This window comes from Neoarius graeffei, chromosome 12, assembly GCF_027579695.1.
Source record: "Neoarius graeffei isolate fNeoGra1 chromosome 12, fNeoGra1.pri, whole genome shotgun sequence".
In the NCBI taxonomy this organism is placed as follows: Eukaryota; Metazoa; Chordata; class Actinopteri; order Siluriformes; family Ariidae; genus Neoarius; species Neoarius graeffei.
In genome coordinates, this window is record NC_083580.1 from 73,614,622 (window position 1) to 73,720,034 (window position 105,413).

The following is a 105,413-nucleotide window of genomic DNA, read 5'->3' on the forward strand; positions in this document are numbered from 1 at the left end:
TCAGAATTTTTTTTGTCGTGACGTTGACGCTCAGCTTTTCAGCGCGCAAAATTACAACAGGAAGCGAGTACGAGTCGACCGTCTGTAGAGAAGAGTTAGTTAGTTAGTTAGTTAGTTAGTTAGTTAGTTAGTTAGTTAGTTAGTTAGTTAGTTAGTTAGTTGATACTTAATAGTTACTATGTCTCAGAAGAGAATTACATCCTTTTTTCAATCCCCCCCTCCCAAACACCTGAGGATTGATACTAGCCCTCACGATCAGGCCTATAAGTAGTAGGCAGTTTAACGAAATATTGCAATTGCAAGCTTAAAAGGATTTCGGACGCCTGATTGGTTAAAATGCAGGAAATTGCATCTAAGAAATACAAAATTTTCTGGGGGAAGACCCCCAGACCCCCCTTCAAAAAATGTCCCAGGTCACGTCACAGCACCCCCTGCCGACAATGTCTTCCCGCGCCGCTGCCACTAATTAGCCTTTGGCAAGGCACACCTGTTAATTGAAAAGCATTCCAGGTGACTACCTCATGAAGCTGGTGAAGTTAACGCCAATAGTGTGTAAAGCGTCATCAAGGTAAATGCTGGACACTTCAAAGAATCAAAAATATTAAATATTTTGTTTTCTTAGCACATTTTTAAATTCCATATGTGTTCCAGATGTGAGTTCATATTTTTGATGTCTTCAGTGTTGTTCTACATTGTAGAAAATGTAAAATACAGAAAACCTATAAATGAGTAGACTAGGGGTGTACAAACTTTTGACTGGTACTGTATATACAGTAACTTTGATTTAAACAAATGTAACACTTCATCATAGATGACACTCTCAGAAACCCAACCACTGACTTTATTCTCTGCTTGTTCCATGGCTTCTCTCAATTATACAGTAATCAAGTGAGGCTCTGGTGCTTGTCACGTTCCAGCAGGCAGTTTTCTGAAAAGAAAAGGGGGGAAAAGCATTATTTGGGATTTATTCATCTAAAAAGTGGAACTCTGGGTTGCCCAGGTCCTCACATGTCATTGTTGAATATCACTAAGCAAACTTATTCACGACATTTACATGTATACTGATATAGTGGTGCTTCAAAGTTTGTGAACCCTTTAGAATTTTCTGTTTCTGCATAAATATGACCTAAAACATCATCAGATTTTCACACACGTCCTAAAAGTAGATAAAGAGAACCCAGTTAAACAAATGAGACAAAAATATTATACTTGGTCATTTATTTATTGAGGAAAATGATCCAAGATTACATATCTGTGAGTGGCAAAAGTATGTGAACCTCTCGGATTAGCAGTTAATTTGAAGGTGAAATTAGAGTCAGGTGTTTTCAATCAATGGGATGACAATCGGGTGTGAGTGGGCACCCTGTTTTATTTAAAGAACAGGGATCTATCAAAGTCTGGTCTTCACAACACATGTTTGTGGAAGTGTATCATGGCACGAACAAAGGAGATTTCTGAGGACCTCAGAAAAAGTGTTGTTGATGCTCATCAGGCTGGAAAAGGTTACAAAACCATCTCTAAAGAGTTTGGACTCCAGCAATCCACAGTCAGACAGATTGTGTACAAAGGGAGGAAATTCAAGACCATTGTTACCCTCCCCAGGAGTGGTTGACCAACAAAGATCACTCCAAGAGTAAGGCGTGTAATAGTCGGCGAGGTCACAAAGGACCCCAGGGTAACTTCTAAGCAACTGAAGGCCTCTCTCAGATTGGTTAATGTTCATGAGTCCACCATCAGGAGAACACTGAACAACAATAGTGTGCGTGGCAGGGTTGCAAGGAGAAAGACACTGCTCTCCAAAAAGAACATTGCTACTCGTCTGCAGTTTGCTAAAGATCACGTGGACAAGCCAGAAGGCTATTGGAAAAATGTTTTGTTGACAGATGAGACCAAAATAGAACTTTTGGTTTAAATGAGAAGCGTTATGTTTGGAGAAAGGAAAACACTGCATTCCAGCATAACAACCTTATCCCATCTGTGAAACATGGTGGTGGTAGTATCATGGTTTGGGCCTGTTTTGCTGCATCTGGGCCAGGATGGCTTGCATGATTGATGGAACAATGAATTCTGAATTATACCAGCAAATTCTAAAGGAAAATGTCAGGACATCTGTCCATGAACTGAATCTCAAGAGAAGGTGGGTCATGCAGCAAGACAATGACCCTAAGCACACAAATCATTCTACCAAAGAATGGTTAAAGAAGAATAAAGTTAATGTTTTGGAATGGCCAAGTCAAAGCCCTGACCTTAATCCAATCGAAATGTTGTGGAAGGACCTGAAGCGAGCAGTTCATGTGAGGAAACCCACCAACATCCCAGAGTTGAAGCTGTTCTGTATGGAGGAACGGGCCAAAATTCCTCCAAGCCGGTGTGCAGGACTGATCAACAGTTACCGCAAACGTTTAGTTGCAGTTATTGCTGCACAAGGGGGTCACACCAGATACTGAAAGCAAAGGTTCACATACTTTTGCCACTCACAGATATATAATATTGGATCATTTCCCTCAATAAATAAATGACCAAGTATAATATATTTGTCTCATTTGTTTAACTGGGTTCTCTTTATCTATTTTTAGGACTTGTGTGAAAATCTGATGATGTTTTAGGTCATATTTATGCAGAAATATAGAACATTCTAAAGGGTTCGCAAACTTTCAAGCACCACTGTATTCCACAATTATTATATTCAGAATTTGATACGGTCCACACATGTAAACAACATATTCCATTTGGATATTCCAAATTTGGCCTTATTCCAAATTTAGCATTTTTGCAATTGAGATATGTAGGATATGCAGATATTATTCGGGTTTTCGGAGCATTGTTTGGACAGGTATACAGCTTCCCTTACAAAAAAGAAGTTTATTCAAGTGTGCTTCTAGTATACTTCTTTCAAACTAAAAATAAGAGATGATGCTTTCAGTTTACTTGTTATTTACTTATCAGAGATATACTTAATAAAGTAATACATAAGTATACTTGGCTTATACTGAAAAGTATATCGAAAAGTCTAAGTATCTCATCTCATCTCATTATCTCTAGCCGCTTTATCCTTCTACAGGGTCGCAGGCAAGCTGGAGCCTATCCCAGCTGACTACGGGCGAAAGGCGGGGTACACCCTGGACAAGTCGCCAGGTCATCACAGGGCTGACACATAGACACAGACAACCACTCACACTCACATTCACACCTACGGTCAATTTAGAGCCACCAGTTAACCTAACCTGCATGTCTTTGGACTGTGGGGGAAACCGGAGCACCCGGAGGAAACCCACGCGGACACGGGGAGAACATGCAAACTCCACACAGAAAGGCCCTCGCCGGCCACGGGGCTCGAACCCAGGACCTTCTTGCTGTGAGGCGACAGCGCTAACCACTACACCACCGTGCCGCCCAAGTCTAAGTATATTAAGCTTATACTTAAACTTTTGATCAAGATATACTTAACAAAAGTGGAATAAAGTATTAAAATATTTGTGCCTTATGTTTGTGTACTGGCCCTGTAGTTGTGCTTATCCTTTTGATAGTAGCCTACAAAATACTTCTTTTTCACACATATTGGCGTCTTTGTGATATACGGCAGCATGTTTTAAAGCCCATCTTTTAAACCTTCATGTACCATAAGTTTGTGCTCAGCTCTGGGGTGGAATAGCTTAAGGTATAAAACACTTAAGTTGTCTCCTGGTAGTGTGCATGAGGTAAGGGTTCGGGCTAGAAAACTAATAGTATACCTAGAAGGGTAATTGCAGTATACTTCAAAACTAAAAAGTGGACTAGATGTATATAACCAGTAACTAATAGTATATTTCCAATATGCGATAAAGTATACTTTTATAAACTAAAAAGTGGACTAGAAGTGTGTAATGAGTAAACCAATAGTATATTTCCTGTATACTATGAAGTATGCTTTTGTAAACTAAAGAGTGGACTACAGGTATAGAACAAGTAAACTATTAGTATATAAGTTTACTTGTGGTATACTTGCAGTACAAAATAAAAATTGCTCATTGTATAGTCATAGTTTACTTCTCTTAGACTTAAAGTATACTTTTTATAAACTAAATGTGGGCCAATTTAGTCCCAAGAAGTATTAGATTAGTTTACTTACAAGTATACTGTAAGTACATTGATATCAGTAAACTTGGTACAACCCCGATTCCAAAAAAGTTGGGACAAAGTACAAATTGTCAATAAAAACGGAATGCAATGATGTGGAAGTTTCAAAATTCCGTATTTGATTCAGAATAGAACATAGTCAACATATCAAATGTCGAAAGTGAGACATTTTGAAATTTCATGCCAAATATTGGCTCATTTGAAATTTCATGACAGCAACACATCTCAAAAAAGTTGGGACAGGGGCAATAAGAGGCTGGAAAAGTTAAAGGTACAAAAAAGGAACAGCTGGAGGACCAAACTGCAACTCATTAGGTCAATTGGCAATAGGTCATTAACCTGATCGGGTATAAAAAGAGCATCTTGGAGTGGCAGTGGCTCTCAGAAGTAAAGATGGGAAGAGGATCACCCATCCCCCTAATTCTGCGCCGACAAATAGTGGAGCAATATCAGAATGGAGTTCGACAGTGTAAAATTGCAAAGAGTTTGAACATATCATCATCTACAGTGCATAATATCATCAAAAGATTCAGAGAATCTGGAAGAATCTCTGTGCGTAAGGGTCAAGTCCGGAAAACCATACTGGGTGCCCGTGATCTTCGGGCCCTTAGACGGCACTGCGTCATATACAGGCAAGCTTCTGTATTGGAAATCACAAAATGGGCTCAGGAATATTTCCAGAGAACATTATCTGTGAACACAATTCACCGTGCCATCCGCCATCGCCAGCTAAAACTCTATAGTTCAAAGAAGAAGCCGTATCTAAACATGATCCAGAAGCGCAGACGTCTTCTCTGGGCCAAGGCTCATTTAAAATGGACTGTGGCAAAGTGGAAAACTGTTCTGTGGTCAGACGAATCAAAATTTGAAGTTCTTTATGGAAATCAGGGACGCCGTGTCATTCGAACTAAAGAGGAGAAGGATGACCCAAGTTGTTATCAGCCCTCAGTTCAGAAGCCTGCATCTCTGATGGTATGGGGTTGCATTAGTGCATGTGGCATGGGCAGCTTACACATCTGGAAAGACACCATCAATGCTGAAAGGTATATCCAGGTTCTAGAGCAACATATGCTCCCATCCAGATGACGTCTCTTTCAGGGAAGACCTTGCATTTTCCAACATGACAATGCCAAACCACATACTGCATCAATTACAGCATCATGGCTGCGTAGAAGAAGGGTCCGGGTACTGAACTGGCCAGCTTGCAGTCCAGATCTTTCACCCATAGAAAACATTTGGCGCATCATAAAACAGAAGATATGACAAAAAAGACCTAAGACAGTTGAGCAACTAGAATCCTACATTAGACAAGAATGGGTTAACATTCCTATCCCTAAACTTGAGTAAACTTGTCTCCTCAGTCCCCAGACGTTTACAGACTGTTGTAAAGAGAAAAGGGGATGTCTCACAGTGGTAAACATGGCCTTGTCCCAACTTTTTTGAGATGTGTTGTTGTCATGAAATTTAAAATCACCTACTTTTTCTCTTTAAATGACACATTTTCTCAGTTTAAACATTTGATATGTCATCTATGTTCTATTCTGAATAAAATATGGAATTTTGAAACTTCCACATCATTGCATTCCGTTTTTATTTACAATTTGTACTTTGTCCCAACTTTTTTGGAATCCGGGTTGTACACAAAAGTATACTTAAGGAAATATACTTTAACTTTACTTAAGTATACTTAATCAAATGAACTTGAAGTATACTTCTTTTTGATAAGGGTTGTTCGGAATATGTGTCTCAATAAACGGCAATATTAGTGCTGTGAAATATTCATTTCCTTTAGCCATGTTGGAATATGGCCTTTTTCAGAATAAAAGTAAAAGCTGGAATATTTTGTGCATGTGAACCTAGTGAATATGAAACACTCCTGTATCATATCCCCTGAAAGATTTTGTTGACAGGAAGATTGCACAAGTGTTCCCTGGATATCCTTGTATTGCAGTTCAAGAGCTTTGAATTTGTGTCACGGATATACAGCGCAAAACCTTCATTCATGTTGCATATCAGAATAATATCGTTTTATAACCCAGGGGAAGTTTTTAAACTGGGACTCAAGCGTATTCTGTATTTGGGTGAATTTGGAATGAAATGTTTTGTTGCCTACTTGGATGCAGACTGTGTGAATATAATAAAATGTCTGATTCACATTTTTTTTTTAATGAATACTCCTAAAAAAGCCAACAATCTGCAATGATTTGTCTGTTTATTCAAATAATCATCATAAAAGTCCAGATCGTAGGGTTGGATCCTGATTCAAAACAGTCACACAGAGGTCCAAAGCAAGAAATCCTGGATAAGAAGAAATAATTTAAAAAAAAAGTCAGAACTAGGAACGAGGAGTACCTGTGCTTGATAGCTAAAGTGTAAGAGTACTGGAGCATCTGAGAGCAGAAATGATAAGCAGTGACGACAAACAAATCAGTAACTAGGAGTTGAATATAAGTAATAACATTTACTGTACAAGGTCTGTAGCCGAGGTGTTTATGAATTCTCTATGAGAGAAGATCTGACAGGTGCATGGAAAGTCATAAAATTCTATTAATGCACTAATCTCATTAACTTGAAGCGAGAGACAAACAAGTCGGCTGTTTATAGCTGCCATAACGTAACTTGCCTTGCAGATGTTCCACAATATTAACCGGAACTACAAAGGACCAAAAAAAAAAAAAGCAAAAGTGTTGTTTTTTTTAATAAATTAAAAAATATATAGTACAGACCTTGCTGTATAAGTAAATAAAACACCTTGGGTTGTGATTTATTGGAAAATAATCAACTTTGTAATACCACCAAATAATCTTTGATTATTTAAATAATATTGCCTGGCTTTTTTTCATGGTATGTCAGATATATTCCATTCAGCTAGCATGATACAGAATGAGTTGAAGACGAGTAGCTGAATGGAATATATCTGATAGACCATGAAAAAAAGCCATTATTATTATTATTATTATTATTATTATACACTCTCTTCATATCAGCATTCTCGAAGGACAACACTAGCTTACCCACCACTCGGTGCTGTTAGCGCGGCAGTCCGTTTACCTTCCAGCTGGCACAGCAGTAGCGTTAGCGAAGACCAACGCTAGCTTATCCATGACTCGGTGCTGTTAGCACATCAGTCCAGTTACCTTCCAGCTGGCATAGCAGTAGCGTTAGTGAAGGCCAGTGCTCGCTTACCTGCAACTTGGTGCTGTTAGCACGGCAGTCCAATTACCTTCCAGCCAGTGTAGCAGTCATGTTAGCGAAGGCCAATGCTAGCTTACCTGCAACTCGGTGCTGTTGGCGCAGCAGTCCAGTTACCTTCCAGTCAGCGTATCAGTAGCGTTAGCAAAGGCCAATGCTAGCTTACCCATGACTTGGTGCTGTTAGCACGGCAGTCCAGTTACTTTCCAGCCAGCATAGCAGTAGTGTTAGCGAAAACCAATGCTAGCTTACCTATGACTCTGTGCAGTTAGTGCGGCAGTCCAGTTACCTTCCAGCCAATGTAACAGTAGCATTAGCGAAGGCCAGTGCTAGCTTACCCATGACTCAGTGCTGTTAGCACGGCAGTCCAGTTACTTTCCAGCCAGCATAGCAGTAGTGTTAGCGAAGACCAATGCTAGCTTACCTATGACTCTGTGCAGTTAGCGCGGCAGTCCAGTTACCTTCCAGCCAATGTAACAGTAGCATTAGCGAAGGCCAGTGCTAGCTTACCCACGACTCAGTGCTGTTAGCATGGAAGTCCATTTACCTTCCAGCTGGCATAGCAGTAGCATTAGCGAAGGCCAACGCTAGCTTATCCATGACTCGGTGCTGTTAGCACAGCAGTCCAGTTACCTTCCAGCCAGCATAGCAGTAGTGTTAGCGAAGGCCAACGCTAGCTTACCCATAACTCGGTGCTGTTAGCACAGCAGTCCAGTTACCTTCCAGCTGGCATAGCAGTAGCATTAGTGAAGGCCAATGCTAGCTTACCCGCAACTCTGTGCTGTTAGAGCGGTAGTGCAGTTACCATCCAGCTAGTGTAGTGTTAGCGAAGGCCAATGCTAGCGCAGTCAAGCCAATTATTATTATTATTATTATTATTATTATTATTATTATTATTATTATTATTTTCCCTGTGTAATTTATTTAGTTACTTTTAAAATCAACATTGACAGATACACACAACAGAGCAACCTGACATCCAAAATTCTCTCAAAATCTTCCACTTTTAATGAGGCAAACCTGGCAGCCATGTTTGTTTACAAATTCTTACAGTCGCTTGCTAGCATGGAAGTTTTACATGTCTGACATGTGACACCATGATGTCTTGACAACTATGCAATATCGTAAACCATATTCAACACCCTCCATTGGGTAGAGTGACATAATACATGCAGGATAAGCGATATGCTAACAATATTGCATGCTATCAAATTAAATGAATGAAACTCGCTGGAAGGGAATAGAGCACATAGATGTGTTACGTTCATTATGTCTTCTTATTAAATCAAATCATTAGTTTTCTTTTTTCAGACATGTAAAAGTATTTTCCTTTACCTGACATGTTTCGACGGTGTAACTTCCGGTGGTGACCCTCTGGTGAAGACGGAAGTTACACCGTCGAAACATGTCAGGTAAAGGAAAAAACTTTTACATGTCTGAAAAAAGAAAACTAATGATTTGAATAGAGCACATGTTTTTATTCCATCGAAAAAGTGTCCTGTATGGATAATAATACATTTTAGTGCCATATCACATATATGACACTCCTAAGACTTGATACGGGTAAATACAAATTACAAAAGGGTTTACAAGAGACATATTAAATAATCATGTATGAATGGCTATAAATATGGATGTGAAAATTCCTGATGAAAGTTAATCAATCAGTGATCGACAGGTCATTGATTCACTTAGTGTCCTTTCCTTTCAAAGCTCTCTTCTCTTTTTCTTTTGTTGTCTTCTTTTCTCTCGCTGTCTATCTTTTTGCATATGTCGTAAGTGCACTTCCGCCATTCCGGCATCTCAGTTACAGCGTCCTTCCATGTGTGTAGTGCATCACCACGTTTCGGAATATCCCTGATAGTGTCTTTGTATCTAAGAAATGGACGACCAGTCTTTCTAGAACCTTCTGCCAGTTCACCGTAAAATAGTGCTTTGACTGACCAGTCATCTGGCAAATGTGCAACATGTCCCACCCAGCGCAGTTTGTTTCTGATAAGTACGTTCTCGATGTCTTCAGACTTGGCATGTTCTAGAACTTTATCATTTGTAATGTAGTCATCCCATTTAATCTTGAGAATGGATCTAAGATGCCGTTGTCAGATGGTTCTTCGATTTTTGATTTGACGGCAATCTAAATTCCAAGTCTCATTTCTGCACACCATCATTGGAATAACACACTGGTTGGATGCATTAGGTTTGGTTTCTGTTCTGTTGCCATGCCACACTGATCAGGATAATATAGTGTCTGGATGTGAGATTTGTATGTATTTCAGCATCCAAAAAATGATGACCAGTGACTCATTCATCCATCCTTCCTAATGGAAGGATGGATGGATGAGTCACTGGTCATCATTTTCATACAGCACAAATCAAATGTCTGAGACAGTTGGTATTAATTACTTTTGTCTCCGTGTTGAAACAGCAGGTGCCAACAAACCAATCAGTTGCGATGTCAGGTTGATGACCAATACAAAAGCCAACCAAGGAACAGAGCCAAATGCTACTCCGCCACTCTCCAAACAGTCTGCATCACCAGAAGGTATTGCCATGGCAACAAGAAGGCAATGGGAATTTGACAGATGAAGTGATGCAAGGTGTCAGGCATGGTTTCTTGGTGGCACAGTTAGAAGCCACCTGCCTGATCTGAAAATGTAATTTTCTTGCCTAAATACCTATTATTGTTATCTGTGTAGCAGAAGAACCAGGAGTTTGTGTTTTGGAGAACTTTGGAAAGAAAAGTTAAGGTGGTGCAGGTAGCATAATTCTGAGGTTTGCCTATTATTCTGAATGAAATTACTTTCTACTTTCTAAGTTCCTCCAGAGCTTCTTTAAGAAGTTTGACTTTCCATCTCATACAGTAGAAATACATTCCAGGAAGCTGCAAAAGAACCTGTAAGGGTTCCTCCAGACTGAAACAGATGAACCCTCTACAACTCTTCTCGAAGCCGAGGTGTATATCCACAGTCCAGGTTGCTCCAGGATGCATTTCCTGTCACCACTTCTCAATTAATTTTCTCTGGTAATCTGAAAGTGCTCACTTCATGAGGAATAATTAATTAATTATACAGTATATACCTTCTTGAAGATTACCTGAAAACTATCATGGTGTGACATGATGGCTAATCTTATTAAACCACAATGATTTTTGAGCAAACAGATGAAGACATCTTTATGCAGAGATGAAGCAAGGGCTCATTCTCATTCATTCCACTATCAACAGGTCATCTAAACAAAGTGAAAACAAGTATCGATGAAAGCTTGGCATCAATTCAAAATCTCATTCTAAAATCTGTAGGTGCTAAAGAAGGTAACTGGACTCACTTGAAATCCTTGAAGATGTTTCACCTCTCATTTGAAAGGCTTCTTCAGTTCTGTCTGACAAGTCAGGAGTTCCAGGCATTTATTATTTAGTGGACCAAAAGCAACCCAAAGGAGAATCGTTGAGGACACATGGTTCATTGACCCTCTAGTCATCCTGTAGGTTGCTGGGGTCACTGGGGGCTGGGTGTGAATGGTGTTAGCAGCCTCAAGGGTCGTTAGGGTGATCTGTGGGTCACTGGCTCTCGCTGTCATCATGTGAGTCATTGAAGTCAGCTGAGTCTTGGTGTGGATGTGTATTCAGTTATCTGAGAAGTGTGCCAAGGACTGCATTGTAGACATTCCCAGAAAACTGAATACATATCCATACCAAGGCCTCCACAGACCCTAACAACCTACAGGATGACTAAGAGGATCAATGACCCATGTGACCCCAACAACTCTCCTTTGGTTTGCTTTTGGTCCACTAGAGGATAAATACCTGGAACTCCCCATGAGTCAGACAGAACTGAAGAAGCCTTTCGGATGAGAGGTGAAACATCTTCAAGAATTACAAGCGAGTCCAGTTGCCTTTTTTAGCACCTACAGATTACGATGGCCTGGATGACTAAGAACCTTCACAGACTCATTCAAAAATAAATCTCAAATGCGACTGACCATGTATTAATGATAAATGTTGGTATTTAAGGTTGATATATTCCTTTAAGAGTAACAAAAGAAAAAACTTTTCAACCCAGAGAATTAACCTCTATTTGGATTAATACGCATCCTGTATAAACTGGCTGACATTATACAATATAAAACATTGGTTAGTCCATTTAAACCCAACCAGTGCTGTCTTAAATCTACAGCTTTCACCGAATCCATGTCCAGATTTTCCTCAAAATCATTTGAGCCAGTGAGATAGTGATCTACTCATTTTAAAGTGAGCAATCGTGTGATTCACTAGGAAAGTCTGACTCAATAGTAGTTGTAACGTCAACTGACCAGGAGTTTGTGAATATTTGGTGAAATGAAGCCAAAATGGTTGAACATCTTGTTTAGGAATATAATGAAGATCCAGAAATTAGAAATTGATTTACAAAAACAATCATCAGGTTATATAAAGAAAATGGAGTGGATTTAGTACAATCCAGACACTCAAAGTCCAAAAGCAGTTGAGGATTGACAAATTAGTGATGGGAATAAAGTATCCTATGAGGAGTCTGACAAACAGCAAGTAAAATAGTTCATTTCGATTAAAAAAAAACTTAATATAAAAAAAGATAGATGTAGAAAGCAATCAGTAACAATGACTAGACTCATCTTTTCTGCTCATTTTGCCTGTTTTTTTTTTTATTATATCTCATTCGGGAAGAGACAAACATTTATAAATGGTTATTCATCAGAAAATATCGATGATTGCCAATACACGGAATGTGGCTCTGCGTGAAATATGACCAGAGCTCTTTCTCTCGACTGTCCCTGAACTTTGAAAAAGTGAATTAATGAGGAACGGTACAGAAATCTTCTCATCTCAGTGTGGTTCTGTTCAGAGCAGCAATTACAGATGAGCAATTATCACAAGAACCCCAGTAACCATATTTGCTGGAAAACACTCCTACCTAAATTGCTTCTTACAGCAGGAACAAATAGTGTAATTGCGACACACGACGACTTTAAAATGAACTCTTACCGTGCTGAGCCTGGTGATGCTGGTTAAGTCTAGAAAGCTGCTGGTGGTAAGTAAATGGAGGCAGCACAGGAAACAGGAAAACCCCGCTGAGTTCAGACAAGGCTCGAGAGAAGGATTTATTTTCCACCAAAAGCTGCCTAATGATTAGAAAGCAAACCCTGACCTTATAGACACTCTTTCCTTTCTGTACCTCTTTCTTTCCTTCTCTCTGTCCCCTCTACCGTTTTCCACTTTCCTGCCCCACCTCCTTCTCACACTCCCCCCCAACACACACTCCTTCATGTGATGGCTGATTCTTACTCTGAATTCGATTAAGGCTTACCTCCTCTTCACTGTCTGTTCAGGAGGACATAAATACGTTTCCTGGATGTGACTTTCCAAAAGACTGAGAAAGATGCAGAGAGATGCAGAGAAAGGGATGCGCCTGCCTGCGTATGTGTGTGTGTGTGTGTGTAAGTGGACCTTCCTAAGTGGACTGTGTGTGAGTGTGTTTATGCATTATGAGGTAGGAAAGCGCCACAGGCATCCATCAGCATCAGGAGACCAAACAGATCAAAGACCATCCATTATCTCATCCATTCTCCTTTCCATGTCCTTTAGCCAACACACACATGCACAGCAGGACACTGTGGAGCAACACAATTACATCACACCCTTCTCCAAAGGCTTTACACTCTGGTATCTTTCATAACTGCAGAAAGATCTGCAAAAGTAACCTGCTCGTTACGATTATGATCAGTAAACTTAATTTGATTCATTCTGATCATGCTAGAATTATACAGGCTTGTAGTGCTCGAGTCCGACTCGTGCCCTAATTTTAAGTACTCGAGACTTGACTTGAACTTGAGCACTGATGACTTGGACTCATGCATTCGGATTCAGATTTTTTCTTTTTTTTTGTAACGTGCCATACTAGCTCGGTATAAGATATTTATATCTACGTTAATGTTTATACTAATTTTGTGCAAGAGAATGCACATTCACCTGTTCATGCATCATGTTCAGGAACAAACTAACGTTAATGGCGCTAAAATGCCTGGAGAGAACGCCCCTAGGATTGTCCACTTTGCTTATACGTTCCATATGTAGAAGAACTATCGAGGAGATGATGGGGACAACCTCGAACTTCAGTCGTCATTTGGCAAGACCACACCCAGAGAAGGAAGTGACACACTATGTTCATTGCTCTGTTGATAGCGGGTGGGGCTTGCTTGCTGAGTGATGAACTAGCTAGTGTTAACCCTCTCTCATGTTAGTTGCCCTGTTGATAGTGGGCGGGGCTTGCTGAGCGATGAGCAAGCTTTTTATCTGTAGCCTGTTAACTAAGGCCCTGTCCACACGGCAACGGATTCAGGTGAATCTGATAAAATTGTTTATCGTTTCGGCCTGGCGTCCACACGGCACCGGCGTTTTGGGTGCCCCAAAACGAAATCTTTTGAGAACGGGTTCCATAGTGGAAAGATCTGGAAACGGCGCCGTTGCGAAGTCGTCTGGATGAGTAGAACGGATTTGTTTACGATGACGTCACAACCACATGTGCTTCACGCCGGGTAGAAGTGTAACGAACTCGATGCGAGTTGTCAACAAATCCTATAACTTGGTTCATGAAACGCGCTTACAAAATATTTTCACTGTGAATATTTATTGTGTAATGGTGCAAAGTGAGAGAGAGAGACAGAGAGAGAGTCAATCCCGCCAGCAAAAATAGGGAAAAAAAGGAGCGATCTCACCTCTTCAGATGTTGGTTTAAGTCCTACAATACATTCCTCAAAAAGGGCGTAGAAGAACAAATTAATCCATCAATGTGTAGCATTCAATTTATTCCGGACCATTAAAGACACCGCCTTCCGCGTAGAATCATACGTCATCCTCGCCACCATATTGGATGGGTCAAAGCGGAGAATAAAGATGCCTCATTCATGTGCTGCGTTTAACTGTACCAACAGGTTTGCCGTCCAAACGAGATCACATGGGATTACCTTTCACAGGTGAGACTGGAAAAATACTTTTCATTGTATTTGGTCATTATAACGTAATTTTACGAACAGATTTTACTGACTTTGTGGCTAATATGAAGTCTCGCGCATAATAGTTTATGCGCATGCGTCCTTACTTCTTCTATTGTTGTGGTGTCTCCGATGGGACCGTCTTACAGTGCACCTAGAGGTGTGGCATGTGTATTGCATCGTTTTCAGCAAGCGTTGCGTTGCCATATGTACCTGATATTTTACTGATCCGTTGCCCATGTGGACGCGATATTTTTTTTTAAAAATCTCGTTGCCGTTGTCGTGTGGATGTAGCCTAAAACGGGCAGTCGAGCAGGAATGTTAGTCCAACACAGTAGCAGAGACGCTTTCACATAAAGGCAGCAACAGCCACCGTCAAATGGTGCGGTTGGAGTCTTGTTCTCGGACTCGACTCGAAATTTTCTTTCATGACTTGGACTTGACTCAGACTTGAATACTGGGGACTCGAGACTGGACTCGGACTCGAGGTTTAGTGACTCAACTACAACACTGATATATAAATTCACGTTCACTGTCACCGAGCAAAAAAAATTATTATACATTTAACCCAGGAAGACTTAAAAGTACTAAATGCAAAGTCATCTGAAATTTTCAAAATTTTTTATTGTGCATGGTATATTGCAAAAACAATATCATGTGGAAGAGGTGTGATTATTTTGCTGTCCTGAGGGTCACTTTCCTCCATTTTGAAACCGAATATACTCCCTCTTGAGGTAAAAAGTACAGCCCTACGGAAACAGGAAACAGATGAACGCGAGGAACTTTAAGTAATTAGCATAACTATGGAACTGCGTCACACCAAGATGGCGACGTGCGGAAAACATCATGACTGCATCGACCTCTGAGAGTTTTGAGTCACAGGGATGTAATTTATGGTTGAATAGATCCACGACACAAAAGACGAATATATCTTTTCTCTATTACTGCTTTTGTGTTATCATTTCTTTCTCTGTAAGATCAAAACATTCGGCGTATAACTCCATACTCGCTACTATAGAGTCAAGCCCATGCATTCTAAGGCTAAGATAACTAAGCGCTAGCTACAATAATTTAATTATCTGTCCAGAAAAATGGCACGTCATCTAGCCTTGCTCTATCTTGCAGTTGCACTCACTAGGCAGGCTTTCCTTTTCTTTTCCGCTGGCTTTTAGCTGGCGGGAGAGCCGAGTCCGCCAGGTTTATCCATGCTGACTTGTTTTGGTTAAAAATAGGTCAAACAGACACGACCCATGGTGGTCATGTGATATCGTTGCTCACTTGCTTCAGCAATCTCCAGAATCATAAAATGCGGGACTCATTTTATTTCAGCAAAACATTTACACATAGGATACACGGAGTGTGTGTGTGTGCGTGCGTGCAGCGAAACATCTCGAAACTCCAACACTAAGGCCAAGTTTACATTAGACCGTATCTGTCTCGTTTTCTTCGCGGATGCACTGTCCATTTACATTAAACCGCCTGGAAACGCCGGGAAACGGGAATCCGCCAGGGTCCACGTATTCAATCCAGATCGTGTGTGGTCCAGTGCTGTGTAAACATTGAGAATACGCGGATACGCTGTGCTGAGCTCTAGCTGGCGTCGTCATTGGACAACGTCACTGTGACATCCACCTTCCTGATTCGCTGGCGTTGGTCATGTGACGCGACTGCTGAAAAACGGCGCAGACTTCCGCCTTGTATCACCTTTCATTAAAGAGTATAAAAGTATGAAAATACTGCAAATACTGATGCAAATACTGCCCATTGTGTAGTTATGATTGTCTTTAGGCTTGCCATCCTTCCACTTGCAAGTGGTAAGTGATATGCACTGAGATCACACACACAGCGGCTCAGTCCCGAATCACTGCTCGTGCGCTATACTCGCGCGCTCTGTGAGCTGCGCAGGGCCGGAGTGCGCACCCTCCAGAGGGCACTCGCTGTTCAGGGCGGAGTGATTTGGAGCGCAGGATGCCTGCGGAGCCGAGCGTATCCGTGTATTGGTGTTGCTGTGTGCACGCAAATCGTGTATTGGTGTTGCTGTGTGCACGCTAATCGTTTTAAAAACGTTAATCTGATGATCCGCTGATACGGTCTAATGTAAACCCCACCTAACAGAAATAGAACAGCATGAGGGAGGTCTAGGAAGGTGTGAAAACCATCACAGGCCACAATACAAAGACCAGAGTCGTTGAAGGGACAGTGGAGAGGGCGAACGAGTTGAATGACTTCTTCAACCGGTTCAACCAGCCCACGTCCCCCCCACCCTTCCCCTCACTGCAGCCATCTCTGGTGGTGTTTACATTAGACCGTATCCGTCTCGTTTTCGTCGCGGATGCACTGTCCGTGCACATTAAAACGCCGGGAAACGACTCCACAGGTGGAACAACTTGAATCCGCCAGGGCCCACGTATTCAACCCAGTTCGTATCTGATCCGGTGCTGTGTAAACATTGAGGAACAAGGAAACGCAGTGCTGAGCTCTAGCTGACGACGTCATTGGACAACGTCACTGTGACATCCACCTTCCTGATTCGCTGGCGTTGGGATCACACACACAGCGGCTCAGTCCCGAATCACTGCTCGTGCGCTTCACTCGCGCCCTCTGTGAGCTGCGCAGGGCCGGAGTGCGCACCCTCCAGAGGGCACTCGCTGTTCAGGGCGGAATGATTTGGAGCGCAGGAGGAAGCGCTGAGCCGCACTGAGGTTTATTTACACATTTCAACTTATTTACCTCCTTCAGGCGCTTAAACTCGGTGAGAACATGAACATCACAGCCAGGTGTGTTTATCTGCTGGAGAAGGTGTTCGCTTGCCATCCTTCCACTTGCAAGTGATGAGTGACTTGCGCATGCCCGATATTCACTGGGATCATGTGATGTGCCGTCTAATTAGTCATGTGATTAGCGTATCCGTGTATTGGCGTTGCTGTGTGCACGCGAATCGTGTATTGGCGTTGCTGTGTGCACGCGAATCGTTTTAAAAACGTTAATCTGATGATCCGCTGATACGGTCTAACGTAAACACCACCTCTCCTTCTTCCCTCAACACACCTCCCCCCAGTCATTGCAGCAGCCCCCTCCTCCCCCCCTCCCCCACCTCAACACAGACTCCTCCATGCATTACTGCAGACCAGGTCAGAGGTCAACTGAGGAAGCTTCACCCCAGGAAAGCAGCAGGCCCGGACAAGGTGTGTCCCTGACTACTGAAGACCTGCGCTGCTGAACTGGGTGAACCACTCCAACGCATCTTCAACCTCAGCCTGCAGCTGGGGAGAGTGCCCACCCTCTGGAAGACATCATGTATCATTCCAATTCCCAAAAAGAATCGGCCCAGCGAGCTGAACGACTTCCGACTGGTGGCACTCACTTCACATCTGATGAAGACGTTGGAGTGGCTCTTCCTCAGCCTCCTCAGACCCCAGGTACAACATGCCCAGGACTGTCTGTAGTTTGCGTACTGGGCAGGTGTTGGTGTGGAAGATGCCATCCTCTGCCTGCTGCACCGAGCCCACTCGCATCTGGATAACGGAAATGGCACAGTGAGGATACTCTTCTTGGACTTCTTGAGTGCCTTCAACACCATCCAGCCCCTTTTGCTTCAGGACAAACTGAACAGGATGCGAGTGGACCCCTGCCTGGTCACCTGGATCTCCAGCTACCTCACTGACAGGTCGCAGTACGTCAGGCTGAAGGACATCACGTCTGACACTGTGATTAGCAGCACCGGAGCACCCCAGGGCACGGTGCTGGCCCCTCTTCTCTTCACCCTGTACACCGCGGACTTCTGCTACAACTCGGAGCTGTGTCACATTCAGAAGTTCGCCGATGACACAGCTATCGTTGGGTGTATCAGTGACAACAGAGAGGAAGAGTATAGGAGCCTGGTGAGGGACTTTGCTGTGTGATGCAACAGGAACCATCTGCAGCTCAACACCTCGAAGACCAAGGAGCTGGTCATTGACTTTGGGAGGTCCAGACCAAGGTCACGACCAGTTCTGATCGAGGAAGTCAAGGTGGAGGCTGTGGATTCCTACAAGTACCTCGGGCTGTGGCTGGACAGCAAGCTGGAATGGACTTGCAAAACCAATCACTTATACAGGAAGGGACAGAGCAGGCTATACTTCCTTAGGAGGCTGCTGTCCTTTAACATCTGCAGGAAACTCCTGTGGATGTTCTATCAGTCTGTGGTCACCAGTGTCCTGTTTTACACCGTGGTGTGCTGGGGGGGCAGCACATCTAAGAAGGGCACATCCAGGCTGGACAAACTGATCAGGCGGGCCGGCTCTGTGGTCGGCATGAAGCTGGACTCTCTGGTGATGGTGGCAGAGAAGAGGACTATGGACAAACTATTGAACATCATGGACGATGCCAGTCACCCTCTGCACACCATCATCAGCAACCAGAGGAGCCTGTTCAGTGACAGAATGCTCCTTCCCAAGTGCAGGACTAACAGATTTAAAAACTCCTTTGTCCCTCACGCCATCAGACTGTACAACTCCTCTCTGGGGGGGAGGAGGGGTAACAGGAGGACAGAGGACGGGAAGGAGCAGTAGCCTAGCCTAACAATAAGCAATACCGGACAATGTGCAATATAATGTGCAATATTAAATGCAATATCTCTCCTGCTGCCCTCCCCCTTTTCCTTTCCCCCCTTCCTTTCCCCCTTTCTCTCTTCCCCATATCTTATTCTTTTTATATTTGTATATGTAAATACTTAATTTAATTTATCTAGAAGTTTTTCTCTATTTCTATTTTCTGTTTATTCTGTAATGATGTTGCTGGAATCTTAATTTCCCTGAGGGAACCCTCCCAAAGGGATCAATAAAGTTCTGTCTAATCTAATCTAATTTTGCCCAGAGTTCAACTTTGCAGTCAGCACCTTTAAGCTACATTTTGTTGCCACACCACAAAAAGAAAAACAGATCAGTATCACGCTATAACCTGAAAAGGTTATTGTGAGAAAGATGTTTCTCACAGTTTAAGAAGATATTTTTACGTTATAACCTGAAATTTTCACTTTGTTACGACATACAAACATGACGCTATAAAAAGAAACTTTTCTTGTCATAACAACGTACTATGTATCAGAAGAATCTCGCCGTGTCTCAACCCAGGCATAAAGGAGAACTTCGTCAAATGGTGTAAATGAGCCACGTTATCAGATTACAAGAGATGTTATCACGTTATAACATGAAACATTTTATGTTCTAACAATAATTTATCACATTATAACAAGATGAATAGTATATTGTTATAACAAGAAAAGTATTTTGTTTAAACGTGATAACTTTGTATGTTGTAATATTGTGAAAATCTCATGTTCAAACCTGAAAAAACAACTTATTACAACAATAAATGTCACGTTATAACATGATACTGATCTATTTTTCTTTTTCTGGCATGGCAGCGATACATTTCCGTATTAAACCAATTAAAACCCAGTACAGTATGGGTAAATTTTACATAATTACATTTCAAAGCCCTGATTGAAATAAAGCAGTTTTCCGCTCAATGTCTGAGACAGTAGAAACACAATAAGCATCCCTAGCTCAATTTATTAGGATTATAATGCTTCAAATGAAACCGTGTGATAATGATTTTCAAATTGTTTGAAGCAATGTAAGTACCAGAAACACCTGTAAGCTGGAAAGAAATTCCTTGTTTATGCAAACGTCTTTTCTTTCTGATTCTGATTTCAAAACCCATCGAGATATTCATATTTCATAGTGAGCTATCTAGATCTTTTTATAATTTACAGAATGAGATCTCTGTATTAAACTTAAGATGTCACATTGGTGCTTTATCTTTGCTAGATAGCTACAGTAACTAAGAGCAGCAGATCAATAAGATGCGGTTGTCTGGCGTCGTGTGTCTGAGAGGAAGCGCATTAGACTTCATCTCCTTCAACTGCAACTGGTCGCTGTCGTAGGATAGTGGAGAGCTGGCTGGTGGATGGGAATGGGCAAAAATAAAAAAAATTATGGAGAAAAAGGGGAAATAAAAATAAAACTAGATCGAGACTGGGACTAAAGTCACAGTAATTTGCGCTAGCTGTTACAAACTGGGATGTCTGGTCATCGTACCCTATACAACCCCAATTCCAAAAAAGTTGGGACAAAGTACAAATTGCAAATCAAAACGGAATGCAATAATTTACAAATCTCAGAAACTGATATTGTATTCACAATAGAACATAGACAACATATCAAATGTCGAAAGTGAGACATTTTGAAATTTCATGCCAAATACTGGCTCATTTGAAATTTCATGACAGCAACACATCTCAAAAAAGTTGGGACAGGGGCAATAAGAGGCTGGAAAAGTTAAAGGTACAAAAAAAGAACAGCTGGAGGACCAAATTGCAACTCATTAGGTCAATTGGCAATAGGTCATTAACATGACTGGGTATAAAAAGAGCATCTTGGAGTGGCAGCGGCTCTCAGAAGTAAAGATGGGAAGAGGATCACCAATCCCCCTAATTCTGCGCCGACAAACAGTGGAGCAATATCAGAAAGGAGTTCGACAGTGTAAAATTGCAAAGAGTTTGAACATATCTTCTACAGTGCATAATATCATCAAAAGATTCAGAGAATCTGGAAGAATCTCTGTGCGTAAGGGTCAAGGCCGGAAAACCATACCGGGTGCCCGTGATCTTCGGGCCCTTAGACGGCACTGCATCACATACAGGCATGCTTCTGTAATGGAAATCACAAAATGGGCTCAGGAATATTTCCAGAGAACATTATCTGTGAACACAATTCACCGTGCCATCTGCCGTTGCCAGCTAAAACTCTATAGTTCAAAGAAGAAGCCATATCTAAACGTGATCCAGAAGCGCAGACGTCTTCTCTGGGCCAAGGCTCATTTAAAATGGACTTTGGCAAAGTGGAAAACTGTTCTGTGGTCAGACGAATCAAAATTTGAAGTTCTTTATGGAAATCAGGGACGCCGTGTCATTCGGACTAAAGAGGAGAAGGACGACCCAAGTTGTTATCAGCGCTCAGTTCAGAAGCCTGCATCTCTGATGGTATGGGGTTGCATTAGTGCGTGTGGCATGGGCAACTTACACATCTGGAAAGACACCATCAATGCTGAAAGGTATATCCAGGTTCTAGAGCAACATATGCTCCCATCCAGACGACGTCTCTTTCAGGGAAGACCTTGCATTTTCCAACATGACAATGCCAAACCACATACTGCATCAATTACAGCATCATGGCTGCGTAGAAGAAGGGTCCGGGTACTGAACTGGCCAGCCTGCAGTCCAGATCTTTCACCCATAGAAAACATTTGGCGCATCATAAAACGGAAGATACGACAAAAAAGACCTAAGACAGTTGAGCAACTAGAATCCTACATTAGACAAGAATGGGTTAACATTCCTATCCCTAAACTTGAGCAACTTGTCTCCTCAGTCCCCAGACGTTTACAGACTGTTGTAAAGAGAAAAGGGGATATCTCACAGTGGTAAACATGGCCTTGTCCCAACTTTTTTGAGATGTGTTGTTGTCATGAAATTTAAAATCACCAAATTTTTCTCTTTAAATGATACATTTTCTCAGTTTAAACATTTGATATGTCATCTATGTTCTATTCTGAATAAAATATGGAATTTTGAAACTTCCACATCATTGCATTCCGTTTTTATTTACAATTTGTACTTTGTCCCAACTTTTTTGGAATCGGGGTTGTAGATCTGGAACGGTAAGAAATAGAGAATGATGCTTAGTGAAGGAAAGTAGTGAGGAACTTATGGCCCTTTTCCACTACCCTTTTTCAGCTCACTTCAGCTTGCTTCAGCCCGACACGGCGCGCGTTTCGACTACCAAAAAACAGCACGACTCAGCTCGCTTCAGCCCTGCTTAGCCCCTAAAACTCGCACCGTTTTGGAGTGGGCTGAAGCGAGCCAAACCGTGCCGAGTGAGGCTGGGGGCGTGAGCAGACACTCCCCTGTGCACTGATTGGTGAGGAGGAGTGTCCCCACATGCCCACACACGCCCCGCGAGCACGCTGGGATCTGTAAACACCGCAAACCCGGAAGAAGGAGAATTACGAATTACGAGAATTTCTGAAGCCTTATGCGCCTCGCCTCATCTATACGCTCTTGCCAGTATCTGTTCGCGTTGTCGGTGACAACAAGCCACAGCACCAAGACCAGCAACACTAACGACTCCATGTCCTCCATGTTTATTGTTTACTATCTGGGTCGTGAGACTACCGCTTAAAAGGTCACTGATGTCACTGTTTGCGCTGCTTAACGACATCACGTGACGTCCACCCACTTTCGCTAACTCCACCCAATGTGTCCACCCACTTCCAGCCAGCACGGTTCAGCGCGGTTGTAGTCGAAATGCAACTTCAATAGCCCCGCTCAGCTCGACTCAGCCCAACTCAGCACGGCACGGCTCAGCCGCATTTGTAGTGGAAAAGCGGCATTAGTGAGGAAAATAAAATGATTGGGAAAAAATCATGAAAATTGACAGAGTTATAAGTGATTGAAAAAAAATCCCGTTTTTCAGGGATCATTCCAGATCAGTGATCCAGATCAGCACCAAAAGTCATAGCAAGTCATTAATTCTGCCCAGAGGTATTCTTCATATGAAATTTGGTGATGATTGGTTGAAAAGTGAGGGAGAAATAGCGTCCTAAAAAATGTTAGGAGAAGAATAAGAATAAGAATAATAAAGTAGAAAGATCCTGAGTGAGAGTAACAATTTGCGCCAGCGCTGCTAGAGCAAATTAATAAAATAGAGGAAAAGAAGAAAATGTGCAATTTAAATACATTAAAGAAATACAGGATCTTTCTTTCAGGGTCAATCAATACAGTATATATTTGACATTTGACAATCATTTTCAAATAAATACATTTAACTGAACATATTAACGCTGTGCTGATCCACAAGAACTGTAAACATCTTATTCCATCCTCCAACCTTATTAAGTCCAAAAAGGTCTTTGAGCCGAGTGTCTTCCATCACCGAAGCAGCCTTCATGTTCAGTGCAAGCACTCTTAAAATGGAAACACATCCATTATCCAGTTTTAAAGTAGTCCCTTGAGACATACTGTTGCATAATTTATGACACATTGCTCTTTTTGTTCCTCAGTGCTCGGTTTACATTGCGCTAACACTTTAAACTGGCACAAAGTCACTTTACACTTTCCATTGCATAATGGACATGACCACTGCATTACTCATTGCTTATTTTGCACTGCCTGTTTGTCCTTTTGACTTGCACTGGTTTATGTTTGTCTTTTGTCTTATGTTTTGTCTTTCAGGTTGCACCACAAGTCTTAGAGCAACGTTATTTCAACCTCACTGAATATTATGTGGACCAGCTGACAATAAGCATCTCTTGAATCTTGAATCTCATGGCAGAGCTCCATCTCATACCACTGTTTCCCGAGCTGGATTCGAACACTCTTTAGCTAGCTTCCTGTCTACAGGCTCTGCAGAACCTGATGTGGAAGAATCTGCCACGTCTACTTTCGTGTTTGAATTGGGTTCTGCTAGATCCTCTGTAGACCCGAATGTCAGGGGAGCTTCGCCCATTTGCTCCTCCTGCTGTTCCTCTTCTTCTTCTGCCTCGTCATGTTCCTCCAGAGGCAGCTGGAGGAAATTAGGCAGGATAAGGTCCTCTTTTTTCAGGAGGCCACGCTGGTCATCAGCACTGCAGCACTGAGCTCGGTTCAACAGCTCCACCAGACCTGGAACAGTTTCATCCAAAAGGAGAACTTAAACATTCAAACCTGAAGAGTCCTACTGATGAGGCAATGCTTCACAAGGCAGTTCATGAAGATTAAACCTTACCTTCCATATCATAGGCTCTTCTCATCGCAGGGTTTTTCTGTTTGGGATTTGATCGATAAAAACTTGCAGCACTCACATCAATATCCACAGCACCTCGGCGTGCCTGGAGAAATATCATCAGTAGACAATCCTTATTATTCTATTCACATTCACTGGATATGAGCAATCGCATGCTCTGATTGGTTACTCTACTACTAAGATATCAGCTCATGTACCATGAGTAGAGAAAAACAAAATGGTGGAGTGTGTTGCTGAACCAACCAAGGACGAAATAAAAATTACTCGAAAACAAAACCCCAAAAATTGTTCTCAAGTATTTAAAAGAAACAGAAATAGCTAAAAAATATAGGGTTTTTTTTTCTTGGTTTTTGTTTTTTCCCCAATATCTCCTTTTCCACATTCCAGCCCAGTTGGTGGAAGTAATGCACCTTTAAGTTGGTTTGCCAACCACAAAAAAACCCTATAGAAGAAGAAGAAGACCTCCAAAAATACCAAAAAAGCAACAAAATATGAAATAAAAGTATTTGATGGTAAAAACATATCTTTTTTTCAATAATTATTATTATAGCATTTTTCACAAATTGCTGCCGTCATTTCGCCGGTTTGTTTACATTCTAAGTGGAAATTATTTCGTTGGACGTTTTCTATAAAGTTTTTATTTATCGAATTTGTAAAAAATAAAAATGCTCTGTTTCTTAAAATCCAGTGAATGTGTGTAGAATAAAACAGTTATTCCACTCAATCTCGTCATACATGGCTTATAGTCATGTACGACTTGATTTCGTGAAATAACTGTTAATTATTCCAAGATGGAGAAAGTGTGTTTATAATATCGAAGAAACAAAACGGCTGCTGGTGCCTTGGGGAAAAAAAGAAACCAGCAAATTGAAATTTGGAAATAAGCATCAACAAATGATTGGCTGATCAGAGGGTCTGAACATTTGGCAATTCATTTTCCTTTTCAGATGAGAGTCATTGGTATTTTTCCATCGAGTTACCTGTAAAGCTGGAATTGGAGTTGTCTTGGCGCCAAGACCCTGGTCCATACCTGATCATAACAGATAAATCCATTAAGATATGTACTATAATGAGCAATGATGTACTATAATGAGCATGTGCAAATCACCAAGGTTTTCTTAACTTTTATAAAATTCACATTAAAATGTGTCTGAATTTTTAAAGCATTTATTAAAAGGAGTATTTTTTTTTTACAAGAGTGTACAATAGAGTCTACAAGAGTGTGTTTAAAGCTGGAGTTCAAAACAGTGGCAGAGCTCCACATAACACAAATTCATTGAGACGTGATCTACACAGGCATTGGCCCCCTTGCGCCTTGCGTGGTGGGGACAATCCGACCATCGTGTTATTGAGCCACTCAAGCAAGAGATGAACAGAAAATGTTAAGAGACAATGCAGTCCAAGTAAGTGTGCATAATCTGACAATGGCTATCTCAAAAGATTCACGCTATTAGGCAAGACCAGGGCCGTAACCAAGATCTAAAAGAGACCTTAGTGAGATCTACATTCCAGACATTTTGTATATTCTAGATTGTTTACATTTATAGACTGTTTTCCTTGAACAAACTCGTATGCAAAATGAACAGTCTATTCTAAGAAAAAGATGTTATATGCAACAGTTAATTAGAATGTTTGCATGTAATATTTTCTAGTATCTACATCTTAATGAGAACAGATGATTTGCAGATAGTGATTACTTTGAAGCCCTATATATATATGGGATGTATCATTATGGCTGGACTGCAAGTTGGCCTAGTGGTTCGCATGTTCACCTCTCGATCAGGAGATCGTGAGTTCTACTTGCAGTCGGGTATTGCATGCTACAATACAGATGTGAGTGGGAAGTCAAACTCTCATGATTACCAGAGGACTGACCCTCCACTGTAACCCTAGCTGTACAGGCGAGAGGCTGAGGGCTACAGAAGCAGAGATTGGCACCACGCAATGTGCCTTAAGGGCCTGGTTAGTACTGGGACAGGAGACTGCCTGGGAAGACCAGGTCCTGGCACAGGAAGGACCTTGATTTTTATCATCGTGGCTGGCATCAAGAAGTCCTACTAGTGGCTTGAGAAAGCTGGCCTGAAGGACAGCACAGAGGCTCTGATCATGGCAGCACAAGGACAAGACCTAAGCACTAGGTCCACAGAGGCAGGTATCTACCATAATAGACAGGCCCCAAGGTGCAGGCTGTGCAAAGATGCCCCTGAGACAGTCCAGCACATAGGAGCAGGGTACAAACCTCAAGAAAGTCAAACAGAAGAGTTGCTGTAATGTCAGCAAGAGGTTCCATGTTCAGCATCTGAGCCAACCAGCGCCAATCATGATTTGGTCTCTGAGGACCAGCCCCTTGTTTGTTAGTGTAAGGCCATCTTAGGTGTATTATAGCTGCATAAAGTCAGATCATTCCAGACATCCTTTTCAAGAAACTGTCCTGACCTTCCACCACTGATTCATGCAAGCTGGGACAGCGTACACTGAAAGGCATAACTAAGTGGCTGGGAAAGTGTACAGGAACATCTGTGCTGAGTACGGACTAGAAGTCCCCAAGTTCCAATGGAACATACCAACAAAAGTGGTTCTGAACAGCAGAGCCAAGATCCTGTGGGACTCCAAGTTCCAGACTGGCTAACCAACCAGACATAGTGGTGGTAGACAAGGAGCAGAATAGTGTAGTTGTGATAGATGTGGCACTTCCAGCTGACCAGTAACACCAGGGAGAAGGAGCACGAGAAGATCAAGTAGTACCAGCGACTGAAGGAACAACTGGAACACATGTGGAAGGTCAAGTCCAAAGTGGTTCCAGTGGTGATAGGAGCATTAAGGGCTGCAACCCCCAAACTGGGAGAGAGTGGCTCCAGCACATTCCAGGTACAACATCTGAGGTCTTTGTCCAGAAGAGTGCAGTCCTAGAAACAGCTAAGATACTGCACAGAACCCTCAAACTCCCAGGCCTCTGGTAGAAGACCTGAGCTTCAGGAAGACACAAACCACAACCCCACCAAATGCATCTTCATCGCTAGTCTAAAACTAATGTGAAAACTCGTCTATTTTCATGATCTCAAGTTGCAGTCATAAGGCAGATTCTGTAGCCTGGAACAGATACCTTTTACTTTGTCCAGGGTTAGTGTCTTGTTGGCCAGGCTGGTGACGATTGTGGTCATGTTTATCGGCTCTTGGCTTTCTTTCTGAGAAAACAGAGATGACAGAATGAGATGAAAATGGAGTGGTTTCTACAAATCACTTCACATATCTCTGTAATGTCATATTTTAAGTTACAAGTGAAATACATACATTTCTATATGTTTCATAAAGAAGCTCTGATATCCAATGAACAAAAAATATACCCAATCACAGCATAGTCTCTTTGAGCTGTATTCAGTTTGACATACATGTATTTCAGAGTTAATGCGAAATTTAGATCCTCATTAGATGTAACTACAGAGTTGAACAAGGAAAGCAAAGAAACAAAGTTGGGTCTCAGTTATGCGTAATTTTCTTGTGCAATATCATCTACAGCGAGGTCGATCTGACAGTTTGTTGTAACCACAATATTTAAATAATTAAATATATTTTGGACAGTATAAAAATGTGAATGTGAAAAGTGTGGATTGTATTTAAGGGTAATATTTATTATTCTATCCACATTCTTTGGATATGAGCAATCGCATGCTCTGATTGGCTACTCTACTACTAGGATATCAGCTCATATACCATGAGTAGGGAAAAATAAAATGGCAGAGCGTGTTGCTGAGCCAACCGAGAATTAAATAAAAAATCTACTCGAAAACAAAACCACAAAAATTTAAAAAAAGCAACAAAATATGGAATTAAAGTATTTGATAGTAAGAACATATCTTTTTTTTTCAAGAATTATTATTATCGCATTTTTCACAAATTGCTGCTGTCATTTCGCCGGTTTGTTTACATTCTAAGCGGAAATGATTTTGTCGGACGCTTTGTATAAAGTTTTTATTTATCGAATTTGCAAAAAATAAAAATAAAAATGCTCTGTTTCTCAAAATCCAGTGAATGTGGATAGAATAAAACAGTTATTCCACTCAATCTCGTCATACATGGCTGATAGCTATCAGCTCATGTACGACTCAATTTTATGGAATAATTGTTAAATATATAGATGGCTTAATATATAGATTATGAATTATTTATTTATTTATTTATTTATTTATTTGAATCATCCATTTAGAGGCCAAAGGGTTTTGCTTGCTTGCTTGCTTGGGTGGTAATTGTCGTGTCCACAGGAAATCAGAGTAGATCGGATCTTAATTAGACTATCTCAATAATCTCAAGGCCCAATGATAATTACAATAAATTCAGGGAGTCTATTTAGGCCTTCTTTAAACTAAACTATCGCTTGATTAGTCAAAACTAAAGTAAGCTCTGTTTTGATTCCTGCCTAAGGGCTTCTCTACTGCTGGCCGTACAAAATATTCAGATACTTCTAGTTCATTGTGCCAAAAATCTGATATACTGCATCAAGTGCTATTTTATAAAGTGTCAGCCATTGAATGAGACCTGATTTTGTTAAATTAAGAAATTTGAAGTGATTGTATGATTAACATGTTCATGACGATCAGCTTTTATGCTATATCTTATTGCGATTGACAGAAAAACTATGCGGTAGAATAGACACACGCACATGAAAAAAAACCCTCCAACAGTTCATAAGAAAAGATCTGATGACCTTGGAACTGTAAACTGGTCATATTAGCCATCAATTCAGTTTAAGCATAAAGCCCAGTATGAATATGGATAACTTCTACATGTAAAATATTAACCTAACTTTTGAACTTAAGCTGATATATCCAAATACAACCTTTCAAAAAGTTCTGTTGTGTGATGGAAAAGGAAAACTGCTTCTTTTTCGAAAAACTATTAAATAAAAATCCTGAGCAAAGTGGTTAATTCCCGTCATTGGAAGGCTGTGCTCACCATGGTGACAAAGACATCCTGGGGCCGGAGACGGTGTTTTTGGAGAAGTGAAGCCAATGCCTCCTGGAGGGTCTTGTTGGATTTCACCACCATAGCCATAGTCTTACCTGTGAACACTACCTCCAGACTGGAGAAGACATAATGGGTAACATTAATCCATGAAAATCATCAGTGTACATAGTTAAAGCTATACAGCCTTTCAATTTCATAAAATCGGTGAAATTTAGTTCCCTCTGAAATGTGGTCATTGTGATCTGTGTTCTCATCTCATCTCATTATCTCTAGCCGCTTTATCCTGTTCTACAGGGTCGCAGGCAAGCTGGAGCCTATCCCAGCTGACTACAGGCGAAAGGCGGGGTACACCCTGGACAAGTCGCCAGGTCATCACAGGGCTGACACATAGACACAGACAACCATTCACACTCACATTCACACCTACGGTCAATTTAGAGTCACCAGTTAACCTAACCTGCATGTCTTTGGACTGTGGGGGAAACCGGAGCACCCGGAGGAAACCCACGCGGACACAAGGAGAACATGCAAACTCCACACAGAAAGGCCCTCGCCGGCCACGGGACTCGAACCCGGACCCTCTTGCTGTGAGGCGACAGCGCTAACCACTACACCACCGTGCCACCGTGATCTGTGTTTATTTCTGTAATATCTCACAAAATATCAGGCCATTCTGTGGCTGGGAAGTTATTAAATTTGAGGGGATTAAAGCAAATAATGTGCATGAAATCGCTTGCTTTGTGCAGTCAAGCAGACAGAGGAAGTCCGTGTGCGCATGCATAGGTTTACTTTCTTCTTCTTCTTCTTTTGGGTTTTACAGCAGCTGGCATCCACAGTGTTGCATCACTGCCATCTACAGTTTTACCTTTGAGCGTGCACTGACAGTTCCATCATTCGGTCACTAAACGAACAGCTGATCACACCGAGGTGCTCGCTGATCACCGATATTTATTAGTTTGATATTTCCTGCATTTCCTTTCCTTCGCCTATAACATAAGGTCTTTTTTTTTTTCGCGGTCCAAATCCTGTGCTCTGATTGGCTGGCAAGCGGGTCCGTATCCTATGGTACGGACCCCGGTTACGGACCTCTGGCGACTTACTCGTTCACAACAACAACAAACATAGTAGCATTTTTTGTCAACATTTATCTTTTTTTATAAGATTTATTTATAAGATTATCAAAAATCTTATAAATTTTTGCCAGCATTTCTCAGGAGAATAGCATTAATTTTACAGCATGGATAGCGATAACGACAGTGTTCACAGCAAAAGCGAGTTTTACTACCCTGAGGAAGAAGAAATAAAAGAAAACATTTCAAGAGAAAGCTAAAAACCTCTAACTTGCTAACGCCGAGCAAAAACATGGCTGAATCCTGAATGACTCCTACTTGTATAAATAGGGGACTACATAGGCGGCAAAATGTAGTTTTTTTCCTGCCATGGAAGTGCACTTGTATACCGAGGAGAAAGCAATTTGCATTACAGCCGTGAATGAGGATTCAAAATGGCGGCTCGGCTCGGTTTTCCCTTTCAGGCGCTCTTGTTTTCTGTTAGAATTTGGTAAAGAAAAAAATAAATATATTATTTACCAGCTTAAGGTCGGTCCGTAAGGTGAAATACCGTGACCTCGGCCTTGAATACTGACCTCAGCCCAGAGGGTCTCGCTCAGTACTTTCAAGACCTCGGTAACGGTATTTCACGATATGGACCTCCCAGCTGGTAAATAACATATATTTCTTCTCGCTTTCTGTTTTCGGTCTTTCACATTTCATTCGCACACTCACATCCTCCACTTTTCTCTCCTGTTTTAAATTTGTATCCCACAATGCCTTGCACAAACGGGGAAAGCCCACCATGTGATGCATGACGTAGTATCTTGAATTGAATCATGGTGAAGCAGGAAAAAATAGTGGAGAATTTAGGGCTGTGTTACACTGCCCTGTGACACAACACAAGCATCTGTTTGAAAAGATGCAAATGGCTGGCTTTTCACGTGTCTCAGAAGAAGCAAGCGTTCATCTTCACCCTCTCTGATTGGTTGCTATAATAAGACAGGGAAGAACTGGCTGTGTCAAGCAGCAGGAAGTGTGTGTACCACCAAGACTTATCTCTTCATCTCGCTTTGCTAACTGTTGAATTTGGCATTTTCATCATGACCTGGCATTTATTTGCACTTTGAATTAAACTAAAAACTGCAGGTGGTTTTTTGCTCTTTTATTTCTTGTAGGTGGATATTTGGAGACAGAGGCTTTTTATCTAGCTTACTTGCTAGCAGGTTTCATTTCGCATTTGCCGTCAGTGCCTTTTGCTGGTCGGTTTCACAGTAACTGTTTTTCGAGTTGTCTGCTCTTGTACTTTCACAAGTGCAATCGTCACAATTGCACTTTGGCCCATCTTAGTTCTAATCAACAATCAAGTGAGTCAAGTAAACATTAAGGTAACACAGCGCTGGTATTTTTCGAACACAACCATAGAGATTAATGTGCAGTAAATGTGCTGTGCATGTGGGCACAAATAAGAGGGTGTTAAAAGGAGCCTGAAGTGTTTAAGGAGCATTTTAAGATTAGCAAAGGCTGTGATGAGATTGATAATACGTATCTGGCCCACAGTGTGAGCAAACGGTTTGGGTGTTGGGTTTGGGGTGTTGTTTTTTTTTTCCTTTCACTGCACACATGGCTGAAAGTCTGGCACTTCTATTACAGAATCTGCCATTCAGATTTACAGTTTTAATGTGCTTTGGCAGGATTTCATGCATTCACTGAAGATGTTAACTTCTGATGCTCTGTCGTGCAGTTTGATGATAAGTAGTCGTTAAGGTTGATATTTTTGGCTTAGAGCTTATGAAATTGGTCAAAAATCCAATTTCCGACTAAATGTTGGAGAAATAATGATCTTGCCAATGTACCTCAGAGGTGGACAAAGTACCCAACTTCATTACTTAAGTCAAAGTACAGATCCCGCTGGTCAAATGTTACTCCGATACAAGTGAAAGTTGTCCAGTCAAATTTTTATTTCAGTTAAAGTCCTGAAGTACTTGCTTTTAAAAATACTTAAGTATTAAAAGTACATTTTCTGTCAACACAGTGTTGTATTATTCCCACAGCGCTTGCAAAACCTAATGCCGTTACCAAAGACAGAAATGTGAATTCACAAAATGAACGCATGCTGTGCCGTCATGATGGTTTAACGTTAAGCTAGCTAGTCAGTGACGCGCTACCTGACATGCTAGCAAACTCTTTTCAAACTCATATTGGGTAGCTAACGCTATTAGAAAAGAAAGATTTCTACATTCTGTTTATTTGGCAAGATTGTGCTGAAACATATTTCTGAAAGGACTTCAGATAAGTTAACATTATTCATGTTAGTGTAACTCTGTTTTTACATGCTAACTAACAGTGTCCAAGTTAACTAGCTATGTGTCAACGTTAGCCGTGGACAAGGCTACGGCAACTCGGCGGGCAAATCCATAGAAAGTCCTTTGACTAACCAGACTGCATAGCTACGTTTGCAACATTATCGCTAGCTCTAAAAGCACAGACAACTTCGTTGCAAGCTTTCTCTTGGAATAAAATATTTATATACCTCAATATGCTTCCACAGGTTGGATGGCGAGTTTTTGTAGGCCGTGATGTGGTTTATTTTCAGCAAACAAAGCAAACATTTAAAATGAAATAAACATTTAATCCTTTTAGAAAACTGAAACATGGGTTCTAGGTATGGCCATGAGTGCGTGCGTTCCCCAAAAGAACCACCTCCTTTCATTCTGCCATCAACTGATCGTGTTAAATAATTCTGCTGAGAAATCACTGAACTTGATTTTATACAGTCTATGGACGTGACGTGAACTGACCCTAGTGATTACTGATCGGCTGTCTCAGTGTCACCTGGGAAAAAAACAAGAATGTTTTAGAAAAGAAAAAACATCCACTTTCAAAGCTGCTTCATAGGAACGAGTAACGAGGACCTTGATAGAAATGTAGTGGAGTGAAAAGTACGATATTTGTCTTTCAAATGTAGTGAAGTTAAAGTCATAAGTTTCCAAAAAGAAAATACTCAAGTAAAGTACAGATACTCAAAAAGTGTACTTAAGTACAGTACTCAAGTAAATGTACTTCATTACTGTCCACCTCTCATGTACCTTGCAGTAAAAATACTGCTTGTTGTGTAATCACTGCCCTATAGAGAATATTAGAAACACTGTATATATATATATATATATATATATATATATATATATATATATATATATATATATATATATATCTCAAGAAGACAGAAATGTGAATTCACAAAATGAACGCATGCTGTGCCATCATGGTGGTTTAACGTTAACGTTATAGCAAGAAGGTCCGGGTTTGAGCCCCGTGGCCGACGAGGGCCTTTCTGTGCGGAGTTTGCATGTTCTCCCCGTGTCCGTGTGGGTTTCCTCCGGGTGCTCCGGTTTCCCCCACAGTCCAAAGACATGCAGGTTAGGTTAACTGGTGGCTCTAAATTGGCCGTAGGTGTGAATGTGAGTGTGAATGGTTGTCTGTGTCTATGTGTCGGCCCTGTGATGACCTGGCGACTTGTCCAGGGTGTACCCCGCCTTTCACCCGTAGTCAGCTGGGATAGGCTCCAGCTTGCCTGCGACCCTGTAGAAGGATAAAGCGGCTAGAGATAATGAGATGAGATGAGATATATATATATAAAGCATTTCAGTGAGTATGCTCAATGAGTGAAATATTTAATTACAACTGTTTTAAACGAAATAATATATTAAATGTCCTGCATTGCACGGACACTGACAAATCTCTTATCCCTGGTGGCTACATCTTGCAGTTTCATTAATAATTACACCTTTAATGCAACATAATGTCAGAGTACTGCCATTTCATAAAAATAATCTGAATAATTATCAGCCAATGTCAACACTTTTCTGTTTGGCAAAATATCAAGTCCTCATTAAGTGTGTACTTGTGCTCCATTTCTAACATCTAATCAGTCTGAGAGCTGGATAGTTTTACTGAGGAGACACAATGTTCCCCTGATGGAACATTTCTGCCCTAAAGCATTTGACTTGAGTGAATGCTCACTATCGTTGAAAAGGTTGCCCTGAATTAGACTGGATGACGAAGTGTGTCGCTGGATCCAGACACACACAACTTAATATGTGGTTGTGGACAGAACTTTAGTCTTAGTTACATGGAGTACCACAAGGTTCAAATTTAGGGCAACTGTAATTTACATGAGACATTGATGATATCTTGAAAGACTATCAAATATATATCTATCCTGATGGTACAACATTTTATAACACTAAAATCTTTCGATACTTTTTCACTCACTGAATTATATTAATATAAAAATAAGTACTACATTAATATAAGCAGACGCTATGAGTATATATTGTATGGTGGTTTAAAAAAGACATTTAACAGTTATTCCATGAAATCGAGTCGTACGTGAGCTGATAGCCACTATAAGCCATGTACGGCGAGATTGAGTGGAATAACTGTTTTATTCTATCCACATTCACTGGATTTTGAGAAACGGAGCATTTTTATTTTTTGCAAATTCAATAAATAAAAACTTTATACAAAATGTCTGACAAAATCATTTCTGCTTAGAATGTAAACAAACCGGCGAAATGACAGGAGCAATTTGTGAAAAATGCGATAATAATAATTCTTGAAAACTTCTCATCTCATTATCTCTAGCTGCTTTATCCTGTTCTACAGGGTCGCAGGCAAGCTGGAGCCTATCCCAGCTGACTACGGGCGAAAGGCGGGGTACACCCTGGACAAGTCGCCAGGTCATCACAGGGCTGACACATAGACAACCATTCACACTCACGGTCAATTTAGAGTCACCAGTTAACCTAACCTGCATGTCTTTGGACTGTGGGGGAAACCGGAGCACCCGGAGGAAACCCACGTGGACATGGGGAGAACATGCAAACTCCGCACAGAAAGGCCCTCGCCGGCCATGGGGCTCGAACCCGGACCTTCTTGCTGTGAGGCGACAGCGCTAACCACTACACCACCGTGCCGCCCTCTTGAAAACTTAAAAAAAAAAACATTCTTACCATGCAATACTTTTTTTTCCATATTTTATTGCTTTTTTTGCATTTTTGGGGGTTTTGTTTTTGAGTAGAGTTTTTATTTCCTCCTCGGTTGGTTCAGTAACACGGTCCACCATTTTCTTCTCCTTCTTTAGGGATTTTTGGCGGTTGGCAAACCAACTTAAAGGTGCATTATTGCCACCGACTGGCAATAACCAATCACGGGCATGTATGTGGAAGAGGGTAGATAGCACGTTCTTCTGAGTGTATTCTACTGTAATGTAATGGAACATGAGCAGTAGTTGAAAAAGATGAGTTTGGTTAAACAGAAAGGTGCATTTGGTTGCTAGCTGTGTAGAGATATGTGGTTAAAAAAAAAAATCCAAAAAGCCATTGCCAGGCTGTTTCATTATTGGAAAACCAGAAGGTTGAACTCACAATGATCTTCTTCCAGAGATTCCTCTGTAGGAATGGCACTATATTACATTACGTTAAAGACATTTAGCGGATGCTCTTATCCAGAGCAACTTAGAAAATATTCAGAGCAGCCAGGGGGGCAGTTGGGGGCTAGGTGCCTTGCTCAATGGCATTTCAGCCATTCCTGTTGGTCCAGGGAATCTAACCAATAACCTTTTGGTCCAAAGCTGCTTCTCTAACCATTAGGCCACGGCTTCTCCATGGCACCAGAACTTGGATCAACTTTACAGAAGCAGCTGTCTGTCTTCTCTGGTAGAGCTATTTGTTATCCTATTAGCTCAAGAAATCACTAATTAAAGTTAAGGTAGGGTGCGAAACACTCACGCAAACGTGACCCGTAGCTCCAGAAGAACCTGCTGGTCCTTTAACACCGAGCTATCTTGGTCGAGAGAAAGTGGTTGCTGTGGAATTTTAGATCATGTTAGCCAGGTAAGACGTGAGCAAAACAAATAGGCAATCAAAAGACAGCACCTGAAGATGAGGAGTGGAAAGGACCCACCTTATCTTTCCCCTGGAGGTAGATGATGATGTCAGACAGAGGAAGCCCTCTTTTCTCACAGAGGCCTGTGAGCATGCGGCGAATAGTGATACCAGGTCGGGCAGGGGTCAGTGAGGCCGTGCCATCAGGCAAAAACACACAGCAGTACTTATCAGCCGTGGTCTTTAATTCACTTGCAGAGTCAGCTGAACGAGCAACTAACCCTTCCATCTGTACCAATACACACACGAACACACACACAGATGTCACAGCGTACGAAATCTCTCTCAACAAAGAGTTGTGATTTTTAGAATGTCTGATGAAGGAAGTTCATGTCAGGTCACCTCTGCACCGTGAAAAGATCCAGGTCTCCCAGTCATTTGTGATTCTGTAATGAAATATAGACGAACAAATCATTTAATCTCACCTTGATTCTCGAGCATGTCATGTGGCCTTTTACACGTCTTTTATAACTCACCTCCCCAGGATTCTCTCTTCTCTTTACGCCTCTCCCAGCTCATTTTCCCTTGCAGAGTGATTTTTCTCCTCTCTATCACATCATCTGTCTCTCCTCCTACAGTCTTGCTTAATTTGACCTTTGCCTTCTATAAAAATAGGTAAATTTGCTAATCAGGGCAACAAAACAAAAGGACCACAGGACCAGATTCAGCAGAGCACAACATATATACTAACATTCGACAAATTTTAATCCTTATAAAATCCACATTCACAACTCCATCCCAGGTAGCGCACCTACGTCGGTCCATTGTCGGCTGCACCAACGGTCCATCAGAGGTATGACCAGCGGGCCTTCGTCGGGCCGACGTCGGCAAGCCAATAAAGGAAAAAAAAGGATGCGGATTTTCACTTTAACTGCTCTCGTAATTTTATTCTAAAGATTATTCAACTATAACAATAGCAGGGTAGTATTGTAACTTTTTATTTTAAGAACCTGAAGAATGTTTTCAGAATCTGGCGGCCCGCTAGTGGCAAACACATCTGGTGGTCCGTTATCAAACCACCAGCGGCTCGCAGGTAGCAGGACATGCGAGAGTAACGAGATCTCGTAATTATAATAGCCATAGTAATCTACGGCTGTTTGGCACTGCGTGGTTTACCGTTACGCACAGCAGGGTTCTAGGCACCAATCTGTTTGTGCAGATTCTGAAAATAAAAAGTTACAATACTACCCTGCTGTTGTTATACACTACTGTTCAAAAGTTTGGGGTCACCCAGACAATTTAATGTTTTCCATGAAAATTCACACTTTTATTTACCACCATAAGTTGTAAAATGAATAGAAAATATAGTCGAGACATTTTTCTGGCCATTTTGAGCATTTAATCGACCCCACAAATGTGATGCTCCAGAAACTCAATCTGCTCAAAGGAAGGTCAGTTTTATAGCTTCGCTAAAGAGCTAAACTGTTTTCAGCTGTGCTAACATGATTGTACAAGGGTTTTCTAATCATCCATTAGCCTTCTGAGGCAATGAGCAAACACATTGTACCATTAGAACACTGGAGTGAGAGTTGCTGGAAATGGGCCTCTATACATCTATGGAGATATTGCACCAAAAACCAGACATTTGCAGCTAGAATAGTCATTTACCACATTAGCAATGTATAGAGTGGATTTCTGATTAGTTTAAAGTGATCTTCATCGAAAAGAACAGTGCTTTTCTTTCAAAAATAAGGACATTTCAAAGTGACCCCAAACTTTTGAACGGTAGTGTAATTTAATAATCTTTAGAATTAAAATATTAGAGCAGTTAAAGTGAATATCTTCAGCCTTTTTTTTTCCCTTTATCAGCTTGCCGACATCGGCCCGACGAAGGCCCGCTGGTCATACCTCTGATGGACCGACGTTGGGCCGATGTAGGTGTGCTATCTGGGATACGCTGTAAATTCCATTGAAAGACTGACTACCTGTTTTGAGTGCACAAAGATGAAAAAGAAGTTTCTATTTGACTGATATTTAACAGTTATTCCACAAAATCGAGTCGTACATGAGCTGATAGCCGATGAGGCGCGTAGCACCAAGTCAACTATAAACCATGTACGATGAGATTGAGTGGAATAACTGTTTTATTCTATCAACATTCACTGGATTTTGAGAAACGGAGCATTTTTATTTTTGTTTTTTGCAAATTCGATAAATAAAAACTTCATACAAAACATCCGACACAACAATTTCCGCTTAGAATGTAAACAAACCGGCGAAATGACAGGAGCAATTTGTGAAAAATGCGATAGGAATAATTCTTGAAAAATAAAAAAGATACGTTCTTACCATCAGAATACTTTCATTCCATAGTTTGTTGCTTTTATTTTTGGGAGTTTTGTTTTCGAGTAGACTTTTTATTTCACCCTCGGTTGGTTCAGCAACACGCTCTGCCATTTTGTTTTTCTCTACTCATGGTATATGAGCTGATAGCTGAGTAGTAGAGTAGCCAATCAGAGCACATGATTGCTTATATCCAGTGAACGTGGATTGATTAAAAGCTGATGTTTCGTTGATTTGGAAATGCAACAAGCAGTAATAGAGGTCCGTTGCATGTCCTGATCTCATAGCTCATTGCTTTATCTTATACCTCTTTCATTTTCTGCTGCTCTCTGGTTGCAGGGCTGCTGTGTCTAGCGGTCAGGGGAAGTTTAAAGCTGAGCTCTGGCAGGGATCTGCCCTCCACGTTAGCCAGCATGCATTTCTGATAGAGCTGTGAGCGGACGAAGCGAGTGTAGCTGTCAAACTTCATCAGCTTAAAGATCTGTGTGTGTGTGTAAGGAGAGAGAGAGAGAAGAAAAAAGTTACCTCACAGTATGTCTAACACAGTTTTATTATACTTATTATCTTATATATATCATAGACACTGAATTTTTGCACTGTCTGAAGGAATTCAACATTAAAACAAAGCATTGTAAAAGGCTTCTGTAAATGTATAGTATTTATTTATTTATAGTATAAAATACCATTTTGGTATGTTGCAGGATTGTACGGTGAAAAGTATAACAGTGCATTGGTTTACAGTAAAATACCAGACAACGCAATTCACACTAGGACACGCCGTTATACTGTATGCCTGCTTGCTCAATTTGCACAATCATAAGGGAAGTGGTGGCTCCATGGTTAAGGTTTTCAGGTAAAGATAACAATGTCATGAATGTCAAGCTACCAAAATTGGGTCTTCAATCAACACATTTAATCTTCAACTACTTACAGGACCAGTCAAAAGTTTGGACACAACTTCTAATTGAATGTTTATTTTTATTCATTAAAAGACACTTCATGTCTTAAAGTAACGATGTTCTGTCGTTTGTTTTTACTTACAGTGGTGCTTGAAAGTTTGTGAACCCTTTAGAATTTTCTATATTTCTGCATAAATATGACCTAAAACATCATCAGATTTTCACACAAGTCCTAAAAGTAGATAAAGAGAACCCAGTTAAACAAACGAGACAAAAATATAATACTTGGTCATTTATTTATTGAGGAAAATCATCCAGTGTTACATATCTGTGAGTGGCAAAAGTATGTGAACCTCTAGGATTAGCAGTTAATTTGAAGGTGAAATTAAAGTCAGGTGTTTTCAATCAATGGGATGACAATCAGGTGTGAGTGGGCACCCTGTTTTATTTAAAGAACAGGGATCTATCAAAGTCTGATCTTCACAACACATGTTTGTGGAAGTGTATTATGGCACGAACAAAGGAGATTTCTGAGGACCTCAGAAAAAAGTGTTGTTGATGCTCATCAGGCTGAAAAAGGTTATAAAAGCATCTCTAAAGAGTTTGGACTCCACCAATCCACAGTCAGAGAGACTGTGTACAAATGGAGGAAATTCAAGACCATTGTTATCCTCCCCAGGAGTGGTAGACCAACAAAGATCACTCCAAGAACAAGGCGTGTAATAGTCGGTGAGGTCACAAAGGACCCCAGGGTAACTCCTAAGCAACTGAAGGCCTCTCTCACATTGGCTAATGTTAATGTTCATGTGCCCACCATCAGGAGAACACTGAACAACAATGGTGTGCATGGCAGGGTTGCAAGGAGAAAGCCACTGCTCCCCAAAAAGAACATTGCTGCTCGTCTGCAGTTTGCTAAAGATCATGTGGACAAGCCAGAAGGCTACTGGAAAAATGTTTTGTGGATGGATGAGACCAAAACAGAACTTTTTGGTTTAAATGAGAAGTGTTATGTTTGGAGAAAGGAAAACACTGCATTCCAGCAGAAGAACCTTATCCCATCTGTGAAACATGGTGGTGGTAGTATCATGGTTTGGGCCTGTTTTGCTGCAGCTGAGCCAGGACGTCATGCCATCATTGATGGAACAATGAATTCTGAATTATACCAGTGAATTCTAAAGGAAAATGTCAGGACATCTGTCCATGAACTGAATCTCAAGAGAAGGTGGGTCATGCAGCAAGACAACGACCCTAAGCACACAAGTCGTTCTACCAAAGAATGGTTAAAGAAGAATAAAGTTAATGTTTTGGAATGGCCAAGTCAAAGTCCTGACCTTAATCCAATCGAAATGTTGTGGAAGGACCTGAAGCGAGCAGTTCATGTGAGGAAACCCACCAACATCCCAGAGTTGAAGCTGTTCTGTACGGAGGAATGGGCTAAAATTCCTCCAAGCCGGTGTGCAGGACTGATCAGCAGTTACCGGAAATGTTTAGTTGCAGTTATTGCTGCACAAGGGGGTCACACCAGATACTGAAAGCAAAGGTTCACATACTTTTGCCCCTCACAGATATGTAATATTGGCTCATTTTCCTCAATAAATAAATGAACAAGTATAATATTTTTGTCTCATTTATTTAATTGGGTTCTCTTTATCTACTTTTAGGACTTGTGTGAAAATCTGATGATGTTTTAGGTCATATTTATACAGAAATATAGAAAATTCTAAAGGGTTCACAAACTTTCAAGCACCACTGTAGTTGAGCAGTTCTTGACATAATATGGATTACTACAGTTGTGGTGTGGAATAGGGTTATTATTTACTGTTTATTCTGTCCACATTCACTGGATATGAGCAATCGTGCGCTCTGATTGGCTACTCTACTACAAGGATATCAGCTCATATATCGTGAGTAGAGAAAAACAAAATGGCAGAGCATGTTGCTGAACCAACTGAGGATGAAATAAAAACTGTACTCGAAAACAAAACCCCAAAAATTATCAAGTATTTAAAAGAAACAGAAATGGCGAAAAGAATATAGTTGTTTGTTTATTTGTTTGTTTCCCCAATATCTCCTGTTCCACACTCCAGCCCAGTCAGTGGGAGTAACGGACCTTTAAGTTGGTTTGCCAACTACCAAAAACCCCAAAGAAGAAGAAGAAGAAACCCCCCCAAAACTAAAATTATATATATATATATATATATATATATATATATATATATATATATATATATATATATAAAGTATTTGATGGTAAGAATGTATCTTTTTTTATTTTTTCAAGAATTATTATTATTATTATCGCATTTTTCACAAACTACTCCTGTCATCTCGCCGGTTTGTTTACATTCTAAGCAGAAATGATTTTGTCGGACATTTTGTACAAAGTTTTTATTTATCGAATTTGCAAAAAATAAAAATAACTAGATGGAACTCGCCGCCAACGGCGTCGATGGGGATGCCTCCGCCTGGTAGACCACATGCCTTATTAAGTTGTGATTTGGGGATGGACATTTGACCTCTCAGTAATCTTGACCTGTGACCTTTTAACCTCAAAATCTAATCAGTTCAGGTTTGTCCCAAAGCGCACAAATGATGAATGTTTGGTGAAATTCCTTTCATTTGCCTTGGAGATATTGTGTTCACAAGGTTTTTGGACAGACATTTGACCTCACAGTGACCTTGACCTTAGACCTTTTGATCTCAAAATCTAATCATTTCATCTTTGTCCCAAAGTGCACAAATGGTGAAAGTTTGGTGAAATTCCTTTCATTAGTCTTTGAGATATGGTGTTCACAAAGTTTGGAATTTGACCTCACAGTGACCTTGACCTTAGACCTTTTGATCTCAAAATCTAATCATTTCATCTTTGTCCCAAAACGCACAAATGGTGAAAGTTTGGTGAAATTCCTTTCATTAGCCTTTGAGATATCGTGTTCACAAGGTTTCGGGACGGACGCACGCACTCACGGACGGACGCACGGACAACCCGAAAACATAATGCCTCCTGCACCTTAAGGTGGCAGAGGCATAAAAATGCTCCTTTTCTCAAAATCCAGTGAATGTGGATAGAATAAAACAGTTATTCCACTCAATCTCATCATACATGGCTTATAGACAACTCGGTGCTACGCGCCTCGTCTGCTATCAGCTCATGTACGACTCAATTCATGGAATAACTGTTAAATATTTATTATTTCCTATTCACTGTTTGATCTCAAACATATTAAGAAGGCAAGAAATCCGTCCACTAATTACCTTTTGACGAGGCACAGCTGTTAACTGAAAAGCATTCCAGGTAACTACCTCATGAAGCTGGTTAAGATAATGCCAATAGTTGTGTCATATTTTCACGTATGTTGTGTCAACTATGTTATTTCATAGGTTTGATGTCTTCAGTATTGTTCTACAATGTAGAAAATACAAAATACAGAAAAACCTATGAATGAGTAGATATGTCCAAACTTTTGACTGGTACTACAGTGTCATCAGAAGTTTACATACAGTGACATGAATGTCATCTTGGATATGAAGGTCATGGCAATATTTGTGCTTTCAGTAATTTCTTTGAACTGTTCTTTTTCTGTGGCAGAATGATTGTACAGCATACAGCTTTAATTAAAAAAAAATAACCACTAGAATTTGGTGCAGAAGTTTTAATTTTCTTTGGGTTTTCTGAAATCAACACCAGATCAAAATTATACCTACAGGGTCAAAAATTTACATACGCTCACTTAGATTAAAGGTGCTGAAACTTCCAAAATGTCTCTTATCTTGCCAAGGCCGAGGTCTCTTAACTTCCTGTTAGTGATCATATTGACTACAGCTGGTAGCTTCTCTGTGCCTTCATAAAAAGAGTTTGTTTACAGCACTCATTGGATTGACCAACACACAGTAAAATGGGAAAGTCCAAGGAGCTCAGTGCAGATCTGAGAAAGAGGATTGCAGATATAAACAACTCCAGAATGTCTCTTGGAGCCATTTCTAAACAACTGCAAATTCCAAGATCAGTTCAAACAATTGTATCCAAGTTATTGTGAGGTGTAGTCACTTTGCCAAGCCACTTTGCTTCAAGAAAACCCAAACCGTCACCCTCAGCTGAAAGGAAATTGGTTTGGATGGTCAGGAACAACCTGGGAACCACCATGGCACAGCCCTGCCATGAACTGGAAGCTGATGGATCACTGTCTACAGTTCAGATCACCATGGACTAAGAGGCTGCTATCCAAGAAATAACCTCCTGCTCCAAAATTGACACCTTCAAGCTTAACTAAAGTTTGAAGCTGACCACACAGACAAAGAAAAAGCCTTCTGGAGGAAAGCTGTATGGTCAGATGAGACAAAGATTGAGTTGCTTGGCCACAATAACCACCATGTACAGAGGGACACTGTCCCAGCTGGTGGTGGTGGTAGGATCATCATGCTCTGGGGCTGTCTTGCTGCCAGTGGAACTGGTTCATTGCACAAAGTAGATGGAATAATGAAGAAGGAGGACTACCTCAGAATTCTTCAGCATAAATCATCAGAAACTTGAACACAACTTGGGACTTGGGAGTTACAACAGGATAATGAACCCAAACACGCATCAGAGCTGGTTGTGGAGGATAAAGCAGGCTAACATTAAGCTGAAAACAAGTCCTGACTTCAACCCTATTGAAAATATATGGACCGGGCTTATAAGTCAAGTCCATGCCAAGAAAAAAAAATTAATTGAACTCTACCAATTCTACCACGAAGAGTCGTGAAATATCCAACCAGAATTCTGCCAGAAGCTTGTTCATGGTAAACAAAAATGTTTGGTCAAGGTGAATCTTGTGAAGAGACATTTTACCCAAATATTAAGTGTTCTGTATGTATGTTTTTGACCCTGTATGTATAATTTTTACCCTGTGTTGACTTCAGAAACCCAAAGAAATTTAAATTTGTGCACCAAATTCTAGTGTTTTTTTTTTATTAAAGATGTATGCTGTACATTCTACCACAGAAAAAGAACAGTTCAAACAAATTACTGAAAGCCCAAATATTGGCACGACATTCATATCCAAGATGACATTCATGTCACTGTATGTAAACTTCTGACCACAACTGTATATATGAACATATGTAGTATATAAGTCTAACCATGTTATTTCATCCAAGTGTCCATTACCTGTTGCTGAGCTTTTTGAAAGATATCAGGATTAGGCTGCTGTATATCCTTTTCATCGACTCGGACCTTGTCGTCAATATTGATTGGACTGCATGCACATTTGGACAGGTAACTGCTGTAGATTGAGAGAGCCTCCTTGCTTAGCTAAGATAGCAAAGTCAAGCAAATTAGTCAACTGGAATTAATCTACTGCAGCATTATAATATATGAGAACAATGTAGTTGTTCCAGTATTGCAGGAGGAGTAGAGGGTGAAGGTTATAACATGCATCCTCTGAAACATGTGAAACCAACCAACCACATGACATGATGTCTTTTCAAACTGTTGCCCATGAAGCATTGCAGGGCAGCATAACACCTTTCGAGGAAAGCGCTATCTACCCTTTTCTGCATACATGAGGTTATAGATGCCTGCTCTTGGCTCGTGTCTCTATGATTGACTGGAGAGCGTAAAACCATCTCTCCCAGCAGTGAAGAGCATTGACGTTGTCAAGATTTAAACAATTTTCTGTTCTCACACTTAGGCACAGACAATTTTTCTTACTTATCATTGCATTACACCTTGTAACATACCGTACCTTTTCAGTATTACTGGCTGGTATCTTGCGGAAATTCTCACACGCCTGCCAGAAAAGAATGTTCTCCACACTGACCTCGGACTTCAAAAACTCCTGTAAGTTATAATAAACCATATTTGCATGACAATATACAACCATAATACGTACATGATCTCGAAATAAAGTGTTAAAAAAGCAGCTTCAGTATAAATAGAATTTAACACATTTCACATTTGTTGGCGGAAAAAAATCTTCTTGGTTGTTCTCCAGTTCCAAAACACTTGAACACCAAACATGTTTTCTCCCCAACAGGTGCCCCAGCAATCTGCCCACCTCCACACTCCTCGACAATTAACATGAGTCAGAATGTGGGCTGATTCCTTTTTCTCACCCTTTTGAGAAAAGGCTTCTCATTGAGTACCTAAGGCTGTACAAATGTTCCAAGGCTTGGCGAACAAATACGTATGTAATGTGCGAGCTGAAAGAGTTGCTGATGTGAGTCGATTGCCTCAGCAGGGACGCCAGCTACTCTTACCAGCTCAGTTCAAAACTAACACACTATCAAGTGGTAAAGTATAGAGAAGTGCATCATTTAGAAATCCAGTATTGACTCACTTTGAAGAGGAAGCTTTCTTGGCAAGGGCCCTGTTCACATCGAATGCTCCTTCAAAATGAATTAAACTGATTGATCTCCATTTCCTGCTGGTAAATGTTCTTTTTACAGTCATATAATTGCTCCAGATTAATGCACGGTATACAAGATGCATTTCCTTTCAAATTCATTATATTCAAAGAACCAATACTCAGCTAAACCCACACTAGAAGGGAAACATCGTTGTTTTGCATTACGCATACTTGCATTTGGTTTACTGGGGTTCCTGATAGGGTTATAGGGTTCTGGAAGGTTCCAGTTAGAGAAATAGTTCTCAAAGCAGGGTCTGGGTTACAGTAGTGGGATGCACAAGTCATGATTAATCAATTCTATAATATTTATTCTTTAGTTTTTATAGTTATTAGCTTGTTTGTCTGTTAAATTAACTGTTATTCCATGAAATCGAATCATACGTGAGCTGGAATAACTGTTTTATTCTGTCCACATTCACCAGATTTTGAGAAACAGAGCATTTTTATTTTTTGCAAATTCGATAAATAAAAACCTTATACAAAACATCCGACAAAATAATTTCCGCTTAGAATGTAAACAAACTGGCAAAATGACTAGCAATTTGTGAAAAATGCGATAATAATAATTCTTGAAAAATAAAAGAAGATACGTTCTTACTATCAAATACTTTTATTCCATATTTTGTTGCTTTTTTGTAATTTTTGGAGTTTTGTTTTCAACTAGAGTTTTTATTTATTCGTCCTCGGTTAGTTCAGTGACACGCTCTGCCATTTTGTTTTTCTCTCTTCACAGTATATGAGCTGATATCCTAGTAGTAGAGTAGCCAATCAGAGCGCACGATTGCTCATATCCAGTGAATGTGGATCAAATAATTAGGGATATAAATGAGGAATATAAATGTGTAGGGCTCCAGTAAACAGCCAAAATACTGTATTATTGTACACATTTATACAGTGGTGCTTGAAAGTTTGTGAACCCTTTAGAATTTTCTATATTTCTGTATAAATATGACCTAAAACATCATCAGATTTTCACACAAGTCCTAAAAGTAGATAAAGAGAACCCAATTAAATAAATGAGACAAAAATATTATACTTGTTCATTTATTTATTGAGGAAAATGAGCCAATATTACATATCTGTGAGGGGCAAAAGTATGTGAACCTTTGCTTTCAGTATCCGGTGTGACCCCCTTGTGCAGCAATAACTGCAACTAAACATTTCCGGTAACTGTTGATCAGTCCTGCACACCGGCTTGGAGGAATTTTAGCCCGTTCCTCCATACAGAACAGCTTCAACTCTGGGATGTTGGTGGGTTTCCTCACATGAACTGCTTGCTTCAGGTCCTTCCACAACATTTCCATTGGATTAAGGTCAGGACTTTGACTTGGCCATTCCAAAACATTAACTTTATTCTTCTTTAACCATTCTTTGGTAGAACGACTTGTGTGCTTAGGGTCGTTGTCTTGCTGCATGACCCACCTTCTCTTGAGATTCAGTTCATGGACAGATGTCCTGACATTTTCCTTTAGAATTCGCTGGTATAATTCAGAATTCATTGTTCCATCAATGATGGCAAGCCGTCCTGGCTCAGCTGCAGCAAAACAGGCCCAAACCATGATACTACCACCACCATGTTTCACAGATGGGATAAGGTTCTTCTGCTGGAATGCAGTGTTTTCCTTTCTCCAAACATAACACTTCTCATTTAAACCAAAAAGTTCTGTTTTGGTCTCATCCATCCACAAAACATTTTTCCAGTAGCCTTCTGGCTTGTCCACGTGATCTTTAGCAAACTGCAGACGAGCAGCAATGTTCTTTTTGGGGAGCAGTGGCTTTCTCCTTGCAACCCTGCCATGCACACCATTGTTGTTCAGTGTTCTCCTGATGGTGGACTCATGAACATTAACATTAGCCAATGTGAGAGAGGCCTTCAGTTGCTTAGAAGTTACCCTGGGGTCCTTTGTGACCTCTCCGACTATTACACGCCTTGTTCTTGGAGTGATCTTTGTTGGTCTACCACTCCTGGGGAGGGTAACAATGGTCTTGAATTTCCTCCATTTGTACACAGTCTCTCTGACTGTGGATTGGTGGAGTCCAAACTCTTTAGAGATGCTTTTATAACCTTTTTCAGCCTGATGAGCATCAACAACACTTTTTTCTGAGGTCCTCAGAAATCTCCTTTGTTCGTGCCATAATACACTTCCACAAACATGTGTTGTGAAGATCAGACTTTGATAGATCCCTGTTCTTTAAATAAAACAGGGTGCCCACTCACACCTGATTGTCATCCCATTGATTGAAAACACCTGACTTTAATTTCACCTTCAAATTAACTGCTAATCCTAGAGGTTCACATACTTTTGCCACTCACAGATATGTAACACTGGATGATTTTCCTCAATAAATAAATGACCAAGTATTATATTTTTGTCTCGTTTGTTTAACTGGGTTCTCTTTATCTACTTTTAGGACTTGTGTGAAAATCTGATGATGTTTTAGGTCATATTTATGCAGAAATATAGAAAATTCTAAAGGGTTCACAAACTTTCAAGCACCACTGTATAATATTTCTAATATTTGTGTAATTCTTAAAATAAATCTGTTTGAGATATTAACCCTTTGATGCAAAACATATGCACACCCCTTCTAATTCACAACATGGGTCAAAAATGACCCGCATTCATTTTCCAGGTTATTTCATGCTGAGTTTTTCTTTGCTCTATCTTTTGAAATCAATTTATTTTATGATTGAATATTCCAAGTATTCTTTAAATATCTTGTTTTTAATTACCACAAATCATTAATTTAATTTTTTCTTTCCTACTTTATGAACAAAAATACTTTTTATATTATTACACATGGGTCATCCAAGTGTGATTTAAAATTAAATGTCTTAATACTATAATAATAATAATTTGTTTCAAGCAATTACTTTAGCAGTGAATGGGGCCAGTTATTTATTTATTAACTATGTAGTTAGCTAAGCCAACTACAATAAAATTAGCTAACTAAAGTAGAATTTGTCAACAGCTCGGTAGCTAATGGTAATTACTTGTAACTTTCTGACAAGTAATCTACTCACTCTCAAGGTAACCTAAACATAATCAATTTTTTTCTAAGGTAATGTTAGAACAATTGAAAAACATTACTTCCATGTATTAGATGGGCAAAGGGCGCTGTGCTGAGCTGTGAAATGTCTGACACAAGCACAATTCACAGTTCCCACCAAACGCTGGAGTAAATCCATGCGGGTCGGTTCTGACCCATGTGTGTAAACTTGATGTAGAATTACAAAAGCTGTGCTTGTTCATAACTTAAGAAAGGAAAAATAAAAATGATGATTTGTGCTAAACAAAAACAAGATATTTACTGCATATTTGGAAAAGTAAATGACAAAATGAATTTATTTCAAAAGTATATCATAGAAACACTCAGCCATACATGAAATAACCTGGAAAATGAATGCAGGTTGTTTTTGACCCATGTTGTGCATTAGAAGGGTAGTGATACAAAAAGGGTTTTTATTCAAAAAGTAAGAAAGGAAAAAATAAAATAAGGATGTATGATGATCAAAAACAAGTTAATTGAGGAATACCTTGAATACTGAATGATGGAATTAATTTATTGCAAAGATATAGAAGATAAAAACTCAGCCGGGTCACTTTTGACCCATGTTTTGCATCAAAGAGTTTAAAAAAAAAGTCTCCGGTTGCAACATGATTGAGAATCATTGAATAATGAAATAAAATCTTTTTTTTTTTTTTAAAGATATAAAATTCCTTGGTTCCTTGAGGTTTAATGTAACAAAGCAGGTCACATTTTACTCAAAGGTAGTGTTTCTAGAATTAAATAAGACTTTCATGACAACCAACATTCATTCATTCATTCATTCATTCATCTTCAGTAACCTCTTCATCAGGGTCACAGTGAATCCAGAGACTATCCTAGGAACATCAAATATGTTTTTCCAAATATGTGTTTCTATTTATGAGATTCATTCGTGCAAAGGGAATATTCCTGAGCAGTTTAAGAACTATTTTAAAGCTAATTCACAGTAGGATTGTAGTACTCAAGTCCAAATCATGCCCTAATTTTAAGGACTCATGACTTGACTTGGACTTGAGCACTGATGACTCGGACTCGTGCATTAACTGCATTCAGACTCGTAAATTGGAGACGAGGACTCGGATTTTTTCTTTATTTTTTGTAACTTGCATAATAATATGGCATAAGATATTTATATCTACATGAATTTTTATACTAATTTTGTGCAAGAGAATGCACATTCACCTGTTCAGACGTCATGTTCAGGGACAAACTAACATTAATGGCGCTAAAATGCCTGGAGAGAACGCCGCTAGGATTGTCCGCTTTGCTTCTACAGACTTCTCGTGCAGTGGGAAAAAATGCACTGCTCTGTACAGTACGTGTTCCATATGTCGAAGAACTATCGAGGAGATGACGGGGACAACCTCGAACTTCAATCGTCATTTGGCAAGACCACACCCAGAGAAGGAAGTGACACGCTATGTTCATTGCTCTGTTGATAGTGGGTGGGGCTTGCTTGCTGAGTGATGAACTAGCTAGCGTTAACCCTCTCTCATGTTATTTGCCCTGTTGATAGTGGGCGGGGCTTGTTGAGCGATGAACAAGCTTTTTATCTGTAGCCTGTTAACTAAAACGGGGCAGTCGAGCAGGAACGTTAGTCCAACACAGTAGCAGAGACGCTTTCACATAAAGGCAGCAACAGACACCGTCAAATGGTGCAGATGGAGTCTTGTTCTCGGACTCGACTCGAAATTTTCTTTAATGACTCGGACTTGAACACTAGGAACTCAAGACTGGACTCGGACTCGAGGTTTAGTGACTCGACTACAACACTGATTCACAGATTCATTCTTATTTAACTCAGCAGTCTACAGAGCTTCATCTTCCTAAATTTCTAAGCAGCAGAGGACAATTTTCTATAAGATTTAGGGGTGCCAAGTTACGGAACAACATTTGTCATCTGGCAAAAAAACATTCGTCGATAAAAAGCTTCAAGAAATGTTTAAAAGATCATTTAACTGCTGTTTTGTAATTAATTTTCTTATATATGATTTGTTTATGTATGTATATACATGCATGTTATTCTTTGTGATTGGTTTTTTTGTGACTAATCATTTGCCATCACTATTATGAAGTTTATCTTGGCTATTTTCAACATCTCTCTCTAGCCGCTTTATCCTGTTCTACAGGGTCACAGGCAAGCTGGAGCCTATCCCAGCTGACTACGGGCGAAGGGCGGGGTACACCCTGGACAAGTCGCCAGGTCATCACAGGGCTGACACATAGACACAGACAACCATTCACACTCACATTCACACCTACGGTCAATTTAGAGTCACCAGTTAACCTAACCTGCATGTCTTTGGACTGTGGGGGAAACCGGAGACCCGGAGGAAACCCACGCGGACACGGGGAGAACATGCAAACTCCACACAGAAAGGCCCTCGCCGGCCACGGGGCTCGAACCCAGACCTTCTTGCTGTGAGGCGACAGTGCTAACCACTACACCACCGTGCCGCCCCTATTTTCAACATGTTAAAGTAAAATTTTGTAAAATGTTATGAGATTTTGTTATAGGTGGAGGCTTCAAATAAGCCTATTGGGCTTTCTGCCTCTCCCTGCACTATATTGCTGACTTTTATCTTTTTTGTCCAATATGTGTGTTAGGGTGCATCAGTTGCCCCCTAAAAATGAAAAGTTCCTCCGATCATGATGCATTTTTGTTTTTATGTTCCTTTTGGTAAGAAAAGACACTGGGTGAAATATTTTGACAAAATTCAAAAGTTTAATGGTGGCACCAGGAGCTCAAAGTTATGGAAAAAGCTGCTATTTTATGACTTTTATGACAAAATTTCGATCACTTTTCATGAAACATGATGGCACCTTATAGAGTATACTGTACCAAATATCTTAGATACACATTTTTAGTACATATTCTAAATGTTATCAAGCACAGTTTGAGTTTTAGCTGTTCGTTGAATCATTGTTCAATTACTTTTAAACAATACAAATGTATTATGAATCACATTAATGCTTCTCAATCCCCTGCAAAGGTTCTTAACATGATCTCTGGGTCACAAGAAATCAATAAACGGAGTCCAACATTGTGATTCAAACTTTACACGAAAACATAAAATAAGCATTTTTTAGCAAAAAATGAACCTCATGGTGCCACCATTAGACTTTTGAATATGCTCAAAAAATTTTACAGGATGTCTTTATTGGTGAAAAGGAACACCCAAACAAAAACGCATCAGACTTTATGAAAGTGAGGGCAACTGATGCACCCTAGTGTGTGTGTTTTTTTTGTTTTGTTTTGTTTTAAATTGTGCTAAATTAAAAAAAAAAAAACTGAGTGTGAATATGCCCTGTTTGGGACACCATCCGCACACATACACGATGCCCTTGGGGCACTGTAGTGTCACCAATCCAACTATAGACTTTTTTTTTCCCAGTTATGAGAGGAAACGAGAAACTTAAGGAAGCCGATACAAAATCAAACCTGATAAAACATTCATAAAGCCTTGTTCATAAAACACATAATCAGTTGGCACGCTTTCATCATAGTCAAGTTGATGTAATGTTTTGTTGTTCGAGTTTCCGGGCTGATTTTCACATGAGAAAGTTGTAAAAACTGACTTGCTCAGGAAGTGATAAAATGCTGATAAAGGAATAAAGCTTGTAAAGTGAGAGTTGGATTAGAAATTATAATTTGCTAATATCGGACAACAGCAGCACCATTTCTCTGAGCCTAAAGTAAAGTGCATCACTTCTTCCTGTTTAGAAGCATTTTTATGAATCAAAACTAACACAAATTATAGACAAGTGCATCATTTAGAAAGTCAGTTCTGACTCATTTTGAAGAGGAAAATTTTTTTTTTAGCACAGTAAAAAGATAATGCACAGTTCTTCATCCTGTTTATAAGCTTTTTATGAATATTTAACACATTGTGAAGACGAGTTACGTCTATTTTTTCTAACCCAAATTTAAAGTGTACTCATTTCCTTGTATGATTTTAATCCAATCCAAAATCCAATAGCACAGTAGCTACTGACAGGTTTACGGCCCTAAATTAAACCATGTTCCTATTTTTCTTGCTTTATAAATACCCATAGCAATGCGTTGACTCTGTAATGACGGGGTTAGGGACACAAGTATTTCCTCTGACCCAAAATTGCTTGTGATGTTTGACATCCAAATCATCATCTCATCTCATCTCATCATCTCTAGCCGCTTTAACCTTCTACAGGGTCGCAGGCAAGCTGGAGCCTATCCCAGCTGACTACGGGCGAAAGGCGGGGTACACCCTGGACAAGTCGCCAGGTCATCACAGGGCTGACACATGGACACAGACAACCATTCACACTCACATTCACACCTACGCTCAATTTAGAGTCACCAGTTAACCTAACCTGCATGTCTTTGGACTGTGGGGGAAACCAGAGCACCCGGAGGAAACACATGCGGACACGGGGAGAACATGCAAACTCCGCACAGAAAGGCCCTCGCCGGCCACGGGGCTCGAACCCGGACCTTCTTGCTGTGAGGCGACAGCGCTAACTACGAGACCACCATGCCGCCCAAAGCATCATCATCCATAGAAAACATCCTAACGCAACATCAACATTACATCAGCACCAGGATGAAGTGAGATCTATTTTTGTCATCAGATTCACATTGCTTCGACACAATTGCTAAGAAATCATAAAATAAGCCTTTTGGAAACCGTCCATGTCTCATGGAGCGGTTATGCAGGTGGCCTGTAGCCCTGTGAATATTATTCTTAAGTCTTAGCAGAATGAGCTCTAATTTATTACTGTATTCATCCATGGCACTCCAAAAAAATGCTCTTAACAATACTTTCTAAAGCAGCTCTGAAACAGTTCCAGTCGCGTCACCAAGATAATATAACCATGTTTGGATTTCTTTCTTTCTTTCTTTCTTTCTTTCTTTCTTTCTTTCTTTCTTTCTTTCTTTCTTTCCCCTTCATTCCTTCCTTCTTTCCTTCCCTTCCTTTCTTTCATTCCTTTCTTTCCTTCCTGTCTTCCTTCATTCATTCATTTCTTTCATTCATTCATTCATTCATTCATTCATTCATTTCTTTCTTTCTTTCTTTCTTTCTTTCTTTCCTTCCCTTTCTTTCTTTCTTTCTTTCTTTCATTGCTTTCTTTCTTTCCTTCTTTCCTTTCTTTCTTTCTTTCTTTATTTCTTTTCCCTTCATTTCTTTCTTTCTTTCTTTCTTTCTTTCTTTCTTTCTTTCTTTCTTTCTTTCTTTCTTTCTTTCTTTCTTCCCCCTTCTTTCTTTCTTTCTTTCTTCCCCTTCATTTCTTTCTTTCTTTCCTTCCTTCATTCATTCCTTCCTTCCTTCTTTCCTTCTTTTCTTCCTTATTTCCTTTCTTTCTTTATTTCCTTCATTCATTCCTTTTCTTTCTTTCTTTCTTTTTCTTTCTTTCTTTTCCTTCATTCCTTCTTTCCTTCCTTTCTTCCTTATTTCCTTTCTTTCTTTATTTCCTTTCTTTCTTTATTTCCTTCATTCATTCATTCATTTCTTTCTTTCTTTCTTTCTTTCTTTCTTTCTTTCTTTCTTCAATAGCATCTGTTTGGCAAAGACACCAGTCAGTGGTCTTGGACTCACGGTGAAATAATGCACTCCCAGTGGATCTTCTAGCAGCCTCTCAAAGCTGACAGCCCAGCTGGCCACCCGACCCACCCCGCTGGCCCCGTCGCTCGGCATACTGGGAAGACTGGAGTTACTCTTGGAACACTGTGTGCCTTTCTGCTTCACTGACTCCAACACATTCAGTTCTGGAGAAAAGAGAGCTATGTCAACTTAATGCTTAATTTTCATTGCAGGAAAGATGAAGTCATTTCAAAATGGCTCTTATTAAATTTCTTAAACCCTACAGACCCGGTACCAGGCCCAGTAGAACGCTACTATAATTGACTTCTAGTAAAATGATTTTTAAAAATGCTGTTTTGGTAAGTTCTATACATTTGTAGTATTTCTTTTTTTTTTGTCCATTTGTAGGACCATTCAAGGACTGGCTGAATGAAAAAGGTGGCATCTTGCTGCATGAGACCATTGATATCATGGCGTTATTTATCCACTGTGTAATCTAGAATAAACTTTATAAGCGAGAATAAAAAAATTTAAATTTCTCCTTTGGTTGATCACAATTTACTCAAGTGTAATAGCAATCACAAGCTGCTACAATTTTACTGACAATGGAAATATAGTTTGTGAGGTCTTCCATATCCATCGAGACCAAGATTATTAGCCTGACAATTGTGGAACATTTTTTTTTTAATTAATTTTGGGTAGGCATATCAGATGGTCGCTGGCCATGCTGTGAAAATTGTCCATGCAGACGCTCATCGGAGTTTCCAAACCTGTCATTGCTTAACTCTTGAATATTTTCTATCGTGAATACTATCATTACAAAGCTTATAATCTCTGCTTTTCAAAGAAATGTATCTAGTTAAGATCTGTTCAGTACTTTGGGAGTAACGGCAGGTTGAAGTCGGTACAACAGAGTAAAAACTCTGCTCACGTGACATCAGGAAACTGCCGATACTTTTCTTTTTGAGTCACAGGAAAGTGGTCAGGTTCTCTCTCTCTCTCTCCTGATCAGTTTCTGACTGTATTACTCATCAATATCAATCAGATAACTTTTATTTATAGACATGTTCTCTCGTTCTCACGGTTTCTGATGAAGTACTCAGCAAAATTTTCCGTCTGCTAGTTTTGATGTTATGATTCACGGGAGACTTTGAAGTGAGTTTTCAGAGCTTTACCTACTTATTTTTTCAAATCAAACTGATTCATGTAAATAAATAGCTATTTTAGAGTATTACTTGAGTTGTTTTGATGAAAAATATTGAGATCTTCATGGTTGGAATGATATTTTAAAAAAACGGAAGTCAGAAAAGTGAGTGTCAATTTCAATTTGGTCAATGTGAATTGTTTACTGGATGTGGATCAGATAGTTTTTTCGAGGTTAGCATTGAAAACTGTGAATATTATCATTTATATTCTTTAATATAAACACTAGTAGGCCCTACTTTTGAGAAATACAAAGCCGTACAGAGCACAAAGAGGGTATTAGAAATAATCTTACTTTTCTTACTTTTTTATTGAGTGTACCAATTTAACATTTTACCTAATTAGCATAATTAATACTAATTAAATACTAATTTGCATAATTGGGTTTTTTACTAATTTTTCGAACTTGGTATTCAGTATACAACCATCTATGTTCCTGCCAATTTCCATGTAAATATCTTGAAAAATAAAAAGTTATTAAGGAAAAACATTTGATCTCATTGGTTAATGAGGCCCATTTTGAACCATGTGATCCTCATACAGAATATTACGGACGTTTTCTAAAAATTCAGCCGTTTTTCAATCTTTGATTTGTAATATCTCAAGAACGGATAAATACATTTTAATTCTGTAAAAAGTATGTTGTTCTTCATTCAATTCTGAATTCAAGGAGAGCAGTTTCAAGCAATTGGGATTGAATTTTCACCTGATATGCGTATTTTGGGTATGTGTGTCTAGGCGAGCCACACCTCCCAGCACCCCAGGCCTTAAGAGGTTAACCTTTTAACTCTTAATCCTTTAACCCTGTAACCGTCAGTTGGCTTATTATTCAATTATTCATCAATAAAGTACAATGGCTTTTTCTGCAATTGCACTGAACCTAAACAGAAAGGTAAGTATTTACAAGAAGGAGACGTGCAAACCTATACTGGCTGAGAAATCTTAAAAGGGTTAAGGTTGCGAATTTCAAAATGTCATGTGCAGCTACAGTAGTATTTGGAAGTTTGTGAACCCTTTAGAATTTTCTATATTTCTGCATAAATATAACCTAAAACATCATCAGATTTTCACACAAGTCCTAAAAGTAGATAAAGAGAACCCAGTTAAAGAAATGAGACAAAAATATTACACTTGGTCATTTATTTACTGAGGAAAATCATCCAGTGTTACATATCTGTGAGTGGCAAAAGTATGTGAACCTCTAGGATTAGCAGTTAATTTGAAGGTGAAATTAGAGTCAGGTGTTTTCAATCAATAGGATGACAATCAGGTGTGAGTGGGCACCCTGTTTTATTTAAAGAACAGGGATCTATCAAAGTCTGATCTTCACAACACATGTTTGTGGAAGTGTATCATGGCCCGAACAAAGGAGATTTCTGAGGACCTTGGAAAAAGCGTTGTTGATGCTCATCAGGCTGGAAAAGATTAGAAAACCATCTCTAAAGAGTTTGGACTCCACCAATCCACAATCAGACAGATTGTGTACAAATGGAGGAAATTCAAGACCATTGTTACCCTCCCCAGGAGTGGTCGACCAACAAAGATCACTCCAAGAGCAAGGCATGTAGTAGTCAACAAGGTTACAAAGGACCCCAGGGTAACTTCTAAGCAACTGAAGGCCTCTCTCCCATTGGCTAATGTTAATGTTCATAAGTCCATCATCAGGAGAACACTGAACAACAATGGTGTGCATGGCAGGATTGCAAGGAGAAAGCCACTGCTCTCCAAAAAGAACATTGCTGCTCGTCTGCAGTTTGCTAAAGATCATGTGGACAAGCCAGAAGGCTACTGGAAAAATGTTTTGTTGACGGATGAGACCAAAATAGAACTTTTTGGTTTAAATGAGAAGCATTATGTTTGGAGAAAGGAAAACACTGCATTCCAGCATAAGAACCTTATCTCATCTGTGAAACATGGTGGTGGTAGTATCATGGTTTGGGCCTGTTTTGCTGCAGCTGAGCCAGGACGGCTTGCCATCATTGATGGAACAATGAATTCTGAATTATACCAGTGAATTCTAAAGGAAAATGTCAGGACATCTGTCCATGAACTGAATCTCAAGAGGAGGTGGGTCATGCAGCAAGACAACGACCCTAAGCACACAAGTCGTTCTACCAAAGAATGGTTAAAGAAGAATAAAGTTAATGTTTTGGAACGGCCAAGTCAAAGTCCTGACCTTAATCCAATCGAAATGTTGTGGAAGGACCTGAAGCGAGCAGTTCATGTGAGGAAACCCACCAACATCCCAGAGTTGAAGCTGTTCTGTATGGAGGAACGGGCTAAAATTCCTCCAAGCCGGTGTGCAGGACTGATCAACAGTTACCGCAAACGTTTAGTTGCAGTTATTGCTGCACAAGGGGGTCACACCGGATACTGAAAGCAAAGGTTCACATACTTTTGCCACTCGGAGATATGTAATATTGGATCATTTTCCTCAATAAATAAATGACCAAGTATAATATTTTTGTCTCATTTGTTTAACTGGGTTCTCTTTATCTACTTTTAGGACTTGTGTGAAAATCTGATGATGTTTTAGGTCATATTTATGCAGAAATATAGAAAATTCTAAAGGGTTCACAAACTTTCAAATACTACTGTATATGGTCTGCCTTTTTTTATTATTATTTTATTCCAGTGGTGGGCATCACAACCCAATATGATCAAAACGCAAATAGAATGTAATAAACAGACATAACTATAATAACAAGTGTTGCCAGGCAGAACAAACCTCGCCCGGTAGCACTTATGATGAATATAAAGGAAGATATTGCGAAAAAACAATTTTTACCTTTTTGGTGACCTTGACCTTGATTTTGACCTTGTGTGTGAACATACTTGGCCAATGAACATGGTTGTGGTTCTGATTCTCTGCTGCTCTCAGCCAATCAGAACACACTGTACCACGCGATTCACAGCACGATGATATAGTGGCTACCGCCTCGATATGAAGCAGTAGCCACAAAAACCTTGGCCTTGACCGGATGACCCACAAAATTTTGGAGGTTCTATTTGAGACCGATGCCCATCTACCCTGAAAGTTTTGTGAAGATTGGTCCGTTACTGAGATTATACTCGCAATAACGAGATGTTTTATTTCCCTGAGTGGTGATAAACAGCGATAATTAATGCAGTATGACACATTGACAGAGTATTTCTTGCGCCATTGTGCAAACTGCACCGTGCAGCTTCATTAACCATTTCTCTTCAACACTTTATTTTTTTTCTATTTTGATTTCAGCACACTGAGTAGGGTTGTTCGCGATTTGGTTTGGGGAAGTGATCACTGAAAGTTGACAGCAGTGAAAATGAGCTTTACGCTTTAACACGAGCCTGCTTTTTTCAGGCTGATATTAATAGAGGTCAGTACAGTCCCTGACAAAAGTCTTGTCGCTTATCCATTTTGTAGAAACAACAGCTTATAACCTGACTTTTAATTAATCCATTGGTTTTAGAAATGGCTCATATGAAAGCTAAAACCCTCCCAAATTATGTTTAATATACTAAAATAAATTTGCTTCACTGAAGAAAGATTGATCATTTAATGAACACAGAAAGGTCAGATTTTGGCAAGACAAAAGTTTTGTCGCCTACAGAGAGTAATGTGAAAATTGAACAAATAATTTACTTCAAATACAAAAATATGTTGCATAACATCAGTGAATTAAGTAGTGGTGCTGTGAGATCCATATTTAATATCTTGTATGACTTCCATGAGCTTGAAGGACTGTATCCATGCGGTTCGACAATGATTCATACAATTTATTGATGAAGTCATCAGGAATAGCAAAGAAAGCAGTCTTACATGCCTCCCAGAGTTCATCAAGATTCTTTGGTTTCGTCTTCCATGCTTCCTCTTTCATTCTACCCCAGACATGCTCAATGATGTTCATGTCTGGTGACTGGGCTGGCCAGTCCTGGAGCACCTTGATCTTTTCAGCAGTTTCGTTTGGCACCAAAACATTATTTCAAAAGCTGTTGGGATTGAAATTAGCCATTTCTTGTAAAAAAAAAATTGATTAGACATATATTTGGGGGGGCGGCACGGTGGTGTAGTGGTTAGCGCTGTCGCCTCACAGCAAGAAGGTCCTGGGTTCGAGCCCCGGGGCCAGCGAGGGCCTTTCTGTGCGGAGTTTGCATGTTCTCCCCGTGTCCGCGTGGGTTTCCTCCGGGTGCTCTGGTTTCCCCCACAGTCCAAAGACATGCAGGTTAGGTTAACTGGTGACTCTAAATTGACCGTGAGTGTGAATGGTTGTCTGTGTCTATGTGTCAGCCCTGTGATGACCTGGCGACTTGTCCAGGGTGTACCCCGCCTTTCGCCCGTAGTCAGCTGGGATAGGCTTCAGCTTGCCTGCGACCCTGTAGAAGGATAAAGCGGCTAGAGATAATGAGATGAGATGAGATATATTTGAGGGGCACTTAAGATCAACTTGTACCCAAGCGACAAGACTTTTGTCAGGGACTGTACATCACAGCCACCGCAAATATTGCAGGAGACCTACTGGAGCCCGCATGGATCCGAGATTCACCCAGAAAACAGTTAAGTTTGGTGGCGGAAAAATCATGGTCTTATCATGGTCTCCATCATGGTCAGTATGGGGGTGTGCGAGAGATTTGCAGGGTGGAAGGCAATATCAATAGCCTAAAATATCAAGAAGTATTAGCTACCTCTTACATTCCCAACCATAAAAGGGGTCAAATTTTGCAGCAGGATGGTGCTCCATTGCATACTTCCATCTCTACATCAGAGTTCCTCAAGGCGAAGAAGATCAAGGTGCTCCAGGACTGGCCAGCCCAGTCACCAGACATGAACATCATTGAGCATGTCTGGGGTAGAATGAAAGAGGAAGCGTGGAAGACAAAACCAAAGAATCTTGATGAACTCTGGGAGGCATGTAAGACTGCTTTCTTTGCTATTCCTGATGACTTTATCAATAAATTGTATAAATCATTGTCAAACTGCATGGATGCAGTCCTTCAAGCTCATGGAAGTCATACAAGATATTAAATATGGATCTCACAGCACCACTACTTAATTCACTGATGTTATGCAACATATTTTTGTATTTGAAGTAAATTATTTGTTCAATTTTCACATTACTCTCCGTAGGCGACAAAACTTTTGTCTTGCCAAAATCTGACCTTTCTGTGTTCATTAAATGATCAATCTTTCTTCAGTGAAGCAAATTTATTTTAGTATATTAAACATAATTTGGGAGAGTTTTAGCTTTCATATGAGCCATTTCGGGCGGCACGGTGGTGTAGTGGTTAGCGCCGTCACCTCACAGCAAGAAGGTCCGGGTTCGAGCCCCGTGGCCGGCGAGGGCCTTTCTGTGTGGAGTTTGCATGTTCTCCCTGTGTCGGCGTGGGTTTCCTCCGGGTGCTCCGGTTTCCCCCACAGTCCAAAGACATGCAGGTTAGGTTAACTGGTGACTCTAAATTGACCGTAGGTGTGAATGTGAGTGTGAATGGTTGTCTGTGTCTATGTGTCAGCCCTGTGATGACCTGGCGACTTGTCCAGGGTGTACCCCGCCTTTCGCCCGTAGTCAGCTGGGATAGGCTCCAGCTTGCCTACGACCCTGTAGAACAGGATAAAGCGGCTAGAGATAATGAGATGAGATGAGATGAGATGAGATGAGATGAGATGAGATGAGATGAGATGAGATGAGCCATTTCTAAAACCAGTGGATTAATTAAAAGTCAGGTTATAAGCTGTTGTTTCTACAAAATGGATAAGCGACAAGACTTTTGTCAGGGACTGTATGTTGCAGCCATTACAAAGGAATCATCACACCACCAGTGAATGAGATTCAGCAATGAGATTATGGTTTACATGATAATCTCATAGACGTAGAATGGAAGTGTTACAGTATTGTAGTACAGTAAAATCAGTACATCGACTCGAGCGTACGTGACGTTATGAACCCATTTCTTGGGAGTCACATGGTTTCTTTTAGTTGTATCAGACTTCCAGTCTTTCTGTCATTATCTCCACTACATTCATATTGAACTAACAGAGGAAGTCATTGTGGTAACATCTGCACCCCAAACAGGATGTAAACAGGTCAATGACAGACTAAAAGGCTCATACTGTGAGTTTCAGCATGCGGTGCGGATGTCACACGTGAAACACAAAAACACTGAGTGGTTTTCTAAGCAGTTAAAAAAAAAAAGCTACATGTATTCATGGTCTCATTCAGAACTGACATGCAGCCTCAAACGATAAAGGGTTTACTAATAAAATTATGACAGTTCAAATATATAAAATGTGTTGTTTACTGACGTTCAATTCTCATCATGCGAACATACACCGCTCTCTCGTGAACAATATAAGAGTGAATGATGCACTGATGATTTTCCGAGTGTAGTGGAAGCACAATACAGGGTATTCATGCTGTTTGTTCTCATTGCTGATGCATTATTAATTCATAACTCACCTCTATCTGAGACAGCCAGTGTCTGTAGGTGGGGAGAAAATTACAGTGGATAAAATGAGATGAGATTAGATGAGTCATAGCGATATGTCAATGCAATAATTGTAGGCATCAAACTCTGAACATCACACACTATTGTTGTGCTTAGAAACACCCAGTTTAGTATAGACACACTCCTACGAAAAGAAAAAAAAACACTACATTTCTGCTTTAAAAAAAAACATGACTTTTAGTTTCTGTTAATGTAGCAGCCACAAAGTACAGTGGATATAAAAAGTCTACACACCCCGTTAAAATGATTTTTTTTTTTTTACATCAGAAAAACCTATGAGACCACGATAAATAATTTCAAAACTTTTCCCACCTTGAGTGTGACCTACAACCTGGGCAATTCAGTTGAAAAACAAACAAATCTGTTAGGGGGGAAACATAAAAAATTTAAAAAAGTACAATAAGCTGGTTTAATTACAGTGTTCAGTCTTTTTGGGTCAGAGTCTATCAGCCTGCTACATCTAGACTTGGCAATATTTGCCCACTCTTCCGTGCAAAAGCGCTCCAAGTCTGTCAGATTGCGAGGGCATCTCTTGTGCACAGCCCTCTTCAGGTCACCCCACAGATTTTCAATTGGATTTAGGTCTGGGCTCTGGCTGGGCCGTTCCAAAACCTCTTTGGGGTCATTTTCATGCTGAAAGATGAAATTCCTCTTCAGCTTCAGCTTTCTAGCAGACACCTGAAGGTTTTGGGCCAAAAGTGACTGGTATTTAGAACTGTTCATAATTCCTTCCACCTTGACTAAAGCCGCTGGTCCAGGTGAAGAAAAACAACCCTAAAACGTGATGCTGCCACCACCATGCTTCACCGTGGGTATGGTGTTCTTTTGGTGATGCGCAGCGTTGTTTTTGCGCCAAATATACCTTTTGGAATTGCGGCCAAAAAGTTCAACCTTGGTTTCATCAGAACATAACACATTTTCCCACATGCTTTTGGGAGAGTTGATGTATTTTTTTTTTTTTGCAAAATTTAGCCGGACCTGGATGTTTTTCTTTGACGCTACCTCATAGTCCAGACATATGGAGAATACGGGAGATTGTTGTCACATATAGTACACAATCAGTACTTGTCAGAAATTCCTGCAGCTCCTTCAGTGTTGCTGTAGGCCTCTCAGCAGCCTCCCTGAACAGTTTTCATCTTGTCTTTTCATCAATTTTGGAGGGACGTCCAGTTCTCGGTAATGTCACTGTTGTCCCATATTTTCTCCACTTCTTGATGACTGTCTTCACTGTGCTCCATGGTTTATCTAATGCTGTGGAAATGTTTTTGTCCCCTTCTCCTGACTGATACCTTTCAACAATGAGATCCCTCTGATGCTTTGTAAGCTCTCTGTGAACCCTGGCTTTTGCTGGAGGATGCAACGGAGTAAATGTCTGAACTTTATTTGGGGTTAATCAGAGTCATTTTAACTGATGGCAGGTGTGAACCCAAAAAGACTGAATGCTGTGATTAAATCAAAACGTGCTTCAACAAAGTATTAGTTTAAGGGTGTGCACATACTTGTGCAACCAGCTTACTGTAGGTTGTTTTATTTTTTATGTTTTTCCCCGAACAGATTTGTTTGTTTTTCAATTGAATTGTACAGGTTATACAGTAGGTGGGAAAATTTTGTAAATATTTATCGTGGTCTCATTTTTTTACATCAGAAAAACCTGTCATTTTAACGCGGGTGTGTACACTTTATATCCACGGTATATGAATGAAGTGACAGAAAGTGAGACAGACAGCAAGAAATTGCCTGTCAAAGTCTGATTCAGAAATAAAAATTGTGCTTTGAAGTTTACATACAAGGACATGAACGTCATCGCAATATAGGGCTTTCATTGATTTCTTTGAACTGATTTTTTTTTCAGTGGCAGAATGATTGAATAACATGCAGTACCAGTCAAATGTTTGGACACACCTTCTAATTCAATGGTTTTGGTTTATTTTTATGAATTAAAAGTCACTTCATGTCTTAAAGTAATGATGGATGTCGTTTCTCTTTATTTAGCTGATCCAGGACATGGAGAACCAAAACCGTGACATCTCATCTCATCTCATCTCATTATCTGTAGCCGCTTTATCCTTCTACAGGGTCGCAGGCAAGCTGGAGCCTATCCCAGCTGACTACGGGCGAAAGGCGGGGTACACCCTGGACAAGTCGCCAGGTCATCACAGGGCCGACACATAGACACAAACAACCATTCACACTCACATTCACACCTACGCTCAATTTAGAGCCACCAGTTAACCTAACCTGCATGTCTTTGGACTGTGGGGGAAACCGGAGCACCCGGAGGAAACCCACGTGGGCATGGGGAGAACATGCAAACTCCGCACAGAAAGGCCCTCGTCGGCCACGGGGCTCGAACCCGGACCTTCTTGCTGTGAGGCAACAGCGCTAACCACTACACCAACGTGCCACCCTATTATTATTATTATTATTATACATTCCTTTCGGGTGTTCAACACATCTTTCTCTTTCAAAATTCTCTCAAACTCTTCCATACTTAATGAAGCAAACCTGGCGACCATGTTTGTTTACAAATTATCACAGTCGCTCATTAGCATGGAAGTTTTACATCTCCGACCTGTGACGTCATGTCGTCTTGACAACCATGCAATATCGTAAACTATATTCAACGCTCATTCTCCATTGGGTAGAGTGACGTAATACACGAAGGATAAGCGATATGCTAACAATATTGCATGCTATCAAACCAAATGAATGAAACCCACTAGAAGGGAACAGAACACATTTTTATTCCATCAAAAAAGTGTCCTGTATGGATAATATTTCCCGATATTTCACTCCGATGACGTCACTCGCAGTGTTTTCCCGCTGACGAGACGTTGTCAAAATGGCAAACCAGTTCAAAATTAAAATTCTTTTGATTAACTTGCATTTTTTTTTGTGGAGGTCTCCATACAGTATAATATAAAGAACATTACATGGTGGCACAAAGATATGAAGTTTATCTTCTTGTGTTAAAAATATTTTCACTCATTTGCTTCACTCACTTGTGATATATATATTCACCACTCAAAGATAAACTTCATATCTTCACGCCATTGTGTAATATCCTCTATATATGTTCCATATGTTATTTCAAAGTGTTGATGTCTTCAGTATTGTTCTACAATGTAGAATTAGTCAAAATACAAAATGAGTAGAGGTGTACAAACTTTTGACTGGTACTGTATATCTTTAAGAGAAAAAAACAACAAGACTTAGGTGTAAAAGTTTGAATTTACAACCCCGATTCCAAAAAAGTTGGGACAAAGTACAAATTGTAAATAAAAACGGAATGCAATAATTTACAAATCTCAAACACTGATATTGTATTCACAATAGAACATAGACAACATATCAAATGTCGAAAGTGAGACATTTTGAAATTTCATGCCAAATATTGGCTCATTTGAAATTTCATGACAGCAACACATCTCAAAAAAGTTGGGACAGGGCAATAAGAGGCTGGAAAAGTTAAAGGTACAAAAAAGGAACAGCTGGAGGACCAAATTGCAACTCATTAGGTCAATTGGCAATAGGTCATTAACATGACTGGGTATAAAAAGAGCATCTTGGAGTGGCAGCAGCTCTCAGAAGTAAAGATGGGAAGAGGATCACCAATCCCCCTAATTCTGCGCCGACAAATAGTGGAGCAATATCAGAAAGGAGTTCGACAGTGTAAAATTGCAAAGAGTTTGAACATATCATCATCTACAGTGCATAATATCATCAAAAGATTCAGAGAATTTGGAAGAATCTCTGTGCGTAAGGGTCAAGGCCAGAAAACCATACTGGGTGCCCGTGATCTTCGGGCCCTTAGACGGCACTGCATCACATACAGGCATGCTTCTGTATTGGAAATCACAAAATGGGCTCAGGAATATTTCCAGAGAACATTATCTGTGAACACAATTCACCGTGCCGTCCGCCGTTGCCAGCTAAAACTCTACAGTTCAAAGAAGAAGCCGTATCTAAACATGATCCAGAACCGCAGACATCTTCTCTGGGCCAAGGCTCATTTAAAATGGACTGTGGCAAAGTGGAAAACTGTTCTGTGGTCAGACGAATCAAAATTTGAAGTTCTTTATGGAAATCAGGGATGCCGTGTCATTCAGACTAAAGAGGAGAAGGACGACCCAAGTTGTTATCAGGGCTCAGTTCAGAAGCCTACATCTCTGATGGTATGGGGTTGCATTAGTGCATGTGGCATGGGCAGCTTACACATCTGGAAAGACGCCATCAATGCTGAAAGGTATATCCAGGTTCTAGAGCAACATATGCTCCCATCCAGACGACGTCTCTTTCAGGGAAGACCTTGCATTTTCCAACATCACAATGCCAAACCACATACTACATCAATTACAGCATCATGGCTGCGTAGAAGAAGGGTCCGGGTACTGAACTGGCCAGCCTGCAGTCCAGATCTTTCACCCATAGAAAACATTTGGCGCATCATAAAACGGAAGATACGACAAAAAAGACCCAAGACAGTTGAGCAACTAGAATCCTACATTAGACAAGAATGGGTTAACATTCCTATCCCTAAACTTGAGCAACTTGTCTCCTCAGTCCCCAGACGTTTACAGACTGTTGTAAAGAGAAAAGGGGATGTCTCACAGTGGTAAACATGGCCTTGTCCCAACTTTTTTGAGATGTGTTGTTGTCATGAAATTTAAAATCACCTAATTTTTCTCTTTAAATGATACATTTTCTCAGTTTAAACATTTGATATGTCATCTATGTTCTATTCTGAATAAAATATGGAATTTTGAAACTTCCACATCATTGCATTCCGTTTTTATTTACAATTTGTACTTTGTCCCAACTTTTTTGGAATCGGGGTTGTATATTTGGTCTTCTGAAATCAGCACAGGGTCAGAAATACACATAGAGCACACCAAATATTTGGTTAAATTTGAATATCAAATTCATATCTTTGAATTATGTACATGTTACATTAAATTAATGTCTTTTTTCCTGCAGTGTATTAAATAAATGTACATTTTTGCCAATTTTTTTTTTAATCTTGCCAGGGTAAGGCTTGGCTTTCCAGTCATATACTTTGAGATTATGAGTTACAGCTCTGAGATTTGAAAATAAATAAATAAATAAATAAATAAAAATCAGATCCCTAAATACAAATCTCAAAAGTTAGAATCATCAAAGTTTTGTGTAAATTAGTCCAAAAATGAAGCATTGTGGACACTTTCAAAGTGGTCAAACTCTGAAAGCATAGAGCCAATCACAGCCATCTGAGACACTCATATCCATGAAGTGAAGTCTGATGACATGCCCTGTGTCCAAAATCACTCACTACTCACTATTTAGTGGACTATATAGTGAGCTCGCCATTTTGTAGTCCTGTCTGAATGTACAGTGAGAATTATTACACCCTATATGGGGGCACTCAAAGTATCCTACAATGCATCATGAAAAGTGGTGTAAAACCAATGGTCACTAGCCATGCAATATATCCCATCATGCATTGCGGTCGCACTGAAAGAAAAAAAATTGTGTTGAGGGTGAATGGACGGAGGAAGAAACACATTATAAACGGGCATTCAAGTACAATTAAAACTAGTAAGAGAATAGAAAAACGCTTAAATAGAATAAGACAGAAAAAATACAAGAATAAAAGTTAGTCAAGCAAGAAAGTCTGCACACCCCTTTCACCTTCTCCACGTTTTATTACGTTACGGACTTATTCTACAATAGACTGAGTTCTTTTTTTTTTTGTCACAAAATTCTCCACAAAATAGCCCATAATGACAAAGTGAAAGCAGGTTTTTAGACATTTGTGCTAATTTATTAAAAATCTAAATTTAAAATATCATATGTACACAATTGTGCACACCCAAAAGTGAGTCATGGTGCATTTTGTTTCCACTGATATTGCTTGAGATGCTTCTACAACTTAATTGGAGTCCACCTGTGGTAAATTCACTTGATTGGACATGACTGGGGATTGCCAAGACCTGCCTATATAAGGTCCCACAGTTGACAGTGCATGTCAGAGCAAACTCCAAGCCATGGGGTCAAAGGAATTATCTGCAGACCTCAGAAACAGGATTGTGTCAAGGCATGGATCTGGAGAAGGGTAGAGAAAAATTGCTGCAGCTTACAGGCCCCAAAGAGCACAGTGGCCACCATCATTTGTAAATGGAAGAAGTTTGGAACCATCAAGAATCTTCCTAGACCTGGCCGTCCGGCCAAACTGAGCGATCAGGGAAGACGGGCCTTGGTCTCACAAATCAGGTCTTTATGGTAGAGTGGCCAGACGGAAGCCACTCCTTAGTAAAAGGCGCATGACAGCCCGCTTGGAGTTTGCCAAAAGGTACCTAGAGGACTCTCAAATCATGAAAAACAAGATTCTCTGGTCTGATGACCAGAACCTTTTGAACCTTTTGGCCTGAATACCAAGCATCACGTCTGGAGGAAACCAGGCACCGCTCATCACCTGGCTAATGCCATCCCTACAGTCAAGCATGGCGGTGGCAGCATCATGATGTGGGGATGTTTTTCAGCAGTGAGAATGGGGCAACTAGTCCTAATAGAGGGAAAGATGAATGCAGCTAAGTACACTGAGATCCTTGAAGAAAACCTGCTTCAGAGCGCTCTGGACCTCAGACTGGGGCAAAGGTTTACCTTCCAACATGACAACAACCCAAAGCACACATCCAAGAGAACAAAGGAGTGGCTTCGGAGAAAGTCTGTGAATGTCCTTGAGTGGCCCAGCCAGAGCCCAGACCTGAATCCAATTGAACATCTTTGGAAGAAGCTGAAAATGGCTGTGTACCGATGCTCCCCATCCAACCTGACGGAGCTTGCACAGATATGCCAAGAGGAATGGGCAAAAATGTCCAGAAACAACTGTGCCAAGCTCGTAGCTCCTTTCCCAAGACGCCTTGAAGCTGTAATTGCTGCCAAAGGTGCATCAACCAAGTATTAGGCTAAGGGTGTGTACAGATATGTAACCCCTAAATAACCTATTTTTGTCAGTAAAATAAAATTGCATATTTTCTAAAAACTTGCTTTCACTTTGTCATTATGGGCTATTTTGTGTAGAGTTTTGTGACAAAAAATGAACTCAATCTAGTGTAGAATGTCTGTAATGTAATAAAACGTGGAGAAGGTGAAAGGGGTGTGCAGACTTTCCGACTTGACTGTAGAGTGCAGAGTGAGAAATTAATCAAAAGCCTCACATTTGGTTTAATAAAATGCAGCTGCAAAGAAGAAAAGTGTTCAGCCTTGATTTAAAAGAACTGAAAGATGCAGCAGACACAAAGTACTTTATATTTATTAATGTGGGAAACACGCTCAGTATAATATGGATTTATCACAAAAATACAAGCATGTATTTATTATTTTGAAAACCCACCAGCCGACTGATCTGGCATGTTTTAATTGTGTGACAGTAATGATGTAAATAACAGCACGGCGGAGTAGTGTCTGAAAGTATTTTTTTTTCTTTCTTCATTTTACCAACGAGCTCACTATATAGTCCTTGATATACAGTGGTGCTTGAAAGTTTGTGAACCCTTTAGAATTTTCTATATTTCTGCATAAATATGACCTAAAACATCATCAGATTTTCACACAAGTCCTAAAAGTAGATAAAGAGAACCCAATTAAACAAATGAGACAAAAATATTATACTTGCTCATTTATTTATTGAGGAAAATGATCCAATATTACATATCTGTGAGTGGCAAAAGTATGTGAACCTTTGCTTTCAGTATCTGGTGTGACCCCCTTGTGCAGCAATAACTGCAACTAAACATTTCTGGTAACTGTTGATCAGTCCTGCACACCGGGTTGGAGGAATTTTAGCCCGTTCCTCCATACAGAACAGCTTCAACTCTGGGATGTTAGTGGGTTTCCTCACATGAACTGCTCACTTCAGGTCCTTCCACAACATTTCAATTGGATTAAGGTCAGGACTTTGACTTGGCCAGTCCAAAACATTAACTTTATTCTTCTTTAACCATTCTTTGGCAGAATGACTTGTGTGCTTGGGTTCGTTGTCTTGCTGCATGACCCACCTTCTCTTGAGATTCAGTTCATGGACAGATGTCCTGACATTTTCCTTTAGAATTCGCTGGTATTATTCAGAATTCATTGTTCCATCAATAATGGCAAGCCGTACTGGCCCAGATGCAGCAAAACAGGCCTAAACCATGATACTACCACCACCATGCTTCACAAATGGGATAAGGTTGTTATGCTGGAATGCAGTGTTTTCCTTTCTCCAAAGATAATGCTTCTCATTTAAACCAAAAAGTTCTATTTTGGTCTCATCCATCCACAGAACATTTTTCCAATAGCCTTCTGGCTTGTCCACGTGATCTTTAGCAAACTGCAGAAGAGCAGCAATGTTCTTTTTGGAGAGCAGTGGCTTTCTCCTTGCAACCCTGCCATGCACACCATTGTTGTTCAATGTTCTCATGATGGTGGACTCATGAACATTAACATTACCCAATGTGAGAGAGGCCTTCAGTTGCTTAGAAGTTACCCTGGGGTCCTTTGTGACCTCACCGACTATTACAGGCCTTGCTCTTGGAGTGATCTTTGTTGGTCGACCACTCCTGGGGAGGGTAACAATGGTCTTGAATTTCCTCCATTTGTACACAATCTGTCTGACTGTGGATTGGTGGAGTCCAAACTCTTTAGAGATGGTTTTGTAACCTTTTCCAGCCTGATGAGCATCAACAACGCTTTTTCCGAGGTCCTCAGAAATCTCCTTTGTTCGGGCCATGATACACTTCCACAAACATGTGTTGTGAAGATCAGACTTTGATAGATCCCTGTTCTTTAAATAAAACAGGGTGCCCACTCACACCTGATTGTCATTCCACTGATTGAAAACACCTGACTCTAATTTCACCTTCAAATTAACTGCTAATCCTAGAGGTTCGCATACTTTTGCCACTCACAGATATGTAATTTTGGATCATTTTCTTCAATAAATAATTGATCAAGTATAATATTTTTGTCTCATTTGTTTAACTGGGTTCTCTTAATCTACTTTTAGGACTTGTGTGAAAATCTGATGATGTTTTAGGTCATATTTGTGCAGAAATATAGAAAGTTCTAAAGGGTTCACAAACTTTCAAGCACCACTGTAGTCATTCCCTATATAGTGAGTAGGGAGTAGTGAATGAGTGAGTGATTTCGGACACAGAGATGGAGGCAGAAAGGGAGATATGAATCGTGATGAAGTAAGTGTATCTAAATTCCTATTACGCAAGTAATTAACTGTTAACTGCTAACAACTCACACCAAGTTAGTTTTAGTGTCGCTTAATGCTCCATTCAAGGCCAAGTTGGAACTTGTAATTTTGGCCTACAACCAGAAAAATCCACAGAAAGCTTGACATTTCAACTCGTCAGTTTGAGATCATCTTCTCAACTCCCAGTTCCTTCCCTTTTTACAGAGTGACATCAATTAACATGGCCAAACACTGTAAACAGTGTAAAGGACTCCTTCTCTACTTTTAAATTAGTTTATAGCAGTCTTGGCTTGAGATCTGGTAATTATATGGATACATTTTTAATTTATTTAGCTAACTCTATAACAGTGACCATAATACTCACTTTTTTTGTGACGGAAATCATCAACATTAGAGTTATAACTAGCATTAGCTTGCTAGATTGCTGTTAATGCTCCATGCTAGAGTCCTAATGTCTCCTGTTCTTACTATACTGCAATTTTTTATTCCAAATGTTGCATGAATGTTTGACGTTCACCATAATAGAACAGTATGAATCACTAGTCAGGCCTGTTACTGTAAAAGTACGGTTAAAGCAGCTTTATGAGCTTTATGTGCTCTGACAAATCTCAAAACTGTAACCTATAATTCTAAATAATATGGTTTTTACAGGCAAATGTGTAACTTTGTTAAATACACAACAGAAAATACAATAATTGTATTTAATGGGAGCTGTACATAATTCAAATAAACTTTCGTCAGCTACCAAGAGCCATATAATGGCACATTTATGTGTTTTAAGTCCAAGACAATCAATCAATCAATCAATCAATCAATAAATAAGCTGAGGGAAGAAATTCAGAACTGGCAATATATATCTCTTGAAACTGAATCTCTTAACTGAATCTCAGTACATCATTGGCCTAACAAATGCACTAAATAAAGCTCACATCTACCAATCCGTTACGAAATTCATCATCCTGAGACTGCTTAGTCTTGGAAATGTATGTAAAATATATGGAAATACATTAGCTAGTGACTAAACTGTGCTCCCTATGAGTGCTATTCCTTATCATAGCAATATTTGTTCACTAATCAAGTTCCTTTCATCCAAATAATTATTCTTTGAGCTGATGTTCACACAGACTAGTTACAATAATATTCTCATGGACGAAAGCACTCTGTATTCACACACACAGAAACAACTGAGACCTCTCGAATCCTACCTGAAGTCTACCAGCATTGGCATCACTCTCTTTCAGAGACATAGTCTTAACACGAGAAGAACTTTAGGTACTTTACAAAAACATGAGCTGTCTCTGGTATGTCTGAAGTCTGTCGTCTATGACTAAAATGAAACTTCCTGGTAGACCAGGAAGTCTTGCTATAGCAACATGCCACAGGAGGAAGTGTGTGTACTTCAGAGAATTTAAAAAAAAAAAAACTTTGCTGTGAAACAACTTTAGTGCTGGTCGTTATTATATAACTATCAAAGGAAATTGTACAATATGTAATTGAGGCTGTCAAAAAGTCTGACTATAGGTTTAATGAATGATTAATAGCTATTAAAAAAGCATCAAGAAATTTTCAGATTCTGGTCCAATACAAGTATAAACACTACAAAAGCTTTGAGGGGGGAAAAAGACCAGAAATAAGAACGGTTCTTTAAAAGGAAAAAGTATTACCAGTACTCGTACTAGCATTGGGACAAAAATAAAGCCTTGAGCTTTTATCTCAACTTTTCAGAAAGTCGTGGAAATTACTACTGCAAGCTTATCTCATGGTGGTATGATAACACTGAATATCTGAATATTTTACAGTCAACAGAAGAGCTGAAGGTTTACATGAAGGTTTCTTTACCTTAGTGAGGATGAGGGGCCTACTCAAAGCCAACGTGTTGTATCTTCCCAGACATCTACGGAAAGAAGCACGCAGGCCAAAGTGAGAAAACTCTCTGGTGAGTTCTTGGAAAGGCATGGCTCTCTGTGGGAAAAGAGCTCAAGGTCAGAATTAAAGTCCATTACAGAATCACGAATTTCAGTTTGGGAACCTTTGTTTGCTCTGTGCAAAGCAATTAATTACTACCAGTGTTGTAGTCGAGTCACTAAACCTCGAGTCCGAGTCCAGTCTCGAGTCCCCAGTGTTCAAGTCCGAGTCATTAAAGAAAATTTCGAGTCGAGTCCGAGAACAAGACTCCATCCGCACCATTTGACGGTGTCTGTTGCTGCCTTTATGTGAAAGCATCTCTGCTACTGTGTTGGACTAACGTTACTGCTCGACTGCCCCGTTTTAGTTAACAGACTACAGATAAAAAGCTTGTTCATCGGTCAGCAAGCCCCGCCCACTATCAACAGGGCAAATAACATGAGAGAGGGTTAACACTAGCTAGTTCATCACTCAGCAAGCAAGCCCCACCCACTATCAACAGAGCAGTGAACATAGCGTGTCACTTCCTTCTCTGGGTGGAGTCTTGCCAAATGATGATTGAAATTCGAGGTTGTCCCCATCGTCTCCTCGATAGTTCTTCTACATATGGAACACATACTGTAGCAGTGCATTTTTTCCCACTGCACGAGAAGTCTGTATAAGCAAAGCGGACAATCCTAGCGGTGTTCTCTCCAGGCATTTTAGCACCATTAACGTCCGTTTGTTCCTGAACATGACGTATGAACAGATGAATGTGCATTCTCTTGCACGAAATTAGTATAAAAATTAATGTAGCTATAAATATCTTATGCCAAATTATTATGGCATGTTACAAAAAATAAAGAAAAAACTCAGAGTCCTCGTCTCCAGTTTACGAGTCTGAATGCAGTTAATGCACGAGTCCGAGTCCAAGTCCGAGTCATCAGTGCTCAAGTCCAAGTCAAGTCATGAGTCCTTAAAATTAGGGCACGAGTCGGACTCGAGTACTATAAGCCTGATTACTACACATGAGGAAAATGGAACCTGGCCATCTCTTGCTTCCCTGAACAAGAAGGTTGAATATCCTATTGTACTCTCTCTCCAGGCGGCACGGTGGTGTAGTGGTTAGCGCTGTCGCCTCACAGCAAGAAGGTCCGGGTTCGAGCCCCGTGGCCGGCGAGGGCCTTTCTGTGCGGAGTTTGCATGTTCTCCCCGTGTCCGCGTGGGTTTCCTCCGGGTGCTCCGGTTTCCCCCACAGTCCAAAGACATGCAGGTTAGGTTAACTGGTGACTCTAAATTGACCGTAGGTGTGAATGTGAGTGTGAATGGTTGTCTGTGTCTATGTGTCAGCCCTGTGATGACCTGGCGACTTGTCCAGGGTGTACCCCGCCTTTCGCCCATAGTCAGCTGGGATAGGCTCCAGCTCGCCTGCGACCCTGTAGAAGGATAAAGCGGCTAGAGATGATGAGATGATGAGATGAGACTCTCTCTCCATCTGTATGGAAGTTTAGACAATTCCAAGTCAGAAAAAATTGGGATAGTATGTTGAAATTGAAATAAAAAATGAAAACAATGATTCGTAAATAATCTTTGACCTGTATTGCACTCGAAACAAAACAACCACACATTATTTGATGTTTTACCCCTTTTTTTTTTCAAAATAAGCACTTATTTCAATTCTGATTAAAAAAATGTTGGGACAGTAAAGCATTTACCACTTTGTAATGATGCCATTCCTTCTCACAACACTTAAAAGATGTTTAAGGACTGAAGACACCAAGTGATGAAGCATCTCATCTCATCTCATCTCATCTCATTATCTGTAGCCACTTTATCCTGTTCTACAGGGTCGCAGGCAAGCTGGAGCCTATCCCAGCTGACTACGGGCGAAAGGCAGAGTACACCCTGGACAAGTCGCCAGGTCATCACAGGGCTGACACATAGACACAGACAACCATTCACACTCACGGTCAATTTAGAGTCACCAGTTAACCTAACCTGCATGTCTTTGGACTGTGGGGGAAACCGGAGCACCCGGAGGAAACCCACGCGGACACGGGGAGAACATGCAAACTCCGCACAGAAAGGCCCTCGCCGGCCACGGGGCTCGAACCCGGACCTTCTTGCTGTGAGGCGACAGCGCTAACCACTACACCACCGTGCCGCCCGTGATGAAGCATTTCAGGTGTTATTTTGTCCCATTCTTCCTGCAAACAGGTCTTAAGGATGACCAGTATATGCAACAATACAGGGTCATCTTTGTCATATTTTTCATTTCAAAATTCTCCACACATTCTCTATTGGGGATAGAGAGGACACACCCTCTTATTCCACAGCCACGCCTTTGTAATATGTGCAGAATGTGGTTTTACATTGTCTTGTTGAAATCTCCCTGGAAAAGATGTCGTCTTGAACGCAGCATATGTTGCCCCAAAATCTCAATGTACTTTTCTGCATTAATGCTCCATCACAGAAGTGTAAGTTACCTTTGCCAAGGGCACTGACACAACCCCATACCATGGCACACCCTGGTTTTTGGACTTGTCGCTGGTACCAGTCTGGATGGTCCTTTTCATCTCTGTTCTGAGACACATGGTGTCCATTTCTTCCAAAAAAAAAAAGACCTGAAATACTGAGTCATCTGACCACAATACATTTCCACAGTGTGATGGTTCATACCAGATGCCTCCGAGCCCAGAGAAGTCGACGGCACTTCTGGACACAGTTAACATAAGGCTTCCTTTTTGCACAGTAAAGTTTTAACTGGGGTTTGTGGATGTAACTCTGTATTGTAGAGCTTGACAAAGGTTTGCCAAAGTAATCCCGAGCCCATGTGGTTATACCAGCTATAGATGAATGACGGTTTTTGATGCATTGCCGTCTGAGGGATTGGAGATCACGGGGGTTCAGATTAGGCTTGAGCCCTTTACACACCAAAATTCTTCCAGATTCCTTGAACCATTTAATGATATTATGCACCGTAGAGGGTCAAATATCCAAATCTGTTCCTATCTTTCTTTGAGCTGCATTGTTTTCAAACATTTTGATAATTTTCTCATGCATTTTTCGACAAACCAGAGGGAAGTAGACTAAACTCCTTAAAAAGTGGATGGTCAGGGCAGTTAAGTATGTGTTGGGTGACACAAGATCCTGCTACACCCGAGTTACCTTACTCGCCACTTTGACCAACTTTGCTAGCCTATTTTTCCTAGATATTGTAAGACTACTGTATGCAAAACATGAGGACAGATTCAGTAAAACACCAATAAAACAAAATCTTTAAAACATTACACACATTAAACGACTTCATAATTCTTAGAAAGAAAAGCCGCTGCTGCACCTTTTTACAAACAGCATCAGTGTTGGGTTCAAAACATAATGTTGGGTTCAAACCCATGAACACTTGGGTTTCATCTGAGTTCTCCAGTTTCCTCCCACCTCCTAAAACATGCATGTGGATGGATTAGCTATATTAAATTGCCCCTCGGTGTGAATGACGTGTGTGTGCGCACACATGGTGCCTTGTGATGGATGGATGGTGTCCCATCCAGGTTGCAGTTCCTCTTCATGTTCCTGGAATAGGCCCCTTTTTTCTCTTTTTTTGAAGTTAATAAGACAAAATGTGGTTTGTTCCTAAGAAACCAAAATTCGTGGTATCCTCTGTTCATAAAGACTGAAAACTTACTGACCATTACAAAGCGGTAACACTGGAGACTCCTTCCATCATTACAGAAGGCAGAAAGCTTCACCATACCAAATGTGTTTATTATTAGCCTTGGATTATTGGAGCGTCTGCCATACAAGTGCCTGTGTATGAACTGTTACTATAGAAACAGTAATAATTTATATAACAGCCAGAACTGCTATCAAAGCCGTGCTAGTTATAGAAAATTAATAAACACCTTCAGATTTGACGATTCAATTTAATTCAGGATTATGAAACTTGCTGAAATGAATTAACCAGATCTCTGCGTCCCAAACACTGCCCTCCAAGAACAAGCTAAGATGTCTTGAATTCTTTTGTGTCATTGTTGACCTGAAGAAACATCATTGTAATAACTATAAACCTCAGAATGTCTTTAAAAACACGACAGTTCTAATGCAGTGATGGGAAACCACATACCTTGTCTCTGGATGGTGGGGTAAAAGTTTGTCTGTGGTGGAAGGAAACAGAAGTGTCCATGCTAGCAGAGTAGGCTGGTGTTGTGTTGAAGACCAGGAGAGAGGTACGGCAAGTTCCTCAGCTCACATGAGCCGCTATCACTGTGTAAACACCAGACCCATTGTAAAACACAGCTTGGCTGGGTATAAAAGTCACTCAGTGGGAAAACATACTGATCGTACAACTGGTGACCCGAGAAACCTTCTAGACATTTAAAGTTAGCGATCCTGTCCAACCTAGTCATGGACACATTATTCTGAATGTTCCCTTCACTTTACATACTTTAAGCTCAATTTTGGACACCATAGCTATCACTTCATAATATCATCCATCACATGCAAACCTTAAACATCTTAAAAAGCACATGGACAGGCAAAGAGAGGCATAGACATGATCTTAATACCCTTACAACACATGAATGCATTTCTCTCCACGCACCATGGAGATGGAGCTGAACCAGCCTCCGCAAGTCAAGACCGGCCAACCAACCAGAGGCAGCCGGATTCTTCTCACCTCAGTTCCTGTTTCCCAAGCCTAACACCTGTTCCCCAATGATTATATGTGCACTGGTCCATGTGTGGAACATTAAACCAAAACCAATTTGCTATGCCATTTTGTATTCCAGTTTGTACACCGAGGTTGGATGGTAACACAAGCATTTACTTTCCTGTGCATTTCTGGAGAGTAAATATGGTAATCAATGATGCTGGTGTCATTGCCACTGCTGTGGCTGTGGCACAAAAGCTCATGAAGCAGTTGGTTGGAAAGATATCCTCAAAAAGGACAAGGATATTTAGCATTACATCTGAAAACGTATTTAACCACTTTTTTCATTGATACAAGGAGTTTTCTCTACTCTCCATTTAATGATTTAAAAATTTTTCCATCTAATGTTCTTTATATTGTATGGACACATTCACAAAAAACATGTGCAAGTTAATCGGAAGAATTTTAATTTTGAACCAGTTCGCCATTTTGACAAGTCAGCAGGAAAACACTAGGAGTGACAACATCGGAGTGAAATATCGGGAATTATTATACATACAGGACACTTTTTCGATGGAATAAAAACGTGTTCTATTCCCTTCTGGCGGGTTTCATTCATTTGGTTTGATAGCATGTAATATTGCTAGCATATCGCTTATCCTACCCAATGAAGAATGAGCGTTGAATATGGTTTACGATATTGCATGGTTGTCAAGACAACATAACGTTACACGTCAGAGATGTAAAACTTCTGTGCTAACGAGCGACTGGGACAATTTGTAAACAAACATGGCTGCCAGGTTTGCTTCGTTAAATATGGATACAAGTATGTATAAATATAAGTATGAGTGAAAAATACTGTGGCGAACATGTGTGGAAGAAGAGTCTGGAGACAGAAACCTTAGTTTCTCAGTCGTTAGTCTGTGCTAGTAGTTCTCGGTAGCACTGGCTTGACTGCTGTAGCGTTGGCCTTCGTTAACACTACTGATGAACACTGGCTGGAAGGTAACTGGACTGCCGCACTAACAGCACCGAGTTGCAGGTAAGCTAGTGTTGGCCTTCGCTAACACTACTGCTCAATGCTATACCATCTGGAAGGTAACTGGACTGCCACGCTAAGAGCACCGAGTCGTGGGTAAGCTAGCGTTGGCCTCTGCTAACACTACTGTTCAATGCTATACCATTTGGAAGGTAACTAGACTGCCGCGCTAACAGCACCGAGCCACGGGTAAGCTAGCATTGGCTTTTTTAATAGCTGATATGAAGAGAGTGTCTATGTATAATAATAATAATAGTATTGGCTGGCTTTTTTTCGTGGTCTATCAGATATATTCCATTCAGCTAGCATGATATTGAACAAGTCGAAGACGAGGATCTGATAGACCATGAAAAAAAGCCAGCCAATATCACTTAAATATGTCACTCAACACGAGAAGATATAAATTTCACATCTTCAAGCCAACGTGTGATTTTCTTTATTATATCAACACATTTACAAGCAAGAAGTACCCAAATTTATCAAAACAATTCATCAGTTTCTTCATGAGTGACATACAGAGATTTATGTCACAGTTTTGGTTCTCCATGTCTTGGATGTAACTCGTATGAAAAATGTGAGTGGTGTATTTCCCAGTAAAATACTCATCTCCATATAATGTTATGTATATCTGTACAAAACACAAATGCAATCAAATACATTAAAAAAAATGAATCTATTCTGAATTGTTTCAACGCCCCTGAAACAATTTGTGACATCTGACAGCCCTCTGTTTTCTGAGACTGGAAATCCCAGAATTTCAAATTGGATGCTATTGCCCTCTGCTGAACAGGAGCAGTACTACATCAAAGACAAATGTGTCTGTCTTGTCTCGTCTCATCTCATTATCTCTAGCCGCTTTATCCTGTTCTACAGGGTCGCAGGCAAGCTGGAGCCTATCCCAGCTGACTACGGGCGAAAGGCGGGGTACACCCTGGACAAGTCGCCAGGTCATCACAGGGCTGACACATAGACACAGACAACCATTCACACTCACATTCACACCTACGGTCAATTTAGAGTCACCAGTTAACCTAACCTGCATGTCTTTGGACTGTGGGGGAAACCAGAGCACCCGGAGGAAACCCACGCGGACACGGGGAGAACATGCAAACTCCACACAGAAAGGCCCTCGCCGGCCACGGGGCTCGAACCCGGACCTTCTTGCTGTGAGGCGACAGCGCTAACCACTACACCACCGTGCCGCCCTCAAATGTGTCTGTATGATTAGCAAATAAACTAATGACAGAAGACTGATGCCATACCATAGAGCCAGGAGAGGAAGAAGCACGAGAAGGTGTCAGAAAGGTGAATGGATGAGTGGATTTCTTGCAGGTGAAAGCCAGAGATAGAAACAGAGAGCAAGACTGAGAGAAAGGAGTCTCAAGGCTGTAGTGAAGCAGGTGGCAGGGAGAGATAATCCAGGTAAGACGTTAATGCAGCAGAGAAGTCTGGGGGAGGTGAAAGGAACAGAGCAAGGCAGAGAGGTTGCTAATTGTGGACTACTAATCCAATCTGTGTCCCCCTCTCTCCTACGCTTCTTCTGAAGAAGAAGAAGAGGAGCAAGCCAGGTAATGACTCCACATTGATAAGTTTGTCTCGAACAAGCATTAGAAGTGAGGAATTGAGGACAGTGAGGATCCACATCTGACCCCATCCACTTGGACTCACCTGGATATATGGTCCATAGCATGTAGCTGAGTTCTTCTTCTTCCTCCTTCTCTCTTTCCTGCCTGCACAGTCACATCATCATGGGTGAAATCCAAAAGGTATGCATGCTCAAATCTCAGGGTCTGCTCTTATACAGGCACCACCATGCTTCAGTAAGTGCTAATCCACTGGGACCAAGGCAGTGATAAGGAGTCCATAATTACGTTCATAGATGGGTGGATATAACAAATTTACTGATTACAGCACTGTATATTGACTCAGTTCTTCGGTGTGAAGAATCATTTCCATGGTCAGCATGAAGGTTTACATTTTGCATTGTTCAGTAAATGGATATTGCTTTATCTGGGGCTTTGTATGGATGAGAACTTTGCCATTACAAATCTGAATTTACAAAACTGAGTTTTATGTGTTTAGTTGAATTTGTAACTGAACTTTTGTAGTTGAAGTTGAAATTGTATTCAGTGGATCAAGTTTGTGTGCAAGGTTTTAAATTCAGGCGTAGAAAATATTTTTTTTTTGTGGCAAAGTCTATTTTAAATCCAGATTCACATTTTCAGACACTACATCTGGAGACGTCTGAAGCAAAGGAGTGCAGGTTCACTCGCCAACATTCATTTCAGCTAATGATCCAGTAAAGTAGTGCAAAAGAAAAAGAAAAATGAGGTCTTAGCAAGTGAATACAGTCAAAATGATCTTGCTTTTCTCATGATGAGGTTATATTACAAAATATAAGAAAAGTAAACCTATTTCTAAACTTTTTTTAATGAATTTTAAACTTGAAATTATCATTTTATTGGCAAAGAATTTGCTTCTTTCCTGAATCATAAAACACGGGACGAGATGTTAAACAGTCCATTGTGCCAGTAGATGGTATGCATGAGAGAAAGAGAGATAGAAAGAGAGAGAGAGAGAAAGAGAGAGAAAGAGAGCGCAACATGAGAAGCTGCCAGTCAAGATTTGAATTTGGGACACATCATCAGTAGTATGCCCTTGATTCATGGGGTGTTTCAGCCTTTAGATACTATACACCCTCCTCAAAGGTGGCCAGCTACAGGTTGATCAAGCCTGAGCTTGTGTCCCAAGCCCAAATCCCACCCTGTAGTTTGTTACGATGTTATATAGGTCTGTGAGCCCAGCAAGGATCTTTCCGCTTCATCCATATCCATTGGCTGCTTCTTTCAGCCGCTTCGGAGACAGCTCTTATTGTCTGACGAAGAGCTTGCCCTTGCACGCCAAGGTCTCTGAGCAGCCTGATAGTGGATGAAGCAACGAAACCCCGGCATCCCACTTCTACAGGATAGACCTTTGTCGACCATCCTCGTTGTTGAGCATCCATTGCCAGCTCGGTATATCGCAGTTTCTTGCGCTCATACGCTTCTTCCACTGCATTCTCCCAAGGAACGGTGAGTTCTATGATATACACTGACTTCATCAATGGAGACCAAAGTACCATGTCTGGCCTTAAAGTAGTGGATGCAATCTCAGGAGGGAAAATTAGTTGGTGCCCAATGTCAACTAACAATTTCCAATCCCGAGCCTTAGCTAGCTCTCTAAGCTTGAGTGTGGAGGGAGGATGGTTAGGCCTTTTTTGACCTTCTCGGACAAATGAAGCTGTTATGGTGGAGTTGGTTGCTGTCTGGGGTAAGGAGTTGACCGTAGCTCTCTTGGTCTCTACTGCTGCTGCCAGACACTTCAAGACCTGATTATGCCTCCAGGTGTACCGCCCTTGTGTGAGGCTGGTCTTACAGCCAGTCAGGATGTGCTTGAGAGTCGCATCGGCTGGACAAAGGGAGCAGGTTGGGTCCTCACCATACCACTGGTGGAGATTTTTTGGCGATGGTAATACATCATAAGTGGCCCTGATGAGGAAACTCAGGTTATTTGCCTCCATCTTCCACAGCTCCCTCCAGCTGAGCTCTCTTCTCTCAAGCCCCTCCCATTTCATCCATTGCCCCTGTTTAACAAGTGAGACAGCCTTTGTGGTTCGATCAACCTCCTCCTGGCGGCGTATCTCCTCGACCACCATTTTCCTCCTCTCTGCAAAAATTCGCAAAAAAAAATCTGCATGTAGAACTAGACTATGTCAAGCTTGAAATTAGTAAATATGGCTAGAAACAGGCTTATAATATTATAATAAGAAATACTGTAGCTACTGTAGCTGAAATTTCCGAGATTCATCTCATCTCATCTGATCTCATTATCTCTAGCCGCTTTATCCTGTTCTACAGGGCCGCAGGCAAGCTGGAGCCTATCCCAGCTGACTACGGGCGAAAGGCGGGGTACACCCTGGACAAGTCGCCAGGTCATCACAGGGCTGACACATAGACACAGACAACCATTCACACTCACATTCACACCTACGGTCAATTTAGAGTCACCAGTTAACCTAACCTGCATGTCTTTGGACTGTGGGGGAAACCGGAGCACCCGGAGGAAACCCACGCGGACACGGGGAGAACATGCAAACTCCGCACAGAAAGGCCCTCGCCGGCCACGGGGCTCGAACCCGGACCTTCTTGCTGTGAGGCGACAGCGCTAACCACTACACCACCGTGCCGCCCTTCCGAGATTCAAGTTAATTTCATTTGCTAAGATGTTTTGTTTTGTTTTTTCATGGTGTGAGCTTTTGAATCTGAATTGAATTTGAAACCTTGCATACATTGCAAAAAATATCTTTGCAAGTAAAAATATCTGGAGTCTATTTTGTTTTAATATGTATGTATGTTGTTACTTTGGATATTTTGTTTGTTTTAAGTCAAATATAATAAGAATAGGGGTGGTGTAGTGGTTAGCGCTGTCACCTCACAGCAAGAAGGTCCTGGGTTCGAGCCCCGGGGCCGGCGAGGGCCTTTCTGTGCAGAGTTTGCATGCTCTCCCCGTGTCCGCGTGGGTTTCCTCCAGGTGCTCCGGTTTCCCCCACAGTCCAAAGACATGCAGGTTAGGTTAACTGGTGACTCTAAATTGACCGTAGGTGTGAGTGTGAATGGTTGTCTGTGTCTATGTGTCAGCCCTGTGATGACCTGGCGACTTGTCCAGGGTGTACCCCGCCTTTCGCCCGTAGTCAGCTGGGATAGGCTCCAGCTTGCCTGCGACCCTGTAGAACAGGATAAAGCGGCTACAGATAATGAAATGAGATAATAAGAATATTAAGCCTATTTTTAGATACATATTCAAATTTCAAGCATCAAATGGGCTTATTCTATTTGCGGATCCATATTTTTGCTTATTTTAAGTGGTTGTTTTATTATTTATTATCAGCCCATAGAATAAGACAAGTTTAAGCTTGAAATTAATACATATGTCTAGAGATAGCTTTAATGGTCTTGTTTTTTAAAATAGAAAAATCTCATAAGGAGATATACAGTATTAGATATCTTTTCCTTTACAAATTCCAATAACGGCATTACAATTCTGATTTATACTCTACATTTTAAATTCAGATTGTCAAGATCAACATTTCTCATTCTGTATATTTTAAGTAAATGTTCTTCTCCCTTATCCATCTTTTAAATGCTTCGACTGCACTGTCTGTTCCAGGGTTTATTTTCAGTCATTGAGAAACTAAAAGGCACGACAGAGCAGGAGCTCCGGATCGTTCTTCTTGGTCTGGATAATGCTGGGAAAACCACCTTACTGAAACAGCTCGCCTCAGAAGATGTGAACATGATCACACCGACTCAGGTAAATTGTGGTTACGTTCACAATCAAAAAGTTGTCCAAGCTCTGCCTTCAAACGCAAGACATTTTTTTACTAATTTCATCCATGAAATAGTTTTGTTGTTTTTTGGCGGATAATTTTTTCTGCATTTGAAGCATTTATTTCTCGAAAGAAGCAAAATTATCTACCGATAGAATAAGAAAAAAATTAAAGCTTGAAATGAATAAAAGAATCTAAAAACAAGCTGAATAATCTTCTATTTGATTTATACTGTAATAATTTAATCATCAGAAATATTGCCGATATTCGAGAAATTTTCAGTTTTATCACATCATTTTTATACGCTGTTACAGTTTCAGTATCTTGGGGCATACTGCATAAAGTACGTTCTTGGCTTATGTCTTCACTAACACAAACTGCTCATATTACAATGTTAGATTGAAGTTCAGCTGCCAACCATTCCAGTACATTAGCTTAAAGCAAGTCAAGTTCTGCCACGGTGAAATGACACAAGCTCTTAAAAGAGCAAGCCAAATGTTACCTTGACTAGAAAGACATTACGCATATGACAGGAATTACATTAATGTATTCAATTCAAAAGAGCTTTTTATTGGGAATCCAATGGATGGATGAAGCTAATTGCTACCTGTAGAGAACATGAAGACAGCACATTTCCTAGACATCACAAAACGCCTTTAACGATGTCAGTGAGATTGGTACTGAGAAGGATCTTTTGTTCTTCCAGTTAGATACAATGTCCAAGAAAGTTAAAAAGGCACTGAATATAAAGTACAGTAGATCATAGGCGGGCAGCACGGCGGTGTAGTGGTTTGCACTGTCGCCTCACAGCAAGAAGGTCCTGGGTTCGAGCCCAGCGGCCGGTGAGGGCCTTTCTGTGTGGAGTTTGCATGTTCTCCCCGTGTCCGCGTGGGTTTCCTCCGGGTGCTCCGGTTTCCCCCACAGTCCAAAGGCATGCAGGTTAGGCTAATTGGTGGCTCTAAATTGACCGTAGGTGTGAATGGTTGCCTGTGTCTATGTGTCAGTCCTGCGATGGCCTGGCGACTTGTCCAGGGTGTACCCCGCCTCTCGCCCATAGTCAGCTGGGATAGGCTCCAGCTTGCCTGCGACCCTGTAGGACAGGATAAGCGGCAACAGATAATGGATAGATCATAGGCTTAAACTCTATCTGTTAGCTTTAAATGCCATGAAGTCATGCTAATGGCAAGCCATGAGGTCTATTTTGGTCATGTTCTGGACCAAAGTACAGTCAGCAAAGCCATATTTAGCTGCCCTTCTTAATGACTTCCTTATGGTTAGTAATATAAATGGACTGTCCACACTGACTGGAGCTTTATTACTCAGATAGTTTGGTCTGATAGCACACTAACTTCTTTTAAATGCAAACAATGGACTATATCAGATCTTGTTTCAGAATTAAATATGATGCCTAGTTGTATAATGAGCAGGGTCTTTGCTCCCACACAGGAGATCTGATTTTGATTACAGGGGATCAAGTAGTGCCTTTAATCCTGTGTTTGAAGATTACTTAACCATAAACTGATGTTTGGCTGGCTACCTAAGAGTCAGCTAAATATAGCTAACACCTCACTGAAACGTTATTTTCTGCTGTGTAACATTCTAGGGCTTCAACATCAAGAGTGTAACCTGTCATGGGATGAAACTGAATGTCTGGGACATTGGGGGGCAGAGGAAGATCCGCCCCTTCTGGAAAAAGTATCTGGAGAACACAGATTTGTTGGTATGTTGGAACAGTTTTCTTTTACATCTGTGAGCAAAGATCAGTTTAAACTGAAGATATGACCTGGTGCTACTGGGCGGCACGGTAGTGTAGTGGTTAGCGCTGTCACTTCACAGCAAGAAGGTTCTGGGTTCAAGCCCAGCAGCTGACGGGGGCCTTTCTGTGTGGAGTTTGCACGTTCTCCACGTGTCTGTGTGGGTTTCCTCCAGGTGCTCCGGTTTCCCCCGTAGTTCAAAGACATGCCATGGCCTGAGTTTGGGCAGAAGTGCCCCTGAGCAAGGCACTTAACCCCCGACTGCTGCCCACTGCTCTGGGTATGTGTGTGTGCTCATTGCTCACTTGTGTGTTCACGTGTGTTAAATGCAGAGGAAGATTTTCACTGTGTGCTTGAGTGTACATATGACAAATAACGTCTTCTTCTTCTTCTCCTCAGAAATGAAATTATTGACCTGAAAGGATAAACAAGAAGAAAGATATTCTTAAGTCCACAGAACCATACTAAACCTTTTTAAAAGATTTCACTCCCTTGAACTTTTCCCACGTTTTTTAGTGCTACGACACAGAATTGTAATGGAGTTTACCATTTGATTCACACGGTATGTCTAATAGTTAAATATGCAAAATATTTTATTCGAACATAGGTTAATTAAAAACAACAACAAGAATTTCCATCCCGAGATCAATTATCTTTCAGACAGGAACAGGTTTTATTCTAGGATTGCCCATTTCTGCCCTCAATCCTGAGCAGTTTCCCAGTCCCTGCTGAACAAAAGCATCCCCACAACATGATGCTACCACCACCATGTTTCACTCCTGAGGTTGGCGCTTTCAGACTGATGAGAATTGTTGGGTGTACTCCAAATGTTCCAAGAGTTAAGTGCCAGTGAGTTCAATTTATGGTCTCATCACACCCAAGAACCTTTTTCCACATTGACTGAGTCTCCAACACTGGATTTCATATGCCTTATTTTTTCCAGTATGACTATCTTCTCAAAAAGCCCAACTTTGTGGCATGTCCAGGCATTGGTTCTCCTGTGAACTGCCTGTGATCTCCCATCTGAGCAGTAGATCTGTCCAGCTTCTTCACTGTTACCCTTGGTTGGTTCTATGACTCCTTAATAATCAGAAGTCATTACTAATATGACTGCTCCTAATATCCTCCTTACCCAATCACTTTTTTTTGGTGGACAACCTCCTCTAAGCAGAATTTCAATTATGCCATACTGAGATCACTTTAATTTCAGACATTCAGCTGATTATGTGACATCTGATGGTAACTGGTTGTGCTAGAACATGCGGGTTTCGCAGCAATAGGGTTCAATACTTGTGCATTTATAAATAATTTTGCAAACTATATTGTTTTTTTCCCACACTTCATGACATATATTTCCAATTCAGTCCATTTTGGTTTGAGATTATAACTACAAAATGTAGAAAACTTCAAGAAAGTGAATATACATGCAAGGCACTGTAAAGTACCATACAACGTTCTGTTTACTCACTTTGTCAGTGTTTCTGTAATCATTTGATAACAATGAACAGGTGATTGGCCCCTCCACTGTTCCCAGATCTATTTGTGAAGGCAATCCAGGATTCTGCTTCCCTCCTAAGAGACACTGGGGCTTGTGGTGCCCTCATACGCCCTTCGCCATTGTAACATGATGTTATCTTCCACCAGGGATGTGCTGGTCCCCACTATTTGACCCACAGCTGGGGCAAGATTTATGAGTGGCGGGACATGTCCACATGCTGGTGGACCCTGTCCACTGCATATATCAGCCTCTTGCTGCGCTGTCTTTTTTACCCTGGGACTGCTCTTTGTCTGGGCCTTCCCCTTCAGTATGTCCAAAATGGTAGTACCTGCCGAGAGTAAACTCCCGCTGGCATCGCCCTTGGGATCGATGGACCTCTCAAACCCCCTAGCTGCATTAAGGCTAATCCTGAAGGGGATGCAAAGTTCTATCAAGGTTTTATTCTTGGTTTTGGATTTTGAAGCTAGTGTTTGTTGTTGTTGTTTTTTTAATATTGAATCAGCTACACAAATCAGAGAACACAAACTGGAGGCGAAAAAATAAAAGCTTGTAAAAGCTTGAGTATTGTTACATGATTGCACAAAGCTCAAATCCACTTCGGAATTCCTGATGGCAGAACTCACGTCAGTGGAGGATAATATATAATTGCTGTCATACAAAAGTTGTCTAAAAAAGAATCTATCCTTTTTGTTTTCTTCCTGACAGATCTATGTCATCGACAGTGCAGACAAGAAGAGGTTTGAAGAAACAGGACTGGTGAGAACAACCAATTTATACACAGTACAGAGTGGATAGTCACTGTATATACAATGGATGTAGCAAAATTTAAGTATAGTACAAAATGTTTCCAGAGAAACAGGACATTTTGGACAAAAGTCTTCATCAGCTGTGCAAGCAAACAACCTTCTGAGACTGTTGGAGTCACTGGTGAAACCAGTAGATATTCGAAATGGTGCCTTACAAATTTGGCATGGACAGTTGTACTTGGTTTTTTAAAAAGAGCGCAGCCATTTATTAGTTACTCATCCGACAAATGGTTTTATCCAAAGCAGCTTCTAATTGAAACAGGACGCCATCCAAGCACAAGATGTTGAAGTGTAACGGTCTTGTTCAAGACAGTGATTCTCTTGCTGTCCTAGAATTTAAACTCGCAACCTACCAGCAATTCGTTTTTCTCAACTCCCGTCCATGTAGGAGCTCTCAGAACTGATCGATGAGGAGAATCTGAAGGGAGTGCCTGTGCTCATCTTTGCCAATAAACAGGATCTGGCAACAGCGTCTACAGCCAGCGAGATTGCCGAGGGGCTCAACCTGCACACGTACCGGGATCGTGAGTGGCAGATCCAGGCCTGTTCAGCTATTTCTGGCGAAGGAGTGCAGGTGAGTCCATACGGATCAACAAAAGACTAGAGCTATACAGAACATTTGCTGTCAACCATTCTGGGAAAGATCCCAGAGTAGCATTCACCCGATCATCTGGTGATCGCAAAGTCGAATCCCGGGAGCCCAAGAGAGCAAAATTGGCCATGCTCTCAAGGAGGGAAGGGTGGTGTAGTTTCTCTTCTCTGTCAGTGGAAGTCTGTGAGCTCATGTATACGTAAGTGGGTGGATAGCGATCTCTTCTAAGTGTGTTATGATGTCCCTGATGTTGCCTGAGCAGCAGTTCAAAAAGATGTAGTCAGCCGGTTTCACGTGCCATAAAGGAAGCACATGATGGCTGTTTCCCTTCCTGGTTGGTAGCTGTCATGTGATAGGTTAGAGCTGTCTGGTGGGTGGGAATTGGCCATGACTAAATTCCAAAATCCAGGAAATATTATAGGAGGATATGATAAAAACTAATCCTTTTCCTATCACTTGGATTAGTACATCCTGCGTCAACGTTATCTAGGCAAAAAGAGTCATTTTATTTTATTCGCTATACACAAAATCAACAATGAATCAGCTTTTAATAGTTGTGAGTTTTATTTGGCTGTGCTTCTTATGTCCAAAACAACATTCATTTTTGTGTTCTTTTATTTCTGCTTTCTCTCAGGATGGAATGAACTGGATCAGCAACAATATTGTAAATAGGAAGAAATGAAGCTGCTTGGAAATATCTTTTGTACTGAGGGGAAAAAAACGCCTCTCTGATCTTTCTCGACAAATGCAGGTGTGCTCAGATGGACCAGACTGATTTGCTTCAACACTAATGTCTTGTAATATTTTGTAAATTATATCAATTGTATTCATAATGAATAACATCAGAGAGCCTTCTTCTGTTTGATACAGTATAGGAGCTCTCCAGACAGTTTAGAAAATCACTACAAACCAAAGGCAAGCAAAAGAAACAAAAAAGCTGTGATTCAATTATTTTCCTCTTTTATGAAGGCTTTTTTTCTGATTTCAGAAGGATCTCAGTGACGCGTTCTTGCTGCAAGTAATGATACAGACAGAGTTGCAACCTAAAAAGGGATGAGTCATGTGTCCAAGTGTGGCATTCACTAGCGAATACAAATTATAATTATGTACAGTAGATAGTTAGTTCTGATGCACCGTGATGAAGGATACAGGAGATGGAACCATCTCAAACTGAGAACTATCTTTCCTGACCTGAACTCTTCTTCCCTCGGTTATAGTTGTGGGTTCCATGGGCTCATGTACTGTTTATAAGCTATGATTGTGTATGCAAGCATATTCTGTCAATAAATAAATCATATATATACAGTGCCTTGCAAAAGTATTCATCTCCCTTGGTGTTTGTCCTTTTTTGCTGCATTACGAGCTGGAATTAAAATGGATTTTTGGAGGGTTAGCACCATTTGATTTACACAACATGCCTACTACTTTAACGGTGCATATTGGTTTTTTTTTTATTGTGACACAAACAATAATTGAGATGAAAAAAAACCCAGAAATCTGGAGTGTGCATAAGTATTCACCCCCTCTCCCAAGTGTCAATACTTTATAGAGCCAGCTTTTGCGACAATTACAGCTGCAAGTCTCTTGGGGTATGTCTCTATTAGCTTAGCACATCAAGCCACTGGGATTTTTGTCCATTCCTCGAGGCAAAACTGCTCCAACTCCAAGTTAGATGGGTTGCGTTGGTGTACAGCAATCTTCAAGTTATGCCACAGATTCTCAATTGGATTGAGGTCTGGGCTTTGATTAGACCATTCCAAGACATTTAAATGTTTCCTTTTAAACCACTCCAGTGTAGCTTTAGCAGTACGTTTAGGGTCATTGTCCTCCTGGACCGTGAACCTTTGCCCCAGTCTCAAACCTCTGGCTGACTCAAACAGGTTTTCCTCCAGAATTGCCCTGTATTTAGTATCGATCTTTCCTTGACTTTTTTCTGGCCACTGTTCCATAAAGCCCCGCTCTGTGGAGTGTATGGCTTAAAGTGGTCCTATGGACAGATACTCCCATCTCCACTGTGGATCTCTGCAGCTCCCTCAGCATTATCGTTGGTGTCTTTGTTGCATCTCTGATTAATGCCCTCCTTGCTCGGTCTGTGAGTTTTGGTGGGCGACCTTCTCTTGTCAGATTTGTAGTGGTGACATACAACCCCGATTCCAAAAAAGTTGTGACAAAGTACAAATTGTAAATCAAAACGGAATGCAATAATTTACAAATCTCAAAAACTGATATTGTATTCACAATAGAACATAGACAACATATCAAATGTCGAAAGTGAGACATTTTGAAATTTCATGCCAAATATTGGCTCATTTGAAATTTCATGACAGCAACACATCTCAAAAAAGTTGGGACAGGGGCAATAAGAGCCTGGAAAAATTAAAGGTACAAAAAAGGAACAGCTGGAGGACCAAATTGCAACTCATTAGGTCAATTGGCAATAGGTCATTAACATGACTGGGTATAAAAAGAGCATCTTGGAGTGGCAGCGGCTCTCAGAAGTAAAGATGGGAAGAGGATCACCAATCCCCCTAATTCTGCGCCGACAAACAGTGGAGCAATATCAGAAAGGAGTTCGACAGTGTAAAATTGCAGAGAGTTTGAACATATCATCATCTACAGTGCATAATATCATCAAAAGATTCAGAGAATCTGGAAGAATCTCTGTGCATAAGGGTCAAGGCCGGAAAACCATACTGGGTGCCCGTGATCTTCGGGCCCTTAGACGGCACTGCATCACATACAGGCATGCTTCTGTATTGGAAATCACAAAATGGGCTCAGGAATATTTCCAGAGAACATTATCTGTGAACACAAATCACCGTGCCATCCGCCGTTGCCAGCTAAAATTCTACAGTTCAAAGAAGAAGCCGTATCTAAACATGATCCAGAAGCGCAGACGTCTTCTCTGGGCCAAGGCTCATTTAAAATGGACTGTGGCAAAGTGGAAAACTGTTCTGTGGTCAGACGAATCAAAATTTGAAGTTCTTTATGGAAATCAGGGACGCCGTGTCATTCGGACTAAAGAGGAGAAGGATGACCCAAGTTGTTATCAGCGCTCAGTTCAGAAGCCTGCATCTCTGATGGTATGGGGTTGCATTAGTGCGTGTGGCATGGGCAGCTTACACATCTGGAAAGACGCCATCAATGCTGAAAGGTATATCCAGGTTCTAGAGCAACATATGCTCCCATCCAGACGACGTCTCTTTCAGGGAAGACCTTGCATTTTCCAACATGACAATGCCAAACCACATACTGCATCAATTACAGCATCATGGCTGCGTAGAAGAAGGGTCCGGGTACTGAACTGGCCAGCCTGCAGTCCAGATCTTTCACCCATAGAAAACATTTGGTGCATCATAAAACGGAAGATACGACAAAAAAGACCTAAGACAGTTGAGCAACTAGAATCCTACATTAGACAAGAATGGGTTAACATTCCTATCCCTAAACTTGAGCCACTTGTCTCCTCAGTCCCCAGACGTTTACAGACTGTTGTAAAGAGAAAAGGGGATGTCTCACAGTGGTAAACATGGCCTTGTCCCAACTTTGTTGAGATGTGTTGTTGTCATGAAATTTAAAATCACCTAATTTTTCTCTTTAAATGATACATTTTCTCAGTTTAAACATTTGATATGTCATCTATGTTCTATTCTGAATAAAATATGGAATTTTGAAACTTCCACATCATTGCATTCCGTTTTTATTTACAATTTGTACTTTGTCCCAACTTTTTTGGAATCGGGGTTGTATTCTTTCCCTTTTGCTATAATGGATTTAATGGAATATTCAAAGTTTGGGATATTTTTTATAACCCAACCCTGATCTATACTTCTCCACAACTTTGTCTCTGGCCTGTTTGGAGGCTCCTTGGTTTTCATGTTGCTTGCTTAGTAGTGTTGCAGAGTCAGGGTCCTTCCAGAACAGGTTGATTTATACAGACATCATGTGACAGATCATGTGACACTTTGATTGCACACAGGTGGATCTTAATCAACTAATTATGTGACTTATGAAGTGAATTGGCTGGACCAGCTCTTATTTAGGGGTTTCATACGAAAGTGGGTGAATACTCATGCACACTCCAGATTTCTGTTTTTTCATCTTAATTATTGTTTGTGTCACAATAAAACAACAATGTGCACCTTTAAAGGGGTAGACATGTTGTGTGCTAGCCCTCCAAAAATCCATTTTAATTCCAGCTTGTAATGCGACAAAACAGGACAAACACCAAGGGGGATGAATACTTTTGCAAGGCACTGTGTATATACACACACACTCATCAGGCACAACATTTGTACACCTGCTCATTCATGCAGTTATCCAATCATGCAGAAGAAGCAAGGCATAAATTCATGAAGATATGGGTTACGTTAAACATCAGAATAGGGAAAATGTTATTGGAAAAACATGTGGTCTTCTGCTGTTGTAGCCCATCCACCTCAAGGTTTGGTGTGTTGTACATTTTGCGATGCTTTTCTGCTCACCATGGTTGTAAAGAGTGCATCGATTTAACGTAGCCTTTCTACCAGCTTGAACCATTTTCCTCTGACTTCATGGTTCCACCCGCAGAATTAAAGCTCACTGGATGGTTGTTTTTCACACCATTGTATGTAAACACTGTGCATGAAAATCCCAGGAGATCAGAAAGTTCAAAAATACTCAAGTTCCCCTTTCTGATGGTTGTTGTGAGCATTAACTGAGGCTCTTGACCTGCATCTGCATAATTTTTATATGTTGTGCTGCTGCTATAAAGTGGCTGGTGAATGAAATATATAGGATATTACATGGTTGTGCAAAGATATGAATAAATTCACAAGTGAGCGAAGTGAACAAGTGAAAATATTTTCAACATGAGAAGATAAACTTCATACATTCATGCCACCGTGTAATGTTCTTCATATTATATGGACACATCCCCACACACACAAAAAAAGCAAGTTATTCAAAAGAATTTTAATTTTGAACCGGTTCACCATTTTGACAATGTGTGTCGAGTCAGCGGAAAAACACTGCGAGTGACATCATCGGAGTGAAATATCGGGAAATACGTCACTCAGATCCACGATGTATTTTGTACAAAAAATGTGAGTTTTTCAACACGAGAAGATAAACTTCATATCTTCAAGCCAACATGTGATGTTCTTTTTATTATATAGACACATTCAAAAAAAAAAAAAGTACCCAAAACAATTCATCGGTTTCCTCACAAGTGACATATAGAGATTTATGTCACGGTTTTGGTTCTCCATGTCCCGGATGTAGCTTGGATGAAAAATACGAGTGGCGCATTTCCCAATAAAACACGTGTCCATATAAATTAATTAATCAATCCATCTATCTATTTATTTATCATCTTGTCACTTTGAAAATGTAATAGAAATTTTGTCTCAAACAGAACATCAGTATTAACTGTATGATTTTGAAAGTTTGCCTCAGTAATCACCTCTTATTTTTTCCAAAAATAAAAAAATGACCCAATAAATTTACACATCAGAATTAATGTAATTCATATTTGCAGTTTTCACTGCGTCATGTTTCTTTACAGTGAATGCATATTGTAGTGTATTTTTGAATAGAGTGCAAATCTGTTTTTACAGAACCTACAGTATATTAATATAAAACCACTGCTATAGTTAGAAATATATCTCCTGCCATTTTTACTCTTTCACTGCCAGATAGACACATCAAATACAGAATTTGAAAGTTGAGTCAAATATCTTCAGAAAATAATATATTTATTAAAGCAATCCTGTAATTTCAGTAGCTTTTCCAAGAAGCTAGGTTGCTAACTTTGCTAACTGAGTACTGTATGCTAGCTAGCTATTTTAACATTAGCTCACCTATTAGCTGCTAGCATTTATACTGAGATTCTGGCTCGTTACATGTCAAAGCATCTAGCTGCAAGTTTCAGTGGAAACTTGGTTATAATTTGCATTTATAATTTTTATTCAGGGCGGCATGGTGGTGTAGTGGTTAGCGCTGTCTCCTCACAGCAACAAGGTCCGGGTTCGAGCCCCCGTGGCCAGCGAGGGCCTTTCTGTGCGGGGTTTGCATGTTCTCCCCGTGTCCGCGTGGGTTTCCTCCGGGTGCTCCGGTTTCCCCCACAGTCCAAAGACATGCAGGTTAGATTAACTGGTGACTCTAAATTGACCGTAGGTGTGAATGTGAGTGTGAATGGTTGTCTGTGTCTATGTGTCGGCCCTATGGTGACCTGGCGACTTGTCCGGGGTGTACCCTGCCTTTCGCCCGTGGTCAGCTGGGATGGGCTCCGGCTTGCCTGCGACCCTGTAGAACAGGATAAAGCGGCTAGAGATAATGAGATGAGATGAGAATTGTTATTCAAGTAGCTACTGGCAGCAAAATGTGATATTTAAGCTAGGATGATAGATAGCTAACTAGATGCTAACAGGTCCAGCTTTATTTCTGGTTTAAACTTAGCTAGATTTGCTGATATTTTGGAAGCTATGCTTTTTTTGTCAAAAAGTTAAAGAAGCCAGGGTAAAAGGTTTTGGCTTCTAGAATTTGGGTTTCTTGCATTTATTTCCACATAGACCCTCCTCAGGCTCGATTATAAGCTCTGAATGACAGACTTAGGGATGACTCAGAGAACAGAGATGCCTCTCATATTTACTGGACCATCTGTGAGCGTGTCTAAGGATCATGTTTTTATTAGTGTGGATACAGGAAAACAGTCATGCTAATCCTAGTTCATTAGCACTCACTCCCTCTCCTCTATAATAAGCTTATGATCTAATCGTGGAGAAACTTCAGGGTCCATTTCGAACCCTGGCAAATATAAGAGTTTGCTACTTAGGACTTAGGGTCAGCTTGATTCAGTCCCTCTTGTATATAGGAAAAGACTTTTTTCTTCATAAATTGGTAAGCCTGTGAGTGCTTGGTACAGCATGTAAACCTTACATTCTTTCGAAGCAGCTTTAGAAGAGGTTCTCGAAGTGTTTGCATGTGTCATGAATTCAAGCGATTCATGTCGTCAGAGGACAAACATTAAGCTGTACTCTGTGTCTAGACAGTTCAGATCATCATGCCTGTCAACCTCGCTAAAGAGAGACAACAGCAGCCTGTGGCACTGTGCTTAGAGGCACAAGGAGGTAAGACATACACGGGGTCAACTCAAAATAATTGGAAAACATTAGCAGCAGTTTTTCCAGTAACAGATGGAAACCATTATGATTAACCAGAAACCTGTTTACAAAATCTAGTTTAATTCTGGTTAGTTCCTTTCACTAAAACTCCATGAAAACATTTATTATTCAAAGTGTTCGGTCATGTGGGAGTTGATGACTGAAGCAGGATAGCTGTCTGCAATACAATATCACAGCAAGAGACTAAAAGCTTTCGACTTCATCACGCATGACCAACTGGGTGACAGCAAGAACACTCAGAAACATGTACTGATGTCTAGAGCAGGCTTGGAATTCATCCAGACCTCAGTGTCAACTTTAATGATTCAGTGAATCAGGTGCTCGGTTTAACGGAATTCATCCAGACCTCAGTGTCAAATTTAATGATTCAGTGAATCGACTGCTCAGTTCATTGGAATTCATCTGGACCACAGTGTCAAATTTAAGAATTAAGTGAATCAGTATCAACTTTAATAATTCAGTGAATCAGGTGCTGAGTTGAATGGAGTTCATCCAGACCTCAGTGTCAAATTTAACTATCCAGTGAATCAGGTGCTCGGTTTAACAGAATTCATCCAGACATCAGTGTCAAATTTAACGATTCAGTGAATCAATGTCAAATTTAATGATTCAATGAATCAGGTGCTCTGTTTAACAGAATTCATCAAGATCTCAGTGATCAAATTTAATGATTCAGTGATTTGACTGCTCAGTTCATTGGAATTCATCTTGACCCCAATGTCAAATTTAATAGTTCAGTGAATCAGTGTCAAATTTAATGATTCAGTGAATCAACTGCTCAGTTCATTGGAATTCATCTGAACCACAGTGTCAAATTTAAGAATTTAGTGAATCAGTATCAACTTTAATCATTCACTGAATCAGGTGCTCAGTTTAACGGAATTCATCTGGACCTCAGTGTCAAATTTAACAATTCAGTGAATCAGTGTCAAATTTAATGATTCAGCGAATCAGGTGCTCAGTTTAAAAGAATTCATCCAGGCCTCAGTGTCAAATTTAACGATTCAGTGAATCAATGTCAACTTTAATGATTCACTGAATCAGGTGCTCTGTTTAACAGAATGCATCAAGATCGGAGTGTTCAAATGTAATGATTCAGAGATTTGATTGCTCAGTTCATTGGAATTCATCTGGACCCCAGTGTCAAATTTAACAGTTCAGTGAATCAGTGTCAATTTTAATGATTCAGCAAATCAGGTGCTCGGTTTAACGGAATTCATCCAGACCTCAGTGTCAAGTTTAACAATTCAGTGAATTAGTGTCTAATTTAATGATTTAGTGAATCAGTTGCCTAGTTTATTGGAATTTATTTAGACTCCAGTGCAGTGGCGGCTGGTAGTCTTTCAAACAGGGGAGGCTGGTCGGTTACGATATTTCCAGATTTTAAAAGAAAAAAGAAAAAACACATCAATTTTGCCCATACTCTTGCCTCTGATCTGGCTGATTGTTGGCAGGGTCACAAACTGTGAAATAACAGGTTCTTTTGTCCCATTAGCCTACTGTCCAATATACATGATGGGGGGGGGGCTATATTTTAACATTTTATATTTTAAAATTGTGGCATGTTGTTTAAAAATTGATCATTATTGAAAGCAGCTCTTTGTCAGGAACCTCAGCAGTAACAGCAGAGTGTTCTGGAATAGGCACAAGCACTGACCTTGGGGAGCCAAACATAGAGCTGGGTGCCACACATTTCATTCAGTGACACTTTCCCTATATTTTACTTATTTTGACTGAGAAATGTTTTATTGACAATTTTGATAACCCTTCACTTTTAATCCAGGTCTGTAGTGTGAAATGTTCTCGGCTGTGTTTTTGTTTAAAAATGTTTTCCAAATTGTAGCTGTGTTTAATTCATATCCAGAAAAATATATATTCCAATATAATATACTCAGCATAAACATTTTAAATAGATTCTATATTTTTGGTCCATCCATGACATATTACTAAAGTAGCCTATTTACTGTTGTTGATGTGGGTCATTTGCTGTTAGCCAATTCACTTTCTCATACCAGGAGAGCTGAAAGGAATGAGTATTATTCCCTACCTTTTTCACCAAGTCAATTTGAGGCGTTGGTCTACCCTGCTCTTTAATTTTAATTTTTTCCTCGAAAGGAAGACTGGCAAATGGCTTCGCCAAAATTAAATCAGCAATGCTTGGCATCCGTGTGCAGCTTTCTTGCTAGCTGACTAGCCCCCTCAAGTTCAAGTTCAGTCACTCAAATAAATGGAATTTCTGGAACTAAGATAGCAAACTTGACAACACTATATTTACACTTTATTTACAATGAAAATATATACAAACTAAAAAAGCTGGTAGAAACCGTATGTAATGAATGAAATCGAAATGCAAGCTGAGCTCTTACAATACACCACAGCACTTGCGAATCCGCATGGGACTGAACTGAAATTCACCGCTGCCTGTCTATATTTGAAACGAGCTGTCAATCAAAGAAAATATCCGGCTGCTTTCAGCAATCACCAGTCTCCTCGCGGAAACTGCCATGTCCCTCCCACTGTGAGGCTGGGAGTCCGGTGGGTGGGCATTTTCGCAGCATTTGTCCAATAACCGTCTTGCATTTTGATATTGAAAAGCGCATAGCTCCCAAATGCCATTGAAGTCCACTGAGGCTGGGAGTCCGGTGGGTGGGTATTTTCGCAGCATTTGTCCAATAACCGTCTTGCATTTTGATATTGAAAAGCGCATAGCTCCCAAATGCCATTGAAGTCCACTGAGGCTGGGAGTCTGGTGGGCGGGCATTTTCGCAGCATTTGTCCAATAACCGTCTTGCATTTTGATATTGAAAAGCGCATAGCTCCCAAATGCCATTGAAGTCCACTGAGGCTGGGCTGCATCACGCTGTCACAAGGGGGAAAAACTCATGCACGCATTAGGCGAACTGAGGAAAGTTATAACGGAATGATTTCGCACTGTAGTTGGGTTGAGCACATATATTTCTATGATTCTGGATCTGAAATAGCAATGTTATAAGGTCGGCTATAACATAAGCCTAGCGCAATTCATCCTACACGATGTTCGTCATTTTTAGAGGAGGCTGAGCCTCCCTCGTTGTCTTAGAGCAATCGCCCGTGCTCCAGTGTCAAATTTACAAATGTAATGATTCAGTGATTCGATTTATCAGTTTATCAGAATTTATCCAAACCCATCCATTATCTATACCGCTGATCTGTCAGGGTCACAGGGGAAGCTGGAGCCAATCCTAGCTGACTTCAGGCAAGAGGTGGAGGACACCTTGGACAGTTCGGCAATCAATTTTATCCAATCCCCGGTGTCAAATTTAATGATTCAGTGATTTGATTGCTCAGTTAAATCAGTAGTTCCCAAGATATCGACCATAACTGATCTGAGAGTACCAAGTAATTTATGGTGATTTACTCCACATTATAAACTTAAGCATACATTCAGGAGTATTTATCAGTTGATGATAATCTAATAAGTTATAATGAACATTACAATAACATCTTACATACTGTATTGAAGACTATATGGAGTATAGATAAAACAGTAAATATCAGTGGACTTATGGTGTTCTGCTCAGAAAAAAAAAATTAAGCTTCCTGTGCAATTCAAAGCAACAGACAGACTGTGAAAGAGGACAGCTATTTTGTGGCCAATTTGCAGGGAAATAACAATGACAGTGCCTGATAGTCGAACACAATTATTCAAAGTCTGCCTCAGGAAGGATGGACAATAAAATCTCTGACTCACTGATAAGGATGTGATGCTACATAAACAAGAAGGCTGACAATAAAGCATGGAACACAAGGCCAAAAATGATTAATGCTTCCCTGACCTTCATTAGCTTCGCACAGCTGATACATAATACATACGAAGGGTCTGACATTTGTAAAAGCCTTGTTAAGAAAAGAACCCTGTGCAGCATCTCAAGACCTCTTGTCTCCCAGTGTCTCTGTGGGTTTCCTCCCACAATCCACAGACATGAGGGTTAGATCAACTGGGTACTCTAAATTGACGACCTGCCCAGGGTGTACCCTCCCTCTCACCCAATCTCAGCTGGGACTGGCACCAGCTTTCCCTGCAACCCTGACGGATAAGTGGTATCGATGATGGATGGATTTATAAGTACCACCTCAAAAGATGTGTACATTTGAAGTGGATACATTCATTGGAAATACATTTAATGTATTCAATCAGAAAACAGTAGTGTCCATATATATATATATATATATATATATATATATATATATATATATATATATGGTATATATTAGGGTGCATCAGTTGCCCTCACTTTCATAAAATCTGATGCATTTTTGTTTGGGTGTTCCTTTTCACCAATAAAGACATCCTGTAAAATTTTTGGACCATATTCAAAAGTCTAATGGTGGCACCATGAGGTTCATTTTTTGCCAAAAAACGCTTATTTTATGTTTTCGCGTAAGGTTTGAATCACAATGTTGGACTTCATTTATTGATTTCTTGTGACCCAGAGATCATGTTAAGAACCTTTGCAAGGGATTGAGAAGCATTAATGTGATTCATAATACATTTGTATTGTTTAAAAGTAGTCGAACAATGATTCAATGAACAGCTAAAACTCAAACTGTGCTTGATAAATATATTTAGAATATGTACTAAAAATGTGTATCTAAGATATTTGGTATACTCTGTAAGGTGCCATAATGTTTCATGAAAAGTGATCGAAATTTTGTCATAAAAGTCATAAAATAGCAGCTTTTTCCATAACTTTGAGCTCCTGGTGCCACCATTAAACTTTTGAATTTTGTCAAAATATTTCACCCAGTGTCTTTTCTTACCAAAAGGAACATAAAAACAAAAATGCATCATGATCGGAGGAACTTTTCATTTTTAGGGGGCAACTGATGCACCCTAATATATACACTTGTGTTCAAAATAATAGCAGTCCAACACGACTAACCAGATCAATCACTGTTTTTGGTGGAAATTATATTACTACATGGCAAATAATTTACCAGTAATTGTAGTAGAGTCATAGAAAACCAACAGACCCAACATTCATGATATGCATGCTCCTGAGTCTGTGTAATCGAATAATTAAGTGAAAGGGACGTGTTCAAAATAATAGCAGTGTGGAGTTTAATTAGTGAGATCATTCATTCTGTGAAAAAACAGATGTCAGTCAGGTGGCCCTAATTTAAGGATGAAGCCAGCACATGTTGTACATCCATTTCTCTCTGAAAACCTGAGAAACATGGGTCGTTCCAGACATTGTTCAGAAGAACAGCGTGCTTTGATTAAAACGTTGATTGGAGAGGTAAAACGTATAAAGAAGTGCAGAAAATGATGGGCTGCTCAGCTAAAATGATCTCCAGTGCTTTAAAATGGACAGCAAAGCCAGAGAGATGTGGAAGAAAACAGAAGACTACCATTCGAATGGATCGAAGAATAGCCAGAATGGCAAAGACTCAGCCAATGATCAGCTCCAGGGTGATCAAAGACGGTCTGAAGTTACCTGTGAGTACTGTGACAATTAGAAGATGCCTGTGTGAAGCTAATCTATCAGCAAGAAGCTCCCGCAAAGTTCCGCTGTTAAAAAAAAGACGTGCTGAAGAGGATACAATTTGCCAAAGAACACATCGACTGGCCTAAAGAGAAATGGAAAAACATTTTGTGGACTGATGAAAGTAAAATTGTTCTTTTTGGGTCCAAGAGCCGCAGACAGTTTTTCAGACGACCCCCAGACACTGAATTCAAGCCACAGTACACTCTGAAGACAGTGAAGCATGGTGGTGCAAGCATCATGATATGGGAATGTTTCTCTTACTATGATGTTGGGCCCATTTATCGCATACCAGGGATCATGGATCAGTTTGCATATATCAAAATACTTGAGGAGGTCATGTTGCCTTATGCTGAAGAGGAAATGCCCTTGAAATGGGTGTTTCAACAAGACAACGACCCCAAACACACCAGTAAGCGAGCAGCATCAGGGTTCAAAACCAACAAAATGAAAGTTATGGAGTGGCCAGCCCAATCCCCGGACCTTAATCCGATAGAAAACTTGTGGGGTGACATCAAAAATGCTGTTTCTGAGGCAAAACCAAGAAATGCAGAGGAATTGTGGAATGTTGTCAAATCATCCTGGGCTGGAATACCTGTTCACAGGTGCCAGAAGTTCTCAGAAACCGTGGTTATACTGTACAACTAAATATTAGTTTAGTGAGTCACAGGAATACTAAATCCTTAAGATTTTTTCAGTTTATACAGTAAATATTTGGAGTTTGTAATGAAAAATGCAGACACTGCTATTTTTTTGAACAGCCCAATGTTCATTTTTCTTCATTTTCTGTAAAGTAATTAAAATATTCATACATTTTTCTTCATGTTTTGATGTAGAATATAATGTGCATTGTTCCCAATGCATGGAAATAAAAACTATTATAAGGATTTTGAGCTTTACTCACATTTTTAAACACACTGCTATTATTTTGAACACAACTGTGTATATATATATATATATATATATATATATATATATATATATATATATATATATATGAGTGATTCCACGCTTATGGGTACTGAAATGGGGACATGAACTTATTTTTAAAAATTCACCTAAAACCATTTCTTTTTTTACCATCAGGTCACAAAACATGTAATCTTTAATGAATGATATGTTAAAAGATAACTTTAATTTTCTGAGATGTAATAAAAACATATTTATATGCCAAAGTCAAGCCTATGAGTTCCAAAATGATGTCTGTTACATTACTTCTGTTACGATTGTCCATCTCGCGTCTGTTACAAATTAATTACAATCTAGCTATATACCATGTTAATCTTATTGAAAGAATGTGTATGTTTATTCTACTACACATGTTTATTAATTATATTTGCTAAAACATCACCTTCCTATGTTTCAAAAAGTAATTCTACATTGTTAAAATTGAGAATATATATGTCCACAACACTTCTGTTACGTTCTGACTTTGGCATATAAATATGTTTTTATTACATCTCAGAAAATTAAAGTTATCTTTTAACATATCATTCATTAAAGATTACATGTTTTGTGACCTGATGGTAAAAAAAGAAATGGTTTTAGGTGAATTTTTAAAAATAAGTTCATGTCCCCATTTCAGTACCCATAAGCGTGGAATCACTCGTATATATATATATATATATATATATATATATATATATATACACACACACACAGTGGGGCAAAAAAGTATTTAGTCAGCCACCAATTGTGCAAGTTCTCCCACTTAAAAAGATGAGAGAGGCCTGTAATTTTCATCATAGGTACACTTCAACTATGAGAAACAGAATGGGGGGAAAGAATCCAGGAAATCACATTGTAGGATTTTTAATGAATTAATTGGTAAATTCCTCAGTAAAATAAGTATTTGGTCACCTACAAACAAGCAAGATTTCTGGCTCTCACAGACCTGTAACAACTTCTTTAAGAGGCTCCTCTGTCCTCCACTCGTTACCTGTATTAATGGCACCTGTTTGAACTCGTTATCAGTATAAAAGACACCTGTCCACAACCTCAAACAGTCACACTCCAAACTCCACTATGGCCAAGACCAAAGAGCTGTCAAAGGACACCAGAAACAAAATTGTAGACCTGCACCAGGCTGGGAAGACTGAATCTGCAATAGGTAAGCAGCTTGGTGTGAAGAAATCAACTGTGGGAGCAATTATTAGAAAATGGAAGACATACAAGACCAATGATAATCTCCCTCGATCTGGGGCTCCACGCAAGATCTCACCCCGTGGGGTCAAAATGATCACAAGAACGGTGAGCAAAAATCCCAGAACCACACGGGGGGACCTAGTGAATGACCTGCAGAGAGCTGGGACCAAAGTAACAAAGGCTACCATCAGTAACACACTACGCCGCCAGGGACTCAAATCCTGCAGTGCCAGACGTGTCCCCCTGCTTAAGCCAGTACATGTCCAGGCCCGTCTGAAGTTTGCTAGAGAGCATTTGGATGATCCAGAAGAGGATTGGGAGAATGTCATATGGTCAGATGAAACCAAAATAGAACTTTTTGGTAAAAACTCAACTTGTCTTGTTTGGAGGAGAAAGAATGCTGAGTTGCATCCAAAGAACACCATACCTACTGTGAAGCATGGGGGTGGAAACATCATGCTTTGGGGCTGTTTTTCTGCAAAGGGACCAGGACGACTGATCCGTGTAAAGGAAAGAATGAATGGGGCCATGTATCGTGAGATTTTGAGTGAAAACCTCCTTCCATCAGCAAGGGCATTGAAGATGAAACGTGGCTGGGTCTTTCAGCATGACAATGATCCCAAACACACCGCCCGGGCAACGAAGGAGTGGCTTCGTAAGAAGCATTTCAAGGTCCTGGAGTGGCCTAGCCAGTCTCCAGATCTCAACCCCATAGAAAATCTTTGGAGGGAGTTGAAAGTCCGTGTTGCCCAGCGACAGCCCCAAAACATCACTGCTCTAGAGGAGATCTGCATGGAGGAATGGGCCAAAATACCAGCAACAGTGTGTGAAAACCTTGTGAAGACTTACAGAAAACGTTTGACCTCTGTCATTGCCAACAAAGGGTATATAACAAAGTATTGAGATGAACTTTTGTTATTGACCAAATACTTATTTTCCACCATAATTTGCAAATAAATTCTTTAAAAATCAGGCAATGTGATTTTCTGGATTTTTTTTTCTCATTTTGTCTCTCATAGTTGAGGTATACCTATGATGAAAATTGCAGGCCTCTCTCATCTTTTTAAGTGGGAGAACTTGCACAATTGGTGACTGACTAAATACTTTTTTGCCCCACTGTGTGTGTGTATATATATATATATATATATATATATATATATATATATATATTTTTTTTTTTTTTTTTTTTTTTTTTCCCCCCGCGGTCCGGTTTCCATCAAATCGTGTGCTCTGATTGGCTCACGAGCGGTCCAGAATCCTGTGATCCGGACCCCGGTTATGGACCTTTAGTGGCTTGCTCATTCACAACAACAACAAACATAGTAGCAATTTTTTGTCAACATTTATTTTTGCATTTCTCAGTATAATAGCATTAATTTTACAGCATGGATAGCGATAACGACAGTGTTCACAGCAAAAGCGAGGTTTACTACCCTGATGAAGACGAAATAAAAGAAAACATTTCAGGAGAAAGCCGAAAACGAGCTTGTAGCAGGTTTGTTCTAAATATGGTTTCCCTTTCGGGCGCTCTCGTTTTCTGTTAGAATTTGGTAAAGAAAAAAATTAATATATTATTTACCAGCTTAAGGTCGGTCCGTATCATGAAATACCGTGACCTTGGCCTTGAAAATACTGACCTCAGCCCAGAGGCCTCGGTCAGTATTTTCAAGACCTCGGTCACGGTATTTCACGATACGGACCTCCCAGCTGATAAATTATATATATTTCCCTTCACTGTGAATTCCAGCTAGTGTTAACTACTGACACTCAACATTAAAGGTGGGCTCAGTGATCTTGAAGCCAGCACAAATT

At 40.3% G+C, this 105,413-nt stretch overlaps 3 protein-coding genes across 6 annotated transcripts; 1 reads left to right on the forward strand and 2 right to left on the reverse strand.

Annotated features, from left to right (window-relative positions):
* Positions 1 to 23,120: 23,120 nt before the first annotated feature.
* Positions 23,121 to 73,138, reverse strand: rgs14b (regulator of G protein signaling 14b). Of its 2 annotated transcripts, none has more exons than XM_060936386.1 (15): positions 73,022 to 73,138; positions 61,911 to 61,932; positions 54,289 to 54,458; positions 44,999 to 45,091; positions 44,422 to 44,565; positions 38,684 to 38,857; positions 36,570 to 36,696; positions 36,436 to 36,479; positions 36,113 to 36,322; positions 35,938 to 36,014; positions 29,085 to 29,211; positions 27,238 to 27,319; positions 25,115 to 25,164; positions 24,117 to 24,219; positions 23,121 to 24,013 (listed from the first exon to the last, which is right to left on the reverse strand). In XM_060936386.1, exons 1-15 carry the CDS (start codon positions 73,136 to 73,138, stop codon positions 23,694 to 23,696), a joined length of 1,860 nt encoding a protein of 619 aa, XP_060792369.1. In that variant the 3' UTR covers positions 23,121 to 23,693. The 2 variants fall into 2 exon arrangements, with proteins under 2 accessions (XP_060792369.1, XP_060792370.1); XM_060936387.1 differs by lacking the exon at positions 73,022 to 73,138 and adding an exon at positions 72,388 to 72,495.
* A 7,363-nt stretch (positions 73,139 to 80,501) lies between these two features.
* Positions 80,502 to 89,568, forward strand: arl3l1 (ADP ribosylation factor like GTPase 3, like 1). Its single transcript, XM_060935222.1, has 6 exons — positions 80,502 to 80,519; positions 83,959 to 84,102; positions 85,722 to 85,838; positions 88,076 to 88,126; positions 88,565 to 88,750; positions 89,403 to 89,568. The coding sequence occupies exons 1-6, from the start codon at positions 80,502 to 80,504 to the stop codon at positions 89,448 to 89,450; spliced, it is 564 nt and encodes a 187-aa protein (XP_060791205.1). The 3' UTR covers positions 89,451 to 89,568.
* Positions 81,258 to 89,088, reverse strand: LOC132895042 (uncharacterized). Of its 3 annotated transcripts, none has more exons than XM_060935221.1 (3): positions 88,530 to 89,088; positions 86,178 to 86,287; positions 81,258 to 82,458 (listed from the first exon to the last, which is right to left on the reverse strand). In XM_060935221.1, the coding sequence occupies exon 3, from the start codon at positions 82,445 to 82,447 to the stop codon at positions 81,536 to 81,538; it is 912 nt and encodes a 303-aa protein (XP_060791204.1). In that variant the 5' UTR covers positions 82,448 to 82,458; positions 86,178 to 86,287; positions 88,530 to 89,088; the 3' UTR covers positions 81,258 to 81,535. The 3 variants fall into 3 exon arrangements, with proteins under 3 accessions (XP_060791204.1, XP_060791202.1, XP_060791203.1); XM_060935219.1 differs by having other exon boundaries at positions 85,745 to 86,287; XM_060935220.1 differs by lacking the exon at positions 88,530 to 89,088 and adding an exon at positions 87,341 to 87,439 and having other exon boundaries at positions 85,745 to 86,287.
* Positions 89,569 to 105,413: the final 15,845 nt, after the last annotated feature.

What these genes read in the sequence shown, in the direction of transcription:
- rgs14b (XM_060936386.1), bottom strand. Translation starts at nt 73,138, where the DNA reads ATGCCTTTCCAAGAACTCACCAGAGAGTTTTCTCACTTTGGCCTGCGT. An exon ending in ACTGGCTGTCTCAGATAGAG is followed by an intron (nt 54,459 to 61,910) that starts GTGAGTTATGAA and finishes TCTTTTCTCCAG; the next exon opens with AACTGAATGTGTTGGAGTCA. An exon ending in AGGATGTCTTTGTCACCATG is followed by an intron (nt 27,320 to 29,084) that starts GTGAGCACAGCC and finishes CTGTTTTCTCAG; the next exon opens with AAAGAAAGCCAAGAGCCGAT.
- arl3l1 (XM_060935222.1), top strand. An exon ending in ACATGATCACACCGACTCAG is followed by an intron (nt 84,103 to 85,721) that starts GTAAATTGTGGT and finishes GTAACATTCTAG; the next exon opens with GGCTTCAACATCAAGAGTGT. An exon ending in GGTTTGAAGAAACAGGACTG is followed by an intron (nt 88,127 to 88,564) that starts GTGAGAACAACC and finishes CCGTCCATGTAG; the next exon opens with GAGCTCTCAGAACTGATCGA.